General features: G+C 47.7%; 11 protein-coding genes and 2 long non-coding RNA genes across 18 annotated transcripts; 7 read left to right on the top strand and 6 right to left on the bottom strand.

The window, feature by feature from the left end:
- Nucleotides 1–1,390: 1,390 nt before the first annotated feature.
- LOC120658461 (hydrophobic protein OSR8) lies at nt 1,391–2,507 on the top strand. Its single transcript, XM_039936740.1, has 2 exons — nt 1,391–1,629; nt 2,089–2,507. Exons 1-2 carry the CDS (start codon nt 1,537–1,539, stop codon nt 2,212–2,214), a joined length of 219 nt encoding a protein of 72 aa, XP_039792674.1. The 5' UTR covers nt 1,391–1,536; the 3' UTR covers nt 2,215–2,507.
- Nucleotides 2,508–14,753: 12,246 nt separating this feature from the next.
- On the top strand, nt 14,754–18,979 carry LOC120658376 (trihelix transcription factor ASIL1-like). The gene is made up of 2 exons (XM_039936650.1): nt 14,754–16,529; nt 18,490–18,979. The coding sequence occupies exons 1-2, from the start codon at nt 15,539–15,541 to the stop codon at nt 18,498–18,500; spliced, it is 1,002 nt and encodes a 333-aa protein (XP_039792584.1). The 5' UTR covers nt 14,754–15,538; the 3' UTR covers nt 18,501–18,979.
- A 1,011-nt stretch (nt 18,980–19,990) lies between these two features.
- On the top strand, nt 19,991–27,356 carry LOC120658300 (cyclic nucleotide-gated ion channel 17-like). 2 transcript variants are annotated; one of them, XM_039936552.1, is made up of 8 exons: nt 20,002–20,343; nt 23,119–23,623; nt 24,285–24,332; nt 24,414–24,497; nt 24,848–25,140; nt 25,270–25,381; nt 26,004–26,240; nt 26,431–27,356. In XM_039936552.1, the coding sequence occupies exons 1-8, from the start codon at nt 20,288–20,290 to the stop codon at nt 27,136–27,138; spliced, it is 2,043 nt and encodes a 680-aa protein (XP_039792486.1). In that variant the 5' UTR covers nt 20,002–20,287; the 3' UTR covers nt 27,139–27,356. The 2 variants fall into 2 exon arrangements, with proteins under 2 accessions (XP_039792485.1, XP_039792486.1); XM_039936551.1 differs by having other exon boundaries at nt 19,991–20,343; nt 24,285–24,497.
- A 2,531-nt stretch (nt 27,357–29,887) lies between these two features.
- LOC120658341 (BTB/POZ domain-containing protein At3g05675-like) lies at nt 29,888–32,296 on the top strand. Of its 4 annotated transcripts, none has more exons than XM_039936602.1 (2): nt 29,888–30,018; nt 30,164–32,296. In XM_039936602.1, exons 1-2 carry the CDS (start codon nt 29,915–29,917, stop codon nt 31,479–31,481), a joined length of 1,422 nt encoding a protein of 473 aa, XP_039792536.1. In that variant the 5' UTR covers nt 29,888–29,914; the 3' UTR covers nt 31,482–32,296. The 4 variants fall into 4 exon arrangements, with proteins under 4 accessions (XP_039792536.1, XP_039792537.1, XP_039792538.1 ...); XM_039936603.1 differs by having other exon boundaries at nt 30,167–32,296; XM_039936604.1 differs by having other exon boundaries at nt 29,915–30,062.
- A 2,113-nt stretch (nt 32,297–34,409) lies between these two features.
- LOC120658481 lies at nt 34,410–35,887 on the top strand. The gene is made up of 2 exons (XR_005668696.1): nt 34,410–34,789; nt 34,940–35,887. It is a non-coding gene; the product is annotated as an uncharacterized LOC120658481 (long non-coding RNA).
- A 537-nt stretch (nt 35,888–36,424) lies between these two features.
- LOC120658465 lies at nt 36,425–38,802 on the top strand. Its single transcript, XR_005668669.1, has 4 exons — nt 36,425–37,544; nt 37,711–37,845; nt 37,953–38,312; nt 38,404–38,802. It is a non-coding gene; the product is annotated as an uncharacterized LOC120658465 (long non-coding RNA).
- Nucleotides 38,803–51,564: 12,762 nt separating this feature from the next.
- Nucleotides 51,565–52,560, bottom strand: LOC120658443. Its single transcript, XM_039936725.1, has one exon. The coding sequence runs from the start codon at nt 52,423–52,425 to the stop codon at nt 51,934–51,936; it is 492 nt and encodes a 163-aa protein (XP_039792659.1). The 5' UTR covers nt 52,426–52,560; the 3' UTR covers nt 51,565–51,933.
- A 19,000-nt stretch (nt 52,561–71,560) lies between these two features.
- LOC120658298 (NADPH--cytochrome P450 reductase 3-like) lies at nt 71,561–78,451 on the bottom strand. Its single transcript, XM_039936550.1, has 18 exons — nt 77,866–78,451; nt 77,669–77,728; nt 77,494–77,570; nt 77,339–77,396; nt 77,168–77,251; nt 77,032–77,068; nt 75,278–75,347; nt 74,912–75,106; nt 74,734–74,826; nt 74,405–74,633; nt 74,239–74,322; nt 74,007–74,158; nt 73,818–73,914; nt 73,469–73,618; nt 73,299–73,376; nt 72,900–73,022; nt 72,584–72,697; nt 71,561–71,936 (listed from the first exon to the last, which is right to left on the bottom strand). Exons 1-18 carry the CDS (start codon nt 78,205–78,207, stop codon nt 71,856–71,858), a joined length of 2,124 nt encoding a protein of 707 aa, XP_039792484.1. The 5' UTR covers nt 78,208–78,451; the 3' UTR covers nt 71,561–71,855.
- A 1,134-nt stretch (nt 78,452–79,585) lies between these two features.
- On the bottom strand, nt 79,586–81,179 carry LOC120662798 (probable E3 ubiquitin-protein ligase ARI8). Its single transcript, XM_039941870.1, has 2 exons — nt 79,878–81,179; nt 79,586–79,813 (listed from the first exon to the last, which is right to left on the bottom strand). The coding sequence occupies exons 1-2, from the start codon at nt 81,177–81,179 to the stop codon at nt 79,586–79,588; spliced, it is 1,530 nt and encodes a 509-aa protein (XP_039797804.1).
- A 314-nt stretch (nt 81,180–81,493) lies between these two features.
- Nucleotides 81,494–83,263, bottom strand: LOC120658366. The gene is made up of 2 exons (XM_039936632.1): nt 82,553–83,263; nt 81,494–82,455 (listed from the first exon to the last, which is right to left on the bottom strand). The coding sequence occupies exons 1-2, from the start codon at nt 83,054–83,056 to the stop codon at nt 81,838–81,840; spliced, it is 1,122 nt and encodes a 373-aa protein (XP_039792566.1). The 5' UTR covers nt 83,057–83,263; the 3' UTR covers nt 81,494–81,837.
- A 2,912-nt stretch (nt 83,264–86,175) lies between these two features.
- On the bottom strand, nt 86,176–87,248 carry LOC120662799 (putative nuclease HARBI1). The gene is made up of 2 exons (XM_039941871.1): nt 86,730–87,248; nt 86,176–86,648 (listed from the first exon to the last, which is right to left on the bottom strand). Exons 1-2 carry the CDS (start codon nt 87,133–87,135, stop codon nt 86,176–86,178), a joined length of 879 nt encoding a protein of 292 aa, XP_039797805.1. The 5' UTR covers nt 87,136–87,248.
- A 5,558-nt stretch (nt 87,249–92,806) lies between these two features.
- LOC120658322 (mediator of RNA polymerase II transcription subunit 8-like) lies at nt 92,807–99,048 on the top strand. 2 transcript variants are annotated; one of them, XM_039936579.1, is made up of 12 exons: nt 92,807–93,144; nt 93,301–93,425; nt 94,182–94,306; nt 94,409–94,592; nt 94,718–94,822; nt 95,018–95,085; nt 95,858–96,115; nt 96,500–96,553; nt 96,658–96,864; nt 97,077–97,130; nt 97,964–98,024; nt 98,534–99,034. In XM_039936579.1, the coding sequence occupies exons 1-12, from the start codon at nt 92,915–92,917 to the stop codon at nt 98,704–98,706; spliced, it is 1,644 nt and encodes a 547-aa protein (XP_039792513.1). In that variant the 5' UTR covers nt 92,807–92,914; the 3' UTR covers nt 98,707–99,034. The 2 variants fall into 2 exon arrangements, with proteins under 2 accessions (XP_039792513.1, XP_039792512.1); XM_039936578.1 differs by having other exon boundaries at nt 92,820–93,144; nt 95,855–96,115; nt 98,534–99,048.
- Nucleotides 99,049–135,890: 36,842 nt separating this feature from the next.
- Nucleotides 135,891–137,746, bottom strand: LOC120662800. The gene is made up of 2 exons (XM_039941873.1): nt 137,324–137,746; nt 135,891–135,911 (listed from the first exon to the last, which is right to left on the bottom strand). Exons 1-2 carry the CDS (start codon nt 137,744–137,746, stop codon nt 135,891–135,893), a joined length of 444 nt encoding a protein of 147 aa, XP_039797807.1.
- Between the last annotated feature and the right edge of the window lie 589 nt (nt 137,747–138,335).

Genomic DNA, 138,335 nt, shown 5'->3' on the forward strand with positions numbered 1-138,335 from the left:
AACAAAGCCAACATCCGGTGTACTTAACTCGCATAGAAGATTGGGGAAGAAAGGAGCACGTCAGCTACTCTCCAACAGGTAACAGTATTCTACGAGCAAAGTTGGTGCCCCCGTGGCATCAAACTCTACAGCAACATCCGCTGCTTGCCGCGGATAATTTAATTTCTACCCACAACTTGGCCATACAACTACAAGCCAGTGCATAGCAAGAATCTTGGTGAACACCACCCGTCCGGCTCCTCCAAATCCTGGGGGCTTGGCTTGTCGGCTCGTCGCCACGCCATGTGTGCGCCACCAGCAGCCAGGAAATCGATCGATCGATCAATGGCAAATGGGGATCGACCGGCCCTGGGCGATCACGCAGGTCGCGTTGGCGAGCTAAAAAATAAGGTGGCCACGCGACGCGACCTGTCACCAAGATTCGGCGATGGATATCAGATCAGTATCACCGTGGGCTGTACTGCCAGGCCGGTCGGGTCGGGTCCCCCGCCCCACGCGGGGGGTCCAGATTCCGCTGGATTTGCCTTGCCAAATCCGGTAACTCGCGCCACCAGCATGCGGATTAGTTAAATCCATTTGTTAGTGGGGGGGGGGGGGGGGGGGGGGGGCTGTGACAGTAGACAGTGAGTAGGTACGAACACAGTGAGTAGGTGCGGGTTAGCTAGGCTGCTGGTCCCCCAGGGTCGTCGTTTCCTCTCCTCCCTGACGTCCACATCCAGGAATGTGGGCTTGTTGTACGACGCATTCCTGGCCGAATCGTCCGGGGAAAAAAAAAGCTAGGCTACCGGAGGCTGCAAACATTTCCTACCAGCGTGCGCGCAAGTTGATGTTAAATTTTTTTAAAAAGGACAGAGGGGGTATCCGTACGCGATCAAGTACACGGTACACTAGGCGCAATGCTCGCGCTCGTGATCGTGCATACTTTTCTCAAAAGATGGAGGGTTGCTTTCACGCTGTCGGCGTGCAAGCGTCTACTGTTTCTTTTTTTAGTTTAAACGTCATAGTGCTTCTCTTCATGTCATGGGATAATACCACCACAATGTCGCTTCCTCTTCCGGTTGACATATCGCTCATAGTCAATAGTCAAAACATAGTATATTCCTCTACCGTGCGGATTAACTTATTGGTCCTTCAAATCTTTAGCCTACTGGTCCTCAAACTTCTCTGCCATGCTTCCCACGGAAAATGAGGTGAAAGTTCAAAAAAGAAAGGCTTCAGATTACGGGAAACAGGGGATTTGTGTGTGATTGTGTCCAAGCTCCCCAACCCCAATCGTAAATCGGCCCAGAGCCCACCTGCGGCGGCCCATGCCCGCACCACCGGCCCGGCGAACGGGGGAGACGCGTGTCGGCGCACGGTAGAGTCAGCAGCGCCTCCGCGGCACGACCCCCAATCCCTCCCTGCCTGCCCGACCGACCAAGGAAACGGCAGAGTCTACGGAGACGAAACGAAACCAGGGGCGGCAGGGCAGGGCTGGGAACAGATCTCCGGTCACCACCCCGCTTCCGATCCGATCCGCTCAGCTCCGGGGCCACGATGGGGGACGGCCGCTGCTGCACGTTCCTGGAGATCCTCCTCGCCGTCATCCTCCCGCCGCTCGGCGTCTTCCTCCGATTCGGCTGCTGCAGCGTAAGCCCTCCCCCACCCCCTTCGCTGCCCCCATGATCTCGTGCTCTGCCTCTGCGCGAGTATCGTGGCCCGGATCTGAGCCGGGATCTGAGAATCCGTTACCCGCGTTTAGCTAGCTTCGAGATATGTCTGGGGAGAAGGGTGTGCTTTGGTCTGAATTTCCAAGTTCAGGCGCGTCAGACGCTGTGCTGCCTCCGAATCCTGCCCCTCCTCCTCCTCGTAGATGTGCTGCTTTCGTTTCAGTCCTTTAGCGGCGAATCACGTCGTCGTCGTGCTGGGATTCAGTTTGGTTTCACGCTGATGGAAGGGTGAGCAGATCCAATGGATAATTTGACTAACTAGAATCATGAAGCCCAGTGGAATGAAGTGACATACAGATTTCTGTCTTATCGTGATAATACTACTGACTTTACCAATCCTATAACATACTAATTGCAAGCCTTTTTTGTATCTCAACAGATGGAGTTCTGCATCTGCTTGCTGCTCACAATCCTTGGCTATGTCCCTGGAATCATCTACGCCATTTATGTCCTTGTTGCCCTCGACTCTGACCGGCACGAGAGGGAATACTACACCCTTGCGTAGCCCGTTTGTTTGTGTCATGCCTAAGAAGTTTACAGTGCACAGTTGAGTCGAGTTGCTATTTTCATGTGAATTATTATCTGATACTGTCTGGAGTCTGGTGGCGAATCTTTCTTTTCTTACCCATCTTGAGGTGTCTCGACGTTATATTTCAGTTTGTCAAGTACTTGTACTGCGGTCCAGTTTATCCATTCTGTAATTGTGATATACTGTAAGAAAGAATAAGATGGACTCCCACTTCTGGAGCATTTATGATTGGTGCTATCATGCAATTATACACTTGTAGTTTTCCCTCCTTTTTTATTGATATAATGGTTGATAATTTTCTTATTACATGGGTTAAGATGATGTCTACATGAGCCAGCTGTTGAATCAATCTAATGTCTCTCTAGACATTTCATGCGTATTAAACATAGTGACATGTCATCATTTGTGATAACATGGCAAGGTAATTATGAAGAAAGAGAGGGAAAGAGATTCATCTCTATAAGACTTGTTGAAACTTGCATTGAGGGCTATAGAGTTTTATTTCATGTAATTACGCCAGTCGACCAAAGCACTTTCATACCACAGTGAATTGGAAAAAATAGAACATTCTAACAATCACATGTCTCACAATTAAATGCTATGGACTAGTCTATGAAATTGTGAAATGAAATTTTGCATTGGGGGATCTTGTTTCAATCGCGAAAATCAAATATACTTGGTGTCACAGAACAGTCCAAATAATACCGATCAAGTGCACTAATCAACCATTTAAACTTAATCCACCGCTACTGCACTCCACCAGTACACCCAGACTGCCTGCTATAACCAGGATTGATTACACGGGAACTCTTGCCAAAATATGAGCACAGGTGATTACAAGCAACAAAAGTTTTCAAACTTAACTTACAACCAGAATTAAACAAAAGTCTCCAAATTAATTTACAATAAATTTTTACAAGCCAGGGTTACATTTCGTATACAGAGTTCAAACGTAGCGGAAAATACAACCAGTTTGAAACAAGCTTCAAAATACAGTACGGTAGAGTCGATGACAAAAGAAGAGCTTCACATCTTGCCCACTGATGTGAGGCTCACCTGCACGCACTTCACGGAGAAGACGGGACCCACTCGACTGTCCAACCTGGAGGAAGAGGCTGACCAATCCAGGATGCACAGATCTCCTCGAAGTCTTCCAGAACACAGCCTGCTCAGAATGGTTACATTCACACCCTGAGTACTCTAATACTCAGTAAGGCTTACCCGACTATTGGTATATACTTAGCCGACTCCTAAATATGCAAGACTTTTGGCTCTGGAGTTCTTTTGCTGAAAAGCCACTAGTACTGGAGCCTTACTTTCAATATTTTAGCTCCAATTAGTTTGATAAATAACACTAGATTTGCCTGAACAGCTAATACACACATGGATGATCATATTATCTTTTTAAGAACATAACCATACATCAACCTTTCATTTTTCTGTCCTTTCAATCCTTACTACGATGCGACGCATTGACCAAGGCTCTCATATCCGCGAGTCACGGCGAATCGATCTGATTTAACCTTGCAAGGTGGACCTAACTCACACGCCCAGTGCAACCCCGTCGAGTCACACCACGCAAATGTTCCCATGATTACCCCGAAGTCTGAATCAAGCCCGCAAACACCCGGATGATGAGCCCCGCACGTGCAAACACCCGGTGAACCCGTGGACGACTTCATCATCCGTCATCCCTACCCAACACCGCAGGTCGAGACTCAGATTCCGACACAATTTAGGTAATTAGCTTACCGGTTTCGACTACCTCCTACTTCCGGCATGTGGTTAGTACTGTTCAATCCTCAGTCAAAGGGCCAACAATGGAACGGTCCTCAATCGACACAGCGCGGAGACTCAACTTTCCATTAACCCATAATCATGTCCAACTTTCCTACGCCCGGTCTCCATTTTTTTCCTCATTAATTCATTCTCTAGTAACATTTCCATAAGTAACAAGACTTATATCTCGCGAGTGACAGAAAATCACTCGACTTTTACCGAGTTCCTACTTAGCAAAGCATTTCTAACGACACTTGCATACTAGTAAAAACTCATAGATACCTAGGGAGAAACATGCATACTAGGGTTCCATACAACTCATAACAACGTAAATGCACAATACTTAAATAATAATATTGAATACTGAAATTAAGGGTTATGCTCCGGGGCTTGCCTTACAGATCAGCAGGGTTAGTGGCTTCTTCGGGAGCTGGATCAACGTCTTCTCCTAGCTGCGGTTTTCCTGCGGAAGGCTCCTGGACCGGCTCGGCAATCAGCTCGTAGGCGACTTCGGGTTCAGCGTCCATACGAATAAAATATGCCATGCATGAGACTCATGAAATGATGCAATGCACTACACACAATGAAATGCATGAACCAAACTCCAAAAGCGTCTACGGAGCAACCTCACAACTAGGTTTACGACGGAAATGGTTTAGAACTGATGTACAGGCTTTGATTCTAATGCCTTTTAGCCTGAAGTGTTTCCTATCAAGCAAAAGTTACTAAACTTGCTTCGAAGTATTAAAATACAACCCTAGAACAACATGGATCAAAATAAACATGGGCTTGTTTTGTTGCAAAAACACATGCATGAAAGAATTAATTACAACAATTATAAAAGAAAGGAGCCTAGATAGGAACAAATTAAAAGCAAGCACCTAACTTGCAGATATGATCAAGTCACAAGAATTTATCAGAATAACATGATTTTGATAAAGCATGCCACCCAATTTATCCAACACTTATTGATGAAAGAAAACATTTATTTTAACCCTAACAAATTAAACTAAACACGATTAGATTTACACAAAAGTGCACAGCACCCGCACCTGAAATTTTTACAGTGGATTACACATACAAAGATTAGGCCACTGCATAAATTTCATGATTTTTAGACAAACAGAACAACCGATATTAAATAAACTAGCTTAAACACAACCCAAAATTTTAACAGGGGCAAAAATGACATTTCACAGTATGAGTATTTTTCCTCTGAAGATCTTGATTTTAGAAACCTAACAAAATTTAGTTTGCATTTTTCACATTTTTCTATTTTTTCTACACAATTTCAAACTTTTCATCTGAAATAAATAATAATAAAAAGAAAATCCTAAAGGGGCTGACAGCCGGATCCCACATGTAAGTGGGAGACTAGCTCCCAGCTCCCCTGCTCCACGCCATGGCCGTGGCCATGGCCACGGGCGCACCGCGGCGGCGACATTCCCCGCCGGCAGGGGCCGGCCGGCGGCGCTGCGGCGTGGGCCCATGGCCAGGACGGGCAGGCAGCCCCGGGGCGCACGGCAGGGGCGTGGAGCCCCGCGCAGGGCGGCGCGGCGGCAAACCGGCGTGTAACGAACATGGCACCATTGATGCCATTTCGAGTGATTTTGGTGATCGAATGACAACATAACACTTGGACTAATATGATTGTTAAGATGATCATTCTCAGGCTTTTAGGTTCAAGTGATGACAAAGAGAAAGAGAAGATAGGCGTAGCAAGGCCCGATGGACTGCCCCTACGGGGGTTCCGCAGAAGAACCGACGCCAGGGCATCGGAGCATCCGATGGTAGTCGGAAGAACCGACGCCTTGATACTTTGGTGCAGAAGGGAATCGAAGCCAAGTCAGCCTATCGGCACCGGTTGAACCGACGGTCTAAAATAGGGCATCGGTGCAATGGCCGTCCTTTGTACCAGAGACGATGTCAAGTGCCCAGAAGAAATTTCTTCAGCACCGGTTCAACCGACGGTGCATCGGTGCATACCACCGGTGTAATGACGTCAGCATCCAGGAGAAGATTCTTTCAGCACCGGTTGAACCGGTGAGGCATCGGTGCATTGCATCGGTTCAACCGGTGGTCTCTGCGTCAGCTGTCAGGACTTCAACGGCTACTTCATGTTGTGAGTGACCGGATGAACCGACGCTACCCTGCCAAGAGGCATCGGTTCTTCCGGTGGTAGCAGATTTTCAGCTGACCGTTGGAGCAACGGCTACAAGACTTGGTGGCCTATATATACGCCTCACCCCGGCCATTTGAAGTGTGCTGGAGTTGCTGAACATCCCAAACACACCCAAGAACATCTCCAACCACCATAGAGCTTCATTGTACATCATATAGGCTTAAGCACACTTGTGAGAGTGCTTAGTGCTTGTAATAGGGATTAGTTCTTGCGAGAGCTCTCTTGAGAGAAGTCTTGCTGCGGCAAGCAACTTGTGATCCGTCGTGTGACCCTCCGTCTTGGTGTGGAGTGGCAACGACACTTTGTGCGGGGGAAGAGGAGGCCCCCTCCTTGGTGGAGAAGCTCCGTAGTGGATTTCGGCCGGGTGACCGAGAGAGACGGTGGCGGTGCTCTAGACTCGGTGTCTTGTGCGCACTTGCCTTTGCTTGTCGGCATCGCCTTGGTGGCGTAGTGCAAGACGGTGATCGGAAGAGCCTCGGTGTCCCGTGGACGTAGGCGTTTGTGCCGAACCACGTTACATGACCGTGTCTACTCGAGAGTTTGCATCCCTCTTGCACTTATCTCTTTACTTACCTTATTACGTTTCCGCATTTACTCTTTCTTGTGTGCCTTTACTTTCCTAGTTAATTTGATTAGGATTGGCTATAGGTTGCAAGTTTTTAGGGGTAAGTAGAGAGTTGCATAGATAAACCTTAGTCATAACTAGCATGTGTAGGACGTGTTAGGTTTATCGTTTGCAAGTAGATTGAGCCCTAGGTTAAAAAGCGATTAGCGACCCTATTCACCCCCTCCCCCTCTAGGGTCGGACACCCCGGTGATCCTTACACGGCGGCGGCAAGGCCGGAATCGAAAGGGAAAAGGCTCAGGGAGCATGGGTAGGTCGCAAGGAAGCTCACCGGGGGCTCGATTTGAGCGGAGGGAGGCTGGAAGGTGGAGCTCGATGGGAGGGGGCGGAGCTCGGGCGGCAACAATGGCGGCCGCGGCAGCGCAAGGCGAAATCGGCCGGGAAGAGGGTCGGTCGGGCTCGGGGAAGGGACGGAGGAGACGCGGGGTGAGGTGGGGCGGCTTGGGGCGTGGGGGAGCAAGGCACGGCGGCGAGGGTGGCCGGAATCAACCGGCGCGGCGAGCGGCGGGGCTATGGCTACCCTGCTCCGCTTGGTTGCTCTGCGCTATAGCGAGGGAGATGAATGGAGAGGCAAAATCGAACTTGGCCTGAGCATCCACAGCGCAAGGCTTAAGCGGCGGCAGGACTCGCCGGCGTAGCGACGCGTGGCGTCGCCGGCTCTGCACGCCGCCGCTCAAGCAACAGGGGAGCTCAGGAACCAAATTCAATTGATTTTGACCTGATTTTGACCGTTCGAAACTCAAATTTTTATATTGGAGCATCAAATTTGGCCAAACTAGAAGATGTAGAGGACAAGATAATCTACAACTTTGTTTTTGGGCACAATTTGATTTGAAGCTCGGATTAGAGAGAAAAACGGGATTGAACTTAGCTACGTGGAAAACACTATGCAACTTGATTAGCGCTAATGACATTGCTTATGCTTTAATTAGCGATTAAGCACGATATTAGCACCAAAATTAACACCGGGGTGTTACAGATGGCATGGCACTCTATGAAATCGTGCAATAAACTTTGCATTGGTGGATCTTGTTTCAATTGTGAAAATCAAATATACTTAGATGACATGGCATTCTGTAGAATCGTGCAATGAAATTCGGCACCCGGAATAGCCTTGCAGCTGCAATCAACATTTTCCGCTGACGGGCATTCAAATTTGAGGTTATTCTGCCGTGGTGTATCATGTATTGTGAGCCAATGGCAATAAACTGAACTCCATTCTTAATATATGATGTTTCGAACAAGATAACTAGTTTAATTTTGAACGAATTGGCAACTAAACAAGGAAAAACTTTATATTATTTCTTTGATCTATAGCCAAAGTTAGAATAACCCTCTAGACTATCATTTGTGTGACACCCCGTCCCAGAGCTTAATAAGATTAATAGGATACTCATACCAATAAATTGCAATTTATTTTCAGGAAGCCGGTCTCCAAAGAACTCCGAGGTTAAGCGTGCTTAGCCTGGAGCAATTTGTGGATGAGTGACCGACCGGGAAGTTATTCCTGCGTGCGCACGAGTGAGGACAAAGTGTGCAGAAAAGACATGTGTTGGTCCGTGAGGGCAGTCTATGTCCTAGAAAGCTGTCAGATGTAAGTGGGCCTGGCCTCGGGGAGGCGGGACGTTACAGAATGGTATCAGAGCCGACTCTCGCGGTTTCACGGGCACGTACGGGCGTAAGTGCAGTGGCATGAGCACGGGCCCGTGGGGGTGCAGATGCCACCGGCATGTGCACGGGCGCGGTGCGGGTCAGTGCGCGGGCATCTGGGATGCGCCGCTGGCACTGGACGCACGGACGTGGCACAGAGACCGTTGGCACATTACAGAATGGTATCAGAGCCGACTCTCGCGGTTTCACGGGCACGTACGGGCGTAAGTGCAGAGGCATGAGCACGGGCGCGTGGGGGCGCAGATGCCACCGGCATGTGCACGGGCGCGGTGCGGGTCAGTGCGCGGGCATCTGGGATGCGCCGCTGGCACTGGACGCACGGACGTGGCACAGAGACCGTTGGCACTGGACGCACGGACGTGGCACATGGGCTGCTGACACTGGACTTATGGAACGTGGCCAAGAGAGGATGTTCTTGGCTTGGGATTGACCGACGAGGACGTCGGTCTCTTAAGGGGTGAGCATGTGACACCCCGCCCCAGGGCTTAATAGGATTAATAGGATACTCATACAAACAAGTTGCAACTTCTTTTCCGGAAGCCGGTCTCCAAAAAACTCCGAGGTTAAGCGTGCTTAGCCCGGAGCAATTTGGGGATGGGTGACCGACCGGAAAGTTATTCCTGGGTGCGCACGAGTGAGGACAAAGTGTGCAGAAAAGACATGTGTTGGTATGTGAGGGCAGTCTATATCCTAGAAAGCTGTTAGATGTAAGTGAGCCCGGCCTCGGGGAGGCGGGACGTTACAGTTTGGTTCATTTTACCCCTCAAACCATGTTTTTTCGTTCAAATTACCCCATAATACAATTTATCTTTTTTATTTCTCCATGTATAGATAGAGTTTTAAGTTGAAATTTAATAACATGATAGTACATATCAAGCAGTTCTTAGAAAAATAAATCATAATTATTTATTATTATTTTGATAGGTTAGGATATTTACTAATAAATTAATTATTGGAGTTTAAAATTATATAAAAAATAATGATGAAAAAATATAACAAATTTATTTAGTATGTATTGTAATGTCCACCACTACCCTGCAAAAATTAAAATTAGAATTCAACTTATGTATGGAGAAAAAAGACAAATTGTATTATAGAATAAAACAGACTGGATTGTATAATTTAAGGGGCAAACTGAGCTAAGTCATGGTTTAGGGATTTATTCAAACTTTGGGGGAGTAATTGAACTTTTCCCATTAAAATAATTAACCTGTCCTAGATGTCGCATATTTGGAAAATGGAGGGAGCAGAATTTTCGCAAAAATTCTACTCAATAATGCTCGTTAGACTAGTCTCAGTGAAAGTTTTATGGACGCAGTTGCCTAGACTGAGAACTAGGTAACTGTACCAGATGAGTTTTATGTTGATGAAATTCTCCTCACATTCCATGAAATCTCATCCTTCTCTCTTTACATGTCAGCAAAATTGATGATATTCCGATTCACCAGAATAGTATGTGCTTCGGTCTATGCGGCTTAGGGCATACCAAAACCTCATAATATGCCTAGTATGATTGGGAGCTGACTCAATGGAATTCCTAAAGAATATAAGCCACTAGTACTTCTGGACGCGGCCGCCTTATGTTGGTATGTTTGGCTCTGCAGAAATACTGTGGTGTTTGATAATAAATTTTTTTCTTTTTTGCAGGTTATCTACTCAACTATGCACTGGCTCCGTTCGTGGGCTATTCTTCAGAAGCATACCTTGCAGGACAAGCTTGTAGCGGCATCTCATTTCTTGGCACATGTGGCCATGGATTTTTTTGGCCGGGTACATGGATGGCGGTCTAGTCTTAGGATTGACAGTCATTAGTGTGGAAGGTTATTTGTCAGACTCTTTTAGGCTGTGTGCTGTTTATGCATAGGTCAGAAAAATTTCAAGACGATGTATCACGTTGATATATTGTGTTTGAAATCAATAAAATTTCTCTTTTCTAAAAATATTAAACTCTCTCTCTCTGAAACTTTCATTTCATTGAGACTCGCCTTACCAACACCTCGAGTGAGTGAACACACCGAAAAAACATACGCTGTGCAGAAGTTCGGTGCCCCGACACCCTTGACTTCGCGCACATATCTTGTGGCTGATACGGTTTAACGGTTATGATCCGTGCGTGCTGTGAGTGCGTTGCGATCCGTGCTTTTCTGAACGACATTTCCCTGCCGGCTACCGACGATGGCTCGGGGCGGTGCACCCTGTAGAATAGAGCTCGGAAAACGCCTCGTTCCCGGTGTTGAATGTTGGCGCCCATGCCCATGTGCCGCCCGGCGATCCTCCTAGATCCGCGAGCACCCGTTGTATGCGCGGCCGTTCCGGGAGCTTTAGCTCTGTTCGGCTGGCTAGTGTTGATGGCTGGTGTTAATTTTTTATGAGAGAAAAATATTGTTGGTTGGCTGATACTGACTGGCTAGTGCTGGTTTTATATGAGAAAGAAATACTATTGACTGGATACAGTAAAAATGAAGCCAACAGAGCGTTTGTTTACGGGGACGCTTCCTATTGCGAGGGATCCTGTGTGCGTGCGTTGCTGTACGGCGGAGTAGTGCCCACGCCACGATCGCCTTGCCCCTCGCCTGCCCAGCGACAGTGCGATGCGCTGGTTGATTCAGGTGGTCTGGCACTTGCGTCCCGAACAATATCGCGCCTGATTCTGTAGCGCATTCTTAACAACAACAAACGCCGCTGATTCGGATTTTGTTTTCGGCATTTGGGGTTACCCTTGGAGGTGGACTGGCGTCATCGGTGACCTAGTAGAGGTTGAGGGGAGATCGTCTAGGAGATACGCCCTCTTCGCTAGCACGAATCAGAGCACCGGGTTTGTCGTACCAAAAACAACGAAGGACGGCCAATTTGCAGCCAACGCTGCTAGCTGACAGCATCTTACTGTACATTGCTACTGAACTCCACCGCGATGCCAGCCTCCACAAAGCAGCTGATTAGTTTCGGAACCAGCCGAGCCTGGCTCCTGCGTCTGAGCCAGTGCTCTGCCGGCGGCAGGGTGCGTTGGGCGCGGGACAGCGAGAAGCCAGCCGGACGGAAGGAAGACGAGGACCGCAGCTGTGCTCACTCGGTAGCCATGGGAGAAACATGTCCCCGACGGGCCCCGAGCGAGCTCTGCAGAACGAAACGTGCTGGGCTTTGCAGCGACGCCGGACCCAGCCCAAAACTTCCACTTGGTTTCTCCTCAGGCGGCTAGAGAGGCCCAACCAGATCGCCATCTGCCCGCGGTGAGGATCATTGGATTGGATCAGCAGGGAGGATTTTGGGAAGTTGAGTGGAAAATCCCGCTGGATTTTAAGGGTCTGTCTGGGACTACGGTAAAAAAAGCGCGGCACGCATAAACGATAAGCGGCGCGGACCTCGCTTGTCACGTTTTTCCCGCTTCCAGTTCAAACGCTCGCTTATCGCGTGGTGGGCGGCCGGAAAACGCGCGTTGGACGCAGTTCGACATGATTTTTTTTATTCTTTCGCTGATACGCGCCGCAGCCGCCGTCCCAAACGGAGCCTAAGTGGGGCGGGACCGTCGCGGTCGGCGTCTCGTCCTCCCGACCCGGGGTCGTCGATTGCGGCGTGGAGGGCGCGCATCTGATCTGATTGGCTTCTCCTACGGGTTTCGAGTTTGACGGCCACCAACGCCTCGCGGTCAGCAGCTAGGTCCCGTATGTCACCCGCGAGCGACCATACAGGGCGGCTAATGCTCTGCACCCGCTCATCAGCGTCGCGCCCTGGTTGGCTCTACACGCGTAGGATAGCATAGCAGCAGGGCTTCTTCCATCAATCATCCTTGGCATCATCGGCGTCCGGTGTTCCACGCACGCAGCGAGCACTTCTCTCTCTTTTTTCAGTGGAAAGTAGGGCAGAAGGACCGAAAACGCTCGATAGGATGGGAACAAAGTGCCGCTACTGTTCGGTGCCCCTTTTTAAAGGACGGTTGGGATCGGTGCTCCCCGTAGCTTTTGCCCGTCAGGCGATGTACATGTACGGGTGTGTTTACATTACTTTACATTTTTATATTTTTGGAAGAGAATTTTTAATATTTAAAATATTAAATATAGATTAATCATAAAACTAATTACAGATCTCGTCTATAAATTACGAGACAAATCTAATGAGTCTAATTAATTCATCATTAGAGCATATTTATTGTAGCATTACTGTAGCAATTAAGTGACTAATTATGCTCATTAAATTCGTCTCGTGATTTACAGTCTATTTATATAGTGCGATTTATTTTTAATTATATTTAATATACCATACAAGTGATTTATAAAAATTTTGTATTTTGTATTTTGGGACGGCGCCAGCGTGGTCGGCGGGTTGTCTGGGGCGGTGCCTTGTGCCGCATCGTCGGAGGAAGCTTGACACGGGCTTGACGTCTCCTCAGACCGTACACTCCACCGAGTCCTCCAGGCAGCAGAGCGGAGAGGCGTGTGGGTGTGGTGGCCGCCACTCACCGTCTCACCCTGAGTCCCTGATCGTGATCCGATATTCTGTTTGTATTTTTAGAGAAGAATCTTTAACATTTGAAGTATTAAATATAGATTAATTATAAAACTAATTACAAATCTCGTCTGTAAACTACGAGACGAATCTAATGAGACTAATTAATTTATCATTAGAGCATGTTACTGTAGCAATTTAGTGTCTAATCACGTCCTAATTAGAATCATTAGATTCGTCTCGCGATTTACAATCCATTTGTGTAATACGATTTATTTTTCGACTACATTTAGTACACCATGCAAGCGATTTACAAAATTTTTGTATTTTACGTTTTGGGATCTAAACAGGGCCCTAGTCACTAATCACTCTGTTCGGCAGCTCCAGCAGCCTCCAGCCCAATAGTGTTTTCCTTTCACACAACTACAGCACCAGCTTCCAGTCACCAGCCAGCCAACAGTATTTTTATCTCACACCATTCTAGTCACCAGCTCCAGCTCCAGCCCAACGAACAAAGTGAATATGGCAGGCCGGCCCTTTTCCCGCAGGGCAATGATACTACTGTCAGTCCTGGAAGAACAATTTTTTACCTTTTACATGAAAAAAAAAGAAACTCCAGTTCTATTTTTTTTCGTGTCAAATTAAAATATAACTATCATCAAAAGAGAATGGAGGGAGCGACTAGCGCTAGTACCATATTTATGTGGCCTAACCGCCTACAATTGACTTCCATGTCAGCAAAGCCAGGTCACTAAATCTCAGATTATGACCACGTTCCTGACTGAAGCAGACAGGCTTCTTCCAGCCACCGCGAATGGTGGCGCTAGCAGCCCGGCAGCGGCCGGCTGCCGTCCCGAAGGGCGAATGGTCGGTCAACTCAACCGCAGCAGCAATGATAGAAGCCGCAGCGCAGCGCAATTCCCGTGGCGAAGCCGGACAAGCGCGGGCGCGCGGCCGGCCAGGGTAAGAAAAAAAGATGCCGCGGCGCCGTGCCACGCCAGCGGCCACCAACCGCGGGCAGGTGGAAACCGAAAGCGAGGTGGGGGCGGCGCGCGGGCGTGGCCGCGTGGACGGCCGGGCGGGATCATGGAGGTCGCTACCACCAACCGCGGGCGGCTGGGGTGGGGAGGCGGCCGCCTGCCGCGCGCGGCCCGCTGGCTGCTGCAAGCCGTGGAAAACGAGGGCACCCCCCGGCCCCCGCACGCGGTGGGTTCCACCACGGCCCCACTGACCTTCCGTCCTTCCCCCACCCGCACCCCACGCTCCCGAAAGCCGAGACGCCGGCTAGTAGCCGCCGACGACGCCGCCGCGGGCGCTGATTCGTGAGCCGCGACACGGGATCCCCTCCCGTGATCTCCCCTGCCCGCGCCGCGGACGCGTTCGTTCCCGCTCCCACTCCCACTCCCACTCCCACGAGGCCACGATCTTTACCGCCCGGGGCCCGGCCGCCCCGCGCGCCCGCGGTCTCCGCGCCGCTGGCTGCGCCGTGTTCGCGGCCCCGTTGGCCGGATCCGGTCAGCGCTGGCGTCACGCCCCACTCCGCGCCTGCCCCGCCCCGCCCGGCGCCTGCCCCGCCCGCCCCTGCCTAACCCAGAATGCGGTCCGACGCGCGCCTCCACTGCCTGCCCCCCGCCGCCTCGCTGACGCGCGGGGCCCGGCGCCCCCCCACAGCTGGCGCCGGGCGGCAGTTGGCGCGCCGGGCGCACGCGGGCGGTGGGAGGCAGGCAGCGCCCCGGAAGAGGACGACGGGCCGAGCCGGGCGAGGAGGGGGGGCCCCGGCCGCCTCCCCGGTTCCGGTCTCCCACTTTCCGCGGCCGCGCTCCCCACGGCCCCACCTCGTGCTCCCTCCCTTTCCTCCGCCCCGCACCCCCGAAGACGATTCCCTCCTCTCCTACCCAGCCGCGGAGGGAGGAAGCCAGGGAGGAGACGAGCGCAGCGCACTCCCTCTTTCTCCCCGGGAATTCTGCGCCCTTCCTCCTGTGCATTTGGGAGCTCGGATCCCTCCGCTCCCGTCCAGCCACCCTGCCCCCCCCCCCTCTCTCGTTCCAGGCCTCGACTGTTCTCGAGCCCCCCATCCCCAGCTCAGTCAGCTCACCAGCTCGGTCTCCTCTTCCTCTCCGTGTTCCGTTCGGTCCTCGGCTTTCTTACCTAGTAGAACTTGTTCGCCCCGCTGAATCTCTCTGCCGCGGTCAGCCCACCTCCGTGTCCCGAGCAATTTCCGCTCGAGCGCGCCATCTGCTGCCAGCGTGCACGGTGGAAACAAACGGCCTTGCCTTTCTGGTGTAAGCAAGTTTTCACCTCCCGGAATTTGCTTCTTTTGGTCAATCTTTTCTGGGCTTCCAGGTCTCAGCATCACCGGGCACCTTTTGCCGCGATCTTTCTGTCTGATCGGGCAGTTTAAGGTTGGAGTGCCTCCTTTCCTGAGAATTCAGTCTACGGCACTGCTGTTTGATCTCATGCGGCAGTAGCTTCAGCAAAGATCCCACATGCCACAAACTCCCTCCGAGCCGGTCGCCACGGCGTAGCTACAGCCTCGGCCGCCCCAATCATTTGGCCTGTGCGGGCTGCGAGATTCGGGTTTCCTTTTCGGCTTCCGCGCCGCCATGGATGGGCTCCCCGACGCCGACGCGGCGCCGCTGGCGGCCGCCGCGCCGCCGCAGAAGCGCGACGAGTGGAGCGAGAGCGGGATCGTGCGCCTGCTCGAGGCCTACGAGGCCAAGTGGCTGCTGCGGAACCGCGCCAAGCTCAAGTGGAGCGACTGGGTCGACATCGCCCGCGAGGTGTCCGCGCATTGCGCCGACGACGCCGCCGCCGCGGGGAAGCCGCCCGGCGGCGGCAACAGCGCCAAGACCCCCAACCAGTGCAAGAACAAGATCGAGTCCATGAAGAAGCGGTACCGGGCGGAGTCCGCCGCGGTGGCGCGCGCAGGCCCCGCAGCCGCCGGCCCGTCCTGGCGGTTCTTTGCCCGCATGGACGGGCTGCTCAAAGGGCCGGCCGTCTGCTCCGGTCAGGTGCAACAGTCAGATTTGAGTAACAGTATAGACCTGCGAGCTCCGGCCAAAGCAGAGGCCGAGGTAGAAGCAGATTTTGTCGCGCAGTTGACGGATGCGGGTCCAGGTGCATTCTCTGATCTGATGAACATTGACACAAATGGCGCTGCCCCGGAGAAAGCGGAGAAAGTTGGCAACAGCGTGCAGAAGGAGAGCAGGGCTGCAGATAGCGATGCCAACGTCAGCTCTCCGAGGAGTAAGGTGGCGAACGAGGACGTCGAGGAGGTGGACAGGGTTTCGGACCGGCCCAAGAAGAGAAAGAGCACAGAGTTTGATATAGCAAAGAGCATCGAGCTGCTGGCTAGCTCATACTTGAAGATTGAGCACGCAAGAATGGATATGTACAGGGAGACAGAGAGGATGAGGGTTGAAGCTGAGATTAAGAAGGGGGAGATGGAGCTCAAGAGAACAGAAATCATGGCAAAAACGCACTTGCAGATCGCAAAGCTTTTTGCAAAGAGATTGAAGGAGGGCAGGGGCAAGACTGGTGGCAGTTCGTCAGTAACAGCTGAAGTGGACACCCATACGAAGAAAGGCGAGAATGGTTAGTGTTGACACAACATCCTGATAACATGTTTATAATTCTTCAAAAGTTCCTAAAATTGGATCGCTGTGTAGTTTTCTCTCTGTGAGAGTGCACCATTTCCTAAGTCTGTACCTGAAATTCATCGATAGGACGGAAACTTCAGCCTAAATTAATTATAGCAGTTTTCTCTGTGAGAAGTTGATTATTATGTAAAATTGTAGGGCACCTTGAGAGTTTATGTAGTGGTAGGACTGTAACATTTCTATTTCACTGTTGTTACCTGCCTTTTCTTATTCTTATCTGGGTGTTAGCAATCCATTTGTGGATCATCATTTCTCCATTAAGACTCAAACTATCAGTACAAAATATTAACCATGTCTGTTAATAGTACTTTGAGTTGGGCAGGGCATGGAGCCTGATTGGTACTTTGAGTTGAAATCCTGCCATAGTACTTGGACATATTAAGTTTAAGTATCATTCTGGGACTGTATTTTCTTTACTGGTGGTGAAGGATTGATTGCAGACTGATATAATGGGTGCATTCAATTTTGTTTCAGAATGAAAGATCCGGTGTAATGCATGGATTAGAATACAATTTTACCTCTTTCACAACCCCAAGAACAACTTGGCCTAAATAAAATTGCCGCATATGTTCCAAACACATGGTTCCAATAAAATGATCTTGCAAGTCCATATTTTTATTCTGCGAAGTAAAGTGTAAATGTGGAATACCATCTACTTACTCCATATGCATGCTTTAGCACACTTGATTGTGTGTTTTTTTCTCCAACACGCAGGACACCTGATTGTTAATGATTTGTATTCAAGTGCAATTCTACAATTTTGTACATCCCAAAAGTATAATTGCAAGAGTGATCCCATCGTTCTGACAACATTCTGGGGCTATTAATAGACTGAACTTAGTGGCTGTGTACTCTAGGAGGCATTGATCAATAATAGGCTTAAAACATTGAAATTTAGGGTCACTTCTTGTTTCATCTGTATTCAGGTGTAACCTTTAACTTGAATCCTCTGTCCCTCTATGTAAACAAGATTGACCTCATAAAAGTTGAGCCATACTTCTTTTGTAATGTGCACTTGCTAGCCGATATGCAGAATCAGCCGCAAATGCCATATTGATAGCCTTGTGCTAGGGCTATGATATTTTACTGTGTTTCGATAAAGCAAACAATAGGGGCTCCCAAGTCCCTGAAGGATTTGCATTGAGAAGTGGAAACTGCTCTGGGCGATCTTTGTTCTAGTGTGTGTGTGTGTGTGTGTGTTTTTTTTGGGGGGGGGGGGGGGGGGGGGGGTTCCTACGTTGGAGTGTTTCTATTGAAGTTTGTTGCCTTGTCTGTCATGTGGCCTCAGTCATTGTTGTGTTGTATCAGGACTCCATTTTTATATCACAACTCTTTTACTGCTATATATATGTATTCATATTGCCTAAGGTTGTTAGCCCGAGTGGTGCGAAGCAACCGGCGGCACTCCACAGGTGGGGGGTTCAAACCCCCACCGGGGCGAATTTCCCCGCCTGTGGGAAAAAAAACCCCCTTGCTGTGCTCCTGATAGCTTGGGTTGTATAGTCAGCCTGGCCCGACCTGGCGTCACGGTTTCCCGGCCCAATGGGTAACGGTCCCGGCCTGGGTAACGGTTCCAGGAAATGGCACCAGACCCAAGGTCAGAAAGAGCCGGGGTTCGGGGGGTTTCTCGGCCTGCATTAGAAGGCCTCCTTCTTATAAGAATGCTCGGGGGGCGGCTAGCCCCTCGCAGGTCGAGTTTTTTTTTATGTATTCATATTTCAATTTGGATGAAAAAAATAAAGAATTCTACAGGTGTGCTTGTTTAGTCATAGAACAAATTTTGTTTGTGCCAGAAGCAATATACTACTGCTTTTTAAAAGAAAAGGAAGCAATATATTGAATTGTGTAGCTTGTTGGCCAATTATCTTCTCACCCTTGGGCTTGTGAATTTTCAGGTTCAGGGTGATGTGCCATTGTCATGCTCAGCAGCTGATTTTATTTACCAAAGCAGGCCTTAGGTGTCCTCAGTACTGCACTCTTCTCGTGCACAAATCGTATGTTTGTGATTGATCCAACTGCGTGGAGAAATAGTTAGCAGTAAAATTAAATTAAAGATGCAATAGTGGGAGCAACGATATGGTTGCTACCCCGTTAGTGGGATTACAGAAGCAAAATTTTGAATCAGTGAGTAACAAGTCTGAAAGCTATCCCCTTCTGTCCCTGAAGTAATCTAATCTACTGACAACCGTCATTTGTGCCCATCCCATGTTGTGAAGATTTTTTCCTTCTTTTTTTTTGAAAAAGAACCGGCAGGAGTTCTGCCGTTCATGTTGTGAAGAAATGAAGCAGCAGTCCCCAATGCAGTGACAAACTGTATCTTGCTGAGACTTTTCCCCCTTGACTATGGGTGTGTTTAGTTTGGTGAAAAGGTTTGGGTTTTGAACTGTAGCACATTTCGTTTTTACTTGACAAATAATATCCAATTATGGACTAATTAGGCTTAAAAGATTCAGCTCGTGCTAATCAGTTAGACTGTGTAATTAGTTATTTTTTTACTGCATTTAATTCTCCATGCATGTGTCCGAAGATATTGAGCAAATTTTTTTGGGAACTAAACAATGTAGTTTAACTAGTTTTTCGGAGAGTTTGACTATATGGATCCAATTCAAAGGTCGCCTAAATGAAGAACAAAAGTAAACAAGAACCGAACTCTGTGTGTGAGTTTTAAAAATGACGTGTCTTTGTTACTGCAACATAAAGAATTGCTTCCTACCTCTGTTCCAGAAAATAGCTGTCTGTTTTGAGAAAACCTCAATTGCAGTCGGGTGCCCCTCTGGAGGTTGGCACCTGAAGTCCTCAACTTTTAGAGGCATCATCTTTCGCCTTTCGGTGATTACATTTGTGAAGCTTCTTCTCCGACGCCGACATGCAGGATCGGTATGCTGCATGGAGGATGGTTGGGGTGGTGGCAATTCGCTTGACTGTGGTTGGTGGATAGTGCTGATTTGTTATGAGAGAATAGTACTGTTGATTGGTTGATAGATGGTAGCTAGTGTTGATTTAGTATGAGAAAATAATAGTGCTTATTTAGTAGCCAAACGAACAAAGCTTACAGACAAGGCGGTGACAAAAGAAGCTACTGCGCAAGGCAGGGTCTCACGATTGTTTAGAGAAGAGAGCAGCAGCAGTTAGCAGGAAGAATAATAAAAAAAGCTGGCGATTGAACATCTGAAAACTCTGCCTGGATGAGTAAAATGGCTTTATCTCTAATTTATGTGTGGATAACTAGATATTAAGAATCGTCTCCAGAAATAAATATCCAGTTAAGCACTTTTGTAATAGGAGTATTAGTAGTACCCATAAACGCACCTGTCCCCACATGTCAGTGGCTGCATTTCCACAGCCTGTGTGGGCTTCTTGTGTGGCCCAAGCCAAGTGGTGACAGCCGGATGTACTCCGGCATGCGAACAGGCAGAGTCGCAGCGTTAGTCACCACTTGGTCCACCCTCCCATGTCCTCCCTTTGGGTTCTGGCAGAAGAACCGCAAAAAGATCGCATTTTTCTTTTCTATCTCCGTCCTTCTACTCGAGTTCTTCCATTCTTCGGAATCGTCAAATTGAGCGTCTCGAGTTTGCCATGGTGGTGATTTGGAACCGGAAGCGCTGCGCTCCCCCTCTGATCCCTTGACTGGCCTCGCGGCAGTTCGGCGCCAGATTTGCGCGTGTGGAAGAGCAGACGTGGCCGCCGGCCGCCATGTTTGGGTCCAGGGTACAGGATGAGGTGGAGATGCAGAGGAGGCCTAACAACAGGTGAGTTTCTTGATTCTGCACGGCTTCCTTTTCCTCTACGATGTATTTGAATTTTGACCTCGTGCGTCGGCCTGCCGGAGTCGATGAGTAGCTGTTACAATTTTGCTGAATGGATTGACTTTGGGTTGATTTTTGGGGAGCAAGAGAGTGGAGACGGGAAGATTTATGCTCGATTCCAACAGAGAGGGGATACGAGGTGCTGGCGTATAGCTTGTGCGATAGTCCTCTCTACCTCGAGGAGTGGGAGAGGACCAATTGAAAGCTTTGATCCGATTTGACTCTGGATTCTTGTTGATTTACTGGATAGAGGGTAGAGATAAGTCTTAAGATTGAGAGTAAGAGGTGTTTTGTTGGAGATCAACCCAAAGTCCAGAAGAGCGCATTGATGCTAATTTTTTTCTCGAACATCATTTTGGTGCTGATTGGATTCGATGGTTTTGTGAGGCATGGCAGAATTATATGTGAAAAAGTGTAAGTAGAAATTGAAAGTGGTGTAGTTCTTTCTCCTTTTCAAGGAGAGTTTCTGAGGTTTTTGTTTTTAAAGATTCATGTGGGAGTCTCTAGCCCTTAAAGGGAAGGAAGTGGATTTAATTCAACCATTCTTTTATGGATATATAGATGTAGCATGATGAACTAATGGTTATAACGAATCAGGGTTGAAGATGTGTCAGAGAATGCTGTGTTCAGATGCTTCATCAGCTGTTAGTCTCAATACAAGCAGGATGCCCATGCGTTGCCACAGAATACGAAATCAATTACAACCATGAAAAAAATGATAACAGAGCTTTCCATTGCAATAAACAGCATAGTTATCACATATAACACTCTGATTTTGTTGTAATGTACATGCATTGCACAAGCAATTAAGCACATTCAGGACAAAGTTTGATACTTGAAACATTATATCTTTTTTTTTGAGGAACAGAAACATTGCATCGAATTTAGGAAAAAAATACAAACATATTTTCAGAAATGCGTACCACAACAAGTAAGCACTATCGTATGAGGTTGTTACAGTCTCCGCAACACAACTGAACATGGAATCATTTTACCTTCGCCACAATTGACAGTGTTTGCCTGATAATCAGATACCTGATTCATGGGAATCTGGTAAAAGCTGATGGGATGTAAATTGCATCAAATGGAAAGAGAACTTTCCTGTTACAGAATGCAAATCAGGACATTAGCTCATTGGCCATTTTTGCCCGCCCAACTAAATGTCACAGACTGGCATATTGAATTTGTCGCCGACCATAGACAAAGGACAGATCACAAGATTAGCTTGGAAGCAGATGTGAATCACCATCAAGGTTGGAGTGTGCCAGCCATGGAATGTTGCCAGCAGTCTGCTTACATGCTGCTTGATCCAGTCACCGTTGCAAGGCCAAATCTTGTGGTGTTATCAGATCATGCCATCACAAGCCTTCTCTGTGCACTTCCACGGCATGGTGAGCACATGCCGCTGCAATTGTGGCTGTAGTGGTCTAGACCTTGGCCCCGCCGGATAGCCCATATTTGTGCTGGAGAGAGAGGTGGTGGCGACGCGATGTGTTGCTTACTTGCTTCACTGCAGCGGGGATGTTCATTGTCGTGGTGATTGACTCCGGTGAGCGTGGAGATGGCAATTATCAGAATTGGCGATGGCATGAGGTGAAGGAGCTAAGGTGGGCACCGAGAGGAGGTGGCACTCTGATTGAGTCGGCTGCGAGATGGGAGCTGAGGTCAAAGCAGAATAGCAGATGGGGGAGGCCTGGTTGTAGCATCAAACAGACAATTGCCATCTCTCAGTGGCTGCAGAGATGAATGGTATCGGGCATCCGGACCCACCTAGGACTGGTAGAAAAGCTTGTGGCTTGTTAGCCGGCTCAGCTCGCTCATAGGTTCATCTTAGTTCAGTTCGGCTCGACCTCTCAAAAGAACCGAGCCAAGCCTGGATTTCAACTTGTTTTCTTAACGAGCCAGCTCGTAAACCGCTTGTGACCTATTCGATTGGCACATTAAGCTTACTAAATATAAAATATGGCAATATCAAACTTACTGTTTATTAACACAGTGGTATTGTTATTTGGCTAAAAAAATTGTCATTCAACTTGTAAGTCAAATCTGGTGCTAATGAAGTCTATTTTGAGTCTCCACGCGTCTATTTATCTCAATTTATTGATTTGTATTATTTATTTCTTTAATTTATTGATTTGTGTTATTTATTTCTGTAATATCATCATCATGAGTTGCACATTTGGATATTATTAGCATCCTGACATTATCATATGTTTATTAATATCACCTATGATCTTATCGTTAATATTGAACAATGTTCTGCTCATGAGCTGGCTCAAGCTTTTCGAACGAACCAAGCCAAACTCGATTTCAGCTCGTTATCAGGGGCGAAGACAATCGAAAATGGCCGCTGGGTCTTTCCTATGTCATACTGTGGTCTTTGCCTTTAGAGAACAGTGCCTAACAGTGATTCTCACTGATTTTCACAAATCCATCGATGTCAGCTGACCCCGACATCAAAGCCTAGCTCTGCCCGTAGTCATTATCAAATGAGTCCTAAAGAGCCGAGTTGGCTTGTCAGCCACCTGCCCACCAGTTGGCATATCTCAGAGGGTTGGAGTTGGACGAGGATGACGTACCACCATCACCAACATGAAATGAGATTTTTAAAGCAGTGAAGATTTGAAGCACATGATTTTTCAAAATTATGGGTCTTGATGTGTTAATCATTTTGACATTTTTCTTATTCTTCTAACTAAGTTTCTATCCTGCCTTTAGGATCTTTCCTGACGAGAGGCAAAATCAATCGAAACCATTATATCAAGCTGCACGTGTCGACAGATTTGGTGCAAATAGACTAGATGTGAAAAATCCTGAGAAGCTTAAGGTGTTAAATGAAGGCAACAAACCATGGCACCAGCGTATTCTAGATCCTGGAAGTAATATTGTACTGAGATGGAACAGGGTGTACCTTATGGCATGTTTGTTTGCTCTTTTCATCGATCCGTTTTTCTATTACCTTCCATTGGTTAGAAAATATGATAATGGATCTTCATGTGTTGCCAAGGATCAGGGATTGAGCATAGGAATCACTGTCGTACGATCACTTGCTGATTTGTTTTACATGTTGAACATAGCTATCAAGTTTCACACTGCATATGTGGATCCAAAGTCCCGGGTCCTTGGAAAGGGAGAGCTTGTTGTAGATATTAAGAAGATTCGACGAAGATATATCAGAACTGATTTCTTTGTAGACGTACTTGCAGCTGTGCCACTTCCACAGGTAAGGACCTCACAGAGTTATGTTGCTGCAGTTCTCGTTGTATAATTTAAATTCTTATATTACATCCATTTTTAGCGGTACCACAATCAGCTCAGGTCATGTTCAGTAACTATAACAATAACATATGCATATACTTTTGCACTAAATCGATTTATTAGCATCAATTGATATGGTTTGGTAGGATTCTCTTGGTTGGCCTTTGGGTTGTCCTCATGGGATTATTTCCCTTAATATCAGGTTATCAGATGAAGTCATATGTCCAGTGCCTCCTGACGAAGTTACTGGCTCCTATCTTAGTTGATTTTTGTCAGAAAGATATAATCATAAGAGTTAGCTTGCGACTTCAAAAAGGTGGACCCAGCTAACATTCAACCTGGAAGAGCAAAAACATAGTTGCTTTGAAGTTTCAGAACTCAGAAGTATTCATGTCTGATATCATCTGAAGCTAATTCAAATCCACATTAGATCATAAGCAAACATTCAAAAAATAATAAAATTCAATTGTGATCAGCAAATTAGCTCAACTAAATTCTTGTAGAGCAATGTTGCCTGTGCAGCTAAATGTTTCGGAACAATGGTTAGCCCTAATGTTGAATAAACATACAGTGCAACACTTCTGTAGTGATGACTTGAATCTTTCTGGGGTGCCTTTGTTTTGCAGGTTACTGTGTGGTTAATTATGCCTGCGATCCAAAGGCCAGACGACAACGTACGGAACACTACATTTGCTCTCATAATTGTGATTCAATATGTCATAAGAATGTATCTCATCGTTCCTCTAAGCAATCAGATTATCAAAGCTGTTGGAGTAGTTGCAAAGTCAGCTTGGGGAGGTGCAGCATACAATCTTCTGCTCTACATGCTTGCAAGCCACGTATGGTCATCTCATTTGCCACTTTCAAATTCATCTATAAAATTCGTGGGGATGCTAATTTGCACATCATAAACCATGATTACTTTGCTTCTGATGTTATTGCCTTGTCTTCTCTTCATATGGGATCTAAAATCTTTCTTTCTGATTTGACAAAACATATCCATTGTCCTGGAATGCACTAAATTTCAGACTTGTGATGTGCAGAAAGAAACAGTACTGTTTCAAGTAGGCATTCATGTGAGCTCAACTGTGTGAAACAAATGCTATTACTAAAATCTTTAATCGTTTCATACACTTTGTATGTTGGATACTAATATAATGTTACTTATGACCTGTGTGCATCGCTGCAGATTACTGGTGCAATATATTATCTTCTCTCCGTTGAACGGCAGATTACATGTTGGGACCAGCAGTGCCTTGTGGAAAATACATCTTGCAGCCTTAGATTTATAAGTTGTGAGAATATTGATTCGAATGGTTATCAAGAGTGGCAAAATAATACACAAATATTTAACAACTGTGATGCCAATAATAATAATTTTAACTACGGAATGTTTTCTAGTGCACTGAGTAAAGGCGCTGTCTCATCTCCACTTGCTGAGAAATACTTCTTTTGTCTATGGTGGGGCTTGCTGCAGCTTAGGTAGTGACCATCATTATATTCTGTTACCTTGTGTTCTTTCAGTTGCCTCTTAGATATGGATGGGTTTGTATGTCTCTTAATACAATTACTAATGTTATTCTTATTTTGTGTCTGTTGTCACCTTTTCAGTTCAAGTGGAAATCCTCTAGTGACAAGTGCCTTTATTGTAGAGAACACATTTGCAATAGCAATTGGTGCTATCAGTCTCATACTCTTTGCTCAGTTGATTGGCAATATGCAGGTAGTTTCATAAATTCTTTCTTCTGAACTGCAATAGGAAGTTTTTGAGTTGATAGTTCATACGTATGCTTGTCTTACCTTGTTAATCCTAGGATTAACTTGGCATGAGTAATTGCACTATGTGGTAAACTGGTAAGCAATTTTTAAATGTGAATTAGTTTGGCAAAATTACCATGTTATCAGTGTCATTGTGCATAATAAGTGTTATGCTATCTTAGCTTGATCTGCTCACTGGTTGACCGGTGCTCCAATTATAGAGAAACAGGGAGAGATGAGAGGAGCTAGAGCTTCTGGTCCATCCCAGCTCTTACTCAGCTTTCTTTCTGTTTTTGCTTGTGCTATGTGTTTGTGTTGTTTTTATTTCTTTCCTTTTTTTTGTTAGCTACTTTGGCTCCCTGTATACTTTCAACTTTATGAAGGTGCTGGGCTATCATATTTTTTTGTCATTTGCACAATGGATGCATCAAATATATGAAGTATGAATATCCATTTTATGGTTTGAAAATCTGATAGTAAAAATAATAAATCTATTACTATTTCTTTGTTCAGTAAGCCATTTTCCGCATTTATAATTTCCCACTTAGGTTGCGGAGATCACTTACTTCCTATTCTTCTTCGTTTAGACATACCTGCAGTCTGTCAGTAAAAGGCTTGAGGAGTGGAGACTGAGGCAAAGGGACATGGATGAGTGGATGAGGCATCATCAACTCCCAGCTTACCTTCAAGAACGTGTCCGGCGGTTTGTTCAAGTTAAATGGCTTGCAACACGAGGAGTAGAAGAGGAGTCCATCTTGCAAGCTTTGCCTGCTGATATACGCCGGGATGTGCAGCGCCATCTTTGTTTGGACCTTGTTCGACGTGTAAGTTGTGGTTATACTCTCTCTTCCCAGCTGAATAAGTAGAATTTTTAGTTTCTGAAAGTTTCCGATGGAATACTTACTGTATTTGGATGGAAAGAAACAAAATGACACTATTTGCTATTCCTTCTACTGGTAGTTGAAACTTTATAGCCATTCCCCGGCACGTTTTTTACTCCTTTCTGCTATGCAGGTCCCTTTTTTCTCTGAGATGGATGACCAACTTCTTGATGCCATCTGTGAGCGGCTGGTGTCGTTCCTGTGCCCCGAGAACACATATATCTCTCGTGAGGGTGATCCTGTGAACGAGATGCTTTTCATCATTCGTGGCAAACTAGAGAGTTCAACAACCAACGGTGGCCGTAGCAACTTCTTCAACTCCATCATCCTGCGCCCAGGTGATTTTGCAGGTGAAGAGCTGCTGACATGGGCTCTGCTTCCGAAGACTAATGTCCACTTCCCGCTTTCGACAAGGACCGTACGGAGCCTCACAGAGGTTGAAGCCTTCGCCCTGCGAGCTGAGGACCTCAAATTTGTGGCAAACCAGTTCCGGAGGCTTCACAGCAAGAAGCTCCAGCACACATTCCGGTTCTATTCGCACCACTGGAGAACTTGGGCTGCCTGCTTCATCCAGGCAGCCTGGCGGCAGCACCAGAGAAGAAAGCTTGCTGAGAGCCTCAGCCGATGGGAGTCATACTCATGGTGGTCAGAGGATCACCAAGTTGCCAATAAACCCAGACATGAAGGCACCTCAAGCGGTGGTAGGACGATTGCTGAGGATGCCATTGCCCATATGCATAAGCTCGCATCTGCTTCCAGAAGGTTCCGTGCTGAGGACACAGCTATTCGCAGGCTGCAGAAGCCTGATGAGCCCGACTTCTCCGCAGACCATTTCGATTGAACCTAATGCTTCTGATGCTTTGCAACTGGATATACATGTTGTACACTTACAACCTTAGTACTCTACTGTAATTTTACCTTTTTACTGCACAAGAATTTTTGGTGTTGTTAATTGTGATAGAAAAGCTGTATCTACATCCTTAACTCCAGAATCTACCCTGATAATGTATAGACTTTATCTTTGCAGTGCATACGAACTTTGAGAGTTCTGAAGCTTTATTTGCTCAGTTTCAGAGATGCCAATGAATCTCGGCCATGCGCGGTTCAGTACTTCTCCCCTCCTATAAAGAATGCAGCTCTCGCTTTCTGAGAATTAATCAATTTCCAGTTTGATAAAATGTATATAAAAATATTTATATTTATGGTAGGGTTTGAGCGGGTGTTCGGGGGTTTTGGGTATGATAGCAGGAGTCAAGAGGGGGAGGATGTTTTGAACTTCGTGTTGGCCTACGACTTGTTGATAGTGAATATTCTTTTTAGGAAGAGAGAATCCCATCTTGTGACCTTTCGTAGTGGACTACACTCGAGTCAGATTGACTTTATCCTTGCTAGGAGGGAGGATAGACGGGATTGCTTAGATATTAGGGTGATACTTGGGGAGTGTGTTGTCCCTCAACACAAGCTTGTGGTGGCGGACTTTCGTTTTCGAGTACGTGTCCACCGGGACAAACGTGTTAAGATTATGAGAACGAAGTGGTTGAAGTTTAGAGGGGAAGCGGCGCAAACGTTTAAGGATAGGATGCTAGGTGAGGGGTCTTGGAAAGGAGAAGATGCTGACGACATGTGACTAAAGATGGCGACATGTGTCCGGAAGGTGACCTCAGAGGTGCTTGGCGTGAGTAGGGAAGGCAAACAGGAAGGGAAAGACACCTGGTTGTGGAATGACGAGGTGCAAAGGGCTATTAAAGAGAAGAAGGAATGTTTCAAGCGCCTCCACCTTGACAAGAGTGCAGCCAACATCGAGAGCTATAAATTAGCGAAAAAGGCTGCAAAGCGAACTGTGAGTGTAGCAAAGGGTAAGGCGTACGATGATCTGTATCAGCGACTAGGCACGAAGGAAGGGGAGAAGGACATTTGTAGGATGGCTAGGATTCGCGAGCGGAAGACACGGGACATCAACCAAATCAAATGCATCAAGGATGAGACGGATCGACTTCTAGTGAAGGATGACGAGATCAAGGGCGGATGGCGAGAGTACTTCGACAAGCTGTTTAACGGAGAGAATGAGAGCACTACCTTTGAGCTAGATGACTCTTTTGACGACACCAACAGACGTTTTGTGAGGAGATTTCAGGAGGCAGAAATCGGGGAGGCTTTGAAGAGGATGCAGGGCGGTAAAGCGATGGGCCCTGATGGTATCTCCATTGAGGTGTGGAGATGCCTAGGTGGCAGAGCGATAATATAGTTAACTAAGATTTTAAATTTTATTTTTCAGTCAAACAAGATGCCTGAAGAATGGAGAAGAAGTATATTAGTACCGATGTTCAAAAACAAGAGAGATGTTCAGAGTTGTACTAACTACCGTGGGATTAAGCTGATGAGCCATACGATGAAGCTCTGCGAGAGGGTTATCGAGAGGGTTATCGAGCACCGCCTAAAAAGAGTGACAAGTGTGACCCAAAACCAGTTTGGGTTCATGCCTGGAAGGTCGACTATGGAGGCGATTTTCCTAATACAACAGTTGATGGAGAGATATAGAGAGTAGAAGAAGGACTTGCACATGGTCTTTATTGACCTCGAGAAGACGTATGACAAAGTACCGAGAAATATCATGTGGTGGGCCTTGGAGAAGCACAAAGTCCCAACTAAGTACAGTACCCTCATCAAGGATAGGTACAAAAATGCGATGACGTTTGTCCGGACATGTGGTGGCGACACCACAGAATTTCCTATTAACATAGGCCTACATCAGGGGTCAGCATTGAGCCCTTATTTATTTGCTTTGGTGATGGATGAGGTCACAAGGGACATACAAGGTGATATCCCTTGGTGTATGCTCTTTGCTGATGATGTGGTGCTAGTGGATGAGAGTAGAGCAGGGGTAAATATGAAGTTAGAGCTATGGAGACGCACATTAGAGTCAAAAGGGTTCAGATTTAGTAGAACCAAGACCGAGTACATAATGTGCGATTTCAGCGCATCTAGGCATGAGTGTGGTGATGTTAGTCTCGATGGGCAAATGGTGGCCCATAAGGACAATTTTCGGTATTTAGGTTCGATGCTACAAAAAGATGGCAACATTGATGAAGATGTTAGGTATAGAATCTCAGCTGGCTGGTTGAAATGACGTCAAGCTTCTGGTGTCCTCTATGATAGGAGGGTGCCACAAAAGTTAAAAGGTAAGTTCTATAGGACAGCGATTCGCCCGGCGATATTATACGGTGTTGAATATTGGCCTACAAAAAGACGACATGTCCAGCAACTGAGTGTAACAGAGATGCGGATGTTATGGTGGTTTTGCGGGTACACAATGAGGGATAGAGTCCGGAACGAAACTATTCGGGAAAGGGTAGGGGTGGCACCAATTAAGGAGAAACTTACCCAATATTAGTTGAGATGGTTTGAACATGTCCAACGGAGGCATCCGGAAGCGCCGGTGCGTAGTGGAGTGTTAAAACATATTGATAAGATAAAAAGAGGTCTGATTTGGGACAAATTTTAAATTATTTGATTCTTCCCTGAGCCAGAGTTGCATTCCGTTTTACACAGGCACAAAAGGTTTAGCTCAAGCACCGTCCAATATACATAGAGATTCGTGATCCTGAAGCTCTTGTGCTATGTGTCTGGTCTCTTGCCCCCGTCTTGCTCACCTCCCCTATCCGCCGTGCCTGCGAGCCTCGCTTTCGTCGGCGTCTTCCTCGCTCAGTCTTCACCGCAGAAAGTGAGATTGAATTGAGATTAAGCTGCTAATCCCCTCCCCTCTTGGTTCGATTCCGATTTTGTTTTGCGTTTTTCTCTTGGCAAAGTTGTGCTCCGAAAGCTGAGCTACACGCTGTTCGTGATGGTCGTTTCGCTCCCCAATCCAGCAGTGGCATGAGGGCGGGGCGCCCCAAGATCGGCGACCAGGCGACCAGCGACGTGGTGGTGCGGCTACGGACGCCGGAGGGCCGCGACGAGTGGCTCTACTGCCACTCCGCCGTCCTCGCCGCCGGCAGCACCTACTTCGCCGACCGCCTCTCCGATGCCTGGCCGACGTGCCAGATCCTCGGCTCGCGCTACTGCGTCGAGGTCTACTGCCAGGAGCTCGACCTCAGCTCCCATGTCACCGCGCTCCGGTTCCTATACGCCGCCGAGCCGTGCTCCCGCTTCGGCGTCCGCGGCGCGCTCGGCGTGCTCCAGGCCGCGGTGAACCTCGGCTGCGGCGAGATTGCCGCCGCCTGCGCCGGCTACATCGAGTCCGCCCCCTGGGACGAGGCCGACGAGGAGGAGATTCTGAGGACCGTGCCCGGCCTCGGCGCGCAGTACGAATGCATCCTTGCGCGTCTCCGGCCGATCGATCCGGCTCCGGTGACCCGCATCTTCCTCTCGGCGTTCCGGCACGCGACGCGCTCGTCGGCAGCTGGTCCGGCGCGGGAGCTCAAGTCTGCTGCTCAGGAGCAGCTTGAGTATATGCTCACCGAAGATGACGACGCACCATTGATAGCCCTTGACAACGTCAATGTCAAGTCTCAGGTGAAGGATTGTGTTACTGGTCTGCTGAGCAGGTTCAGTGATTTCCTGAGTTCTGTACTGACGAAACATAAGGAGACGTCTCTTGTTGGTGACATCGGCGATCTTCAGCAGGAGCTGCATACTTTTGTTTGTGACATCTCCTGGGTCTGTCAGATTTTAAGCAAGCTGGAGATGATGAAATGCATTGTTCTCTACTGGGTTGGAGTGTCGTCTGATGTGGTTGAAGCTGTCGAAGTAGTATGCCCTGGGTACGACTATCTCAAGACCAGTCTGAAGGTGGTAGAGGTGTCTGCAAAGGTACTGGAGGCTGTTGCGTTTGGCAATATTGTTCTTCCAACTGAGAAACGTCATCATATGGTGAATGTCTGGATTACCTTTGCAAGGACAACAAAGTCTTTGATTGTTCAGGCCGATCACGATGATGATGAAGGTGATGCTGAGACACCAAAGGCAAACCTGGACAATGAGGTCTGGCAGGGCCTGGAGTCAGCAATCGTTTCAATTGTGCTGACACTGCCGTCAAATAGTCAGGCTGAGATTTTATCAGAATGGCTCCAGTCGAAGCATGTCCGATATCCTGACTTGACGGAGGCATTTGAAGCCTGGTGTTATAGATCGAAGGTTGCCAAAAGAAGGCTCTCTTTCTTGAGCAACATTGATCGGGTGTCTTGATTCTTGACTTGTTGAGTGTCTCTGTAGAAAATGCCTTTTTGTTCATATTCCTGCTGTCAGACTTGCCCCTGGTAGGATTGAGTGTCTGCCTTTCACTGAAACAATCATGAGCGCTCAACAATCATCATGGAGTTCCATTGTTATGATTCCAATTCACCACTGTTGATCAGTTTTGTTGTCAGTTAATTTTTGGTGGATTATCTCCCTTTGTGAACTTACATTGAGCATGTTTGAGTCTGATGGAATGCACACCACTATAGAGATGACAGAATATCCTGGTCAACATACCATACCCAAGTCATGGTCTATGTCTATGTGTGATTGAAGCTATGCTGCAAAACTGGAACAGACACTACTGTGATTGACAAATGGGTAGCAGCAACCAGATATGCCTGAACTGAACGAGTTCTTATGCTTTCGGCAATCGCCATTTTCGTTAGAAGACGCACCAGTATGTTGATGCTCCCTTCGCTCAGATTTCAAGCGAGATGTTGGAGGCGGAGCTGCATGGGCGGTGCAGAAAAGGGCTCTTGCTGCCGTAATGGGATATCTGTGGTGTATGACCTAAATCTTGATGACATCAAGTGGCAGGCGGGAGGGCAGACAGATAGGAGATTACACAGAGTCCCTTGCTGGATTATGCAACGGTCCGTTATTATTGATAAGGCATCATTTCCTGCTCTTGGATGGAAAAGAAGCTTGTAATAAGTTGGTGTGATCAGTTTAACCTTGTCTTTGAGAAAGGAATCAAGGATCCTGTTGCGTTGCGTGACCTGTTAATTGATTGGGTGTTAATCATGAGGTATTTAGATGCATCCATGTGCCTGCCTCTTTTGTTCGTGAGCGATTCTTTGTACTAGCGCTATAGCAGGCAGCGGAATTGACGGAAATAACGATACTTAGTAGATTATAGTATAACACGTTTACGGAGCCTCTCTTAATGTAACAGCGCCCATGGCCTAATGGATATGGCGTCTGACTTCTAATCAGGCGATTGTGGTGGGTTCGAGTCCCACTACTCCTCTCACTAGTGGACCCTTTTTTTTTCTGAGAGAGAGAGGAACTTGTCGACTAAAAAGTTGACGAGCATTTCGACCGTTGGTTGGGTTTGGGATGTCCAAGTCGAAGCTGTCGAAGTAGCACCACAGCACCAAGACGAGCGTCTACTGCGGCTTCTCTCAAAACTTTGAAGCGAAGGAGCTCCGGTTGATGGGGTTTGCGGCAATCATTCCGGTCTTCCGGAGGAGATTACGGCGATTAGAGGTCCTAGGGCCTTGTTTGTAATTTCCTTTCTTTCAAGAACCTTTGTGCATATAGTTTGGTGGCACAGCTATCCTCTATACTTGTACTAGACCAGGATGTACCTACCTGTACTTGTCGTTGTATGGTACTTTTATGATTAATACATGTATGTTTGCTAAAAAAAAACAGCACCAAGACTACTGCAAAGACATGACCAAGGTGAGGACAGATTGGCAGGCTTGATGGGTGGCATTGGTCTAGGCTCTACATTCAATCACTGTCCCAACTCCCAAGCTTCACTGCTTCAAAATCAAGCCACAGCGGACCAACTACTTGCATGTATTATAGGGAGCGAAGTAGGGGCAAAATCCAACGTGGCAGAGAGAAAGCAAGAGAGAGGGAAGTGGGATGTTGGCGGAGCGCCAGCAAAAGTGGATGAAATGCTCTGCCATGCACTTGCCCCCACCGTTCACTTGGGTCTGATTGGTTCATGTCCATGCTCAGGGTTCACCACCACAGTTAATTTCGTTTGCATGATGAGCTAGCCATCTTGCAGCCAGCAGCCGGCGACATTATTAACCATGCTTTGATCTGTGATCCAGACTAACGCAATCAAGTTCCAAAGCTCATTCTCAGCGGAAGTATCATGAGAGTTTCATGTACATAAACAGACTATCATATCACCAATACGGCATTGGATTAATGAGAGCGATGAAATAGGTTTCATCTAGATAAAACTATATACGATGCAACTAGAATTAAATGTGATGGGTGCCTAGCAAATATGAAACAATAAATTATAGAGTGAGTTTGATATATGGTTTTATTTGTATTTTTGTTGAAGTGGCACTCTTGTAAATAACAAAATGAAATAATCTATTGAGGGCCTAATTAACAAGGGTGTCATAAGGGCCGCCCCTGGGGCACTGCCGACAGGGTGACGGCACCGAGTCTTCAAAAATTGCTATGTTAATAGATCTGTCAAGTCATAAGTGCCAACAAAATCCAGTTGCAGATTTACATAGAGAGTAGTCCTGATAGAGAGAAAGACCAATTGATAACTCCTCCATCATCTGTCTGGCTGCCCGCCATTGTGTCTCCTTGACTTCTTCGTGAGATGCCGCCGCAGTCTGTAGATCTTCGGTTCACCACCTATATCTAATTGTCAATTTTGACTAGCTGTATTGTTAAATAAAGGTTCCCATTTTTTATTCCACACTGGACCGCCAAAAAATTAGACCCGGCCCTAAGTGTCATCCGCGACCAATCAAGGGCACTCACTTTTCTTCGGTATGGAAATCGTTCCCTCACTGATTAGATGCCACGACCATATCGAAGCAGCCCGTAATGCGTCAGTTACACCGGCCTAAGACCAATTTTATTGGAGATTTCATGGCATTAAATTTTATGTTAAATTATAAATTTTTTGACATGGTGATGAGAGAGGAGGAGGGAATTTTATGAGACGAGACAGGCTTTATCTCTATAAAACTCAGCCGGTAGTTATCTAGTTTTCAGTCTTAGATCCAGTTTGGTTCATAGGATTTATGCATAAGTCTCTGTACTTTAGTCTCTAAATTCCTGAAGAACCAAACAGGAGGGACTAATAGGAACTTAAGTGCAAGTTGGGGCTAAAATCCAAAAATCCCTCTTGTAGGAGCTTATTGGGACTAAAAGCCTACATGAGGCCTCAATTTCCACCTGCTACCCCTGGTCCACTTTATCCATTCGTCGCCGTCCATGCTCCGCCTGCTGCACTGCCCCCTCCTGCTGCACCCACAGCCGCCCGCGCTCCACGCGCTGGAACTGCCGCCGCCGCCCGCTGCACCCGTCGCCACCCGCACTCCACTTGCCGCCGCCTACGCTCCACTCGCCTCCCACGCAAACTGTCGCCTGCTCGTGCAGGCCGCCGACGTCGTCCGCGCAATTGGCCTCCCGCACAAGCCGCCACCGCCCGCTGCGGAGAGGAGGAGCAGGTCCAGCACCGGCGTCTAGGACCGGAGCGAGAGGAGGTCACGATCGGAGGAGGCGAGAAACGCCAGCAGAGTGGGAGCAATGGGCTAAAGGTAATATGGTTTGTATAGTGCATTTAATGACATTTAGTCTCTTTTAGAGCAAGGCTTATGGTTACGCCCGCTCGTCGACCTCGTGTTCCACGTCAGCTCAATCAGCGGTGTTGTGGTGGTGACCCTCACGTATCATTCAATGCTATGCAGAGTCGAGCAGCAACGTGGAGCTAGGGGAAAGGTGGTTGGTAGGTGTAGGTTGCCGAAAGGTGCAAATCGCCTGTTCCTGCCGGCGTCGAGCAAATCGTCTACTTCGTTCTCTCTCACCCACGTTAGATTCGGATGACGTGTACATGTATTTCGCCAGCTGAGGTGGCTCCATAATATTTACTCTTAGTCTCTGGTTCCAAATAGGTAGGGTTTAAAGTTTTCAAATTAGTTCTGGGACTTAAGAATTCAAACTGAATTTTAATTACTATGTCATGAAACTGTGCACGAGAAGTGACAAAAGCTACCCAGTGCGTGCCCTGCTGCTTGCATTGGCTGTCCGCTCGTTGCCTAAATGTGCTCCAACAAGATCGATGTGCTCTATCTGATCCCTGAGCTGAGGGATCGATCGATCAATGCCGCGGTCTCGCAGCTGTCCGCGTGATCTTGTGCTACGAGGACACCAAGCAGGAGCAACCAGCTAATAAATCAACACGCATCGTCAGCTGGCAACAAGTCTTTTTTTTTTGAAAGATACAGCTGGCAACAAGTCGTTGACGACCAATCAGTGGTTGCAGATTACTGACCGGCTTGGTTTCTCTTGCTCCATCGGAAGTGAAGATGGCTTTACCAATCCTCGCGACTTTACCGGCTACTAGGATTGTGATTGTTCGGCAATCAGCAAGGAGGGAACAAGCGAGATTAGGCCAGGCAGCTGGCCCGTAGTTACTAACACACACACACCATTTGTACTAGTACTACTTTATTATCACTGCCATTGCAAACCAACTTTTTGAGAAGACTTGTCGATAGCTCCGCGACACGAGTGCCTTTTCCATTAGAGCAAGGCTAATAGCCTGTTGTTGGCTGCAAGAGTTTTTACAGTTCATCTCTCTTACTATTTGTATCGTGGTTTAGCTCTCCACTATTAATATATGGCTCATTTATCTATCTCATAAAATTTCTTAATTCTTGTGTCGAAACTGGCTGTAAGTTTATAACTCACTTCTCCTCTTTCTTCTATTCTCTCTCCTCCACCTCAGTATTCAGCTTACTTATAGTCCACCATAATACTTTGCTTTTAAGGTTTTCTTCGGATGTCATTTCCATCGAGCCGGCCAGGAGCAAAAGCAGCGGCGTACACGGAGGAGGCCCGAGAAAGCCCAACAGGACTTGACTGTTACCAACAACCACGGACTTTTTTTTAAAACATTTTCTAATTTCGTTTTTAGCAAAAATAAATGTCTGATAAAAAGGTGCAAATCTCTATCTCTACCACCTGTTGATATGGCGCCAATTAAAAATGTTAAAGGAGCATTTATTTTTACTAAAACTGGAATTAAAAACTATAAAAATATAAAAATTTAACAACCACGCGGCTGCCAAGCCCAGGAAGTGGCCTCCTTCTCCTGGGCTGGGCCTATCAGCAGATGCAAGCAGAGCCCAGTATCGCTCGCTCCCCTCTCTGACGAGGAAAAGGGTCTTCACTGCGCTGGAATACGCTATTCGGGTGGTCGCCGGAGCCAATGGAAGGGGAGGCTTCGACTGCGAGCAGAAGAAGGGGAAGGGCAAAGCATGGACCGCATCAGCGACCTTCCCGACACCATCCTCGGCGACATCGTCTCCCGCCTCCCCGCCGAGGACGGCGCCGGCACGCAGGTCCTCTCCTCCCGGTGGCGCCACATCTGGCGCTCCGCTCCTCTCAACCTGGACCTCCGCTCCCACCCCGTCCCTCTGGGTAAGGTGCCCCGCATCCTCTCCTCGCACCCGGGCCCCGGCCGCCGCTTCTCCACGCCCGCGCGCTACTATAACGACCTCCGCTCCCGCTCCGCCGCGACCCTGGACGGCTGGCTCCGCTCCCGCGCCCTCAGCAACCTCCAGGAGCTCGACTGCCGCCACGACCTTCCGTTTCGGGACCGGGGGAGTCCTCCGCCGCTGCCCGCATCAGCGCTCCGCTTCTCGGGCACTCTTCGCATCGCCAGATTCTGGTTCTGCCGTTTCCCGGATGGAATCAGTACCCGCTTTCCGGTCCTCGAAGAGCTGCAGCTTTCACAAGCCATCGTCTCGGAGAGCTCTCTGCCAGGGTTTTCTTTTACCGGTGGGAAAAAAAAATTTCGGCACCTGCCGATAAATTTCGTATTTTTCGGACATTTTCTATTTTAAAAATTAATTAAATTTGCGCAAAAAACAAAAAAAAATAATACCATACCGATATTTTTTTCCCTTTTCGCTACTCACCGATAAAAGCGAAATATCGGAAATTTCGGTGAAATTTCGCCGATATTGTTTTCTCTGCTCTCTGCACGCCTTTGCTCGCCGGCTGCCCCGTCCTGCATAGGTGCTTCTAACTTACAACCACGGCTGCTCTCGTGTCCGGATCGCGTCCCCTACCCTCAGAAGCGTTGATGTAGGTCGAGGTGCGGGAGACCTCAGTTTGCAGCAACTCATCATCGAGGATGCTCCCTGCCTGGAGAGGTTACACCATCATTCGGCTATTTCACATCACAAGAAAATGGACATCTGCGTGATGTCGGCGCCAAAATTGGGTATTTTGGGGCATATCTATGACCACTATCCCAGACTTGAGATTGGCCCCACAGTTTTTCAGGTACATGCGTCGTCCGCACTTTGGTCTTCACAAGAATCTCAAGTCTCTTTGCTTCATCATGGTGTCAAGATTCGGATTTTTCTTCACATTTGTCTTCATAGGAATCTCACTTTTGCTTCATCATGGTGTGAAATTTTATACTTTTTGTGCTTACCTGTTACCTCAGGGTTTGCATGTTGTTACCATGGCAACGGTGTTGCGCGGTGTGAAGGTCTTATCTCTGTCAAACAAGAGCCTCAGTTTGAATGCGGTTCTTAACGTCATGAAATGCTTTCCCTGCTTGGAGATGCTGAACATCCAAGTGAGTACTGTGTTCATTTGTATTAATTATTTTGTAACTCAGTATTCTATCGATACTTGTTCTAGAGTAGATTGCCACTATTTTTAATGTTTATTTGGCCTTTTCAGACATTATTCAAAGGGAGGAAAAATGTGTGGGGTAATAACCACAATCTTATCAACACTTGTCTGAAGAAAATTGTGTTGAGGAACTATAGCGGCAACGAGTCACATGTTAACTTTGTCAAGTTCTTTGTATTGAATGCGAGGGTGATAGAGTCAATCAGGCTTGTTTTACGGTTTAGGAATGCTAGCAATGGTTGGATTAAAGGACAGCACAGGCTGAGCCACGGTTGGATTGAAGAATAGTGCAGGCTGCTTGAGTTTGAAGAGAGAGCTTCCAAGAGCGCACAGTTGGAGTTTGTGTCTTCTGATAGATTGTGTGATGAGGCAATCGCGTGATTGGTCAACAGAGGACCCCATTTCCAGGTATCATAACCGGTCCTGATTTCTTTCCATGGATTAGTATGCTGCTAGGCTGTACTATTTATTAAACACTTATTTTGTCACCTGTTTGCAGATTTTCGATGTCTCTTTTCAAGATCGTCTCCTGCAGGATTACTGGACCATGAACCACACACACTTCAAGATCGTGCCCTGAAGCAGATTCAGCTGGTTATTGTTTTGTGCGGTTCCAGTTTTTGTTTGTGAGCAGATTCCTGTGTGCTAGGGCCATGGAACGTTTCAATCTTTTTAGCTCTGCCAAAGTGCAAGAAACGTGCAATATCACTCGTGCTAACTACTGCATATGACTATATGTATAAACTTGTAGATCCGTAATATTCTTGTCTTAGCTCTTAGCGATGGGTTATTGGCCTTGTATGTGCTTCAGGTTCTGTCATCGATCTATGGCTGCCCGGTTGCGGCAACTGAATTTCTGCCCTAATAAGACTGGCTGTTCCTGGCTAGTAGGACGAAAGTACTATGACTGTTTAACGCCATTGAGATGCCTTGACACCCGTTTCATGACAGTAGCGATGATGAATTGCGGAGGCAGAAACTCAAGAGGGTAATTTTGACTTTGTTCATTGTACTACGGTACAACAACAACAACATAGCCTTTTTTCCCAAGCAAGTTGGGGTAGACTAGAGATGAAACCCGAAAGAAATAAGTTCAAGGTTCAGGCACATTGATAGCTAGTCTCCAAGCGCTCCTATCCAAAGCTATTTCTTTAGAGATGTTCCAATCCTTAAGATCTCTCTTAACCGACTCATCCCACGTCAGTTTAGGTCTACCTCTACCCCTCTTTACATTATCGACTAGCTCGAGGATCCCATTACGCACCGGCGCCTCAGGAGGCCTTCGTTGGACATGTCCAAACCATCTCAGCCGATGCTGAGTAAGTTTCTCCTCAAAAATGCCGGAGCCTATGAGAATTTGAGGGTGGACTCAAATATTTAACCTCGCATCAAGTGTATACACATACACACACCCCTCAAAAAAAAATCTGTGTATACACATCGAGCAGAATTGGAACCTGAAAACTGGGAAAGGAAATACAACTTCCAGATTGGGTGGCAGCTTTTCTTTAAAAAAAAAAAAGATTGAGTGGCAGCTTTGATAGCTTTTTCCATAGCAGGTTTTCTGAATTACTTGGATAGGGATGAGCAAAAGCAGACCACCAAATCCGGCCACTCTCCTCGCTATTGCTTGAAGGTTTTCTGAATTACTGATTAGATGCTACGATGGCTGGATATTTAGATACACCGTGACGTAAGCTAGCTGAACTGAGCAGAGAGAGAGAGAGAGCCTGCGCGCGCACGGCACGCTCATCATCGCTGCGAGCCCCACTGTACTGCAGCTTGGTTGTCCGTTTGCCTCGTCTGGCTCCAACACGATGACCTCCCTGAGATTTCCGTCCCCTGAACCCATCATCACCGCGCGCCTCCCGGCCGGCCGTGCCCACTGCCGAGCTCGAGCTGCCGGCCGAGACATCGCGACGGCACGGCTCGCCGGCAGCGCAGATACGACGCACGATGCATGCTTGCCCGAGCCGGTGCTAAGCAAGCTCATGTCTCGTCGCGGATCGCCTGCTGGATATGTAGCTAGGTTACAAGGGAAGCGCCGCCCGCGATTGACTTTTCCAGCTGCCGTGCTCTTCTCGAAACGGGATGGGGAACGTAGGCCTGCTGCGTCTGCTAGCCCTCACCCTGGATAACCAGGATGACAGTGCAGGCAAGTAAACATCAAGGACGGGTACGTTGCTGCTAGTGCTAGCTGCCAGCAGGTCTGCTGTAGACGACCAATCAGCGGCGGCGGTTTTGGAGTCTTGCTCTGCCTGGAGAAGCTGCCGGCCGGTGGTGGCTTTAGCAGGTAGGTGTCTTCGATCAGGACTGTGATTTTTCTCTTTTGTGTTTGGTGTTAGTCACATGCACTAGGATTAGCTAGGCTATGACTGTGATTGTCCAGCAGAGGAGGAAAAGAATCAAAGCGAGATTAGGGCATGCAGCAGCTCTGGGCACTAAGGCATGCCACTGTCGTCATCTTATAGCCACCTAGATATATAGCTAGCTATGTGTGTACTCCAACTCCAAGAAGGCAACATTGTGCATTGATTAAGCTATGTGCTAGCTATATTATTAGGGGCATGCAGTTGTCAGCTGCTTGCATTGCATGCATGCATACATAGGTTATTTTGTACCAGCGTGGGACGTGCACTACCTGCTGATAGCTAGTTTAATATGCATACGCCAAGTCGCCAACAGGGAAATCGTTTCAGAAACGGCTTAGCCTATTGCAAATCACAACACATTATTGACAAGTTGAACGCCACTAACTGTTGATTCATTCCAAGCTTAGCTTGGAGTGCTTTCTATTTGACGAATCAGTTTGATGGCTTGATGATCAGCTGGTGATGCATCATCAGGCTGCTATTAGTAGTATTTTACCGCACTGTTCCGAGAGATTCTTTTTAGATATTGTGTTCCAAGAGATTGTTGACGCTATATACATATATGTGACGATTGATCCGAACTGAAAAAAAAGTGAACTCGCATTGGTGCGGTGCTGACATCTAGTTTCCTACTTGGGCGGTACAAAGGGCTTCAAGTGAAATTAAACTACTTTCCTCAGGCACTCAAACACTCTGAAGATATAGATAAGCAGCTCTCAATCGACCGTTTACTACTTTTTTCTTTCTTTCTTTGCAGCCGCATTAGTCTGTAGTCTGTACTTGTCATCACTGCCAGGGCAAATCAACTTTCAGAAAAGGAACACCAAAGTCTTGCTATCCAGCTTCGTTTCTCTGTGACAGGCCACATGCTAACCTTGTCCGAAAACGTCAAATTTCCACTGTCCATGTCCCCCCAAAGTGGCTGGTGTTCCAATCTGGCTTGTCACCCTGGATGCGTGCGGGGTCACAACTTGTGCAGAACGAGTAAGCCTTCTGCTTGAACATCCATTCATGCAGGTAATAAGTTTGGGACAATTGCATAACTGTCCTTATTTTGAGCTGTAACTGCACGTTTGCTCTTATTTTTTTTAACTTTGCATGTTTGCTCTTGATTTTCGAAATCGAAAGCGTCGTTTGCCCCTGTTTCTTAACACCGTGAGTTGGACTTCAATAATGGTCCCAAAAAAATTTCGCAAAGAAAAGAAAAAAGCGGAAAAGACTATACTACTCCTTATCCAAATCACACAACACCCCCCTCCACACGAACTCGTGACCCCTCTGTTTCACCCTCCCACAAGCGGCGGTAGGGTTAGGGGCGGCGGCGGCGGCGTGCTGGCGGCGCCCGACTGGCGGGTTCGGGGGCGCAGCGTGCGGGCCCCAGATCCGCGGCCCCAGGGGCGGGCAGGTGCGGGGATGCGGTGGGCAGGGAACGGCGCGGGGCGGCCCCAGCGGCGGGCGCGGGGACACGGTGGGCGGGCCCCAGCAGCCAGCCGATGACGGGGCTGCGTGGCTGCGAGCCAACTTGGAGAGTGGCGTTGCGACCCGGCGACGATGGAACAACTTGGGTAAGTTTCTTCAACTTCATCCTTTCTGCAGTAGACAAATCAAGTTGTTTGATTAGATCTTTAGGATGAACTAGCTTAGAACAAGCTCTGGTTTGTAGGACAAATGACAATCACATAAAACTTGTTGTTATGGTTCAGGTACATTGGAGCTTGCCGGATGGGGGTCCAAAGACATATAGAAAGAGGGAAACCTTGACTACAACTGTTGACTGCCATGACTATAGCTTGCTAAAGTTGGTAGATTTCATTGGTGAAAATTTTGTATGGGGTTCAAAGCAATACATTTCTTTGTGGCGGGCAGTGGAGGATGATTGTATTGAGATTACATCTGATGGACAGCTGTCCGAGTGGTTTGAGCTCAACAAAGACAAGGGGGAAGTCATATTGTTGGTCAAATCAATGACTTTGAAGGGCCATTGCAGTTCTCACCGACCAAGCGCAGGCTTCACCCTACTGTTCGGAACCTTCCGAGTACTGCACCTATTGATTTGGATCCTTTCATAGATCCAACACAGTCTACTCAGTGTACAAATGAGTTTACCAAGGTGCATAGGAAAGTCACAGATGATGTATTGAGTGATAGCAGCTATGACTCTGAATTGGCTGCATCTTCTAACTCTGTATTAGATGATTTTTCTGACTCTGAGTACTCTGACCCTGAGTATGAGCCTGATCTTGAGATAGTTGATGAAGATGACAATGATGATGTTCCTGATTGTTCTTATGATGTTAATGCTCCATGTGTTGATATTGGTTGTGTGTTTCGTGATGTGAATCAGTGCAAATCGGCGTTGACCCAACATGCAATCTTGAATGATTATGTTTTCCATACTATGAAGAAAGATAATGAGCGATATCGAGCTAAGTGTATGAGAGCTGATCAAGGCTGCAAGTGGACCTTTTTTACCTCTACTAGCAAGAAATCTGTTGGATGCAAGGTATAGCAGTTCCTTTCTTTTGTTGGGCTGGTTTTCCATAAATTGTGATATTTTGTTACACTGTCATCTTAATTAGATGCTTATTTCCCTTGCAGGTTAAGACGAACGGTCCGAAGCACACATGCAGTTCAGTGAATCAGTGTGGTGACACAATGGCATCAAATACGCACTAAAAGTTCCTTACGGCAAGGTTTTCAGGGGTAAGGAAAAGGCTCTAGAGATGATATTTGGTAAATGGGATGACAATTATGACTTGCTGCCCACATATAGAGCTGAGCTACTCAAATCAGCTCCAGGAAGCATTGTTGAGATGGATACTGAAAATCATCAATGGGATGTCTATTTTAGGAGATTCTTTGTGGCCCTCAAACCATGCATTGATGGTTTTCTGCAAGGATGCAGGCCCTACATTGCTATAGTGCTACCCACTTGACAGAAAGATCAAGGGATCAGTTGGCAGCTGCTGGTTTTGTAGATGGAAATAATTGCCTTTTTCCGGTTGCCTATGGTGTAATTGAAACTGAGTCCACAGAGAGCTGGACATGGTTTATCCAGAACTTAAAGGCAGCTATTGGTACACCAACAGGTTTGGCTATCAGCACAGATGCATGCAAAGGACTAGGTGAGGCTGTGAAGGATGTGTATCCTGGTGTCGAACATAGAGAATGTATGAGGCATTTGTGGAAGAATTTCAAGAAGCATTACTCTGGTGATTTGTTCAATTATAACATGTGGCCGGCTGCCAAGACTTGCACTATTAAGAAGTTCAATTGGCACATGGGGCAAATACAGGAAAGGTTCCCTCAAGCAATTGCTTACTTGGATGAGAACCATCCATACTTGTGGAGTAGAAGCAAATTCTCTGAGCAATGCAAGGTAGACTATGTCAATAATAACCTCTCTGAGTCTTTCAACAATTGGGTGAGAAAATGTAAAGACTTGCATATTCTAGAGATGCATGATGTTATAAAGTAGATGATCATAACTACATTTAAAGAGAGGAGGAAAATTTCTATGTCAATGGAGGGCAGCATAATCCCTAATATAACAAAGGCTCTAATTGCTCAAAGCAAAGATATTAAGGACCATGAGGTTTTAAGATGTGGCAATAAAACAGCTGAAGTTACTGCACCTACATCATCAGGATCATCTTACAGGTATGCAGTTAATTTGGAGCTCAAGACATGCGGTTGTAGGTTGTGGCAAGTGAGTGGAAAGCCATGTAAACATGCTTCAGCATTCATAGCAAAGCTTAGTAGAGAGGTGTAAATGGATGACTTCGTCCATGATTATTTCTCTGTTGAGAAGCTGAGAAAGACATATTCAGATGTGTTTAATTCAATGACATCAAAGCATTTCTGGCCACATGTTGATCTTGGATACAAAATAAAGAAGCCTATGTTGAGAAGAAAGCCTGGCAGGCCAATGAAAACTAGGATTAAGGCATCAGATGAATCTGGTGCTAGAAAAAGAAAGAGGTGCTCTGAATGCCATGAACTAGGCCATAGAGCAAAAAAATGCCAATGGGGGCTGACTGCTAAGGAGAAAAAGATGAAAGCATCTCATGAGAATGCATCTGAGGTGGAGAGCAATGACCCTCCTACATCTTCCAAAGGGGAAGGGGTACAAGTAGCCGATCATCAACTACTGAGTCATCCAAGTATGTTATCCATGTGTACTTTTTTTTCTTCTATTTCTTATGCTTTGAACATACCTGATTATGCATTTTTTCTATCTCAAAACAAGTGATGATTCAAGTAATATTGGAGGAGGATCACGAACTGGGAGAGGTAGAGGTAGAGGTACAAGTTCATCACCTACTGAAACAGCCAAGCAGGTCACTTTTTCACTTTTTCAGTATACTTTGAACAGGTTCATGCCCACATTCCACATTGGATATTTACTAATGCATTTTCACTCCATTTTTTTTTGAAGTGATGGTGCCACTCGTGTTAGAGGAGGAAGATCACCAACTGGGAGGGGGAGGGGTAGAGGCAGAGGAAGATCACCAACTGGGAGGGAGAGGGGGAGGGGTAGAGGCAGAGGTAGAGGTGCTTCAAGGCTTGCTGCTTTGCTTAATGTGTAGAAATGATCACTGCTTGGGATATGTAATAACTAGTCACTGATTTGTTGTGCATGTATGCCCTGGACATGTTCTTGGCATGTGCTGCCTTTATTTTGGTGTGCTTAGTTGTGATCGAGACATGAGAAACTTAATGTGGTTACTATCAACTCTTACATTATGATGCAAATATTATGCTTATATATTATCTGGATCACTCTTCATGTATTGTCTGCAAAGTTAAAAAAAATATTATGCTTATATATTGTTTGTAAATATAATGATTATATATTATCTGCAAAGTAAAAAAAATAAGGGCAAACGTGTAGTTACAGTTTAGAAGCTTATAACAAGAGCAAATGTGCAGATACAATTCAAAATAAGGACAGTTATGCAATTGACATGTAGGTGTTGGATTGATCTCCACCAGTTGGCCCAACGGCCAACTGGGCCCTTGACTCACGTCCTGATCGGGGACGCCCAGCCCAACACGGCTGGTGGGCCCCCATCGCGCAGTGCCATATAAAAGAGAGAGGTGGGGGTTGGTGGCTCGTGACACGAGGTTCGCCACCACCTAGTTTTACCACCGAAAACCTAGTCGCGACCCGATCTTCGCGAGGCGCTGAAGCGACGGGAAGCCCGTAGCCCCTGCACCACGCCACCGTCAACCTCTACGTCTCCGGCGACCCTGCGACGGCCACTACTCCGACCGTCGCCGCCCAGAGCGGACCTACACCACCGAACCAGAGATGGCCGGATCGAGCTCCAGTGGCGTCGAGGGTCTCTCTTCTCTCCCTCTCTGTGTTCTAGTTTTCCTAGATCTAGGATATGTTGTAACACTTGCAAAGAAAAGAAGATAAAGAACCCCACTGATCTACTCACTGATGATCCAAAGATTTTAACAATGGCATCAAGAGCCAGGTTTAGTGTGTGGATCGAGTGCGGGAAAGAAGGATTCGTCCTCAGATCGAAAGAATAAAAGAAAATCGATCTCGAATTGAAAAAGAAAAGAACAGAAGGTTTCGGTTCGACGAACCCTAACCCGACCTACCCGCCGTTCCTCCACCGCAGGCTGCTGGCCATGCCGGGACGCCGGATCACCGGAGCACAGCACGTCGAGCCGCCGCTCGCCGCCGGGGCGCATGCGCACGGACGCGAACGCGAGGCGCCGTCAACGGCAAGCTCGACGGCGGCGCGCTCACCCACCAGCGAGCAAGCCGCAGCGGCGCCGCCTTGTCCTCCTCCGCGGCCGCCATGGCCGTCGATGCCTTCACTCTGGCCGCCGCCGCCGTCGTGGAGAGAGAAGGGGGAGGGAAAGAAATGGCTTAGGGTTTCAGGGGGAGGGCCGGTCGCCGGGTTTTTTGTTCCCGCGGGGAACACGGACGGCCGTCGGATCAAGATCCGACGGCCAGGGAGCGGCTGGATCCTCGTGGGCCGGGATGCGGCCCGTGAGGGAAAGGAGGGCGAGCCAAGCCGGATCGGTTTGGCGGCCTGGTCGTTGGCTGTCGGGCCAAAGGCCCAGGAGGGCGTGCGCGAGCCAGCCGTGGGCCAAAATCGCAAGCGGGCTGCTTCAACAGAAAAGAAAATTTCAAGTTTTCTAATTTTCAGAAATTTTTCTTGATGATTTTGATTAAAGTTTGAATTTCTATTCAATTTTGCACCAACGTGTATATTGTTTAGAGATAAAAGAGTACAGTAATGCTTCTGAAAATAGAATTCCTACATGTTTTCGCTGCAAAGTTTAAATAGTTGCTCCTTCAATTTAATTCGAACCAACGGGACAATTAAATTTTAAGAGCATGTTTAGAGAGCCTACTTTGAGTAAGTTTTGTACAGTTTTATCTCTATTCAATTTTGAACCAACGAGATAAATTGTTTAGAGAGAAAATGAGTACAAAGTACAATTAAAGAGTACAAAGTGTTGTATCTGTAAAGAAAATGTTTTCCGCTGCTACAATGATGTTATCTTTCAATTAAGTCGGAACCAACGAGAAGATTTAATTGAAAGAATAGTATAAAACTCTTAAATGAGTTTTTCCCTGTGGGTTAAAGACACATTTGAAGTTTAAAGTCTCAGAAAAGCTTATGGCGTCTTAAGTTAAAAATAAGTTTTGGCATCATTTTGCCATTTGAAATCTCAAAGTTGAGCATTACTGGAATCACAAAGATATTTCTCATGGAAGAGAAGTTTAAAGTTAATTATGGTATTGTTATTTTCTGACCAACGTTGATGATAACATTATTATAATTTTTCATGAATTATACCTTGAAGTTTAAGGTCTCTGGTAAATGTTGCATCAAAGTGGCTATTTCAGAGAATAGCTAAAGAACTGCTCTCAAACTAGAGAAATGTATTTTCTAGTTTGCGCTGCAATAAAGTTGATTATCCTCTAATTAAATTTGAACCAACAGGAGAATTTAATTTTGAGGAGCAGATATATGGTTTTAAAGTTTATTGAGTTTTCCATACATTAATTCCATTTCTGCCCAACGGTGATATAGAATTAATGTAAAAGATTATTCTATTTCTGCCCAACGGTGATATAGAATAGAACTTAAAGTATTGATTATTGACTTTTCAGACAAAGAGTTCTATGTTGTCCTTGAAGGACGAAAGACAATGAATTGGGTACTTGTGACTCAGAAAGAAATAAGGTCATTACATAAGAGAATATATTCTCTGTAAAAAAAACCCGGCTTGACAGGAAAAGTACTCAGGATATTTATCCAAGAAGAGTAGATAAAGCAATAAGAGTTCATTTTGAGAAATGTCTCTTATGTACTCTCTATCAAGAAGAATTCATTTTGAGTTCATTCAAAGTTGTGATAAGTCAATACATGTTTAATTTGACCAACGTCGGATTAAGCATGTGTGTCATGGAATATTCAGATTTATTTCTGAATTTGATATGAACCGATTCTGACATTTTTGTTTGGAAAAGTATGAAATAACCCGCATGACGGGATAAAGTTGGCATAGTGCTAATCCTGCATGGCGAGAGAAAGTTGTGATGACTCATGTACTGGTTTATCCCACACTGGGAGAAAATTTTGGAGTAGCTTTGGTATTCTAGAATTGATCGGACACTTCTATTGTGTCACAGTGATTAAGTACTCAATGAGTTTAAGAAGAATGAAAAGTTACATACGAACCTCAAGATAAGAAAGATATGCGAGCGTGACTTGCTAAAGTACTGGTAATAAAAAACTCTGTTGAGTTCGTGAAGTGAAATGAGGAAAAAGTACTACCATATTGAATAAAGGACTCTATTGAGTTCTCAAAGTAAAATGAATAAAAGGTACTCCGAAGTAACAAATTACTTGATTCTGCATGTCGAAATCATGTGGATGAAGTAAGTAATAAAAGTTTCCTCATTCACAAAAGTTGTGAATAGTTTTCGAAATTGTGGCAGAAAAGTTCATGCCACATTTCGAGGGGGAGAAATGTGAGACAGTTAGAAAGATACTCCCCTGTAATGTGCATTGAAAAGCAAGAGATGATCTATTAAAGAATAAATGTGACCGTCAGAGGGAGTACAACGGCCACTATACTGATACCCCTATGTAAAGAAATAGAAAAATTCTCAGCATTCATGCTGGACAATGCTCAAAGATAGTAAGAAGGTGCTTACAGAGCACATATAAAGTTTTTTAATAGATGAAACCCAAACAAAGAGATTTACTGATACGCCATCTTTACAAAAGATGGCAAAATTTGGGGGAACATGGTATGTAGAGATCTAAGACTTGAAGAGAAGTGGGAATGCGTGTCCACTTCGATGATTCGAGAACAGCAAATTTCTCATACGTGCTGATGTTGTATACAACACATGTTGTTAGCTCTTAAAGAAAATAAATAAAGTAAAGAAGGATCTTGAAAATGAATAAAGTAAAGAAGGATCTTGTTATGCAGGATCTCATTAGTCTATTTCCATTTGGCAAATAAGGAGCAACAACAGCCCTATATAAAGTAAAGAAAATCAAATGGATGTTGATTCCACCCCATTTGAAGAGTTACGAGAATTCCATGGGTTAAGGTCATGGAAAAAGAAATGATTCCTAAAAGAGCCATCGCAGTAGGTTATAATGGACCTATAAAATGCAATGTGACTCTAGAGGGAATGTTGAAAGATATAAAGCAAAATTTGTGACAAAAGTTTTAGTCAAAGAGAAGAAAGAACATACGGGATACCACAATAGTAAATTCATTTATGGATTGAAGAAAGCCATGAGACGGTGGTATCTAAAGTTTAAATGAAACAGTATGAAATTTTGGGTTTCCAAGAGATTGAGGAGGACAATAACTTTTAAGAAAAGTTAAAGAATGGGAATCTGATTTCCACATCTTAAATAAAGATAACATCCTACTTTCTAGTGGTGGTGTTAATATATTGTTATAGATAAAGAACTCTTGTCCTCAAATTTTGATCTTGGTGATGGGTTTTCATTCTACGAATTGAAACACATCAAGATAAAAGGGAGGGGTATTATGGTTACAACAAAGGCATACTTGGAAAAGATTCTAAAGAAATGAAGTATGCATATGAATAAACTTATGCCTGTTCCTATCGTCAAGGGTAATAGTTTTGGGAACTTTAGTGTTCCAGGAACCAATGTGAAATGGAAATAGTTCTAAATGCTTCAGCTGCTGAAAGCATTATAAGCGCGCAAGAAAAGAACTTACCCTGACATATTTTGTGTATCTGGGTTATTTTGGCAAAAGTTCAATCCAGATATAGATCACTGGAGTGAAATTTAGAATATCGGCCTCATGCTAAGTTGGAAAGATCAAGTACTCTCAAAAGGTTGTGAGTACAAAAATAGAACTTGTGAAATGTGTAGCGAAATCCACAATTGTCGCTAACTTTCACACTTGGAGGTTTTGTGTGGAAAAGCTCCAAAATGAAACAATTATCATCAATGTGATGCAAAGACATGGTATAGCATGATACGAGGCCGAGGGACAGGCAAAATGGTTAAGGGAACCTGTACCCGGAGTTGATAATGGTTGACAACAGCAATAACCATTAAAGTAGTTTGCTCCTATGACAATGAGTCAAGTGTGGTGCCAAACACATTGACACAAAGTTATACGTTGTAAAGGAGAAAGTCCGGAATCATGATGAAATGCATTGTGAGTATAAATGACAGGAAGTGTCTGCGGATCCGCTTGCTAAAGGCTTGCCGCCCAGTGTGTGCAGAGAACACACAATCGACATGGGTTTATGGTATAGCCTATGTTTTCCGGACGATAAAGGGCCCAAAGTTAAAGGATCTGTTTCAGAACAGAGACGTGTATTGTAGCTGCTGAATCTATCGGCAACTGACCGTGACGATGAAGCTTCTCTATGCATTAATCTGTGATGAAATATGAAAAGGAATAAAAGATATGAAGTTGAAAGAATAAGGTGAGATCAATGGGGAGAATGTTGGATTGATCTCCACCAGTTGGCCCAACGGCCAACTGGGCCCTTGACTCACGTCTTGATCGGGGACGCCCAGCCCAACGGCTGGTGGGCCCCCATCGCGCAGTGCCATATAAAAGAGAGAGGTGGGGTTGGTGGCTCGTGACACGAGGTTCGCCACCACCTAGTTTCACCACCGAAAACCTAGTCGCGACCCGATCTTCGCGAGGCGCTGAAGCGACAGGAAGCCCGCAGCCCCTGCACCACGCCACCGTCAACCTCTACGTCTCCGGCGACCCTGCGACGGCCACTACTCCGACGGTCGCCGCCCAGAGCGGACCTACACCACCGAACCAGAAATGGCCGGATCGAGCTCCAGTGGCGTCGAGGGTCTCTCTTCTCTCCCTCTCTGTGTTCTAGTTTTCCTAGATCTAGGATATGTTGTAACACTTGCAAAGAAAAGAAGATAAAGAACCCCACTGATCTACTCACTGATGATCCAAAGATATTAACAGTAGGGCATTTCTGTATTTTTCAGCTTGTACTTAACACTGTTAGCTCTCCTTCACGGAACATGGGCAACTGGAACATTCAGATTCAAAAAACAGGAGCAAATATAAAAAAAGGACAGTTTTACAATTGAACCAATAAATTTACTATGCGTATACTCCATAGCTTGTGCGTGTTCAGTAAACATCTAATCGGTCGATGCGTCTATACGCATCGTGCAACAGCGCGCATTGCAGTGTTCTCATCTAGGTCCTGTAACTACTGAAAGATCCTGAGCCCCGGGCGGCCCAGTGCGTTTCCCATTCAGAGTTGGGGAGCTATCAAAGACTCTTGCATGCAGTCTGGCAAAAGCAAGTTCCGAGAAGAAACCTATGGCTAGCCACAACTTTACCAAAGACCCAAGCAAAGGCAAGAACATACCCAACAAACAGCAATATATATAATGGAGCCCTTATTTGTTTGGTGTGGTAGCCTTGACATATTGAGTGATTTCGTTCGGTTAGCTAGCTAGCTTTTTGCAGCACACAGAAAAACATAAGTAGAAATGGAGCATATTTAACTTGTTAATTCGACCTGTAACAGGCACTTAGACCACATGTAGCCTCCAGCTGCAGTTTTCCAAACATTATTTGTGCTCTTTGAGTGCTTCTATAAAAATGATACGCAAAGCTTTTATCATTCCGGAAAACAAATGAATCATCGCTAGATACATTTAGTTTCGTGTGGCTTATTCTCAATAATGAAACTGATAGCTTTCTCAGAGGACCATATAATATGCTAGCCCATCAACTGTTAACACATGTATATATGCAAACAATTTTGAGCATGAAGGAAATATATAAGCATGATGTCCATGATAGATGATACTTATAGGTAGAATATAAAAATATAAATGAGACCATATATATGGAGAGGCCTAGCTATATGTAGATTGAGGTTCATTAGTTGTTTCAGCAGTTGTGTAGCGACTATATATGCTAGCTCATTAGCTAGTCAAAGCTTAGAGCACCTGATCAAAGAGTGGGGCATGCAGCAAGCAATTAATTAGCTAAGGCTACTTGCAGCGAATTGGCCGGAGAGAGAGAGAGAGATAAATTGGGCGTACGACAGGACAGATGCAACAACTAATGAAGAAACTCAGCAAGCTAAGCATCTGATCTGAATATCTTCTGATCGATCAGAGCTTGAGCGACAGGTCGATCTCCTCGCCGTTCCGGCCGTGGCCGAGGCCGACGCCGAGGCGTCCGCAGCCGCCGTCGGCCGCCTCAGCCCCCCAGCCCGCCATGTCCATCACGACGCTCGGTGTCGCCGCCGCCGCCGCCTGCAGAGCCGTGGCGTCCTCCGCGCCCGCGGACCACGTGGCGCCATACGCCGCCGGCAGCAGGAAGCCGTCCCTGTTGCTGCCTTCCGGCGCCGCGGGGAGGAGGACGGCGGGCGGTGACGGCGGCGGCGCGGGGGCGGCGAGGATGTCCCGGCTGCGCTTGGCGAGCGTGCGCTCGAGCTTGTGCGCGTTCTGGTGGCCGCCCAGCGCCTGCGAGCTGTAGAACCGGCGGTGGCAGTAGTTGCAGGCGAAGGCCTCCCCCGGCGGGCGGCGGCGGCGGGGGGAGAGGTCGTCGAGGCGCAGGTCGAGGCTGACGCCGCCTGGCGCCGGCGGCGGCTCGTTCTCCATCGGCCGGAGGAGAGGAAGCGCCCAAGCCTTTCTCCGCGGTGGTGTTGGGAAGGGAAGCGAGGACGGGGGAGAGCTAGTAGCTAGCTAGTATCGTCGCGAGTTCGGAGGCTCGAAGCCGATCGGCACCAAGAGGAACGCAGCAGCGTGTGGCCGCGTGAGAGCCCCCGGTATATAAAGGCAAAGCTAGCACGACCCGGAGGTGTACGTCTTCCTCGCTCGTATACGTACACGTTGGAGGTCGAGGTCCGCGCGGTCAGCAACTCGGGCGGCCGACGACCCGACGTGCAGGCCGGTGAGGTGAAAGGAGGCCTGGCCGGCTGCTAGGGCTTAGCGGCTGCCGGCTGGGCTAGCGGGTGAGCCGCGCCGGTGAACGGTGGAGTGGAGGCAAGCGCGGCGCACGTGCGTGAATGCGTGGCGCGTCGAGCCAGTAGGCGCCCGACACCGCGGGCACGGGCATCGATCCGTGGATCTCCCGGATACTATTCAGGTGTGGGGGCTACGGCTACCCTGCTTCCCTGATGACAAAGACGTACGAGTGGTCACTGGTCAGTCACCTCACCCGTCGGTGATCGCCGCACACACGGGTCGTCGTCGATCGGTCGATACGAGCAGCCCGTGGCCTCTGCCGTGCTCTCCCTGGCTAGCAGCATGGCACAACCCCTGCCGATCGCGGAACGCGACAAGCGACCGAGCTAGCTAGTGTGTGTTGGCTTGGCTGGGCTCTGACCACTCGGTCTTTGCACCGATTTTCCGATCGATCGCATGCGAGAAACGCGTATGAGATTTACTGCATCCATCGATCAACAAAGAACAATCCATGGAATGACTAGGTCAATTCTCGATTGGGTGCACCCAATTATTATATTTATATAATAATAATAATAATAATAATAATAGTAATAATAATAATAATAGTGCTGTGCTGAACTGCTGATGATGTTCAGTGGAGTTTGGTGCCGACGCCGACGCGGTTTCTTCCTCGAGTTCACCGTGCTGGACTGGATCATGGGATCCCAGTCGAAATTCACCAAGGGATGATGGCGTTAAACCCATCACGGCCCTAACCGCTAAACCCTCCACCCCCGAATAAATATACGAGGGAGGCACAGAGACCATTGGGAGATTGATTGTTGCAAGAGCAGATATGATCCCGGAGAAAGGTGAGCCAGACATGGGCCTCCTTGTTAGGATTAATTAGATTAATTAATTAGTGATCAATAGGATAATCACGTCATTAGCAACTGTAATGACTTGACACCCCTTCAGAAGTTACGTTAGACACAAGACACCCTTTGGGGCAATAGGCACCCCTTCAGCCATGGCAACTGCCCTCTGGCTTGTATATATACTTTTTACTGTACACAATCAAGAGATCGATCATTCATTCGTCAACCACTTGCAATACGTTATCACGCACGCACGCTCGGTTGCACCACTGACGCTACAGGCAAGGAACGAGAAGACGCCGGAGACCTCGCCGGACTTCTGCAAGGTAACCACTGATGGCGAGCGCCACTGCTCCCTCCATGAACGCGATGGTGGATACCATCACCGACGCAGTTGAGACCGCAATCGCCCGCAGCAACGCCCCCAGTGGCCCTCCCCGCTTCATGCTGCAGAGCGCCGTCCACCGGGCACTGCGCGACATCAATGAACGTCGCACCCCGCTTCGCCGCTCCAATGGAGTTCGCACGGCGGACAGCGCTCGACGTTCGTCGCCGCGCACTCCATCGCTGCAGTTCGCCCCAGGCACTGGCCCGACGCATGGCGCGACCATGTTCGTCAGGCGCCTGGGCGCTCCGCCGTCGTTGCTGCCAAGACCCCCGACGCCTCACCCGTCAGCTCTGCCGAGGCCGTCACCGTCGATGACGATGATGCTGCCACCGGTGCCGTCCGCAGTCGCTGCACCATGGACCGAAGGAGGTGGAACCATGGCTGGACGCCGAGGCACTCCTCTGGCCTCCAACAGCAACGCCGGGGCGGAGGCTTGGCCTCCGGGATTCGCATACGACCTTGACGTCGTACTCCCGCCCCCGCCCCCGCTGCCTCGTGGCTCCTCCTACGCCGACGCGGCGGCTAATCGGCCGCGCAGGGGCGCCCTTCCGCCGGGAATGGCTCTTGGCGCCGGATTCGCTTCTCCCCCGACCCCGGGGGAGGCGGTTCCGCACCTCTGAGTGCCACCGGAACGGCCGGCGGGGACGGATCCGCCACGCCCCAGCTTGCAGCGACGGTTCTAATGGACCGAAGCTCGCCGGGGACGGGCGGCCCTGCTCTGTTGGCCGGCCTCCATGGCCGGGTCTTGTGCTCGCCATGAGAGGAAGAAGGGGAAAGGGGATTGGAGACTTGGAGGCAAGGAGGGACGGCGGCTTGGCAACGGCGGTGGCCTGGCGACGTCGGCGGGTGGCAACGGCGGCGGCCGGAGCAACCCACGGAGGCGGCGGCTCGCACAGGGGGCGGTTAGGGTCCTCAAACCCTAACCGTCGCCCTTTTATAGGCCACCAACGATACTGGGCTGGGCCGGCCGAGCGCGCCTGGGCCGCTTGGCCTGCTGGGCTGCGCGCCTGGCCGATAGGCGGGCTGGGCCGTGCCTGGTGGCCGGGTGGGCCGGTCAAACGCGCCGCCTCTGACTGCCTTCTTCTTTTATTTTTTTTAGTTTTAACAGCATTATTAGTCTAATTAGCATCTGATTTAGCTAATTTGTTATCTTGTGAGACTTATCTACTTAAATTGTATTATATGCTGATTGCTCTGTACTGTTGTACTTGTATTTGTATATATATTTGTGGATTAATTATATATATACATTGCAATTAAATATTCTATGAGAGTATTTTTTTTGTGCGATCATATTTATTTTTGCACTATACACATATTATTTTGTGTTCTTTTCTGGTAAATATATTGGTGCAAATAATTCCCACTGTTTTTCACACCTCGTACTTGTTTATATTGTCTCTACATCATAGAATCATGTATGTTTGTGCCCCAAACTTTTAGCACTACATACAAGTTAACTAGAGCAATTCCAACGTTTGTTCATTAAATTGTACATATACTATTGCCTTAAATATTACAACATTCTCATGTTTGCTTTAATTTACCTTATGGTAAATTTACTAGTCCATAATTGTCCACGTAGGACCATGGCCACTAAGGAGTTCGAGGAACTCGCATTAGATGGCAGTAATTACCCTACATGGGCTTCTGATATCGAGATAGCGCTTGCATCTCGTGGACTTTTGGCCACAATAGAGCCTGCCCAAGCTGGAGTTGTCCTCCAAGACAAGCAAGTCTATACTGCTTTGGCCTTACTACGATTTTATATTCATAAGGATCTCAAAACTGAATACCTTATGACTAAGAATCCTCGTGAATTATGGGACTCTCTGAAAGAGCACTATGAGCAGCAAAAGGAACTCATTTGGCCTGAGGCCAATCATTAATGGAATCACTTACGTCTCCAAGATTTTAAATCTATGGCGGACTATAATCATGTTGTTCATAAAATTTGCTCTAAATTGAAGTTTTGCGAAAAAGAGCCAACGGATGCAGATCAGATAGATAAAACACTCTCTACTATGCTTCCGTCTGATCGTGTATTGCAACAGCAATACCGGGCCAAGAATTACCAAGTTTATTCTCAGCTTATTCATACATTGACTCAGGCCGAAAAACATGCCGAACTTCTTATGAAGAATCATCATAAGCACCCGGTTGGTTCGGCACCTTTACCTGAGGTTCACAATATACAGAAAAATGCTAAGAATAAAAAGTTCAATGGAACTACTCCAAAGAATAAATTTGGTAAACGCAAACATAATAAGGGGCAGAGACCGAATTCATACAAGAGGAACAAAGACAATGCGAGATCCAAAAATGACAACAAGTGTCATAGATGTGGTGACTTCTCGCATTTTTCTAAGAATTGTAGTGCTCCAAAGCATTTGGTTGCTTTGTACCAAAAGTCATTGAAAGAGAGCAAGCACCCAGGAGGAACAAGATATGAGACACACTTCAATCTTGCATCCGAGATTGTCAAGGATAAGGGTTGTTCACACAAGGAACCAAAAGAACAAGAGAACAACAACACTCTTCACATTGAAGAGAAAATTCCATCGACAGACAACATACTCATAGACTTCGGTTCTGGAGATATGTTTGGCGATATGGACTAATTTTGGTCCATCACTTGATATCAGATTGCACTTATGTTGTAATATATTTGAGTTGGCAATAGTTACCTTTCATTGTATTATTTGTTTTACTTACTAATTGCTTACATAAGTTATTCGTTTGTACATACCCATAAATATTGTAATATCATACTCTTATTTTATTCAATATTATATGCATGCGTCTATATGTTATAATATTAAATTAAATTAAATTATTATTTTACATATAGATGTCTATTGACTGCAATCCAAAAGAGGAAGAGTTATGCCTTGTGGACTCTTGTACCACAAACTCTATACTTAGAGAGATCAAATATTTCCAAACTCTTAAAAAAAAGAGGGAAATATTATGACTATTGCTGGTCGTGATGCATTAATAGTTGGCTCTGGACAAGCCACTATTACTCTCCCTATGGGTACACAGATTACGATAGAGGATGCCTTGTTGTATCCTGATTCGACTCGTACCCTTTTAAGTTATAGAGATATCCGTCAGAATGGTTTTCATGTAGAAACACATGAAGACAATAAAGAGGAATTCCTTCTCTTTACTAAACTTACGAGATTTGGCAAACAAATCTGCGAAAAGATTTCTTCACTCCAAACTGAATTGTACTTTACATACATAAAGCCTATAGAACATGTTGCTTATAAGATAATTTTCCAAAACATCGATAAATTCCAGAATTGGCATGATCGACTAGGGCATCCAGGACTAGGGATGATGAGGAAAATTATTAGCAATTCAATTGGTCATGATATGGAAAACACAAAGTTTCCCCAGAATAAAGATTTTTGTTGCACTGCTTGTGCAACTGGAAAATTAATTTTAAGACCATCATATCTTAAAATTAGAGCTGAACCATTAAAATTCCTTGAAAGGATTCAAGGAAATATTTGTGGTCCGATTCAACCATTATCGGGAACATTCAGATACTTCATGGTATTGATAGACACATCTACTAGATGGTCTCATGTGTCCCTTTTATCGACACGCAACCATGCTTTCGCTAAGATAATGGCTCAACTTATTAAGTTGAAGGCTAATTATCCTAAACATCGGATTCAAACTATCCGAATGGACAATGCTGCTGAATTTTCATCCCGTGTATTTAATGATTATTGCATGGCATTGGGAATTCAGGTCCAACACTCGGTTCCATATGTCCATACTCAAAATGGTTTGGCTGAATCATTGATTAAACGAATCAAGCTCATTGCAAGACCATTACTAATGAATTGCAAATTGCCTACGTCGTGTTGGGGTCATGCAGTTCTGCACGCTGCCGATTTGATCCAACTACGACCAACTGCATATCACGAAACCTCCCCATTGCAGTTAGTACGTGGAAATCCTCTGAGTATTTCCCGTTTGCGTAAGTTTGGGTGCGCTGTATACGTACCCATCTCACCACCTCAGCGAACATCGATGGGCCCTCACAGAAAACTGGGGATCTATGTTGGATATTCATCTCCGTCCATCATTAAGTATTTAGAACCTTTGACTGGGGATCTATTTCCTGCCCGCTTCGCTGACTGTATTTTTAATGAGGATCATTTCCCGGCATTAGGGGGAGAATTGTACCAAAAAGAATGCCAGGAAATTAATTGGAATGCTGAAGGCATTTCATTCTCTGATCCACGTACTACAGAAACAGAACTACAAGTTCAAAGAATTATTGATTTACAAAATATTGCAAACAACCTGCCAGACGCTTTTGCTGATTATAAAGGTGTCACAAAGTCAATATATCCTTCAAGGAACGTGCCTGAGAGAATGGAGGTACCTAATAAAACCACTCAACCCCAAACTGGAAACAAGAGGGGGAGAAGCACTTCCAAGAAGCAAGAAAAGACTGGAAATACATCTAAAATTTCCATTGATAGACACCTAAAGGACAAACAATGTCCTGTGGATATATGGGATCCACAATCTAGCCCAATTATGCGCATAAACACTGAGGCTGAAACATTGGAAGACCCTAGATCCATCGTTTTGGAAAATCATGATGAATCTTTAAGGGTAGACGAAATTGCTATAAATTTCGTAGAAACTGGAGAGTCTTATGATCGTAAGTCCACAATAGTCGACTGTTACCTCTCTGAGCAAATTGCAAATATTCTTCAAACAGATTCAGATCCCAAGTCAATGACAGAGTGCAAGAAGCGCTCTGACTGGGATAAGTGGAAGATAGCAATAGAAACAGAGATTGCCTCGCTTTATAAAAGGAAAGTGTTTTCGGCTGTAATGCCAACACCTCCTGGTATCCTTCTTGTGGGATACAAATGGGTTTTCGTTCGTAAAAGAAATGAAAACAACGAAGTGGTGAGATATAAAGCAAGGCTAGTGGCACAAGGTTTTACGCAAAGACCTGGCATTGATTTCAACGAAACCTATTCTCCAGTAATGAGTGGGATAACTTTCCGATATCTAATATCACTGGCAGTACAAAATTGTCTATCTATGCAGTTGATGGATGTAGTGACCGCATATTTATATGGGTCATTGGATTCTGAGATATACATGAAAGTTCCCGAAGGAATTAGTATACCAGATAATAAGGCAAATTGCAACATGTATTGCGTCAAGTTGCAGAAGTCATTATATGGCTTAAAACAGTCAGGCCGAATGTGGTACAATCGGTTAAGTGAATTTCTTAAATTGAAAGGATACACAAATAATGATGACTGTCCATGAGTCTTCATTAAGAAATCTTCAACAGGATTTTGTATTATATCGGTATACGTTGATGATCTTAATATCATTGGCAACGGACCCGATATTAATGAAGCACGTCATCATTTAAAGACGGAGTTTGAAATGAAGAATTTGGCTCAAACCAAATTTTGCTTAGGTTTACAACTTGAGCACTTTCATTCTGGTATATTTATATACCAAGCTGCCTATGTCCAGAAAATATTGGAAATTCAATATGGACAAATCATATCCGACAAAAACACTCATGGTAGTAAGATCTTTAGATACTGAGAAGGATCCTTTTAGACCACGGGAAGAAGAAGAAGAGATATTGGGACCACATGTCCCATATCTAAGTGCCATTGGAGCACTAATGTATCTTGCTAACAACACCAGGCCTGATATTGCATTTGCAGTAAATTTGCTAGCAAGACATAGCGCTGCACCTACCAAACGTCATTGGGTAGGAGTCAAAACAGTATTGAGATATCTCAATGGCACTAGAGATCTTGGATTATTTTATAACAGAAATCAAGATCCAAGTTTGTTAGGATATACAGATGCTGGTTATTTATCAGATCCCCATAATGGCAGATCGCAAACAGGCTTTGTATTTTTACAAAGAGGAACGGCAATCTCTTGGAAATCTACAAAGCAGACACTAGTGTCTACTTCCACCAATCATTCTGAAATAATAGCTTTATATGAAGCTTCACGTGAATGCGTATGGCTTCGCAGAATGATAAACCACATAATACAATCATGTGGTATAGGTGCGATTGAGACACCAACAATTATCTTTGAAGATAATTCAGCATGTGTTACTCAGATGGAATCAGGTTATATTAAGAGTAATATGACTAAACATATTATTCCCAAATTATTCTATCCCCATGAACTCCAAAAGAATGGAGAAATTGAAATCTTGCAGACTAAGTCATGTGATAATTTAGCAGATTTATTCACAAAATCTCTACCATACTCTTCATTTCGTAAATGTGTTGAAGGTATTGGTATGAAGAGACTTAGAGACTTGCAAGGATCAGGGGGAGAATCAAATAAAATATAACTTGAATAATCATCACATTATACTCTTTTCTTTATATGAGTTTTACTTATAAAAAAAGAAGTTTTCTCACATAAAGTTTTTAATGAGGTAATGTTAACACATGGTAATTGTCATATTATCTATTTTTCTTTACAAAGGTTTTTCAAGGATAATATATGACATATTGATCTCAGATCAAATTGTTTTAGACTATGACTTTAGAATTATCTAAAGGGTCTATAAACATTGGGAGTTATATATATCATGGCGTTTCTCCTTATTTTTCCCACAGGGTTTTAAGGAGTTTTACCTGGTATATCTATACACTTTGGTTTTTTCCCACAGGATTTTTCCAAAGCTTCAAGACTATGAATGATAAACAAGCAACGGTGCCTACACAAGATTAATTGATCAAGGGGGAGTGTTAGGATTAATTAGATTAATTAATTAGTGATCAATAGGATAATCACGTCATTAGCAACTGTAATGACTTGACACCCCTTCAGAAGTTACGTTAGACACAAGACACCCTTTGGGGCAATAGGCACCCCTTCAGCCATGGCAACTGCCCTCTGGCTTGTATATATACTTTTTACTGTACACAATCAAGAGATCGATCATTCATTCGTCAACCACTTGCAATACTCCTGAATCTCATGCGCACATGTCCATGGAGCGGCAGCCGGACCGCCGGCGTCGGCAACGTCGGCAAGTCCAAACCCCTGGATAGCCTCCTCCTCCTCGTCTCTGTTCATGCCTAAAAAAACTCGACCTGTGGAGGAAAAGACCTCCTCCACGGCATTTTCACGAAAGAAAGAAGACCTTTCTCACACAGGCTCATAAAACCCCCCAACCCCACCCCATCCACACAGTGCCTGCATCCCATGAGAATGGGCGATCCACGCACATGGGGGACCAGCAACCAGGAGCGCCCAACTGTGCTTTGAATATGGGGTGGGCGAGGAGGTTTTTTTGGTGTAAATCCCAGGGATCGAACCCTGGTCGGTTGGCAGGACCAGCTCCTGCCCAACCACTGGGCTATCGCCCAGCTTGCCTCTGTTCATGACTAGACGCAGTGGCTTGTTGCAGTGTTAATCCCTAAGCCAACCATTACTCCACATGGAGAACAAAAAATGTCTTTTTTTTAAAGGAAAAAGTCCTATTTTCAAACCTGAACTTTCACGATCGTCCGATTTTCAACCCGGAACTCCTAAACCAGATATCCTACACCCCCGGAACTCCTAAACCAAATATCCTACACCCTCAAACCACGGAGGGTGTAGTATATCTGGTTTAGGAGTTCCGGGTTAAAAATCGGACGACCCTGAAAGTTCAGGGTTGAAAATAGGACTTTTCCTAAATCTTTTTTAACAGGCTCGCTGTTTAGTGGTTTGGATGGATTGCCAATGCCAATTACTAATTGTTTAAGTAGGATAGGTTCTCTACCTGTCCCCTTGCTGTTTCGATGTGAATCTGGAAAAATAAAGCCTTCCTTTTGCCGTCATAAGTAAAACCTGAGATGAGCAGCCTTGTGAGTGACGAGATGAGAGGCGGTTATCTAGGGTATATTGATCGATCGCACTGGCTGATGGTTTCCACTGTTTTGTTCCATTGGCTTGAACTAGATGGACAAGATCTGGGAGAGGCTGCTATGCTTTGTAATAATATGTGTCAAACAGGTTAAACAAATTGACAGTGTTGTTGAACGAAGTTAAACAAGAGACAAATGGATTCCTCTCTATGCGTTGGTTTGCTTGTTACACTGCTTTTGCGCCTTTCATAACCATGAATGATGTTCTGAAGATGGGTTGATTGCTTCACGGGCTAAAAGAAAGGGCTCACCCTGCTCGCAAGATGATGACTCTCAGAGTGGTGAAATACAGATATATTCAGGTGACTCAGGTCCAAGCCTCCCAGAGGTATAAGTCTTTCAGATCTAATTAGCCTTATTTTAAGAGTTTAGGTCTATTTATTTTTTAAAAAACTATTTGTCTATTTCGCGATGGCTGCTTGAACTGCACGAATCAATTAACCCGTGCTCACTAAATAATAGATTATGGTCTGATATTTTGGTTCTGTGATCTCCTTCTATCATGCTGCATTGATGATAACACCGCTTTTTTGCAACTGTGCGTGATTAAATTTGTAGTACAGATGGTTTTCTCTAAAGCATAATAATGTTGCAACATTCTTCCCCCTTCAATGAATATAAAAGATAGAAATTCTTAGACTATCAGATAGCACTGTCTAATTAATCCATAATTTGCTACAATAATAATACATTAATCATTCACTACTCATAGATTAACATACTTCTCGAATCATATTGCTTGACTTTTGGTTCGGTAGGGACGTAATCACTAATCAGTATCAGATACGGTCTTTCGGAACAACGATACCGCCCACGTGCCCGCGTAATGAAGCAAACAGGAAACAGATGAAAACCAGTGCTGACATCCTGTACGGATTCAAGCTACCGTGCTGTCAAATTGTAGAAGACAACATGTTTTTCCAATCCATAGTGGTACCAGTCTAGTATTGGTAGAACAGAAGGAGAAAAAATAATACCACAAACAAAATCCCGAACCAAACAGATGCTGGCTGGCATGTCACTAACAGACTTGAGGCAGAGAGAGAGAGGGGGAGGGAGGGAGGGAGCGAGAGAGCTGCAAACTGGCATATGCTATTCAAATCAGATAGAGTTCGAATTACATCCTAAATCAATTAAAATGAATTTTGCCTCCTCCCTCCTCGAATGTGTATAGTGAACTATTGATAACTCTAAATGCCTATTTGCCTAACAAAGTGACAAATAAACTATTTCGGTTTCAAAAATAGGGCAAACAAGTTTTGCCACACATGCTAGAAACAGAAACGAAGGCAGGGAAATTTATAACAGTTATCACAGAACAGGTTCAGGTAGACACTAATAATAAAATGGGTTAATAAAATTCGGAGAAGTCCAAGCTTCTAGAGAGATCAACACTGGCACTCTACATGTGATGCAACAGAATTTCATTCTCCATATTTAACCATATTGATGACAGTAATAGATAGGTAGCCACACATTGCGATCGAACATGAAGATTAACAAAGATTAATTGTTGAAATATGCAATGCATACTTGGAACATTCTAGAAAATTGTGGAAATCACAAGAAACTACTAACTTTGCAATGCATGAAGATAAGATCAGGCCAAAGTAAGAAGGATCTAGAAGAGTGGAGAGCAAGTATGAGTAATAGTTATCATGCTTTATGGTGAAGTGTAGAACACTCTAGAGGAAAGATATTTGTATGATAGAATAAAGATGGAGAAAACTATAAAAATTAGAAGGAGGACACATGTCAACACCATATGAACCATGGAGTCCTATAAATAGGGGTGTCCCCCTCTTCTCTTGTCATATCATGACATAAGAGGTCTCAAGTAGGAGATGGCAAGATTACCATGTAGTGTAGTGGTGTCATGGTAGGATAGCCACATAAAGAGTGTAAGTGTCATCTCGTGTTGTATCAAGTTGAGTTATGAATAAAGGTTTGAGTTCCCTTGTAAGTGTTAGTTTCCCAGTTTCTAAGTACTTAATGTATAAGTTGTGATCTATCATAAGCTGACTCTGCCACCTGGGATCACAAAGGGTCTGGGCTTCATCTATTGGTAGGCTCTTCCACCCGGAAGCGAGAAGGCGGCTCTGCCATCGAAAGAACCTTATACACTAAGTAGCTAGAAATTGAAAAGGCTAACTGACTCTAGAGTGAGTTGGTGTGTCTTAGGTGTAGGTCCTCAGTTTAGTGGATATTAGGGGCCACCTCAGTTCTCAACATCAATCATAACTGTCTGAAAGTATGTAACCACTCCCAGAGGAGACTCGAAACCTGTACTTATATCTACTCTTGAAACGAAGTATTCCCGGATGAGACCGGAGCCCTGTATCTGACTTTCCGTGTCTCATACTGATGAACCTACGCAATCACCCCTTCCAATTAGCTAACTACGATTCGACCTCAGCAAGGCCAACAACAAACAAACTCCTCTACATGTCTACTCTAATGGAATGTAACACTTCGTGTGCACCTCCTTCGTGTAGAGCTGAATCCCGTTGAGGCGAACCACAAAGCAGGCCGCCGGGCGCATGTTGGTGAGGACCATCCTGGCGACCATACGGAGGCGGTTCGCGAGTCCGACCGCCAGGGTGCGCAGGTAGCCGGTGCACCTGGTCTTGATGCGACGGATGGCCTGAGCAGCTTCCGTGAGGCGTCGAAGGGCATGACGTCGGCAAGATCGATCTCGAGCGTGGGGAGGATCTCGTGGCGCAGCGTGCGAAGACGGTCGCCGAGGCGCGGTGGAGCACATCCCCTCTTGAGTCCCTTGATGCAGATGGAGCAGGGGCCCATGACGTGGCAGAGATTCTCCGCCTCCACCAGCAGGTACAGCCGGTAGGAGGGGAGAGCCATCGGGGCTCGAGCGCAGGAGGGAGATGGCGAGTCGGATGGAGGAAGGTGGATATGATCCGATACGGATCTGCGGTGGAAGAGTGGGTGATTGGGTGGGGATCCGTCGGCCGCCGCTCCTCGATTTTATAGCTGAGCGGCCGGGTTCGAAACCGAACTGGGGAATCGAGCGGGAAACATAGCGGATGAATCCGCGTGACCCGTCGCTGCACCGTCTGATCCCTCGGAACCGACTCAAATGAGCGGTCCAGATCGATTGCGGACGGGGATCGAGCGTAGCGCGCTTAGCTGGCGCCTGCCCGGGTGCCGACCTGGTGCCAGATAGGAAGTGAGCGGGCCTTCTTGGGCCACCAGCCTACCACAGGGCCGTTCATCGGTGAGGATCCGGTGGGCCGGAACCGCGATTTGTTTACTCTCCTTCAACAAGTTTGAGGAACGTGCTGGCTCCATTCCGCGGTCTCGCCTATGTAGGCAGAGGCGGAGTTAAAAGCATCTCCCATTACTTATATCTAAAATATTTTTTTCTCTCCACTACCAATAACTACTTTTGTATTTTAGGTAATAGTTGCTGCAGCATATTACCAAAATGTAATCACAAAAATTGGGTGGTGAAAAAAACCCTACATTTAGGGGAGAGGGAGATGTGTTTTGGTGATCACAAAAAATTTATAGGTAATGGGGATTGGAATGGTAATTTGCTGTCCATCACCAAAACCTTAATTTTTTAGTCTTGGGGAGATGGATGAATAATCTTTTGGAGATGCTCTTAGATATCGCCAAAAGGCGAAGCTGATAAAATCCACGTTAATCACTAAAGGAGCGCCTCTGCCAGTCCACCAACCAGCCGGCCCACTAACCACTGCCATCCTTCTTACCCCCACCCGGTGCTGCAATCTTTCTCAGCTCCGGCTTAGCGTACCAAATCGAGTCCTCACCTCCATGCCGCCGTCCTCCTCGGCTCCGAGCTGCCGTCGAATCCGCCACCAGCAACCACCACATGCTCCACCACCATCTTCGTCAAGAAGCACCACTCCCCCACAGCTTACCCCGCCCACAAGATGTACTCGGCCACGTGCAGCCGGCAGCGTCCCACCACCCTGCCTACAACCTATTACCACCGTCAGTCCGCCGTTGTCCAAAGACTCTCCCTCTACAGCCGGTGAACGCCATTGGCGACAACCCTAACCCCGAAGCCCCCAAGCCTCTAACCCTAACTGCGTTGAGAAAGTTGGCGAGCACTGGCAAACCCAATGGGTGGGCCAGGTATTCCATGGCATACCTAAATATTCTAGCCCACCTAGTAATAAAATGCAATCACTCCTGTTAATGTGGCAAAAAATACCTAAATACACATATTAATTATCTGAGTGTTTGCAAATAAGAGAGCAAGATATATATTCGTAATGCAATCACTCTTGTTAATGTGGCAAATAATAGAATGCAGCAATAAAAGACTAATGGTTGGGAACAATTCCTTAAAAAAGTTACTTTGTTTTGCAACAAACAAGGTGTCCAAATTCTAGCTATGGAGGATAATTATATGCCTTATGGAAAATCAGCATGTTATGCTCTGAACCAAACAGATGATGATCACTTCAGAACAGAAATATATATTGGTATCGTTGATTTATTTGAACTAGTATGTTTGAAATATTTGTATTATAATTTATGAAATATCGGTATTTAACTCTTGAATTTAAGATTTGGAATATATTTTTTATTCTTGGTAACTAAAGTATCGGTGAAATTTAAATTTCAGTACCGAATTATATACGGATTATACTGAACTAGGCGTATAGTCCGTGCATTTGCGCGGCTAGTATTGAAAATTCAAAAATTTGCATGTCGTTGTATTCTTACTTAAAGATTATACTATTTTTTTTACCATATATCACCCTGTTCATTATCGTAAATTATATCTTATTGTTGGTTAAAACAATTCAAATATGATCTACATATAATAAAAAATTGATTTGTTGAGCTTTAATAATATTATGCATATAATTATTCTTATAATCCTTTTATTTTGATTGATTGTTGTTAGCTTTAGTTTTTATAAATAATATATGTTTGTAACTGATACATAGCTAAATTGTATTTTATATTTAATTTTTTATAATGGCTTTGATGGGTGATTTTTAATTAGGCAAAGAGGTATTTTAGACTAATTTTTATTATAGTGGCAGTGGTGGGTAAATATTATTTTTCTAATTTTCTCCGATTAATGTGGTAATTTCTAGGCTTTGAGAGTGATCGTGGAGCCTCCGTTTGTTAGCCAAATAATAAGATAATGGATTACAAGTGAAAAAATATCGTGGCATGCCCTCTATGAAATCCTAGTACGCCACTACTGGCGAGCACCGCGAGCTCGAAGAAGGGAACTACCGGGCGCTTCAGGCGATGGATCCTTAATTTGTCGCACAAATGTAGTCGCGGCGCCTAAACAGGCAACGTTGCCTGATGACAGACCCAAACCATTACCGCCTCCTTCATTGACCAATTCACTAGCGCATGACACACAGTAAATTACAATTTCTCCGCTCCAAAACTTCTCCGCGAGATTCACATTTAAAAATCTCTCAACAGCAATTTGTTTTGGTTACCTTTAGAGGTAACAATGCAGGCCAGCAGGAGCAAACTTCGAAACAAGCAACCACACATAACAGGGAAACAGTCGACAGCTACACAAGTCTACAGATCAACGAGTAAACCACGACGCCTAAGGCGACAGCATGATAATTGTTGGCCTTGCCCCCGAACAAAAACTCTCAGCCCTCGAACAAAAAAACTCTCACTCACGAAAAAAAGACGCAAGGGAAGCACAGCACAGGGAGGTTTGCCGGCGACGAACGCGGCGGAGCCGCTGCTCCTGTATCTTGGCTTTCTGTTGAATGGAATGGACTCGGCAAAGTACAATGGAGGAGCACAGGGGCTTCTTGTAGGCCGGGGAGCTCCCCTCCACAACGGTCGTCGCGCCTGGTCCGCGCGGAACGTGCGCATGACCCCCGAGCCGTGCGCTCGACTTGGTCATGGCGGCCTCCACCGCAGGACCCGCGTCACGCACACCACTACTCCTCCCCCACTTCACTCGACACGATCTCGTCGGAGCAAGCCTCCCGCACGCGACCCAGTCCAGAACGCACCACGCCTCGCGCGCGACACCAGCACGCCGCGCACGCACAGGCGCGCCCACGGACACGTTCACCAGCACACGCTCGAGAACCACCTATCCTAGTGACACCATCACACACGCTAGACTCACGCACACGCCACGGAACTAACTATGACGTGTTTATTCCTAACAATAATCTGGTGACTGTTTTATTTAGTATATCAGAAATCACTGTATGATAGCTCGCTGTGTTCCTGTACATAAATAACTCTGCTATGCTTCATGTTAATCTGTATATTCCACATCCTTGTATAGCTCCTACTGAAACAAATCCCAGTTGACGGCTTGACGCCACTAGCTTCCACACAAACACATTCTTTAGTATTTGAGGTGAACTCGCAACTACGGGTGTGTTTCTCTGTGTGCAGTAGTCACCAAACATCTCTCAAGTATCTGAAATCTCCCTTCCGTCTGTAGGCTCTTCAAGTAGCTTTCTGTCTGAGTTATCCAATGACCCCTGCAGAGCACATCCAAGGAGCACATTCAGCAGTAAATAGAAGCGCTGCGCTGTACTTGTGAAGCAATAGCAGTAGCATATCAAGGTGTTATATGTGACAAAAGTCAAGCAAGCACATGTTCAAGCCCAGTAGGGTGACCTGGAAAACTTTATTTGAGTCAACAAAACCAATTGCCCCTAAGAGGCTAGGGCGGCTCGACAGATAATTGGTCAGCAGCTGAGTTGGCACTACTCAAAGCAAACGAAATCTCTCGATTTCTTTTTTAAATTTGGCTGGCCAGAAGCCACAGCTTTCTACATGATTTGATTACCCTTATTTGTTGTTACTTTCAAGAAAGATATATGAACAAGGGATAAACAATCAATAAAAATCCCTATGCATGTCAAGTGTAAGTACTTAGTTATATTCATTCTTAGAAACTAAGAGTAGTTACATGGTAGACCTAAAACAGCACAACTATGATATTAATATGCTGACAGTAGTCGGACATGCTTTGCAATAGAGATGTTTGGTGATGGTTTCAACTTTCAAAAGCTTAAAAACCAGAGTGAGCAATCTAGCTGTCAACTTCTTATAGGCCCTTGGTAAAGCAACTAAATAAATCTAGAAAGCATGAGGAGAAAGTTATAAAATGACAAACTTTGTGAAACTAGACATACCTGCTCCTGGATGATGGTATGTAGTGTGCGGTGCACATCTCTAGCCATGCCCTTAGCATCACCAGACATAAATATAACCACCCTGAGAAATGATGCTCCAAAGCTCGGCAGCCTGGGAAGATTACAGGAAAGGTGAGAGAAGGGGAAAGTATAGTAGCCTTTTGTTCTGTTGGGACTTAATCCTTGTAAAGTGTAAACCTGCTGTACATGTTCTTTTTTTTTAATATTTATATAATATGAAAAGATCATGCTGCGGGATACTCCCCCACAGTTTCTGGTCTATAGTATTCTTTTGAACAAAACATGATTCAGCAGTGATAATCAGTTTACCTTCTGTGCCATTTTGTGCTGAACATACTCTTTTGTAGGACCCTCACGGGAAAAGGCTACAATTAACTCAGAAAGCGCACCAGTATCAACAAAGTTATTAAGCTCGTCCTCATCATATATGAAGTCCTGAAAAAAACAAGACATGAATCAGCAAAATTTTGAAGAGGATAGGAAGTACATCCAAGTTCAACATGTAACACCCGCCAAAAAAAAAAGTTCAACATGTAAGATCCGCGTCTATGTATGCAACAGCAATGCGGAAAAACTCTTGGCAGATAAGGATCTTTGAAAGAGGAAAAATAATCACATGGTAGCTTGGTGTTTTCTATGTCACAAGCAAGACCGAAAGATTTCAGCTCAGCAATTATAGACATCTGCAGGCAAACTGTCGACGGAGATGAATGAGGCCTACTTCGCCAGACGAATCTAATGAGGCATTTGACCGCACAATTAAAAGTTGATTACTGTAGTATTAAAGTAGATAATCATCAATTAATTACCGCCATTAGATTCGTCGCAAAAGTTTACACCCATCCGTGAAAAAATTTTGCAAATAAATTTCATTTAGTACTCTATGTATGCAAGTTTCTTTTCGCTAGCGCTAGCACCTCACGCTGCAGAGGAGGCTCGTCCCCGAGGGAAGTCCCACTGACATGTGGGTCCCGGTACTGCAGAGGAACCGCTTCCCATCTCACCACCACTCACATGCGTGGTGGCTGGCTGGCAGGTGGCAGCAATTATACTGCCCCTGTATTGTTCCCCACTGAAGATTTGCCCCTGGCATTCTCTCATTTTTTTGAACATAAAGGCAGGAGCACTGTCGGATCATGTAAAGAGTAGAATGCGGGTGATTACATAGGTTGTGATTACATAAATAACGAAAACACACAAACTCAGAAAGCTAGTAGACATGATTAACTAAGCGACCTCTCTGGCCTCACAAGCCCGCTTCCTTACTTCCATATCTGCCATGATCAAGTGCATCAAGGACACTGGCAGGAGTGACAATCCCTTGAACACACAAACTCTCATCCTCAGGAGCAAGAATGAGCCTGATGGCTTCACGGCTTCACCGATGCGGCCAAAAGACGAAGCATGGCAGGGTTAAAACGTGCGCTTTCCCCTCCCCTCCTGTGTCCGCCTCTACATTAGGGGCTACAGGGTGCCATGCCGTGCCGGATTCTGTCTGGGTTCTTGCAGTCTGGTCGACCGCATGCCTGGACTCCTGCGCCCGCTTTTTTTTTTTTTTTGAAATCAGCCAGGAGCATTGGCACATCTTTAACGTCTTATTTAGATCCCAAAACACAAAATACATTTTTTTTAAATTGCTTGCATGGTGTATTAAATATAGTCAAAAAATAAATCGCATTATACAAATGAACTGTAAATCGCGAGACGGATCTAATGAGCCTAAGTAGGACGGGATTAGACACTAAATTGCTACAGTAATACTACAGTAAACATACTCTAATGATGGATTAATTAGGCTCATTATATTCGTTTCGTAGTTTACAGACGAGATCTGTAATTAGTTTTATAATTAATCTATATTTAGTACTTCAAATGTTGAAGATTCCTTTGCAAAAATACAAAGAGAAGGTGAGGCACCCGGCGTCGGCCGCGTCGAACGCGGGTGGGCTGCCTCAGCCCCAGCTGGACAAACCAACCGAGCCCCAGCTCGGTCCTCTCCTGCGCCCGCATCACGTTTATCAGGACAAAGATTGAACAGTGAAGATCTGATGACCTCGCCTGGCTTCAAACTGACACGTCCAAGGCGAAGCCATTTTCATACTACGCATCAATCAGCATTCAGCTTCCAGTTTTTATACAGCGTCCAGTTTTTATACAGCTGCTGTGTCTGCCAGTATCTTTTGCCCATGTCTCCTAACAGCCCCATACCTTTACCTCCGTTCACCAATTGCACTTGTGCAGCACACACCGTACATTACAATTTGGAAAATTGGTGTTTTTACCCAAAACTTTCACCGCTCCAAAACTTTTCCATGAGATCCACAGGCATCTTTCATCAGCAGTTTATTTCCCCATGTATGTATGTAGGCCAGCATAGGGAAATTCGAAACAAGCAACTACATAACAGGAAGACGGTCCACAGCTACACAAGTCTGCAGATCAAAGAGTTAACTGTGATGCCAAACGAGACAACATGATAATATGATGGCTGTTTTATTTAGTATCAGAAATCACAACAGTGATTCCTTGAATAAATCATAGCTCCCTGCACTCCTATACATACACAACCCTGCTATGCTTCATATTAATGATTAATGGTGATTAATCTGTATATTTCAGATCCTTGTATACCTCCTACTGAAACGGATCCTAGTTGGCACCACCGCACCACTAGCTTCCTACACAACACATTCTTTTGTATTTGTGGGGAAACTCGCAACTCCGGGCTCGTTTCTCTGTGCGCAGCACGTCACCAGACATCTCTCAAGTATCTCCCTTCCGTCTGTAGGCTCTTCACGTAGCTTTCTGTCTTTGAGTTATCCAGTGACCCCTGCAGATCACACCAAGGTAGCACGTTCAGCAGAAAACAGAAGTGCTGCACTGTACATGTTGGGAAACAATAGCAGCAGCAAAGATTCATCGAGGTGTTACACGACAAAAGTCAAGCAAACACATGTTCAAGACCAGTGAGGTAACCTGGCACCTCACTGTATTTGAGTTAACAGCACCAACAATCACAATTAAGAGGCTACGGGGGCTCAGCAGCTGAGTTGGGCAGTTAGCACTACTCAAAGCAAATGAAATCTCAGGATTTTGTAAAAAAAAAATTAATTGGCCAGAAACCACAGCTTTCTACATAATTTGACTACCCTTATTTTGATGTTACTTTCAGGGAAGGCATATGAACAAGGGATAAACCATTAATAAAAAATCCGTGTGCATGTTATGTGTAAGCCTAAAAATCCTACTTAGTTATATTTATTCTTAGAAACTAAGAGTAATTACATGTTGGACCTAAAACAGCAAAACTCTGACATTAATATGCTGACATTAGCCATACTTTGCATTACAGATGTTTAGTGGTGGTTCCAAATGCTTGAATACCAGAGTGAGCAGTCTAGCTGCCAACTTCTTAGGCCTTTGGTAAAGCATCAGGCGCCAGTGATACAATGACAAACTTTGTGAAACTAGACATACCTGCTCCTGGATGATGGTATGTAGTGTGCGGTGCACATCTCTAGCCATGCCCTTTGCATCACCACAGACATAAATATAACCACCCTGAGAAATGATGCTCCAAAGCTCGGCAGCCTGGGAAGATACAGGAAAGGGGAAAAAAGGGGGAAGTATACTAGCCTTTTTGTTCTGTTGGGACTTAATATCCTTGTAAACCTGCTGTATATATTCTTTTTTATATTATATAATATGAAAAGATCATGCTGTCGAACCCCACAGTTTCCGATCAATAGTATTCTTTTGAACAAAACATGATTCAGCAGTGAAATCAGTTTACCTTCTGTGCCATTTTGTGCTGAACATACTCTTTTGTAGGACCCTCGCGAGAAAAGGCTACAATCAACTCAGAAAGGGCACCAGTATCAACGAAGTTATTAAGCTCATCCTCATATATGAAGTCCTGAAAAAACAAGACATGAATCAGTAAATTTTTTAAGAGGCTAGGAAGTACATCCAAGTCGAACATGTAAGACACTAAGATCTGCATCTATGTATGCAACAGCAATGCGGAAAAATTCTTGGCAGATAAAGATCTTTGAAAGAGGAACAATAATCACATGATGGCTTGGTTTTTCTATGTAAGAAGCGAGACTGAAAGATTTCAGCAATTATAGACATCTGCAAGCTAACTGTCAACAGAGATGAATAGTGTTGAAACTTGAAACACAAGCCATACCATCTTCTGATTTCTGCACCCAAAGAAGAGGATAGCACGGCCTAGTTCCACCCCCGCCTCTTTTAAAGCTAATCGTTCCTGCCAGTGCAAAAAAATCAGCATAAAAAATCTTAAAAGGAAGACATAGCTTGAAGAACAATGAACAATGGCAACTTAAGACAAAAACAAACCTGTAAGAACCCCCTAAAAGGTGCCAGGCCAGTCCCAGGGCCAATCATTACAATGGGCACATTAGGATCAGCAGGCAGTTTGAAGTTTGACTGCCTGACAAAAATTGGTGCCCAACTACATTCTTGGCTCTCTTCTAAGGGAGTTGAATGCTGTAAGTAGGATTAGCAGAACAAATGTTTACTGGATGACATGATGAGTGATACAAATAACTTCAAAGTATTGGTAATTTATGCTTGAATACGTGCATAAAATTATAATAAAAGTATTTATATCCTTATTCTGAAATAAGAGGAGAAGAAAGAAGAGAAGAAAATGTCATCTAAACATGAAAGAATATATAACATGTACCTTCATCCAAGTAGAACAAACTCCTTTGTGGATTCTTCCAGTAGGGGTTGGTCCATATACTAGTGCACACGTCACATGAATCCTTGTTGGTGCCATTCTGCAGCAATATAGTAGCATCAGTCCTAACTGATTGATTAACTTGCCCAGGTTAAATGAGGTATTATATAAAAGTAATGGCCTAATGGGTACCTGGGTGAGGAAGATATTGAGTAATATCTTGGCTGCAGGCGAGGGGAAATAGCTGCAAAGAAGACACCAAGTGGAGGCTTTGCTGACGGAAACTCCGACATAACTTCTAATAGACTTCTTTGGCTCGTGACTATCCATTGTGAATACTCCTTCTGCCAATGAAAGTCATGTGAGAAACTGTGAATTAGAACACCAATTTCAGAAAGTATATTGATCTATTTTAGAAACCAACCTTTCCAGCAGGAGATGCAAGGTGTCTAAGCCGCTCAGCTTCTTTGGGATCAGATGCATGAGTGGCCAAAGCAAGCAAAGCACTCTGCAGCAACCAATGACGAATAATATGAATGCGAACAAAAACATCAGATAGATATGGATGAAAACAAAAAACACAATTTTACCTTCTTAGGCGAATTCAATAGATCTGCATATCTGGTAAGTGCAGTCCTGACTGTGCAGGGGGATGGGAAAGGAGGTGGCAAAGAACCCCCACAAAGCGGGGTACCATCCTCTTGGTCAGCATAAATTGAGAATAAAGTATCCGGTGAATAACCTAGCAGCTTTTCTGCCTCTTCAACAATTTCAATGCAGTTTTCAGCATAGACACCAACATGGTCTCCAGTCTCGTATCTAGTAAGGCAAAAGAGGACTTATTAGCATTCTGAAGTCCATCTAACAATAACATATGTCTACTCAGAATTAACGAATCCAGTTTATTGAATATACTTACTTGAGTCCAGTTCCAGAAATATCAAATTCTAAATGAATGCAGGATCTGTCAGAAGCTGGTGTATGAAGCTCTCGCCGCACAGCCACATTTGCCCTGCAAGGAAAGCATTGTTGGCATCAGCTCACACTGTGGGCAGTGCAAATTTTCAGGCATTTGAAAGCAAATTAAAAAAAATAACCTGCAAGGATGTTGAATGTCATAGACAGCGTGACCATTACTGAGACTAAAAGACTTGTTGATATTTGTGGCATCCTCTGGTTTGACAAACACAACTATATATTCCGGAATTGCAGCTGTGTAAGGAGTTGCTGCTGCTGAAGAATCATCTTCCTGGCGGAGCAATTTATCCAATTCTGGCCATAGAAGTTCCTTCCTTTAATCAAAGGAACCAACAGAAGGCATTAGCTTCGGTGTGCAAGTATTAGTTTATTCTTGAAATCAAGTTGACATGTCCATAAACAAAAGCACTATACGCAAGATAAGCCAGATGAATCATCAGAAAAGGGGAAAACATCCATGCAACTAAGTTCGTTGCAATTCATACCATGCATTAAAGTCATCCTCAATGCATTGATCGTCATCTCCAAGACCAACAGGAACAATTCGTTTGCCACCTAGAACAGATGTGAAAAATGGACAGGAGTTAATTACACTCAAGTGTATCAAGAACACAAGAAAACTCGGAAAAGCATAACACATGTTGCATGATGCAGAAGATTTGATGCATCTCACTACAACAACAACATAGCTTTTTTTCTCAAGCAAGTTGGGGTAGGCTAGAGATGAAACCCGAAAGAAATAAGTTCAAGGTTTCGGCACATTGATAGCTAGTCTCCAAGCGCTCCTATCCAAAGCTATCTCTTTAGAGATATTCCAATCCTTAAGGTCTCTCTTAACCGACTCATCCCACGTCAGTTTAGGTCTACCTCTACCCCTCTTTACATTATCGACCCACTCAAGAACCCCATTACGCACCGGCGCCTCAGGAGGCCTTCGTTGGACATGTCCAAACCATCTCAGCCGATGCTGGGTAAGTTTCTCCTCAATTGGTGCCACCCGACCCTATCCCGAATAACTTCGTTCCGGACTCTATCCCTCCTTGTGTGCCCGCAAAACCACCACAACATCCGCATCTCTGCTACACTCAGTTGCTGGACATGTCGCCTTTTTGTAGGCCAACATTCAGCACCGTATAACATCGCCGGACGAATTGTTGTCCTATAGAATTTGCCTTTTAGCTTTTGTGGCACCCTTTTGTCACAAAGGATGCCAGAAGTTTGCCGCCATTTCAACCAGCCAGCTGAAATTCTATGCCTAACATCTTCATCAATGTCGCCATCCTTTTGTAGCAGATCCTAAATACCGAAAAGTATTCTTCTGGACCACCACTTGCCCATCTAAACTAACGTCTCCCCCCTCAGGCCTAGTCGGGCTGAAATCGCACATCATGTACTCGGTCTTGGTCCTACTAAGTCTGAACCCTTTCGACTCTAACGTGCATCTCCACAGCTCTAACTTCCTATTAACCCCTGCCCTACTCTCGTCAACTAGCACCACATCATCAACAAAGAGCATACACCAAGGGATCTCACTCTAGATCTTCCCAGAACTGCATCTTGGTGCTCTCATTAAGGCCTACCTGAGGGGCATAGGCACTGATCACATTCAAAACCGAATCTCCAACTACCAACCGGATTAGGATAATCCGGTCGTCTTGCCTTCTAACCTCTACGACTCCATCCTTAAGGCTCCTATCAATCAAGATGCCTACACCATTCCTACCCGGAGTTGCTCCCGTGTACCAAAGCTTGAAGCCAGTATCCTCAACCTCCTTCGCCTTCTGGCCCTTCCATTTAGTCTTCTGAACGCATATAATATTTACACGCCTCCTAATTGCTGCATCAACTAGCTCTCGCAACAAAATGGAAAAATATTTTGAAACAATTGCTCAGTACTTCATGAAACTGAGGGCCGATTTGGCTTATTTATATAAAGTTTAAAAGATTGACTCAGGCAGCAAAAAAATTGATAGCGTTCAACCTTTAAGCATTTGAGCATTATTACCAAATAACACTAACAAAAAATGCAATACGCTTATAGTGCCAATAAATGTACACATATTTATTTAAGATAAGGTGCAGCACTTAATATGCATTCTAAAAGAAGTTCTGCCTATGAAGGAGTGGCGTGCAGAACTTCTCAGTGAGAACACACATAAATACTGTATGCAAGGTAAAAAGCTTCAAATCGATCTGAATTGAGATAGAATCAGTGATGTGGCCACTCTAATTTAGTTACCTTGTTCTGCAAGGAGCTGATCAACCATCTTTCCAATCTTCAGCAGAAACAAATTGACAAACAGAAAAGCAATAAAATTAGTATGAATTGTGCAAAGCAGTATACACATTCAATCAATGTAGACGCACCAACAAACCTTGTTAAAGTGCTCGTACTGTCTATTTCCAAGGCCAAACACCCCAAACCGAAGATTACTCAACCACTCACCTCTCCCATTCCCCTGCAGACCAACCAGAAGATGAGACAATCAAAAAGAGGTACATTTGCACATACAAGTTCATCCATAAGAGTACGTTTGCATTCCAACCTCTGAGAGCCATTTATAAAACCTCGCCGCGTTGTCAGTTGGCTCCCCATCACCATAACTACAAAGACCACAATAAGACATGTTAACAATGAACCAAAAACGCACTTCCACCTGTCTTTGATCGACAAAGTAAGGTAGGCACTGGCAGTTCTTACGTTGCCAGGAAGAACAACGCAATGTTCTCCTTCTTGAGCTTCTCCTCGTACTCCTCGTCCTCGGCGGCGTAGTCATCCTATTCCCAACGAAGCACGCGATCAGTCATAACAGTTGAGCTGCTAGAAGCACGGAATTTTTAAGCAGCAGCGCAAGGATGAAGCCTCTGCAACATACCAGATCGACAACCTTGAAGACGGCTCTGTCGTACCTCGCCTTGGCCTCTTCCGCCAGCGCCTACAAATCCACGCCAAAAGGGCCATCAACTTCAATCCAATCAGCAGCGGAAGCAAGAGCAGAGCACCGAGCGAAGCCCTTTGTGACAAAAAAAAACAATGGAAAAAAAAAAGCAAACAGCACAGTTGAGTAGGAACCTTGGCGAAGCCCTCGGCGGTGCCGGTCTGCGTCCCGAAGAAGATGACGACCCTCTGCCTGCCGTCGTCGGGATCCGGCTCGTCCCTGGGCTTCGCGGCGAGGGGCCGCGGCTGCGCCTGGGCAGCCAGCCCGGCGCGGGGCGCGGCGGAGCGGCGGACGAGCAGCGCGACCCCGCAGCCGACGAGCACGGCGAGGGAGGTGGTGAGCAGCACGAGCAGGTGGCGGTTCTCGGCGAGCGGGGACGCCCAGTGCGCCCCGCCCCCCTCGGGGCCCCGCCCCGTCAGCAGCGCCGCCAGCAGGTCCAGCGCCGAGGGCTTCAGCCCCGCCGACGCCGAGTCCATCGCGCGGGGCGGGGGTTGCGAAGGGGAGGGGGAACCGACTCGTGCCCGCTTCGATTGGATCGAGGCGGTGGAGAGCCACAGAGATTTGCTGCTCCTGTCGAGTCGGGACAGCTCGCGGCCGGCGGCCGGGCACGGAGGGATTTTTTATGTGGCGCGGGCGTGCGCCGCGGCGGCGGCGTGTCCAGGCAGCAGGGCGGCGGCCGCGCCGGGTGCCCCGGTCTCTCGTGCGTTTTGGCCGCGGTGACGCGCGATCGGGGCCAAAAACTCTGTGGTTTTGTTTGGTTGGTGGCGAGCGATGGCGAGTGCTGGTGGCCTTTGCCTGCCGGGCGTTGGCTCGCGTTGTGGCTGGCGTTAGGCCACCGGTCTCTGCGCCCGGACCGGTGCCGCCGCGCGGCGACACGCCGAGTGCCCGAGTCGAGCCATGTCCACCGCGACCGGCACGTCGGCTAGCTTCGACGCGCCCCCACCACCACCACTTCGTCCGGTCCGTGGTCCCTTGCCTCTCGCAAGATCGCGGTACCTTTCGGCGCCTCTCGCTCTCCAACCACACCGATCGACGATTCGACGACTAGAAGCGTGTAGGCTCGTGCTCTGAACACCACCGGAGAGGCGGAGACAGCAAAGGAAAGCCGGGGCTCGGCGTCGGACCTGGAGGCTTCGACGCATGGCGTGTGGGTTTCTCCCTGAAACAAAGACTTGCCACTTGTTGTGACTTTGTGTGTGGCAGAATTTTTTTTTGAAAGATGTGTGTGGCAGAAATTGACAGACGGATGCCGTGCACCAGGTCGGTATCAGAAGATATATGGGGGCAGAAAACTCCAGAACGGGCGGCGGAGCTGGGTGGAGGACGAGCGCACAATGTCGAGGCGCGCGGCGCTTTCGTGCGGAACACAGCTGAAGGTGCGTGTCCGTTTCGACCGTGCCGCGGAAGCCCGGGGTCACGAGCTCTGACCTTTGGTGGTGCACGTCCAGCCATGTTCAGTTCAGCTGTACCTTGTACGCACGTGTATCCAGAGGCTCGAGCTCGTCAGTTCTGGCTGCCTCTGATTGATGGTGATTCAACTTTCAGGCCGTCGTTTAGTTCCTGAACAAATTCGGGTGGGCCAAAAAATTTCGGCGTGCGGATTGTGTCAAACTAAATGTGCGGATTGTGCAAGAGGTGTTTGCGTTCTACGCACTGGATTCTGCTACACGGCTAATGGGCCAAAGAGTTTTCCATTGTAAAGTTTCGAATTCATTACAAAGATCTAGCATTTTTGTGGTACCATTTTTGTACCGAGTTGACTTGGAGGAGACAAGTAAAATCTCTGCACCGACAATAAGAAACATGCGCAAATACAAGAAAGGAACACAGCACTTAACCAAACCCCCCACGAAGTCACGACACGACCTCGGCCATGCCGGACTCGAACCCCTCCACGAGCTTGCTGAAGTGGTTCCGCGTCACAAGGTTGAGGTTGGAGAGCTTCTCCCTGAACTCGGCGAACTTGCCGGCGGCGTACCCGGCGGGGCAGAAGTCGCCGTAGACGGCCAGGTAATCCTTGAGCTGGTTCCTCTCCTGCTCGGCGCAGTCGTGCAGCCGCTCCAGCGACCCCTCGGCCTCGCCCTGGAGGTACTCGCAGAACTCGACGTTGTCGCGCGCCGGGTCCAGGTGGTACACGTGCGCGTACGTCCACCGCAGCACCCGCCGCGCGCTCGACGACCTGCGCGTACGCCTCCGCGAGGAAATCCAGCTCCGTCGGCGGGACGCCCACGGCGCCGGCGAACCGGTCCAGCCCGCCGCAGCGCAGGCCGTCCAGGTCCTGCCGCGCCTTGGCCAGCGACGCGGCGTGCGCCGTCCAGCGCTCGTAGTAGTGCAGGAACCTCTCCAGCGACGCCCGGCCCTGCCACCGCTGCGCCTTCTCGCCGGTGAACTCCGACCGGTCCGCCGCGTAGCGGTTGCAGTGGTAGTTGTTGCCGGCGTGGTTCTCCCAGGGGCCGAGGCAGAGCCAGCAGAACTGGTGCTTGCAGGGGGCGCCGCACGTCATGTGGTTGCACCCCTGGTTCTTCTCGATGGCGCGCCGGCACCTGGGGCAGTGCTTCGTGTTGGCCAGCACCCAGCTGGAGGTCTCCCCGTCGGACCGGCACTTGGCCACCCACGCGCGCGCCGTGTCGCACGACGCCGGCCGGTGCGCGTCCTCGCCGCACCGGAAGCAGAAGACGTGCCCGCACGCGCACGCCACCTCGTACGGACGGGACCCCGGCCGGGACCGGACGGCGAGGGCGCACCCGGGCCCCGGGCACCACCGGACGTACTTGCTCGTGCCCTCCTCCACGTACGACCGGACCACGAACACCGCGTACCGCGCGCGGTCGGCGCCGGCGGCCGCCGCGTCGACCAGCTCCCGCACGACGGGCGCCGGGCACCGCGGGTCCGGGCACCGCAGCAGCAGGCACCGCGGGCCGTCGCCCACCGCCGCGCCGATGTAGCCGCGCCAGCACTCGTGGCAGTAGTAGTGCGGGCACCCCGCCGACCGCATCTCGCCAGGGGCGTAGCGGTCGAAGCAGATGCCGCAGTCGAGGGGCCGGTCGTTGAGCGCCGTGGGGACGGCGCCGCCGCGCCCCGCCGCCATGCCGACGGCGCCGCGTATGCGCCGCTCGTCGGAGAACCACTCGTTCTGCAGCTGCTCGGCGTCCCACCGGCAGTGCCGCAGGAGCGCGGCGGCGAAGCCCCGCGGGACCGACAGCAGCTCGGACATCCTCGCCGTGACCTCGTCCTGGCACCTGCGCACGTCGTCCTCGGTCTCGAAATTGTAGCCCTCGCCGCGCTCCTTGTCGTCGTCATCGTTCGTTTCCATGGCCTGCTGGTCGCCGTCGTCGTCATCACTGACGCCGCCGCCGTACTCGCTGTCCCCCTCTGTGCTGCAGTAGCCCTCGTAGTCGTCGTCATCGGCGTCGCAGTAGCAGTCCTCCTCCTTGCCCTGCTGTGCCATGGCGGCGACGCTGCGTGCCACAGGACCAGGAGCCCGTCCGGGAGGATTGATTTTGGCGAGAGTTACTACTCACGCTAAAAATATAGTCGCAGCCCCGCAGGGAATTAGGGTTTCTCTTTACCGATCGGACTCGTTTAGCAGATTGATCTCCTGTTCGCGTGAATAAGTCGGTTCGAAGGGGATTTGGATCTGTGTGGAACTAGTCTTCGATCTCCTTTTTCGTCGCAAAGCCCTACGCACGCTACACGTCACCGCTGCCAAGGAAATTAATTCCTCGTATAAAATTTTGTAAATAATAAAATTGTCAACATATATATTGCGAAAAAAAAAGAGTAACACTAGTGTTACTGGCACGTGGGGTCAGATCCTCAGATGGAGTGCTAATTTGCACTGTTGTTGAACAAGGCAACTTGTTCCGTAACAACACCTTGATAGCAGTGGCGAATCTAGAATTTGAATTTATGGGAGTTTATCTTCCTCTTCTTCCTTTTCTCTCTCTCTTTTCTTCTTCTTCTTGCTTATTTTCTTTTTACTCCTCTTAATTCATGGTTGAAAATTATAGAAGGGACTTTGGGGGCTCCATGGATTGCATTGGAGTAGGGGCCTCAAGCACCCCCCAGCACCTCACTAGCTCCGCCGCTGCTTGATAGCCTGATCTCTATTGTTGGAACACACGGTTCGGATTCCGAACACAAGTGCACCGGCAGCCGTCGCCATCGACTCCGCCGCCGGCGCCGCCGTCGTGTGATCTCCTGCACTGTCTCAGAGAAACACTCCACAACATGCACATGCCATCGCTTGGCTTCCTGCTGATGAAGCTGATCCCGGCAGCGTGCTGCCCCTGCATCTCCTGCTTCACCGCGCCATCCTTCCTCTGCAGGGACGCCTCGATGAGCCCGATCATGGGGTCGCCGATGGCGGCGTACCACTCGCTCGGATCCCTCACCTGCACCAGGACGACGTGCACCATGCAGTCCTTGCCCGCCGCCTCGTCGCGCCTCCGGTCGGCGTCGGCGTCGGCGTCGGCGGCGGCCGTGGCGGGTTCGGTAGCCGGTGGGGACATCTGCATCTTCAGGCCTTCCAGGACCAAAGATTCCAGCTTGTCCATTGCTTTGAGGACGAGAGCTTCCAGGAGGTCGTCCCCCGAGCTCAGCGTCGCCGTCCGGCGCACGGGCTCGCCGGGGTTCTGCTGGCCGGTGATGTCCTTCAGCGGCATCATTTTGACCAGGAACCTGCACAGGTCCTCGGCCCTCATCGCTGCCATCTTGTCAAGAACCTGGCGACGGCGTCGCATTCATGAGACCAAAACAGGGGAGAATGGAATGGATCACGCGCAAACACAATTCAACAATCACGAGGCTCATCGAGCTCACCTCTGACGCGCTCGCCGCGTCCACGGGGACGACGGGCCGCGACACCTGCACGGCCAGCCTCTCCCATGGCCGCCCGACCCGCACCCGCCGGACCTCGCGCAGGTAGCTCCCGTCTTCCAGTCTCAGCATATCCTGCACGCCGCTGGCACACCTCTTGGTAGCGGTAGCCGCGGCCGCGCTGCAGCCCACCTCCCCTGCCTTGGCCCTGTTCCTGGAGCACTCGGCGGCGGCCGAGCTGGTGCCCTCCTCCCTGGCCTTGGCGCCCGGCGGCGCGGGCCTCTCCTCCTGCCCCAGCCACTCGCTCAGCCTCCTGATCTCCTCCTCCAGGAGCTGCATCCTCTTCCGGTACCTCTCCGCGTCGCTGCTGCGCGGCATCGCGTCCTCTCCCCCCCTCGGCGCCGGCTGTGGCGGGCCGCGGCGGTGGATGGAGAGGCAGGACATGAGGCCGGAGCAGCCGGTGGAGGCCACGGCCGGCGCCGGGGCCGATGGCTTCTCGCGGGACATGGTGGACTCTTGGTGCACTTTCGAAGTTGCAGCAACTCTGCTAACGAGCCTTTTGCCGGTTCTTGTAGGTGCGGCGGCGGCGGCAGGTGGAGTGGTGGAGCCGTTGGGGTTAGTTGCGGGTTGCGATTCGTGAGGCGGCAGTTCGAATTCGAACTTGAACTCGGAGGCCGTCGAGCTTTTTTGCGGCGGCAGGTAGCTCGACGCGGTGGCGCCGGCCGTGGTGCGCGCCTGCGCATCGGATTCGGATCGTGTGGAACTGCCGATACGAACCGCAATAACTTCGGGCTCAAGACTTAAGTCTTTGCAGTGCTACTACTACGCTGCTTGCTTTGCATCGAACGAGTGGGTACCGAGTACTGTGCTGTGACGTTGCAATCTGAATTTATATCTTCTGAAATTGTTGAAGGTACCAATGCCGAGCGTAATGGTGCAATAACGCCCGAATGTATGGGTTTTGTTAAAGAAAGAGAGGTTCAGAAGTAGTAAATCTTTGAAGAACACTGTACTACTACCGAAACAAATTCATTGGAACAACATTTCTCCCTAAAGAAGTTTGGCATAAGTTTCATGTGATAGTAGATGGACTTGTAAAAACAAATGAACTGAAATATAGAAAAGGAGACGTGACCATATTGAAATCAGAACACAAGTGTAATTTTTATCCAAAGGGAGATTCAAATTGAAAAAAAAAGTTATTAAGAAGGGAAGGATGGTACAGCAGAACCCCGATGGAGAAACACAATTCAATTTGTAAGAAAATGGACAATAAGGCCAGCTTCCAGAATAACGTGTCTATGTATGAAAAAATCAGACCCAATCTAATTTGAACATGTATTAGGTCTACCACTCGCTTTTATCTATAACTACAATAAAAGATAAGGTGATAAGTAGAGCTCTATGTTCAAAATTTCTATATGAAGCCAAGTTTCAGAACTTGAATTTAGCCCTTTTAATAGGTAAGACGATCCCTTGACCATTGAACAATTTCAGCACTGCATCGCTATTGGAAGTCAGAGCAATAATGCATCAAGCTAACTGGTACGAATTTTCTGTGCAGATGGTGCTGTCGTTTGAGATGCTTTTCGCGCTCATCCCTCTCCTCAAGTTCTGCAACAGCAGCAAGAAAGTTGGAAACCCTCAAGAAATCCATCTATGTAAGCTTCCATATTATATGATACACCTGAAACTATTTGCTAATGCATTTCCCTGACCAGAAAAAAAAACGATGGACAATTAAGCCACGATCATGAACTGACAATCGATTCATGGATGCAGACGGTGGTGATGGCGTGGATCCTGAGCTTCGCGCTCATCGTGGTCAACACCTACTTCCTGGGGCGTGTAGTGATTGTCTGATTGATGATAACCAGCTCCATGTAGGGGCAGCGTCCATGCTGATGCCACGTCCTCATTGTACTAGATGTCATGGCTGATATGTGATTTGTCGATTGCTGTCTAGCTACAGAGCTGGTTGTCTAGCTTGTGCTCGTGTGGTTTTGATTTGTTTACCGACTGGATTCTTACCTCGAATGGTAGCTTATCGCATCTTGCCATCGGAGAGTGAAGGCGAGGTACCACACATGATATTGAGTATTCTAGGATGACATGTTACGATCTATTGTTTTAATTAGAACTCAAATGCTTGACACCATTGACTTGTTGTCACGACATTTGACCATTTGTTTTATTTAGAAGTTTTGAGCAAATATGCAAAAATAAAAGTACCTTTAATGATAACATCACAAATAAAAGAAATAAAAAAATACTTGCGTAGTTTTTATAATAATAAGATGAATGGTAAACATTGCGTACAAAAGTTATCAGTATGAAACATTTAGCAACCGGAGGTAGTAAAAACAAATAGCGAACTAGAGATAGAGATGGTGTTCAAACCAGGTTGTTCGGGCCAAACTATCCTGGAACGATTCAGGCCTGGAATGAGTGCACCACCTGGATTCACTAGATCCAGGCCTGGAACGGTTCAGGCCTAGGAACCGTTCCTGAGCAAACGAACAAGGCCTCATGTCGAACCTGTGCATGGACAGATGGATCGAGGTGGCACGTTAATAACAACATCTCGATTAGGCCGCGGTCGTAGGAGTCGTCCACCCAGACTTTGAGCTCAGCTGGCGGGTCACGAACCTCTGTCCAGAGGCCGGCCGCGCCACCGTCTCGAGAGCACGCTGGCACGCGCAGCCTGATGTGCACATCCGAGATGGGCGAGCACCTTGAGGAGCAATTCACTGAGCCGGTCCTCCTACCCACGCACACCTCGGCCCTGTTTAGTTTGTGCCTAGGAATCTATTCCTAGAATTCTAGCCAATTCTAGGATTTCTAGAAGAGGAAGCTTGTTTGGTTTGTTGTAGATTCTAGAACAAGCCATCGAATATTGGCCGTGTTTAGTTCGGTAGAGTGTAAACGCAAAAAAAAATTGTGTTTCGAATCTTTCCAATTTGAAGTACTAAATGAAATCTATTCACAAAATTTTTTGCACAGATGGGTTGTAAATCGCGAGACGAATCTAATGATGCTAATTAATCCATGATTAATCAATAATTAGCGGATGGTACTGTAGCATCACTGTTGCAAATCATGGATTAAGTAGGCTCATTAGATTCGTCTCGCGATTTACAGCCCATCCATGCAAAAAGTTTTATAAATAGACTTCATTTAGTACTTCAAATTAGCAAGATTCCTTTTCACTTTAATGCGTTTACGACTTTTTTGCGTTTACGGGGTGGAACTAAACACACCCATTGTAACATGGACCCAACCTCAGTGTACCAATCACAGTCGCAAATAACAGCAATTACTTATCAAACATTCTCAGCATACACCGATATTAGCCCTGTTCGCTGTGCTGGTGCTGGAGGCTACTGCTGGAGTGGTGTGAGAGAAAAACACTGCTGGCTGGCTGGTGGCTGAAGGCTGCTGCTGGAGTGGTGTGAGAGAAAAATACTGTTGGCTGGTGCTGGAGCATAACAGCAGAACAGGGTCAAGATTAATAGTATGCACTACAACAGTTACGTAGCTTCACAACAGTAATGGATCAATCATCACAACATCATTCACACATGTCCTTATTGTGTTAATATAGCACACAGATACCAACAACGACATCACACAGATCTGGAACGTGAAGCCAAGCGGCACCCTCTAGCTATTTCATCACGGAGTTCATTCATGTTGGCATCATCGTCCACTGCCGCATCATTACATGTCTTGTCAGCATCATCCTCATCTGCCTCATCTACTGCACATGCCTCCTCTTGCTCATCCATATGATAGTGCAAATCGTCACTATCATTCTCTAAAATGAAGTTATGCAGTCCACAACAAGCCAAAATGATTTTGGCCTGTTTGCGCACAGAATAATGGGGGAGACCCAATAAAATGCGCCACTTCATCTTTAACATACCAAATGACTGCTCTATCACGGACCTAAGGGAGGAATGAGCTTTGTTGAAAATTTCTTTTTTACCTCTAGGACGAGGCCCAACTTTCCATGCATCTTGATGGTACTTCACTCCCTTGTACGGTGCCAGATATCCGGGCCGGTTTAGGTAGCCCGCGTCCACAAGGTAAAACTTGCCTGCAACAATGGTGCATCACCTACTGGACATGCAAACGAATAGTGCATCGTTGACAACAGCATTAGTAAAGGGCCACATACCTGTAGGAGGATGTGGAAAGTTCTTACCACACTTCTCCATGGCCTTTCTTAGGATTGCCCAATCATGTGCCGATCCAGGAATCCCAGCTGCAACAAATATGAACCTCCTGTCAAAGTCACATATGGCCAGCACATTCTGAGTCTTCTCACTCCTCCTATTGAAATAAGGCCCCTGCTTGTTGCCACGCACAATGACTCTCACATGTGTTCCATCTATGGCTCCAATTGCATTATTGAAGAATGGAGCATACTTGTGGTTAGCTAGCTTTGGGTGAACTGAACTGTAAGAGGAGTCCTTTGGTCTTATGATGTCTTTGGCTAGGTTGTACACACAATCTAACACATGATTGAATTTCCGACTTATTGTCTCCATTGATCTGGTAAACTTATCCTCAACTTGTCTCATAGGTTCAGGGGCCCAACCATCCACAGGAACATGCCTAAAGCCTCTCTAGATGACATCCTTCTTGTTGACTTCAACCCATATGAATGCACCAAAAGGTCATGAAGCATCTCAAACTTATGTTTGGGTCTTTGTAATCAGTAGGGTCACTTACTGATAGTAGGAGCAGGAGCAGCACAAGGTGGCAACTGATCAGCTCCTCAAAGGCCAAGGTGTCACTGGTGCAGCTTTTTTGTGTGCGTTTTTCTGAATAATTCAAATCATCAGGCAATGTGGGATACTGAGAGCTATGTTGGTAGATTGTGTACTCTTCAAATTATGTTATTCTATTTCTAAATATAGAGACTGAATGCCACTCAAATTTAAAGCGCATTGCACCAATTGCCAAGAGAAAGGCATAAGGTATTTGAGTCGAGAAACGCACTATCATAAATCATTGTTTCTACCTGGTTGTAATGTTTTATTGTGAAACTAAGATTTTCTGTGTCCACTTTACATGTACATTTGTATCTAAATCATTTTATGATGAATGCCATATTTGTGCCATTTCGTTGGTAATCGCCACTAAAAAGGTTGGATCTAATAAAGGGCTGGTTTATTATATGTGAAGCTCTAGCCGAAATGTAGAGTGCTTTGTCGGTTAATCTGCTGGTGTACGGCTTCTGAGGAGGTGAAGATGCTGCATTAGAGATGCTTGCTGACAAAGTGCACACGAAAGTCTTTTTTGCAAGTACTGATACTAGGATCTGTGTGGAATGCATGAACTTAGTAGTCACATAGATTTGATTGTCATTTAAAAACATCCATTTGTAGCCTGTAAAATAGATTTGTGCTTTGTAGCCTGTAAAATAGATTTGTGCTTTGAACGGCCATTTGCTTCTTTTGTATTGCACATCAACATCATACAAATAATATGTTAGATACTTAGATATGAAGTGCCTCATGCTGAGAGAAGTGATATTCCTGACATCAACAAGAAAAAGTCAGTTCTCAACTTCTCTACTAGATATCTGAAAAATTTTTCTACTTAGGCTGAGAGGTGATTGTATGGACTCTTTTGTTTAATCTCGATGTATGAGCTCATATGGTTGAATTCTGCTGCTATAATTATATATTATATATATTGTACAAATGATGCAATATTATTATATGAAAATATTTTTTTTGATGGGAAAAAGGTCTTCACCGCCAGTTCGTGTCTTCAACCGGCAGTGTTGATGTCTCCATCACCAACGGTTCCAGATACGAACCGGCGGTGATGGGTGCACATCACCAACGGTTCTGGAACCGGCGATGATGGCCCCGCTATCACCAACGACTTAAATCCAACGGTACCCAAAACCGTTGGTGATGTACTTTTAGAACCGGCGGTGATAGGGGTGGCTGTAGTAGTGTAGCAAGATGTTTCATTGCAAACAGTCTTCTGTACCCATTCAATTCCAGATACCTTGGCTACCCTAGGTTTTTTGTTCAGATAAGTGATATAGTACAGTACGATAGCCTTCTTCAGCAATTCCCTCTTCCTCCTCCTTTGCTCAAGTGCGGCCTTGACAGCCGGAATTACTACGTGGTCCCTTCCAAATAAATCAGCAAGTGCTGCCACCACTGCATCTAAACCACCTGAGTTAGCGGTGTCCACTTGAATCCCAGGACTTGGTTCCCCTCCCCCTCTTTGTAAGACAGCCGCAGCTTGTGTACATGCAGCCTCACCACCAACTCCGGAGAAATCAGCATTGTCAGCTGTACTTGAAGCCTACAATATTGACAACAAAGATATTAGTCATATGCTAACATAGAAAAGATCATTGGTCAATCAGCAACCAAAGTAACGAAAGAGAAATATCACATAATTGCAAATCATAGTGTCCATGACCTTCAACGCATACAAGTCTTACATGAATATAACGCGGTTCAGTTACATAGTGGTCACGAATTAAATGTCTTAACGGAAGCTACTAAAGGACCCAGCATAAATAAGGTGCATTGCCACACATGGCATCACATGCAGATAGTTACGGACGCAACATTTATAACTCATGCATTTTTGGATCTGCATAGGCATTATATATCCACTGTAGGCGCTCCTCCTGAGAATCCAAATAGAGGCTACTAAACAGCGTTGCGAGTTTTTACAAATGAAACTAATGAAAATCCATGTGTAATAATGTAGGATTGCCCATAAATTAAGCAACCTGGCCATGCTTCCACATACAACATAGCAGACTAGCATGTCGCAAAGGAACAACGGACATAAAATAAGAGCCTAGGGAGGAGTCATTCTCGGTCGCCTCGTCGCTGCCATCATGGTTGTCGTCGGTGTCGTCGTCCTCGGTATTCCCCGATGTGGAGGACTCGGCAATGGTGATGGTGTTGCGAGTACCGGACTGGGTGAGTGAGGTCCCGGCACCGGGCGGTGGAGGCACACGGCTGGCGCGGCGTCCACGGCCACGGCCGACGCGCCCACCACCGCGGCCACTGAAGCAGACTTTTCCCCTACCGCTGGAGTGAGCGTGAGATATTATTAGGCTGCAGTCAGGCCTGTTAGGCCCATTACTGATTCATACGTGCATATTGATAGAATGTCTGCGTACGATTGCTTAATTTATAGAAAATATGAGTATGCATGCATAAGTTGACAAACGATGCTGACATCATCCACATACATGCAAGTCCAAACTAAAAAAATTATAACTTTTGAACTAAGCATCCAGATTAAATTTGAATTGCACCATTATCTTTATTATGATAAAATCTTCAAAACAAGACCACACTTATCTATGTTTGCATGTTTTTTTTAAAAAATTCTTAATATTAAATAATTAGATTCGGCTGCCGGGAACAAATTTTTTAACAACACGAACAAATAAGTATTTTTACGAACAAATAATTAAACATAACAAACAAATAATAATGTACAACGAACAAAACATTAAACATCGAGAACATTTGTTTGTATAGGCTAAATAACATAAATAAATATCGCGAACAAATAGTTCAGCATCATAGAACAATTTAGTCTACAAAGAGAACAAATAATTTAGCATTACGAACAAATAATTTAGCATTACAAACAAATGATTTTTGTTGAAAAATACGAGAAAGAGGAATGTTGTTGAAAGGGATGAATTAAGGATAACTTCCTAAGGTTCAGAAGGGAAGACAAAGTGGAGAAATGGTAAATAAAAACAATAAATGTGTACGTAGAGCGAATTAGAAGAAAAAAGGAAAATAGTCTTTAATCTAGTGGCTATCGAAAACCTGAGTAGCATCTAGTATGTTTAGATTCGACTCCTCGTGGAAACGAGAATTAATTTGATCCGAAATCTAGAAGAAAATAAATAGAAAAGCATAAGTAAATAAAAAGAACATAGAGAATTTAGGGGAAAAACTTGCTAAATCACTCACTAATAGAAGAAGAAATGAAAGAAAAGTTAAAGGCTAGAAAGAAAATAAATAGAAAAGCAGTAAAGAAGAAGATAGAGAAAATAAATTAAATAAGTAAATATGAGAAAATAACGAAATTAGTATAAAACATTAGCAAAATAAAAAAGAAAAATAATGGAAGAAAAAGAACGAAACAAAACCAAACAGCAACGAGGGAAAAATAGACCGAAGAAAATGAAACAAGTGACACGAGCAATAGCAATGGGAGCCCAAAAAAAATAAAAATAAAGAATAAAGTAAACTAGGTCCACAAATCTTCTCTTTTCTGCCAAAATTAATACTACTATAAGCTCAAACTAAACACGTCACAAGTAGACCCAGCAGCAAGTGTGGACCTGATAGTTCCCAGGAGACAAATGGGGCTGCGCATCATTTAGAACTAAAACAGGCTATGCTGAGCGGAGTGCTATTGGGCCAAATAAGCTAACGAAACATCCCACCAGCGGATGCGTCCTTCTTCAGGCAATGGATGTCACATTTGTAGCGTGAGCGATGTATATCCCCCCCGGGGCGGGACTTCCTGTCCGTGGCCGCTGCCGGGTCCTCGCGGGACAGGAGGGGGGTACGGCTCGTACGCACCGGCCCGGGAACGGGGTACGGCTCATAGGCACAGGCCCAGTAACGAGGGTACGGCGTACCGGCCCAGTAACGGTGTGGCCGGGACGGAGAGGCCTGGTGCCCGTCCGAAAACCTATACATCTTCTGGAGGATAGTTTGCTATAAAACTTCCACTTTAAGATGTGTGCAGAATAGAAACAAGTGGCTGAGATTCCTGCGGGCTGAGCGGATCAGCGGACTGCTTCAAAATTAGGGTGACAGGTGTCGCGACAGGGTTGATTGAGCGGGTGGAGGTTCAATTGATTTGCTAGCTTAAAACACATTTTTCTCTTAAACCGTGAGTCCGTTTTCGATTCCGTTTGAACCATCGTGTTGTTTAGAATTAATGCAACAAAATGAAACCCCGTATGAAAATATTTTTTAATTTTTAAAAACTCAACACTTGGAATATATACATTTAACATTTTTTATATACAGCTTCAACATCTCAGTATAAAATGTTGAATTTGTTTATTGGAATTGTTGAACTAAGTCCGAATGATTGTTAAATCCTGTATATTAAAATATTGAATTTGTTAATATAATATTCCACATATACTAGGTCACATGATATTTAGAAAAAAATAAAAGAAAAAAAAAGATAGCATACTTACGACATTTATTACCTTATGTTGTGTCTGCACTGCTCATGCATGGGCTGCGGCGCCGTCTTGATCGCTGAGGTGTTAGTTTCACGTCGACTAGCAACATAGCATATAGCAGATGGGCGATGGGCCGTGCGATGTTTGGTTTAACCATCTTCCGTTGGACATATAAGATGCCCCGGTGCCCGTACCCCATGTGCGCCGGAGGGAATTCGTCGTCGGCGTTGAGGTCGAAGCCGCCGTACCGAGGGTCCGGAGGAAGCTGGCCTCTGACTGCAGGCGACCGCGGATCCTGGCCCGCGAACGGAGGGAGGTGCGGATGCAGGCCGGTGAAGGGCGCCGGTTGCGGATGGTTGCCGGGGAAGGGCGCCGGCTGCGGATGGTTGCCGGCGAAGGCCGCCAGCGGCGGATGTGGGCTGCCGAAGGTCAGTGCCGCCGGAGAGTGGCCGCCGAACGGGGACACCAGAGGAAGGTGGAATCCGGACGCCGGGGTTCGCGGATGCAGCGGGCCAAAAGGCTCATCCGGCGGAGGGACACCGCTGAAGCGATGGACCGCCGAAGTGAGGCCGCCAGCTTGGTTGCTGTCGCCAAGGGACGAGAAATCCCCGAACCGCCCGTCGCCGGATCCGCCCATTTCGTCGCGGGGGAAAGTCGCTCCGGCCACGGCGTTGCCGGATCTGCGACTGGCGCCGGTGGGGAACGAGGAGGTCGCCGGCGGCTGAAGGCGGCGGATGTCGCCGTGCGAGCTGGGACGGCGATGATGACTGCAGCGGCGAAGGCGGAGAGCGGCGGCTAGCGGCGTGTCTGGCTTCTGCTTGCACTCAGTGCCTTTTGCCGGTTCTTGTAGGTGCGGCGGCTGGTGAAGTGGTGGAGCTGTTGGGGAGTTCGAATTCGAAAAGCCGTCGAGCTTTTTGGCGGCGGGCTCGACGCGATGGCTCCGTCCGTGGTGGGCGGCGATAGGGGGCGCATGCGCATCGGTCCCACTTGTCAGTCTAAAGCGAGTCTATGGTACTGACTCGATCGGTCCCACTTGTCAGTCTAAGCCAACAGATCCCGACACCTTCCGTTCCGATTCGAGGACGCCTCCCCCTTCCACTCCGCCGCACCACCACCGCTCCAGCGCTGTTGCTCCGGCGATGGACGCGGCGCTAGGGGCAGCACCGGGCCCTGGCGCTCCGCCCCCGGGCGCGGCCGCAGGGGAGCAGCAGGCGGCTCCCCGGGTCGAACGGCTCAGCGCGGGGGTGCAGCAGCAGCTGAACCTGGAGGGGATGCGCGCGCGCGCGGTGGGGCTGTACAAGGCCATCTCCCGCATCCTCGAGGACTTCGACGTCATCGCCCGCACGAACCCCACCGCCTCCCCCAAGTGGTAAATCAACACCCCCCCCCTCCCGCGCGCCTCGGCTCCCGACCGATTGATGCCGCAGGGATTCTAGGGTTTAGTTACGGTATCTCTGCTGGTGTTGTGTCGCTGCACGATTGCTGACTGGTATGGTTTGGCTTCCTGGGGTATGGTGAATTGCAGGCAGGACGTCCTCGGGCAGTTCTCGATGGTGAGCATGGAGCTCTTCAACATTGTGGAGGACATTAAGCATGTGTCCAAGGTGTTTGTAGTGTACCCCAGGAACGTCAATGCCGAGAACGCTCCAAGTATGCTGTTCTGAAATATCCTTTAATTGCCCCCCTTTATGGATATGCATATTTCTGTTTATCTCTGTCTACTTTAGTTAGCCATAGCGGTATTTTTTTTTTGTTAGAAATCATAACTAGTATGTAGTTTTCTCTAATGAATAGGATAGTTTTCCACCTGTCAGCTATGCTCTAGTTCAATCTCTGGGATTCCTGTTCAGGGATAGCATTTTCAACTTTCAAGAAACACCTTTTGGTAAATCGAAGCAACTCTATTTTCTAGTATGCTATAGTTTACATCTTAACTTAAATGTTGATTTTAATGAGTTTTGTTCAGTAACCAACTGTATTGAGTTCAAAGGAATCCATCAACACAAATATTGTCTTATTTGACTGAATAACATGTAGTCTTTGGCTTTTCATGGTTCAGCATTGCCCAACTCTATGATTCATCTATGTTTCAATGTATTTGGAGGAAAAGAAATTCTGGATTCTTTGTTATTGAAGTAGGATTAATGAGGTCTAGAATTATGGCTAGTTGAGCTAATGTCGTTATATTTTGGTATGCTGTTTCTTTGTTGTTTTTTTTCCTCACAAGTTGTGTTACACATGAAGAGTCAATCTAAGAAGCCATTGGAAAATGGTTGGTTGCTCTAACTGGTCATGATGCCTTGCAATTTAGTGTTCCCAATTTGCATAATGTGAATACTCAGTTTGTGCAGTAATTTGCTACAAGTGTTGCAGCATAATTCTTATTTCATTGTGTGTGTGTTGCAGTACTACCTGTAATGCTGTCATCAAAACTATTGCCTGATATGGAAGTTGAGGAAACTACAAAAAGAGAGCAATTATTGTCTGGAATAGCAAATCTACCTGTTCCTACACAGATTGAAAAGATAAAGGTGAGCAATTCACTATGAAGAATTAAAAACTACAGCAAGTGGTACCTGATTGATTTATTGGCTATCTAGAAAGTAGAATGGACTTGTTATTATTCCTTTCAGGTTAGAATAGACATGATTGGGAGTGCTTGCGAAACTGCTGAGAAAGTAATTGCTGACTGCCGTAAGAGCTATGGGCTAGGAAGTCGTCAGGGGACAAATCTTGTTCCTACATTGGACAAAGCACAAGCTGCAAAGATACAGGAGCAGGAAGGCTTACTTAGAGCAGCAGTAAATTACGGTGAAGGTGAAAGACAATGCTTTACCAATGTTGATAAAAAATACAATTTGATTTCCAAAATAAATGATCCTTTTACTTCTATTCTTGATACAGTTCAGTACTTAGCCTAGCTGAAATTATTTGATTGCCAGGATTACGGGTATCAGGAGACCAGAGGCAGCCACAATCTCTTCCAAGCCATTTAGTGGAAGTACTTCCTTTTGGGGATGGGGCACAAAATGTTGGTGATAATTCTGGTACGTAAATTTTGTTGTGTATCTGAATTGTATAAATGTTCCTCTCCCTGTTTTGAGTTATGATTTGTTGAGTTGTCTCATTTTTCATGATGTGCCATAAAAAATCCTTATATGCCACGTGTTGACACTTGCATTGGAGATCTATTTCACAGAAAAGCTTCAATATCAGCATCTAATTGCTATTTGTGTTTGCAGGTGGCTATCCCAAAAGTTCCTCAACATTTGCACCTAGTGGTGTCAACACCCAGGGAAATCCGATTCAGGTTTCTGTTCTTAAATTTTAACTGATTTGTTATCATGGTATTAGGAGAGGTCTATCTTATTGTCCTTTTGGTTGAAAACCTCTTCAGAAAGAGGCAGATTGAATTGTGTGATTCATTCTGTTTTACATGATATCAATCATCTCCCCATGGTGTTGTTAAGATAGTTTTAGTTCATAAGGAATGGCAATAGTCAAACTCAGATAATTGTTTGATCTTTCCATCTCAGTTTCAAATTTTCTTGCCTTTCATATTACTCTGTGTTGTATCTATTTGTTTTTTTCGCTAAATGCCAAGCTAAGGAACCTCAGCACTCTATGCTAGCTATGGCTGCTATATTGTGAAATAGACAAATAGTGCCGCTAAATGGTGCACAATGGAAAATAGTGATGCTATGCTTAGCTCCAAGTAGACGACCCAAATGAGTTGGGCCATGTGCAAAGTGGTCTTTTCTAGGGGGACCCAGTTCTTGGTGAACATATATATGAATCCCAAGTTCTTTCTAATGAACTCGATGAGGATTATATCCATTCTAAATCGAATCTAGTCTGTACCGTTTTCAGATTTTGTGATGGTCTTGTGAACATGATTCATTATATTAGTGTTGGATGTGATGTATCAGCATGTATTAGCATTCCATTTGGTCTTATTTGCGTAATTATTATTGATCTATATGTTTTTGCAATGAAGGATAGCTTCCATGATAGCTTTTATAACATTTTTTACCTTGTCGTAAACCTGCGAAAAAAATGATTTGAAACCTTGATACTAGCAGGCATCTGGAGGGCAGTTACTTGGAAGACCTGCACCATCACCTGGTGGCACAGGAACCCCTAATTTTGAGAATGTGTCTACTCCTCCAATGCCATATGCTAACTCCCCTAGGTCTGGCACCAATATGATGAATAGCCCTTCACCGCAGCAGCATCTAACACCACAACAGCAGAGACAGAAGCTGATACAAGCATCCCAACAGCAGCAAATGCATGCTCAACAGCAGCTAAGGCCATCAGCTGCTGGGATGTTAGCACAGGTAAAGACATGTTTACATTTGGAGCTTTGGACGTGCTTTAGTTTTATAGATTTTCTTTAGTACTCCCTCCATTCTCTTTTGATAGTCCTATTTCCAAAATTCAAATATTCTCAAATGATAGTCCTATTTGCTGCTGATAAGTACCATGGCAATAAATGGCACCTGTAACGAGAAGTTTCTAGCAAAGATATTGGGGGACTAGCAAAAAGTCTTGTGTTACATTAATTAGATGATAAGCAAGGTTGCTTTTCCTTGGTCATTGTGTCAAGGTGAAATAGGACTATCAATAGAGAATGGAGTATGTGTTTTCCTTCTCGATTGTGTTATATTCGTTCTGTATGTGATTTCATTTCATGTGCTTACTTAATCCACACTTTCCTGCAGAGCACACTTCCTCAGCTACAAGATTTACAGGGGCAGGCTCAACAAAAACTACAGGCAAATTGATAGCCTTTTCTGCTGAAATAGCTCCCTCCCCCCCCACCAAAATAAAAATAAAAATAAACCAACCTTATAATTTCTTAAAAAAACAACTTTTGTAGGTCCCTGGTCAACAACAAATGCAGTACAACCAAGCCTTGTCGCAACAGTTTCATAACAGGCAGATGCAGCCTGGACGTATGCAACCAGGCATGGCTCAGAGTCAATTGAACCAAGGAACTCAGCTACGAAGTCACTTGGGCCAGTTTGCTGGAACTGCAAATAGTGCAATGTTCACTGCTGCACAGGCATCATCAAACTCACAAATGGTTAGATATGCTTTCTTCTAATAATTTAGTGTGGAAAATAAGCCCATTTGGTTTCCTTAACAGATAGTTGGACTTTATTGATATGCATCTACGACATCATGAAGGAACTAATGAGAAAAGATTTTTAGTTTGTTTAGTTGCTAGTCTGATCTATATATTTTTCTGTACCTGGTCTCATGGTTGGTTAATCTTGCCTTCATTTTTTCATTTAGATGGCAAATATGCCTGGAACAATGCAATCACAGACGCTTATGCCTCAAATGCAGGTCAGTGCCTTTATATTGTTTCGCTGTATCCAAGTTTAGTCAGAAATTATATTCTGAATCTGTTTGAAGAAAATAGTTCTCTGCGTGTGTGGTGTATAATTGACCGTCACAATTACTGGGCGATGTCAGTCTATATTGGGAACATATACATATCAAGTGCAAACCAACCTCTTCGTGCAAACCGTGCAAGCTTTAATCTGGGCCACCGGATCAACATCCAAGGGGGTGCGCATGGGGAGTGGGAGGGGGGATTTGCAAAAGTGTGATTAGAGGCGGGCGATTAATTGTAAAATTACCCAATCCCCCCATGCCCCTTGGATCTTAATCCGGTGATCCAGATTGAAGTTTGCATGGTTTGCACGAAGAGGTTGGTTTGCACCTGATATATTCCCATCTATATTTCCCTTTACCCTTATAAATCTTCTAGAAAGGAGGAGTTCATTACTGTATTGTAAATGAGTGTTTGTTGTAGGGTGGTCTGATTAAAGGCCTATTATTTGCCTACTTGCATGATTCATATTGCCAATGCTGAAGTTGGTTTTCCTAAGCAAGTTCAGCACAAGCCTCTCTAAGTGATGGATCAGGGCAGTAGTTTAAGTGCTAGTTTGTGCAGTTGGCTTCTCTAACAATAGCTAGTGTTACCATTTTATGTTTTCCTTTTATGCTAATGGTATCTTGTCCATCGTGGACATGATTTCACGATTAGTGAAGAAGCAGTTTCATGTAAAGATTGCAGCATCTGTTGCCTTGTTTTGCTCTGTTTCTGGAATGTCTGCTATTATTCACACATAACGTTTTGTATTGATTCTATTGTTTTGATGATTATTGATCAGTATGGTATGGCTGGTGGGCATCCACAAAGGAGTCATCCATCCCAAATGCTGACTGACCAAAGTACGTACTGTTTCCTTCCTCAAGCTTTTGTAAGTTACCATTGTCAAGTGGATAAAATTGTTGTTTGAAGCCATGAATTCAAGACATATACATATACTACTATCAACTGTTTTGGTAGCATTGCTGGCATGTTTGGTAGAAAACTGGCCCTAGAGTTAGAAGAGACGAGTATGCGACTGATGGTGGAGGCATGATCACAATTCAAAAGGGCAAAATATATTGGAAATTACTGTAAGGCAAAGGTAGGATGTCATTACAAAAACATCAAGAATAGAGTACCAAGGAAAAGTCAGAGCACTGTTATCTTTAAGTTTTTTTAGCATTTGTCCAGTGCTAGTATATTGCTCTGGCTCCATTGTTGAAGCATTGGCAGATGCAAAGCTTTAAGTGCCCTTGATTTTGAGCTGTCATTGTGGCACACACGTTTATCAGTCTATTTTACCTTTTGACCAAATAATTCTCTCAAGTTTCTACTTCTGAGCAATTCTCTGCAATGTTTTCTGCTGCAGTGTTCGGTATGGGAGCCACAAATAGCAGCATGATGGGAATGCAGCAACAGCAGCAAGGGGTATACGGGAACATGCAGGCCGGTGCTCAGAACATGCAACAGGGCATGGTAGGCCTTCAGAATCAGGCGCAGAATCCCAATTTTCCTCAGCAGAGACAACAGAACCAGCAATGATCAGCAGCTAACGTCAATTTGCTAGAGCATGGCCACATGGGGACAATTGTACACACCACAAGATAGAGAAAGAGCTACCAGTCTATCATCAACTTGTGTCATTTATAGTTGTCAATGACTCTGTTAAGTTGATAGCCTTTTTTTTTTGCTGTAAATCGATGTAGATGTATCAGCATCGGTGAGATGCAGGCTAAGTTTAGCATGATACATTCTGCGTTGTGTTTGTCAAAGATATCTGTCTGCTGTGTATCTTCTTTTGTTGGAATCGCCTAACGTGCGTGCCTGTTGTTAAAGTGCATACGGGTAAGACAGGCGCAGTCGTTGGTGATCTCTTCAGCCCAATGAGCCTCATGCAATCCCTTCTTCAGGAACCTGCCTGCCAGGAGGTATGTGGCAGATCCACTGAGATAATCTTATGCTCCCAAAGAATCTGTAACCTAGAGACCTCTGAACGCTCTTTGTGAAGGGCAACAGTACGGGCGTTTCCTTTGTCAGGTGGCTCCGTCATGAGAGCCCTGCCGGCCAAAGCCTACATTCACATGAATATGGTAGATCATGAAGCTAGACTAGGTAGGCAGAGTAGCACCAGTGCAGTCTTTTTGTAATATGAAGAGGGAAATCTGTTCTGGAAATTGGTCATCAGATGTTCACACAAAACACATAAATGGTAGGCAGCATTGTCCGTTCTTAAATATATGACACTATTGATTTTTTTTCTTCGTTTGACTATTTGTCTTTTCTATAAATATTTATGCAAATAGCTAGAATTTCAAGTTAGATTTAAGATACTTCTTGATAATAGATTTGATAATAGATGTAAATGTACTTATTTCACTTTATTTAACTAACTGATTAATTAAATAATGTTGGTCAAAATCGAAAAAAGGTCAACAGTGTCATATAAAAAAAGAACCGAGGGAGTAACAAGGAACACACAGCATTTACAATCCTCTTGTTAAGCTGAGGAGCAAGACGAGCAAAGAGAAGCACACCAATCAACAAACAACCACCGCACTCCATCTGAAATAAAAAAGCAAAATACAGTCATGGCACTCAACAAAAAATGAGCAATCTTCCACGGGAAAGCAGAACACACAACGAACTGAACCGGGAGCAGAGCAGGCCGGGGACGAGATGGTCCCGATGATCGAGCAAGCATCCATCACCCGTCACACCACGCCCTCGATGATAACGATCTCATCAGCGGTCCGCGCGGCGCCGGCGTCTCCTCCCGCGCCGGGAAGCTCCGCCCTCTGCATCCTCTCCGCCAGGGTCTCCATCCCCATGTACGACATGAGGAGCCAGACATAGTTGAGGAACTCGCCGCCCGTGCCCAAGGCCTTGGCGTGCAGGTACCCTCTGCACCTGCCGGCGGAGAAGCAGAGCATCTCCACCCAGACGCCCTCGATGGCCTCCCACATCGCGTCATCACCCAGAGCCAGCAGCGCTTCGGCGAGAGCGCGGGCGTCGTGGACGAAGCCGCCTCCTTCTCCCTCTCCCTGTCGAGAATCCCCCTTGGCGATTATTCTCTGGGCGAGCTCCTTCTCATCCTTTGGTGTGCTAGTTTCGTTGCCGAAGATTTTGCATAGCTCTTCATAGGCGTCGTTGAACAGATGCCGCCTCGCGCCGACCATGAGCATCTGGGGGTTCTCGCACAGCAGGTGCACCATGTAGTTGGACATCTCCCTGCACCGGGCGGCCTTCTGGTGGTGACGAGACGCCGTGCGCCAAGCCCCGGGGCCAGGGACATCGTGGTGGTGGTAGAAGCACAGGTCCGTGGCTATGTGCCAGAGGAGGACGCTCTCGGCGAACGGCACCCTCAAGCTTGACCGCAGCAGGCCGGAGTCGTCACATTCGTGGTGCTCGAGAGCCATACCGCCCCTCCGGTCATTGAACTCCCTGTAAGTGGCGGCGCTGTCTATGTGCTTCTCCCAACCAGCCTCCAGATGTCTGCGAACTAACGTGATGATGCCGCGGGATGATGCGGCCCCCAGTGGATCCATGGCGTACAAGCCAATGAGATAGATGTTTCTGTACTCTGGGATGCGCACCACGAGACTGACTAACTTGCGTACAAGTATCCGTACCGGCTCCCTGCTGTTGTCGTGCTTTTTCATGAAGAACCCAATGAGACTGTATTGTGTTGGAAATATTTCAGTTAAGATATTGTGATCTTCATTATTAAGAAAGTGTTTAAACCATCTAAACGCGATTAAGGAAACCTAATAATAAAACCCTAATGGGCTGTGATCAGCAGGCCCATTAGGCCCGTTTCCCGAGGCTGGCCTCCAGCCCCACAGTGCCTATAAATATAAGGTCGTGGTTAACACCTTAATCAACCCATTCACCTCATTCTAAAACCCTAGCCACCGCTAGTCTGATCGCTAAGGGCACTGGAGGGGTTTGGAAGGCCAAGCACTCCCGTTTGGCGCCCGAAGGACTCCGATTCGCTGCTGCATCTCCTACACCGACAAGAACGCCTACTTCCTCTACGGATCAGGCGTAAATGGCTGCTGCAACTGTTAACGCTGGTATAATATTTACCAATTTATTCCGCATTAGATTGATTTGTCATGAACTAGGTTATGTTAAGATCTTGGGTTATTAGCCTCTAATGTTTAAGTTCCTGGCTAATTCTAACAATCGGTATCATGAGCCATCTTAACCTAGTCATGCACGGTCAATTTTGAGCCATGTTTATGCCTCTGTTTTCGTCGGTTTAAGATGCAAAACATGCTGTGCAGATTAGATCCTATTGCACAGTTAAGGTTGATGCATGTTTTAGATGCAAATTAGATCCTGCATAATGGCTTTTATGTATTAATCATGCTTGATTAGATCTAAATCATGGTTAATTAAGTTTCTGATCATGAGATTAGATCTAATCTAATTCGGTTTAGGTCAAGTTTAAGATTAATCTTGATCTGTTAATGCTAAGTGTCTCGGATTAGATGCAAATCATTAATGTTTATGCTAATTCATGGTTAAACCGAGACAAATTGATGATTAGCTATGCAATTAAGGTTAGGGTTTGCTGCTACTTAATCTGTTCCCCAAATTAAGCCTCTGTTCATGTTAATTTCCGCAAATTAGATCCAAATTCATGAGATTGGATGCATCAGTAAGCATGTAGAAGAAGGGGAAAAGCAATTTTCAGATCTCATTAAGAAAATCCCCAAATCCCGTGATGAACCCTAACCCTAAGATTGAGGAGCATCTTACCTGGGCGACGCAGCGGGCATGAGGTTGGCCTGTCTGCGGTGCAAATTGCACCCGGACGCCATGAGCAGCACCTAAGTGGAGCCCCCCGACGGAACCGCGCGCGACTCACTCGCACGCGGCGCCGGCGGGAGGGCCCACAGAGGAGCATAAGCGGTGGCGCGGGTGAGCCAAGATGAGGAGGTGGTCGGTCGGCGGCCTGCAAGCCGCATCAGCGGCGACCGGGCCTGCCAGGTGCACGGCGCAGGCAAGGCGGCCGGATTTGGCCGGCTCCCACGCAGGCGCCGCGACGCACTGCTGCCGCGCGTCGAGCCAGGCAGCGCTCCGACCGGCGCTGGCGGCTGCAGGGCTCGTTGGCGCACGCGCCCGCGCACAGGCACTGCGCGGCCTGCTGGCGCGCGGCACAGGCGCAGGCCGGGCTCACCAGCGGTGGCCGGGCCCGCCGGCCCCACCGCGCGACGTGTTGGACGCGCATCCCGCGCGTGAGGAGCAGCGGCGGCTGCAGCACCCAGGCGGCGGCGCGGGCCCGCATAGGTGCTCGCGTGAGCGCTGCGAGCAGTGGCGGCTTGGTCTGAGGGACGAAGAAGGAAAGGGAGTGGAAGTGATTTAGGGTTCAGACAGGTCTCCTCTCTTTTATACGAAGCTACATTAGTTCGTGGCCCTCAGATCACAATGGACGGTCCAGATTTCACCGCATTAGGGTTTCGCGGGATGGGCCGGACTGGGCCGCGCAGCAGCTTAATGGGCCGCGCGCAAAGAGGGGAATTTTTGGGCCGTTTTTGTTTTTGGTTCAGATTTATGTCTTTTAGCCCAGTTTAATGTTTAAAGCTTTTCTATTACTGTTTCTTATGATTTAAGCTTAATTTTAATTGCTGTTATGTTAAAGGCTTTAATTATTTCTGTTGCACTTATTAATTACCAGCATTATGTTAATTAATTTCCATGAGTTATGTAAATAGCTTTTAATTATATTTTAATTGCATTTATTCACTGAAAATTATGTTCATCCACCATTAGCAATTAAGATGCACTCTATTTAAATGGAACCATCGGGAAGTTTATTTAGAGCACTTGTAATTAATTCTGACCATCGTTGATTTAATTACGAGTTTTAATGATAAATTTCGTTTGTTTTCCCCATCGGTGATGCAAATTGAAATTTATGTATGATTTTAATCAGACCATCGTAGGGTTAATATCATACTTCTTATGCGCATCTTAATTGTGAGTTTAATTAAGTTATTGTTCTCATGATTTTCAGTGAACACTGTGACTGGGCTACCTGAAATCCATTGAGCCCCTAAATGGCACCAACTACCCCAGCTGGTATAAAGATGTTCAGGTGGCCATTGCTGTGTGCGAGTATGATCTCGCCTTACGTCAAAACAAGCCAGCAGAGCCCGCTGATTCCAATGGTGATCGTACTGCCATTGAGAAGTGGGAGAGATCAGACAGGATGGCCAACATGATCATTAAGAACACGATCACTCCTGGCCATCTGTGGTGCTATTCCTGATAAGGACAAGGATGGTAACGATCTGAGCGCCAAGGCATACCTTGCTAAGGTGGATGAGAACTTTAAGAGTTCTTCCAAGACTTATGCTAGCACCCTGATCACGAAGATGCTGACTTCACAGTATGATGGGCAAAGTGGAATCAGGGAGTACATTATGAGCATGTGTGACATGACAAATAAGCTGAAGACACTGGATATGGCTAGTCTCTGATGGTTTTCTGGTGCACTTCATCATGACTTCTCTGCCAGTACAGTACAGTCCCTTCAAAATAAGTTACAACACTCAGAAGGCGACTTGGAGCATGGCTGAGCTCATTAGCTACTGTGTTGAGGAAGAAGAAAGGCAGAAAGCTGAAAGGATGAAGGATGCTGTCAACATGGTCAGCGAGCGCTTTGGGCGTGTTAGCATGAGCAACACTCCTAAGCATCAGGCTGAGTCTGGCAGCAGCAGGCAGCATAAGAGAAAGTTTAAGGGCCATAAGAGCAAGGCCGTGTCACATAAGAAGACCTCTAATGAGAGGTTGTGCAAGTTCTGCAAGTCACCTAAACATGAGCAGAAGGATTGCCATGGATTTAAGGAGTGGCTTAAGAACAAAGGTACAATTACTGATTATGTATCTTTTATTGATGAATCATTCTTAGTGAATTTTTCTCCTAATACTTGGTGGATTGACTCAGGTGCCACTGTGCACATTTCCAATTCACTGCAGGTATTCAGTTCGATCCGAACTATAAGAGAGGGGGAAGCGAAGTCTAAGAGTGGCTGATGGCAATGAAGTGAAGGTTGAAGGCATTGGGAGCTTCAATTTGGAGTTACCAGGCGGCTTCAACCTTAGTTTGCATGATGTTCTTTATGTTCCCAGTTTGAAGAGAAACCTTATTTCTGTTTCGCGTTTAGATAAGTCGGGACATATTTGTGAGTTTGGCAACTCTGTGTGCAACATTAAATTTCATAATTTAAGTGTGGGCCTTGGTCATTTGCAAGGCGATCTTTATTTGCTCTCTCTTGATAAAGTTTATTCTGCAATGAATGTGGATGATGTATCACATAAGCGTAAGCGTGATGATGAGACTTCTTCGAAATTGTGGCATTGTCGTTTGGGCCACATTTCGAGGGGGAGAATTGAGCGTCTCATAAGAGAAGAGATACTCCATTCATTAGATCTCTCAGACTTAGATCAACAATGTGTTGATTGTATTAAGGGGAAATTCGCTAAGACAATTAAGAAAGGAGCTACTCGGAGTACGGGCCTATTAGAAATAATTCATACTGATATTTGTGGCCCGTTCCCAGTAAAGTCTGTTGATGGTTTTGACTCGTTCATTACTTTCACAGATGACTTCTCTCGTTATGGTTATATTTACCCCATTCGTGATCGATTCCTGAGTCATTAGATAAATTCAAAATATTCAAGGCTGAAGTGGAAAATCAGCATAATATCACTATTAAATTAGTGAGATCGGATCGAGGTGGTGAATATTATGGGAGACATGCTCCATTCGGTCCAAGTACCTGGACCATTCGCTAAGTATCTTGAAGAGAATGGTATAAAGGCCCAGTACAAGCATGCCGGGCGAACCACAGCAAAACGGAGTTGCTGAGCGTCGTAATCGTACACTAATGGATATGGTACGCAGCATGCTTAGTTATTCTACTTTGTCTGTGGAGCTGTGGATGGAAGCATTAAAAACAGCTGCACACATACTTAATCGTGTTCCTTCCAAATCCGTGCCAAAAACACCTTATGAGTTGTGGTTTGGGAAGAAACCATCGCTTAATTATTTGCGTGTGTGGGGATGTCCAGCCGAAGCTAAGTTATTTAATCCACAGCAAAAGAAATTAGATGATAAGACGGTGAGCTGCTATTTCATCGGATACCCTGATAAGTCTAAGGGATACCGATTCTACTGTCCTGATCGTTTCACTAAGTTCGTTGAGACCAGGCAGGCTGTATTCCTAGAGGATGCAGGAATCAGTGGGAGCTTTCCGAGGAAGGGAAATTAATCTTGAAGAAATACAGGCTGAGCTTCCCATCCTGGTGATTTAAAGAAACAGTAACACCTCAGTTAGTGCCGCTGTTTGTTCCTTCCATTCAGAGTACACCATCTGTTCAGATTACGCCTCCTGTTCAGAGTACTAGCGCTGCTCCGCCTGTTGAAGTAACTCCTGATCCTGCGAGCGAACAACAAGCTGAGCAAATGGCGCCTAATGCTGAAGTTGAGAACCCTGTCGAGGTGCCTCAGACTGCACCTCAACCAGCACCTCAGCCTGTTGAACCATTAAGAAGATCACAGCGGGCTAGGAAACAGACAGTTTTCTCTGATTATGAGACATACTTAAGTGAAGACATGTATGATATTGGGAAAGCTGATGATCCTAACTCGTTTAGAGAGGCATTATCATGTGAGAACTCTGCCAAATGGGTTGAGGCCATGGAAGAAGAGCTTAAGTCCATGAGTTCCAATGATATTTGAGATCTGGTAGATATTCCTAATGGAGTCAAACCAGTAGGCTGTAAATGGGTCTACAAGACTAAACGTGATTCTAAAGGGAATGTCGAACGATTCAAAGCAAGGCTTGTAGCCAAAGGTTTTACACAAAAGGAAGGGGTTGATTATAATGAAACTTTCTCCCCTGTGTCTGAGAAAGATTCATTCAGAATCGTTATGGCGCTAGTGGCTCATTATGACTTAGAGCTACATCAGATGGATGTCAAAACTGTGTTCCTTAATGGTGACTTGGATGAGACCATCTTCATGGCACAACCGGAAGGTTTTGTTGTGAAGGGCAAGGAACATTTAGGATGCAGACTTAAGAAATCCATTTACGGGCTTAAGCAAGCGTCAAGACAGTGGAACCTTAAATTCGATCAAGTGATTAAGAAATTCGGATTTAAGGAGAATGATGTGGATAATTGTATCTACACTAAGATAAAGGATGGTAAATTTATAATTCTAGTGCTTTATGTGGATGATATCCTATTAGCGAGCAGCGATAAGCGTATGCTGCATGAGACAAAGGGATTTCTTTCATCCAATTTTGATATGAAAGATCTTGGTGAAGTCCTCTTATGTTCTGGGCATTGAGATACACCGAGATAGGACCAAAGGAGTACTAAGATTGTCTCAAAAGGCATATATTGAGAAAATGCTTAAGAGATTTAATATAGATAAGAGTAAGGCCACACCTGTTCCATTAGCGAAGGGCGATAAGTTTAGTGAAGCCCAATGTCCTAAGAACCAATTGGAATCAGATGAGATGAAGGACATACCTTATGCTTCAGCTGTCGGAAGGCTTGATGTATGCACAAGTCTGCACGCGTCCTGACTTGGCATTTGCTACCGGAATGTTTGGAAGATATCAGAAAAATCCCGGAAAGGTCCACTGGGTTGGTGTCAAGAAGGCATTACGTTACTGCCAAGGCACTAAAGACTTCATGCTCACATACAGAAGATCAGATAACCTTGAAGTTGTGGGTTATACTGATGCTGACTTTGCTGGATGTGTGGATAGTAGGAAATCTACATCAGGATATATCTACATGTTAGCTGGTGGAAGCTATATCATGGAAAAGCTCTAAGCAAAGTTTAGTTGCAGCGTGGACGATGCAAGCTGAGTTTGTGGCATGCTATGAAGCAACTGGACATGCTGTTTGGCTTAAGAATTTTATTCCGGGCCTCAAGGTAATTGACAACATTACGGAACCTATAACGTTATACTACGATAATCAGTCTGCAGTATTCTTTTCAAGTAACAACAAGTCAAGTGGTGCTTCCAAACACATTGACCTTAAGTATCGTGTTGTGAAAGAAAGATGCCAGGATCGAACCATTAAGATTGAGCACATAAGAACTAATTCTATGTTAGCGGATCCGCTCACTAAAGGCTTACCACCGAACGTGTTTAAGCAGCACGTTACTAATATGGGTTTGGTGGATAGTCTTTAGGTCCTGGTTTAGGGCCATTATGACTCCTAACTAACGAATAAGCGTTCTACCGAGGTGTTTCAGTGAGACTGTGGGTAATGGAGTCCCAGTAGTGCATCAAGCTACTGACGACGCATTGGTCCGGTACTTTCTGTTACTACTAAGGGTGAACATTAGTATGATACTGAACATTAGCCTTAACCGTTCGATCAAGTGGGAGAATGTTGGAAATATTTCAGTTAAGATATTGTGATCTTCACTATTAAGGAAGCATGTTAAACCATCTAAACAGCGATTAAGGAAACCTAATGATAATACCCTAATGGGCTGTGATCAGCAGGCCCATTAGGCCCGTTTCCAGAGGCTGGCCCCCAGCCCCACAGTGCCTATAAATATAAGGTCGTGGTTAGCTACCTTAATCAACCCATTCACGTCATTCTAAAACCCTAGCCACCGCTAGTCTGATCGCTAAGGGCACTGGAGGGGTTTGGAAGGCCAAGCACTCCCGTTTGGCGTCCGAAGGACTCCGATTCGCTGCTGCATCTCCTACACCGACAAGAACGCCTACTTCCTCTACGGATCAGGCGTAAATGGCTGCTGCAACTGCTAACGCTGGTATAATGTTTACCAATTTATTCCGCATTAGATTGATTTGTCATGAACTAGGTTATGTTAAGATCCTGGGTAATGTGCCACTGATTTAAGTTTTTGGCAATTCTAACATATTGGGCGACCGTTTGAGGCCACACCAGCAAACATCCCAGAGGATTCATCATCATGGAGGCGAACAAGTAGCACGCGCTGGTGCAGCCGAACAAGGCGTAGGTGAGCTTGACAGCGCCACCACTGTAACTTTCCTTGTGGCTCTTGTGGAAGAGGCCCAAGGCCACTAGAGGCATAATGGTTCCCCCCATAGCTAACAGACATCGCCACCACTGTAACTTTCCTTGTGGCTCTTGCTGGCGTCCAGTCTTTATGTTCTTGATGGCGTCCAGCAGTAGTATTTTCAGTTTTTTCAATGATACTCCTACTTGTTTGGCGTTGTAGATAGCATCAAAGGTGTTGCACAACCCTCTTCTCAACGTGTCGCATGCCTCCTTGTCATCAAGGACCCAGAAGGATTTGAGGAGTCGAAGCCGAACAGGGTCGTACGGAGATAAGATGTCCAGAGCCTGCTTCACAGGATGAAGCTCCATCTCATTGTTATCAGCATCTGCAGGAGGAGGAGGGCCGCCCCTCTTGGCACCAGGAACATAGCCCCTTACGGCTTGCACAAACCTGTCGAGAGGGCCGTCGCCGTCGCCATCGCTGATTGACGACGTCCTCGGTGTACGATCCAAGTTCATGACTTGGTCATCAGCGGTACCAAAGAGGAGGCGCCATGGCTTGCTCCAGCATTCGCCGGCCCCCTGGAGGAACAGCAACACCGCCGCCCCCAGCAGCAGCTTGTCGCCGGCGACGGCTGGCCATGACTTGCAGAAGACGTAGACGGCCACGGCGATCTGCGAGAACGCGGTGACCACGTGCCGCATCCACAGCTCGTTGTCCTCGATGGTGTAGGCGGTGATCACCCCGTGCCCGCCGCTGTGCATCAGGAGGATGGGTGCCCAGAGCAGCACCAGCAGGCTGTTGCCGCCACCGGCGGCCTGCTCATTCTTGCTGCGGTTGAAGAGGGCAGCCAGGGCGTACACCGCCAGGGCGTCGCTCCCCAGGTAGGTGAGCCATATCAAGATCCTGAGGCAAGGCCGGATGGCGCGCTTGCGCAGGGACGTAGAGGCTATGAGGAACAGCTGGGTGACCACGCTTGCCAGGACGAGGATGAGCGGCTGCTCTTCCTGCCACCATTGCACGGCATTCGTCAGGTCCGCCATGATCGATCTCCTCCTATATATCCTGGCCTAGTCTCTCTCTCTCTGTGTTTCTTCTCTCTTTTTTTATTTGGATAATATATTTTTTTATCTCCCCTCTCTCTCGATGTCTCTCTTCATTCACTAGGAGAAAGTGTGGCAGCCTGCTGATTGCATGGCGAATGAAGCCGGCCGGGCACCAGGCGTGGCTTGTGCTGTGATACGATAAGGTATGTAAGCCCCGGCCACCAGACAGATTCCTCGTCACATTGCTGTTTGTTCCTTGCGTGTTCGTCGTTGGCTGGTCGTTTTGTATTCCTTGCTTAGTTTGCATCATCAGGTGCTCATCGCGTGCGGCTGGGTGACGATGATGTCTATCATCTTCAGTTCAATTTTGTGTTTTTGCTTCTAAGCTTCCTGCTGCTCGTTTGCTTGGGGATGGAGCAGAATATAGTTCCGAGCAAGTTTTATGATCCCGTCGGCAGCGGGCTGCAAGCAAGGGCTGAGGTGGCTCATGTGGTGGCGGGTCCCGCGGAGATTTAATGCCCAGCAGTTCTGTCAGCCAATAGCAGCAGCGGTAGCAGCTCTTCGCGGGCGCCGGGCGGGCGTATTGCTAGACGCCCGCCTCCCTCTCTCTCGTTTTTCTCTCTTCCACGTATATATCCGCCCGCTCCCCGCCGGCTATAATACGTGCTCTCATGCGAATCCAATTTTACAGGCGAGCGCTCTAGCGCTCGATTTCCCGAATCCCGACCAGCCTCCACGTGCGTGGGTCCTACAAAGTACCAGATGCTTTTATGCCAGTTTCAATGAAAGTGTCATAAGAGTATCATGAGCATTAAATTTGTTGACATGACAAACTTTTTATGAAGAGAGAGGATGGAGAGTGTCATGAAATGTGAGATGAGTGTCGTCACCATAACACTCCTCCAGCTCAATTGCGTAGTTTATAATCTTGGTAACTGTGTCGATGATTCTTCGTTCCATTTCTCCGTTGGATGCGTCTTATATTTTTTTCCACCATATTTTCTTTATCACTAAGCTGCTACTTGAGATAGTTGGGCATGATGACAATATCGTTGAACATGAACACAGTAGATTCAGCTTGCCCTAGCTGTACCTATCACACCATTCTTCTCTAAACACTCTTTTTCCAATCACAGCTAGTATGATTCCAATCACAGCTAGTATGACTACAAGCATTAATAAAATTTCTATTTCTCTCAGCTTCTAATTCTAAAAATTTGGAGTTCTCATCACTACAGCCATCTACCTCTGAATAAGAGATTTTTTTATTTTTGAGACAGTCATCACTAGAACCAACCATTAGATAGAATCCAAGCATCAATATACCAAATTACCAATGAAAAACATGAACCAAACATTATGAGTTATAGTTTTGGTGGAACAACCGCAAAGGAAAGTGAACAAATCATAATGTACCATTCACTTCACTTGCCATCCAAAAAAGAAAGTGCTCATGTTGATGTGACACCCCGGCCCATGGCTTAATAGGATTAATAGGATACTCATACCAATAAGTTGCAACTTCTTTTCCGGAAGCCGGTCTCCAAAGAACTCCGAGGTTAAGCGTGCTTGGCCCGGAGAAATTTGGGGATGGGTGACCGACCAGGAAGTTCTTCCCGGGTGCGCACGAGTGAGGACAAAGTGTGCAGAAAAGACTGGTGTTGGTCTGTGAGGACAGTCTATGTCCAAGAAAGCAGCCAGATGTAAGCGGGCCCGGCCTCGGGGAGGTGAGATGTTACAGAATGGTATCAGAGCCGACTCTCGCGGTTTCACGGGCACGTACAGGCATAAGTGCGGAGGCATGAGCATGGACGCGTGGGGGTGCAGATGCCACCGGCATGTGCACGGGCGCGTGGCGGGTCAGTGCGCGGGCATCTGGGATGCGCCGTTGGCACTGGACGCACGGACGTGGCACAGGGACCGTTGGCACTGGACGCACGGGCGTGGCACATGGGCTGTTGGCACTGGACGTACGGGACGTGGCCAAGAGAGGACGTTCCTGGCTTGGGATTGACCGACGAGGATGTCGGTCTCTTAAGGGGGTGAACATGTGACACCCCGGCCCAGGACTTAATAGGATTAATATGATACTCATACCAACAAGTTGCAACTTCTTTTCCGGAAGCCGGTCTCCAAAGAACTCCGAGGTTAAGCGTGCTTGGTCCGGAGAAATTTGGGGATGGGTGACCGACCGGGAAGTTCTTCCCGGGTGCGCACGAGTGAGGACAAAGTGTGCAGAAAAGACTGGTGTTGGTCTGTGAGGACAGTCTATGTCCTAGAAAGCAGCCAGATGTAAGCGGGCCCGGCCTCGGGGAGGCGGGACGTTACACTATCATCGAAGCATCCGATGCTTGGCGGATGTTCCGACGCCCTGTCGGTCTATCTCTCTTGGAAGCAAGCTGAAATCAAGTCAAGTCACTCTATATCACCGGTTGAACCAATGGTCCCAAGCAAAACACCGGTGCATTAGATGTACTTTGTTCCAGAGAGCATGTTTGGTGGACCTCAACTCATCTTCAGCATTGGTTGAACCGACGCTTCAGAAGTAACCACCACCGGTGCATTAGATGTACTTTGTTTCAGAGAGCATGTTTGGTGGACCTCAACTCGTCTTCAGCACCGGTTGAACCGACGCTTCAGAATTAACCACCGGTGCATTGGATGTACTATGTTCCAGAAAGTTTGTTTGAGTTGATCAGTGAACCTCTTCAGCACCGGTTGAACCGATGCCCCTACGGATCATGCACCGGTGCACTGACGCAAGCCTGGATACTGTGTCAGAACCCCCAACGGCTATTATTTAGACACACAGAGAGACCGGTTGAACCGATGCCTTCAATTTCTCACCCGTCGGTTCTTCCGATGGTCACGATTTTTCTGCACTGGACTTCCAACGGCTATGTGACCCTCTCCACTCTATATAAGGGCACCCCTGGCTTATTTGAACTGCCTTTGACACATTGAACACCTGAGGCCACCCTTGAGAAGGAGAGAAAGTACTTTGAGCAAAAGAGTGAAGATCTAGTACATTGATTGTACTTCAACCTTGAAGAATTCAACCTTTGCAAGTGTAGCAAGTGTGTTTGAGCTAGGGCCAACTGAGTGCAGGTCAAGTGAAGGCTTAGGAGCTTGTTACTCTTGGTGTTTGACGGCACCTAGTCGGTCTCGGTGATCGGAAGGTTCTTGGTGAGCTCTTGGAGTTTGTGGGAGCCCCAAGACAAGAAGCTTGTACATGGTGTGAAGCTCGCCGTTCCCGAGATGGAGAAGGAGCATTCTTAGTGATCATTTGCTCCTTGGTGAAGCAAGAGAGCTATACCCTTGTGTGGGTGCTCCAACGTGTATTAGGGGGGAGCGTCAACTCCTCGATACCACGGAAAAAATCCGGTTGTCTCGTGTCTCTTACTTTTATTTCAAGCAATTAATTTCATTTGTTGTTGTTCTTGCTTTTGATTGCTTATAGGTTGACTAGGACAACTTGCATGGTAGTGTGATCTCTTACTTAGGTTTTGGTCTTGCTAGTGTGCCTCCATCTAGACAAAATGATCATGATAGTGTGTTTACCTACCTAAGGATCTTTTGCTAGCGTGCTCTAGTGACTAGGTTTCAAAATTGTAGATTGGACAATACTAGTCTAGGTTAAGGACTAGGTAAAAATTTGGAAAAGTCCCAATTCAACCCCTTCTTGGACCATCCTTTCACTCTCTGATCGACAAGGCAATAGCTAGCGCGATGTCATCTGACCGTACTTGTTTAGACACAAATTACAAAGCGATTATATTATATATATATATATATATATATATATATATATATATATAGTAGAGTACGACTTAAAGACCAAAAGGAAGAACACTTGTGATTTTTGTCCTGCTGACGTTCCTGCTTTTCATGCTGCCTTCTCCATTACGGTTGGAACAAATAAAGGCCAATTGAACAAGGCTGCATCACTCCGATCCTAAGCTTCCTCAAATCTCAAACGTTTGTGTTCCTTGCTTATCCCTGGCGACATGACATTCCTTGCGTGTTGTTGTTGGTGATCAAGCATCCTGTTACCAATGAACACACGGATAGGATACTTGGGAATGGAGCCGCGTCCGATCCGGGTGGTGAAGATGCAGAGGTCCATGGCGTGGGCCATGTGCCAGAGGGAGGAGGACGCTCATGGGTCAGCGGATCCCATGGCGGGGCCGTTGACAAGCCCCTGGGCCAGAGGGTCGCGCCACCATGCCTTTTGAGACCGCCTCGCGGCCTTGTGTTGGAGACAACCAACACCGCCATTACTCCAAATCCACGTCCCTATTGTTTGGGGAGGGTATGGGTCACCCATTTATCTATAAGTATGAATAAGGTATAAAAAGATAATTACTCGCATTTAATCATGCACCCTTACGTTTAGAATAAAAATTGACACGAAATCGAGGGCTACGTACCATCTTACGCTTGTCCTGGTCACCCCGACCATAAGACTAATTTTAGTGAAAAGTGTCATTGCACAGTTACCAAGAGTACCATATCACTTTGACACTAAAATGATATAGCCACTCAGTGCACAATGTCCTGACACAATTTCATAGACAACTTACAATATTAAAGAACACAACAATTGTGTGATCAAATATGCCATAATTTAATGAAGAACGACCTCAGTGGAGAGTGTCATCCACATGCCATGACTTGGCAACCGTGCCATGAGAGGATCATGGTGATGACCTAAGTCATGTCCCTCCTTTTAACTCTATTGCCATGCTAATGTGTTATAGTCTTTAATACCTATGATACTCTCATGACTCAAGCATTGAGACTGGCCTAACACCGCTGCTCTATTGACTCTCGATTCTCATGGAGGCAAAGTCTGATATGTACGTTTACCTATGGTTATACATACCCATTGAGTAGTATTACCCTTGTTATTTGGGGAAGGATAATTTGGATAGTGTTGATTAGTGGGCATGGGTACGGGTGACCCCGTTTCCTACCCAACGGCCGGCATCGCGTTGCATTACTGAATGTCCTCGGATGCAAAGTATGTCATCGTCAGATCAGTTGTGGCTACTGCAGTTGCGTCTGCCAACGAAGTGCAACTATAAACGGCAATTTTTGCTTTCACGGTGTGCAGTGCCACATTATAAACTTTCAACTACCGAATTCAAGGACCGTGTACTAGCTAGCTAGTATGAAATCAACTTTAGTGACGGATATTATAAATAATAAAGCGAACAAAGCTACCACCCACTTTCATCAATGATCAGATGTCCGTAGTAATCAAGTAAGGTTGGCAGCTTGATCATCATCAGAAATTAAGCATAGCAAATAAATAATATATGATTAAAACAACATCAACACAATCTTATATTACACCCGGACACAAAACCATTGAACGAAACTTGAAAAAAAATTCATGGAGGGGTAAATTGAATCGAACTTTTCTGACCAAGTCAAAGTCTCTCTTATACACATATATAGTACATATCTAACAATGCTAGGGATGAGAAAAGATGAAGAGACATTATTATGATCTACTACTAATAATTTATCTAAATATTGGATCAGGACAACTACGGTAGTGGTACAAGGTTTGTCTGAAGTCAAAGTAAATGTTTAATTTTTGAATAACATTATGATATCATTTAGTACCGGATGGTGGTATGATCCGGTACTAAATAGCCTGAGAGGACTTCAGAATTTAGAACAGGTACTAATGACCTCGAGTGCCATTTAGTACCAGTTTTAAATGTGGCCGGTATTCATGCATAGGGACGAATGACTAGTTTTCTGGCTATGATCCAATACGTATAATTTTTAATGCATTAATTTATAGGAATCTAGTCGTGGACTGAGGGCTGGTCCGACTCATATATAGGATGGACTAAAGCTCACCTGTCAACGACACAAGATAGACCAAACAAAAAATTTAGGTGGAAATCTTACGTGCTTTAGAAATAGATATAGATATAGATATGTGCCGCCTATCTCTAACCAACTTTTGTGCCACCTAGGGATGGCAATTTTAACCGCGGGTACCCGACAAACAATATGAATATGAATTTTTAACCACGGGTATAGGTACGAGTATAGAATTTTTACCGTGGGTAGAGCACGGGTAAGAATTCTTACCTGCGGTTCACGATGACCTAGTGAACTCATTCATGCTCAAAGTTTATGTCTCATTTTCTTGTCATTGTATGGACTACATAGATTTTCTTGTGATTTTATGAACTGCATAGACTATATAGATTGGTAATAAGATTGTGTGACCTAACAGATATGAAAATAACATCGATATTTTGCTTATTGTTAGTGAAGTGTATGCATCTGTCGGCGTCCTGACCCGATGGTCCGGCACTGATTAGTGATGATGCTGCGTGTTCCTCGTCCCAGATGGTTGATGCAAGAGGCAACACAGTCACGCACGGGTTTATCCTCGTTCCGGCCGCGGGGCCGTACGTCCAGCAAAGGGGTGTGCGAGAGCACTGTACTGTCTTGCACCGGGGGTGCCTGTAGTAGGGGGTACAAGCAATGCGAGAGAGGGAGGGAAGCTCCCAGGTCTCTACTAGAGGAGGAGTTGATTGAGGCGAGTGCCAATATCAGGGCTCAGAAGAGCATATGTGCTCTGTGAGTAGTGCTGAGTGTTGTGTTCTACCAGATGGATCCCCCTAAGATAAAGCCCTCCTCCTCCTTTTATAGACACAAGGAGGGGCAGTGTACATGCACAGGAGATCGTGGAAGTCGTCGTCTTCTCCCCGAATCACGGGGGCGCAGTGGTCGAGCACTATAGAAAGTATACTGCGGGGTATGGCGTCTGGCGTGGCAGTCGTCCTGGGCGTCATCCTTGGCCTTGCAGAGATCGCGCCGGTGCCCCCTTGTAGCTCCAGTGGGTGGCGTGGTCGTTGCTGTAGGGGGTACCATCCTCCAGGCGTGGTGTGGAGACGTTCCGAGGGTCATGCAGGCCAGGGTCTTGTCCTGGTCAAGGCTGGAGCCGCTTCCGAGGGTCGTGCCCATGCCGTTCGAGGGCTCCGCGGAGGGGAAAGTTTGAAGGAGGTATGGGGAGTTGGCAGTACAGTGGCTGGAGTAGTGCCGAGCACGTCTTGCACTGCGTCGCAGGTTCCCACAGTGTCACCACAGCATCCGGAATGGTGGAGCAGTGACCGGAGTTGGCGGACGGAACTCCGGTCATAGCCACTGTGCGAAGTGGCCGCCTGACGCCGTCCAACCCGGATGCTGCGGAGGAGTGGTTGGAATTTAATGCCCCCATACGACGGGCGGGTGAGCGGGAAGGCCGTTTGTCCTTCCTGCCGAGGGGTGGCCTCGAGCGAGGCGGAGTCGATCTGCTCTCTCGAGGGTAGGCTCGCTACCCTCGAGCGAGGCAGAGACGCGGGGCGCGATCGAGGGTCTCGACGGGGAGCCCTCGAGCGAGGCGGAGATCGCCCCGCGGGTTCGAGGGGGATTGGATGGGCCGCACTGTGTACGTGGGCCGCGTATTGGGCTTCTTTGTATCCTTTCCTTTCTTCCGAATTGAAAGGAGGTTGTAGGCCTTTGTGGGCCTGGTTGCCTAACATTTGTTTGCGTTTTAGGGCGATTTTAGTCCCCTGGTTAGGGGGCCCCTAATCATGTTACCCGACAGTAGCCCCCGAGCCTTTGGTCGAGTCAGGAGATTTTGCCATTGGGTATTTGGCAATTTTCCCCCTTGATGTGATTGATCGGCGTTGCGCTCCCACCGGGCGCGTCCGGGCGCTTGCCTGGTGGACGTGACAACTCGTCGGTCGGGATAGTGCGCCTGCAGAAAAAAGTACTCCGAGGCGCGTGCCCCTTCTTGTTTTGTTTTAGTGACGAGACGCGTTAGCATGCTGAGCAGGCCAGGGTCATGATGGCGCCTGCTGCTATGCAGCCGGTGCTAATGCCGCGCTGCCTCGCGTGCTGGGTCTCAGCCCTGATTTCCCTGGTTGCCTTGCGGTGCACCGTTCGAGGGCAGTTGGCCAGCGCAAATGCTGCGCTGCTCAGCGTCCAGGGGCTCAGCTTTGCCCTGTCTGGTCACGTCTCGACACGGTAACCAAGGGCATCTTTCGCTCATGGGGTGCCGCACCGTCACGGGCAGTCCAAGCCTTCCCCCTGCGACAGGCTTAAAGCTTGGCGTCTGACGCGGCTATAAATAGGGGTCATGGGACTCCCTTTCCTCTCCAACTTCCCTGCTCTTACTTCTAGCTTCGCCTAAGTCTCGTAGTGTGCCCCTTTGCCTTTCACAGCCAGCGCCCGGATGGGGTAGCCTGGCTTCTTTAGGCTTTGATGCTAGGAGAATGCTTGTGAGCGGCGGGGGAAAGCTGGAGAGGGTGTGCTCACCGTCCCTCGCCTTCAGTGGAATTAGCAGAAGAACATGGGGCCTGTGGGGTCCTGCTTCTGTGATGTCCCTCAGCCTGAAGGGGTGTTGAGACGCCTGACCAAGGTGTCGGCGCCAGGTTTGGCGGCCGTTCTTCGCACCATTCCTCTTGGTGACAATGTCGCTCTCGGGGAGGCGGTGTAGAGGGTGTTGTCCGCTAGCTTGGCCCTCGGCAAGGTCTTCGGTGGAGGAGAAGCTAGAAGAAAGCTTGCGAGAAGGGCATCCCTTCGGACCCGTGCTGTCTAGGGGCTGCTAATCGCAATCCCAAGCAGCCTGGTCGTAATGTCGGCCAAGGACTCGACGCTCTTCATTGATGCTCGCTCTTCCCCAAGACAGGGAAAATTGCCACGTAGGTGGCAATGTACTTTTTGACGGTTTCGAGCTGGTAATCCTTTGTAATCTTTGTTTGCAAGGAGCAATGAAGTCTTCTACTTCTTCTCGGAGAGGATGACCGAGGGTGTAATGGTGAGCATCAGCCCTGCAGAGGTTAACCCTTCGAGGGTGTGACTCGGGTAGTGACCGCGGTGGTCTTGGTTTGCCCAGTGGGGGTGCAACGATGCTCCGGGGAGCATTGTTAGAGGAGTCTGATCCGGGATTGGGGTTCGTTGCTGGAGAAGCAGTGAGGTGGTCACTCCGAGTTGCCTATGCAGATCATAGTCACCTCGAGCACCATGGTGCCGCCGCTGGGCATGCCGCCATCGTGCTGCTGAAGGCGTTCGAGCAGGCCTGCAGAGGATTTTGATCCTCGAATATGTGAAGTTTCCTCCGTGGGAACGCATCAGCGCACCCGCGGGTGTAGCCCCCGAGGCCTTGGGGGAGTGTTTGCACTCGTCCAAGGGCTATAAACGTCGCCCTGTTTGGTTGCTTTACTGGGGAGGCTGCTCAACTTCCTTTTCAGCCGGCATCGGCATTCCTTTCAGCCGGCCTCGGCGTTTTTCATGCTAGCGCAACGATTCGGGGTCCTGTTGAACCATCTGGTAGGCTCGCATTAGAAGTGGCGGTTTTGGCTAAACACGTGGAGCTTCACAATCGACGTTTGTCGATCCACTCGAGGGTGTGGCCTGAGCCGCGCTGTGCGAGGAGCCCCCGAGCCCTAGCCTGTGTGAAGGCGTTCAGGGGACCCTCGACTTTTATTACGACCCTCGTCGCCCTTCAGCAGGGAGGAGGGGTGAAGCGCACCATGCTACCCATGCCCGGGCCGCGAGCTATGGCTGCTTCAGTGAGCTATTATCGGGTGGTTCAAGTGGACGTCCGGGCCCCATTCGATAAGGGTCGGCTCGTGGTCCGTGGACATGTCATATAAAGCGCTCGCAAAGGTTCGCTAAGCGGGGCTCGGACCCATTCGATAGGGTCCGAGGGCTCGGTGCTCTCCCTCGATGGGATCCCCCTGCTAGGCACCCTCGATTGGCCTTGAACACTGCGTAGGATGTCTCGAACTCCGTGTTCGAGGATAGCTTGTACGTCACATCCATGCAGTCCCTGACTCTGGTGGTCTGGGGCGCCTGTTGAACCCTCGACGGGCCAGGCTTCGAACCCCTGATTAGTAAGGCCTCGAGATCGATTTCCTTCGACGGTAAGGAATCCCCGGGGGGGATTTTCGGTAATGATTCATTAAACGGCGCGGAGTTGCCGGTTGTGCGCGCCAGTCTCCCACTTGTTGTGGGTTACGTGGCCCAGTACGCGTAGCGCAGAACGGGGCGCGCCATTTCATGTGGCTGCCTCGGGTAGGCGAAGAGGCGTGGGCGGCGGCTGACGGATGGAACAGTGCTACAGTCGCGCCGCGCCCATCGGCTACTGCGCTGTAATTATAGCTGAGTGCGCGCGTGGGATGTGACAACTCGTCGGTCGGGGTAGTGCGCCTGCAGAAAAAGTACTCCGAGGCGCGCGCCCCTTCTTGTTTTGTTTTAGTGACGAGACGCGTTAGCATGCTGACTAGGCCAGGGTCATGATGGCGCCTGCTGCTCTGCAGCCGGTGCTAATGCCGCGCTGCCTCGCGTGCTGGGTCTCAGCCCTGCTTTCCCTGGTTGCCTTGTGGCGCGCCGTTCGAGGGTAGTCGGCCAGCGCCGATGCTGCGCTGCTCAGCATCCAGGGGCTCAGCTTTGCCCTGTCTGGTCACGTCTCGGCACGGTAACCAAGGGCATCTTTCGCTCATGGGGTGCCGCACCGTCACGGGCGGTCCAAGCCTTCCCCCCGCGACAGGCTTAAAGCTTGGCGCCCGACGCGACTATAAATAGGGGTCATGGGACTCCCTTTCCTCTCCAACTTCCCTACTCTTACTTCTAGCTTCGCCTAAGTCTCATAGTGTGCCCCTTTGCCTTTCACGGCCGGCCCCCGGACGGGGTAGCCTGGCTTCTTTAGGCTTTGATGCTAGAAGAATGCTTGTGAGTGGCGGGGGAAAGCTGGAGAGGGCGTGCTCACCGTCCCTCGGCTTCAGTGGAATTAGCAGAAGAACATGGGGCATGTGAGGTCCTGCTTCTGCGATGTCCCTCAGCCTGAAGGGGTGTTGAGACGCCTGACCAAGGCGTCGGCGCCAGGTTTAGCGGCCGTTCTTCGCACCATTCCTCTTGGTGACAATGTTGCACTCGGGGAGGCGGTGTAGAGGGTGTTGTCCGCTAGCTTGGCCCTCGGCAAGGTCTTCGGTGGAGGAGAAGCTAGAAGAAAGCTTGCGAGAAGGGCATCCCTTCAGACCCGTGCTGTCTAGGGGCTGCTAATCGCAATCCCAAGCAGCCTGGTCGTAATGTCGGCCAAGGACTTGGCGCTCTTCATCGATGCTCGCTCTTCCCCAAGACAGGGGAAATTGCCACGTAGGTGGCAATGTACTTTTTGACGGCTTCGAGCCGGTAACCCTTTGTAATCTTTGTTTGCAAGGAGCAACGAAGTCTTCTACTTCTTCTCGGAGAGGATGACCGAGGGTGTAAAGATGAGCATCAGCCCTGCAGAGGTTTAACCCTTCGCGGGTGTGACTCGGGTAGTGACCGCAGTGGTCTTGGTTTGCCCAGCGGGGGTGCAACGATGCTCCGGGGAGCATTGTTAGAGGAGTCTGATCCGGGATTGGGGTTCGTTGCTGGAGAAGCAGTGAGGTGGCCACTCCGAGTTGCCTATGCAGATCATAGTCGCCTCGAGCACCATGGTGCCGCCGCTGGGCATGCCGCCATCGTGCTGCTGAAGGCGTTCGAGCAGGCCTGCAGAGGATTTTGATCCTCGAATATGTAAAGTTTCCTCCGTGGGAGCACATCAGCGCACCCGCGGGTGTAGCCCCCGAGGCCTTGGGGAGTGTTTGCACTCGTCCAAGGGCTATAAACGTCGCCCTGTTTGGTTGCTTTACTGGGGAGGCTGCTCAGCTTGCTTTTCAGCCGGCATCGGCGTTCCTTTCAGCCGGCCTCGGCGTTTTTCGTGCTAGCGCAACGATTCGGGGTCCTGTGGAACCATCTGGTAGGCTCGCGTTAGAAGTGGCGGTTTTGGCTAAACACGTGGAGCTTCACAATCGACGTTTGTCGATCCACTCGAGGGTGTGGCCTGAGCCGTGCTGTGCGAGGAGCCCCCGAGCCCTAGCCTGTGTGAAGGCGTTCAGGGGACCCTCGACTTTTATTACGACACTCGTCGCCCTTCAGCAGGGAGGAGGGGTGAAGCGCACCATGCTACCCATGCCCGGGCCGCGAGCTATGGCTGCTTCAGTGAGCTATTATCGGGTGGTTCAAGTGGACGTCCGTGCCCCATTCGATAAGGGTCGGCTCGTGGTCTGTGGACATGTCACATAAAGCGCTCGCAAAGGTTCACTAGGCGGGACTCGGACCCATTCGATAGGGTCCGAGGGCTCGGTGCTCTCCCTCGATTGGATCCCCCTGCTAGGCACCCTGGACTGGCCTTAAACACTGCATAGGATGTCTCGAACTCCGTGTTTGAGGGTAGTTTGTACGACACATCCATGTAGTCCCTAACTCTGGTGATCTGGGGCACCTGTCGAACCCTCGACGGGCCAAGCTTCGAACCCCTAATCAGTAAGGCCTCGAGATCGATTTCCTTCGACGGTAAGGAATCCCCGGGGGGGATATTCCGTAATGATTCGTTAAACGACGCGGAGTTGCCGGTTGTGCGCGCCAGTCTCCCACTAGTTGTGGGTTACGTGGCCCAGTACGTGTAGCGCATAACGGGGCGTGCCTTTTCATGTGGCTGCCTCGGGCAGGCGAAGAGGCGTGGGCGGCGGCTGACGGATGGAACAGTGCTACAGTCGCGCCGCGCCCATCGGTTACTACGCTATAATTATCGCTGAGTGCGCGCATGGGAGACTCCGCGGTTATGGGGTCCAGCTGTCAGTGACAGCAAAATCTACCGCATTCAGTGTAGTGGATTCGGGCCACGGCGGCGAATCCGCCCGTCCTGATGGATAAAAGCGAGGAAGGGGGGATTATTTGGGCTCACCTGGCCACTTTGCCTTCATCTCCCCTGCTTTATCCGCCTCTCCTACATCCTGAGCCCGGAGCCGAGAGCAAGAGGAGGAAGAAGGAGAGAATGAGAGCGCACCTTAGCCATCGTAGAGCTCGCTTCCCTGCATTCCCCGGCGGTTCGAAGCGATGTTGGATGTCCAGGAGCCATTGCCCTGGGGGAGGTCCACTGCCACCGCGGCGGTCTTGGAGCAGCTGGTCGCCGACAGGCTGCTGCCGGTGAATATCAACTCGGAGCGGCCGTCGTGGATTCCCGCACGGCCGGAGGAGACCGAGTCGAATCCCCCCAACGGCTACGTCGTGAGCCTCATGCGGCTCCACGAGCGGGGATTCAGCGTCCCCGTCGGCAGATTCATACGGGCAATGTGCAAATACTACGGAGTGGAGTTGCACAACTTCAGCCCCAACTCCTTCTCTCAGGCAGCAGTCTTCGTCGCCCTCTGTGAGGGTTGCCTGGGGATCGAGGCGCACTGGGATCTATGGATCCATTTGTTCTGCGGCGAGCTCTACATCGAGAACGTGCGGGGCCTGCCGAGGAGGTTCGCCCGCGCCGGCGGTCTGATGCTCCACTTGCGCCCAACCCAGACGGATTTGTACATCCCCAACAAGATGACGACGAACAATGCCGGGTGGACCCGAGGGTGGTTCTATCTGCGCAACTTTGGCAACCGGCTCCCGGCCTTCACCAACAAGGTGCTCTGGGAGAGGCCAAAGAAGTGGAACTGGGGGGTTTCGCCCCCACCGCATCTTGCCAGGCTCGAGGTGCTCACCAACACGTTACGGCGTCTGGCGAGGAAAGGGTTGATGGCGGCGGCCTTCATCGCAAACTTTCATCGGTAGAGGGTGATTCCTCTCACGGAGAGGAACCTGCCAATTTTCGACCTCACCCCCGAGGCCCCGTGCGCGGGCTCGAGGACGTCGTACATGATGCTTCCCCGTGACGTCGCTGCCCGGAGGGCGAAGAGTGCGGTGGCGGAGTTCCCCGACAACCCGGACGATCTCTGGGAGATCAAGATGCGCCCAGAGACGGGGTACCTTTCTATGGTGAGTTTAAGTTTCAGTTCGTTGTCGATTTGTGCTACTCCTCTCCCCACTCCTTGATCCTGACTTGGTTGCGTTTGCAGGGGTGAGCCACAACGGCTATGTCTCAAAGCCCCCAGTCCCGGAGGAACGCGAAGTCAACCGCCTGCACGGAGTGGCGGTGAAGAAGAAGAAAGATGCGGCGGAGGAGGCCGCCGCCAGGAAGAGGAAGAGGAAGGAAAAGCATGAGAAGGAGTGCAAGATTGCACGCGCGGAGGGAAAGCTGCAGCCAGCCATGCCCGAGTCCACCGAGGAGGAGGACTCCTCAGACGTGGAACTCGATTTCTCGGATGTCGACGAGGCGGTGGCGGGCGCGGGCTCCCCGCCGGTCTATTGAGGGGCTGGTGGCGAGGAAACGACGGTGACGCTGGGTGAGGCGAGGCTAACATCGGGGTCGTTGGTGGATCCGCCCCCCGCGAGGACAGAGCGGAGGGCGCCCACGCCGGCGGCGGGACGAAGGTCGCCCACGCCAGCAGCGGGCAGGAGATCATCCATGCCCGTGATGGGGCAGAGGTCCCCCCCCCCCCGCCTGCGATTGGTAGGAGGACACCCGTGCCCGCGGTGTTGACGAGCGGCGGAGGGTCCGTAGCGAGTGCGGAGACGCCCGCGCAGACGACCCCGAGGCGCCAGGCTGACCCGAGGGCGGCGCCCTCGGGTCAGTCGTTGAGAGGTGTCAGCGTGCCACGGTGTAACACGCGGTTTATAAAAGGACATAAACCGAGTAATCATATACGTGCCAGGATCAAGTCACACGTATATATAATAGAATGAATAATATATCACAGCACATATCACGTATAAAGATATAATAAAGTGAATATGAATGTTATTTATTACATTAATGACAAAATGTCTGATACAGCGGATGCGAAGTACAAAAAATACGATAAAAATCTCTCCGAAGCTGAGCAGGGCGCCACAGGGACGTCGACTGGGAGACGAATGCCTAGAAGTCCTCGTAGTCCTGGTAGCGCTGAGCGAACTCCCTCGTGTCGGCAAGAACTGAGCAGCAGTAGCGTATCCAAGAAAAAAAAGTAGAGAAGAGGCAAGAGTGAGTACACAACTTGTACTCAACAAGTATAACACAAACTATGAGGCTCTAGGTTGGCTGACTCAACTGCATTAGCTTTTAAGTCTTGGCAAAATTTTATTAAAGCTAATTACTACAAGTTGATGAATTACCATGAACCCAGTTACATAGTAATTAATCAAAATTAATCATGTTACTACTGAGAACCAAATCGAAACCACCAAGGTAACCCCGAGAGCCACCTCCCTCGTCGGAAGGAGATAACCCCACTAATCAAAAGGAGGATCTGGGCCACTCATGACCGTGAGCACGGCTAGTATACCAGTTTTACACTCTACAGAGGTTGCACATCTTTACCCACAAGTCGTGAGCTACGCCAGTTGTTCATCACACTTCCTTAGGTGAGATGACTAGCAAACTCACTACGAGGCCATTACAAAGAATCTCGTTGGTAAGGCGTAACCGCGAAGAGTTGGATAGGCGACGATGGGGCCCACCTCACGGGGGTACAAGCACAGGTACGCATACCAAGCATAGACCAGCCGGAGGAGCAGGGACCATTGAAGCTTACCACCCTTTGCCCCGCAGGTAAGTTACTCCAAACCAAAAAGACCTAATTAGTAAGCCAAGACCGTCCCATTCCAGTCTTGTGGTAGCGCTGTTGTCCCAGGTTGTCGCTCTATGAACCGGTCCTTATGGAGAGTGGCCAACCAAGCACTAAGCACCTTGCTGGCCCCCCTAAACCATGTTTCTAACAAAACCAATTTTAACGAGACGTGAGCCACTCAAGCCAACACAGAGGGCCACTCTCAGAATTAAGTTGCACAAACCATTAATCAAATTAATTAAAAAGGACCAAGTGTGTTATAGCGCGGCACCTAGCACAACTAACCAAAATGCAACCCAAAGGATATATATAAAGGATATAAAGTGGCTAGGAAAGTCCTTATAGGCATACAATATTAAAATGCAGTATGAAAATGTATTTAAAGTGATAGGTGGTGTTCATGTTATACTTGCCTTCCTCAAACTGTTCCTGCTGCTGCTCAAACTGATCTGAAAAAGAATGCTGCTCTGGGTACTTGTACTGGGGCTCCTCTGATGGATCAACGTCTACTCACGAACACATGGCCAAAACAATGCACAATAATAAGCATACAAGCAAACACTAACAAAAGCTAAGAAACAGTACATCAATACATAGAAACAGCACACTAAACCAGTCTAAAACTATTCTACGCATTACAACGATCGCGTGGATATAAAGAACGCCTAAAACGGAGTTACAACGCATAATCTAGGCCTAAAACAAGATACAGGGACCTATTTGTAAGAAAACCGGAGTTCCAGGAGGGTTTCTGGGCAAAACCGAGGACTAAAACTGGTATACTAGCCGTTGTCACGGTCATGAGCGGCCCAGATCCTCCTTTTGATTAGTGGGGTTATCTCCTTCCGACGAGGGAGGTGCCTCTCGGGGTTACCTTGGTGGTTTCGGTTTGGTTCTCAGTAGTATCATGTTTAATTTTGATTAATTACTATATAACTGGGTTTATGGTAATTCATCAACTTGTAGTAAATAGCTTTAATAAAATTTTGCCAAGACTTAAAAGCCAATGCAGTCAGTCAGCCAACCTTAGAGCCTCATAGTTTGTGCTATACTTGTTGAGTACAAGTTGTGTACTCACTCTTGCCTCTTCTCTACTTTTTCCTCTTGGATACTCTACTGCTGCTCAGTTCCTGCCGGCACGAGGGAGTTCGTTCAGCGCTACCAGGACTACGAGGACTTCTAGGTGTTCGTCTCCCAGTCGACGTCCCTGTGGCGCCCTGCTCAGCTTCGGAGAGCTTTTACCGTATTTGTACTTCACTTCCGCTGTATCTGACATTTTTGTCATTCATGTAATAAATAACATTCGTACTCGCTTTATTATGTCTTTTTCGTGATATGTGCTGTGATATACTGATCATTCTATTGTATATACGTGTGACTTGATCCTGGCACGTATATGATTGCTTGGTTTATGTTTTTTTATAAACCGGGTGTTACAGAGTGGTATCAGAGCCATATCGACTGTAGGACGAAGCCTAGATAGAACTGGTCGAGTTTTAGGACTTCTTCTCTCCAATCCTTGTCTGCTGAAATTATTTTACTATTATACCCCTTGAATTCTATGACTTTTACCCGTCTTGCCTTGATTTCTGTCTCTGAAGAATAGTTTTCGTAGATTTTGGCCCGAATCAGTCATCTGACCACCATGAGTAAGCTAGGTGACCCTTTATAATAATACGGTAGTATGTTCTGCGATGCGTTGTGTTAGTCGAGTCGGATGCTAAACTCGGCTAAGTTGTGAAAATTTTCTGCTTGTGATTATGCTACATGTTTGAATTGGATTTTTGAATGATTGCATAGCTTAGTAGTTTAAATTTGTTTAATGAAAAACAGTATTAAGTTAAAGTTAATTAAATAATAAAACGAGTTAGATCGTTAGGGGTAAAACTGTCCACTTTGTCCTGTCTACTTTATCATGGCTGAGTCTTTTTCCGCAAAGAGTTATCATATCCATTTGAAGTTATTCATGCAATATCCTTACTCGTGAAATCTTTTGTCCAAAATCAGATGGTGAACACCAGGCGTGGTTCTGACCAGCAGGGGCAGATCAACCAGGGGCAGAACACCCAGGGGACCGGGATCCCGATGCCTCCGCCTTTGACTCCGGAGCAGTACTTCCAGCTCTAGATGCAGATGATGGCCACCCTGAACAACACTGTTCTGGCACTTCAGCATGCTCACACTCAGCCTCCGCATCCTCCACCGCCGCAGTCTCGCGACAGGCGTGCTGAGTTCCTGAGGGGTCACCCGCCGACGTTTTCTCACACGTCCGACCCTCTTCAGGCTGACGACTGGCTCCGTGCAGTGGAGCGCCAGCTGGACATTGCCCAGTGCGATGATCATGAGCGCGTCTTGTACGCAGCAGGACAGCTGCGAGGGGCAGCTTTGGACTGGTGGGAGTCCCACTCAGTTCAGGACCGCGAGGCTCTCACTTGGCTCCAGTTCCGGGAGCGGTTCCGCAGCCACAACGTCCTCGCGGGCGTTATGAAGATGAAGCAGAAGGAGTTCCTTGCACTGAAGCAGGTAATCTCAGAAATAATCATTCAGCGTTTCCTTTTGAGCTAATACCCCTTGAGCTATCTTTCTGAGTCATGAACTAATCCTTCGATATCTGACTGTCTTTTTCACTTCAGGGGACTATGTCGGTCACGGAGTATCGTGATCGCTTCCTGTAGCTTGCTCGCTACGCCCCTGCCGATGTTGCGGATGACCGCAAGAAGCAGGAGCACTTCATGGAGGGCCTTGAGGACTACCTCCAGTACGCGCTGCTCAACCTCCGCTTCGACGACTTCAACCATCTGGTTGACAGCGCACTCAACACGGAGCACAAGCACTTGGAGATGGAGGACAAGAAGAGGAAGATTGTCCCCGTTGCTTCCGGCAGCAACACTCGTCCTCGCCTCCAGCCGCCTCAGCAGTACCAGCAGCAGCAGTACCAGCCTCCCCAGCAGTACCAGTAGAGGCCGCAGCAGTACCCGCCTCGACAGCAGCAGGCAGGCCAGGGCCCGAGGTTACCAGCACCTCCGGCTCGTGCTCCACCAGCTCCGCCAGTACCTCAGGCTCCACGGCAGGCAGCTCCTCCTGCCGGACAGCAGGCTCAGGGACCCCCTTGCACCTGCTATCACTGCGGCCAGCCAGGGCACTACGCCAACTCTTGCCCCCGGAAGGCGCAGGTGGGACAGCAGGGGCGCTCAGCTCAGCCCAGGGCGCCAGCACAGGGTCGGGTGAACCACGTGACGGCCGAGTCAGCGGCCGAGGCTCCTAACATAGTTATTGGTACGTTCATGGTCAACTCTCACCCCGCTACAGTGTTTTTCGATACCGGTGCTACTCATTCTTTCATTTCCAAGTCATTTGCCGAGAAGCATGGTATACCAGTTTCTTGTATGAGGACAACTATGGTAGTTACCTCACCTGGGGGCCAGATACATACATGTTCTATATGCTCCAGAGTTAGTATGGCCATAAAGGGGGTAGAATTCCGCACTGGTTTGATCGTCATTGATTCCTCGGGGATAGATGTGATTTTGGGCATGGAGACCCTTACCAGATGGGGAGTCCGTATTGATTGTGCTCAGCGGACAGTTCACTTGTCAGCATCTGATGGCCAAGAGGTTACAGTCAGTGCTTCAGAGCCTTCGGGATTTCTTCATCAGATGAAGGCTAGACCCACGGACGGTATTCGCGTGGTGTCTGAATTCCCGGATGTCTTTTCGGATGATTTGCCAGGTATGCCGCCTGAACGCGCCATTGAGTTTTGTATTGATCTCTTGCCTGGCACAGCTCCTATTGCAAAGCGGCCCTACCGCATGGCACCTATAGAGCATGAAGAAGTTAAGAAGACTATTGATGAGTTGCTAGCCAAGGGCTATATCCGTCGCAGCTTCTCTCCTTGGGCTTTTCCATTATTGCTGGTAGATAAGAAGGATGACTCGAAGAGGATGTGTGTGGATTATCAGGAGCTGAATGCAGTCACTATCAAGAACAAGCATCCACTGCCCCATATTGAGGATCTCTTTGATTTGCTTCGAGGTGCTCGTATATTCTCGAAGATTGATCTTCGCTCGGGTTATTTTCAGCTGAGGATCTGTCCTGGAGATATTCCGAAGACGGCATTCACTTGCAAGTACGGGCTATATGAGTACACGGTCATGTCCTTCGGCTTGACTAATGCCCCGGCTTTCTTCATGCATCTGATGAACATGGTTTTCATGGACTATCTGGATGTCTTCGTGGTGATCTTCATTGATGATATTCTGATCTTCTCCAAGACAGAAGAAGAGCATGAGGAGCATTTGAGACTCGTATTGCAGAGACTGAGGGAGCATCAGTTGTATGCCAAGTTCAGCAAGTGCGAGTTCTGGATTGACGAGGTTCCATTCCTCGGTCATGTTATCTCTCAGGGAGGCATTGCTGTTGATCCGAGCAAGGTGAAGGATGTGCTAGAGTGGGAGACACCGCAGATAGTAGAGGAAGTCAGGTCATTCTTGGGCTTAGCTGGATATTATCGGAGGTTCATTGAGAATTTCTCCAACATCGTGAAGCCTTTGAATTCTTTGCTGGAGAAGAATGTGGCTTTCGTATGGACTGATGAGTGTCAGATGGCCTTCGATGAGCTGAAGAAAAGGTTGACTACGGCGCCAGTCCTGACTCTACCAGACCAGACGAAGAGGTTCACAGTATATTGTGATGCTTCGAAGGATGGTCTTGGGTGTGTTCTGATGCAGGAGGGCAGAGTGATAGCTTATGCTTCACGGCAGTTACATCGGCATGAACTGAACTATCCTACTCATGATCTTGAGTTAACCGCAGTTGTGCATGCTCTAAAGATTTGGAGGCACTACTTGTATGGACAGCGGTGTGATATCTACACTAATCACAAGAGCCTCAAGTACATTTTCACGCAGAATGAGCTGAACATGCGGCAGAGACGATGGCTAGAGTTGGTCAAGGATTATGACCTGGAGATTCACTATGATCCGGGCAAGGCCAATGTTGTAGCAGATGCTCTGAGCAGAAGAAGTTATGTCAACATGGCCATGGCTTTCCAGATGCCTCCAGAGTTATGCGAGGAGTTCGAGCAGTTGAGTCTGGGCTTCTTGCATCATACCTCCAGTGCAGCATTTGAGGCAGTACCGACTTTAGAGTCAGAGATCAGGCAGCAGCAGAAAGAAGATGAGAAGCTACAGGAGATCCGTGAGTTGCTCAAGAAAGGCAAGGCCCCACACTTCAGAGAGGATGATCAGGGTACCTTGTGGTACAAGAACCGGATCTGTGTGCCAGATGTGAATGATCTCCGGAAGTTGATTCTGAGTGAGGCCCATGATATAGCTTACTCTATTCATCCGAGCAGCACGAAGATGTACTATGATCTGAAGGAACGTTTCTGGTGGTATGGGATGAAGCGTTCAGTGGCAGAGTACGTGGCTATTTGTGACACCTGTCAGCGTGTCAAGGCTGAGCATCAGAGGCCAGCAGGTCTGTTACAGCCTTTGAAGATTCCAGAGTGGAAATGGGAGGAAATCACTATGGACTTCATTGTTGGATTGCCTCGTACTCAGAAGGGGTACAACTCCATATGGGTAGTAGTGGATCGTCTGACAAAGGTTGCTCACTTCATTCCAGTGAACACTACTTACTCCGGCGCTAGACTTGCAGAGTTGTACATCTCTCGGATTGTCTGCTTACATGGTGTGCCCAAGAAGATCATATCTGACAGAGGGTCTCAGTTCACTTCTCGATTCTGGGAGCAGCTCCATGATTCGCTGGATACGAAGCTGCGTTTCAGCACCGCATATCACCCTCAGACAGATGGGCAGACAGAGAGAACCAACCAGGTGTTGGAGGATATGCTGAGAGCTTGTGCCATTCAGTACGGTACTAGTTGGGATAAGTGTCTGTCTTATGCTGAGTTCTCATATAACAACAGCTATCAGACCAGTCTGAAGAAGTCCCCCTTTGAGGCATTGTATGGCAGAAAGTGCAGGACCCCTCTCTATTGGGATCAGATTGGTGAGAAGCAGCTCTTTGGCCCTGAGATCATAGATGATGCAGAGCAGATGGTTCAGGCTGTGCGAGAAAATCTGAGGATTGCACAGAGCAGACAGAAGAGCTATGCTGATGGCAAACGGAGAGACCTGACTTTCAGTGTTGGTGATCATGTATACCTGAAGGTGTCTCCGATGAGAGGAATCCGCAGGTTTAATGTCAAGGGGAAGTTAGCACCTCGGTATGTTGGTCCATTCAAGGTGCTAGAGAGGAAAGGCGAAGTTTCTTATCGCCTGGAGTTGCCCACCAGCCTCTCAGGAGTTCACGATGTCTTCCATATATCTCAGCTGAAGAGGTGTCTGCGAGTACCCGAGGAGCAGGAACCACTGGATGGAGTAGATGTGCAGGAAGATCTGACTTATACTGAGCATCCGGTGAAGATTCTGGAGACATCAGAGAGGGTTACTCGGAACAAGCGCATCAAGATGTGCAGAGTTAAGTGGAGTCACCACAGTGAAGCTGAGGCTCCATGGGAGCGAGAAGACGAGCTAAAGAAGACATATCCAGATCTCTTTGCTAGCCAGCCCAGCTAAATCTCGGGGACGAGATTTCTTTAAGGGGGTAGGGTCTGTAACACCCTAATTTAAATTCCAGCATTTACTAATAAATTTAATTGGCTTATTTAATTTTCTAAGGTTTATTGTGTTAGACTTGCATTTAATCTAAAATTTTGTTTCTCAAGTAATTAAAATTTATCATAGGTTTACTTTTAGTGTTGCATTCATGCTGGAGCATTTATTTTGCTTGTGTGCATAAGGTTGTGGAATTGAAAGTTTTGTTTGAATTCAAATAGTTGGTTTGAGTTAGAAATAGAAGAGAAGGAGAAATAGAAAAGGAGTCCAAACCCTAGCGCTAGCCCAGCCCAAAAACCCCACAGCCTCAACCCAGCACACCGCGGCCCAACGACTCCAGCCCAGTCCGCCTCCTCTCTCCCCCTTCCGCGGCCCAGGCAGCTCCCCGCGCATGGCCCGTTTCTTTTTCTTTCTCCTGGGCTGACTCCCTCTTTCCTCCGGCCCATCCCCGCGTGAGCGCCGGCCCGCTCCGCAAACCCCCGCGTCCCACGTTCGCTCCCCCAGCCCGCGTCGCACACGTCCCCCGCTGACCAGCGCTGGCCAACAGGTCAGAGTCCCCTTCCTCCCGTGCTCTCCTCTCCGCGCAGCGCCCGCATCCATCTCGCCGAGATCTCCGGCGAGCTTTCCTTGCTGGCCCGCCAGCCGAGATCTCCGGCTCTGCCCCTTTTAACCACCCGCGTCGCACCAGGAACCCCATCCCCCACACTATCGCCGCCCCTAACCCTAAGACGCCACGCCCCGTTGTGCCGCCGGAGCAGAGTTGCTGCTCCGCTGCGGCCACGCCGCCCTGTGGCATCCCAGCCCCCCCCACCAGCCTCTGTCCGGTTTCTAATCGACCCCAGGGAGCCTCCCGAAGCATCGTTTCCGATCCCCAACCGCTGCAGCAGCCGAATCGCGCTGAGCCCCCAAACTCCGGTAAGAACTGACCTCGGTCAATTCATCGCCGCCGGTGTTCCTCTAGCCAGACTAACCCCCTGTGCACCTTCTTAGTTCAACGCCGAGTCCGTTCGTGGGATCCAGGCGTCCGGAGGACCTCCGCAGCACCCCGTCCGTGAAGCACGGCCTCCGCTCCGCCGTCGGATCTCGCCGCCAGCCGTCCTGCACTGCAATGCTCTCCACCCCAAGCCCTCGGTGAGCCAGACCCCTTCCTCCTGCCTTCTTGCACCATTTAGCTCGGCACGAAGGCCCTCCCCGAGCCCAGAGTGCCGTTCGGCGTAGCGCCGCCGCGCGCTAGGTCGCCGCTGCCCTTGCCCTCCCCACTCCAGACCCCACAGAACCCCAACAACCCCATGGGTGGATCACGCGCTCAACGCTGATCCTCCCGGACCAACAACCCCAGCCGTCTTCTGACCAGTTTGAGCAGCAGCAGGAGCAGTATGAGGAAGGCAAGTGTAACATGAACAACCTATCCTTTTAAATACAATTTCATACTGCATTTTAATACTGTATGCCTATAAAGATTTCCTAGCCACTTTATATCCTTGGTATATATCCCTTGGGTTGCATTTTGGTTAGTTGTGCTAGGTGCCGCGCTATAACACACTTGGTCCTTTTTAATTAATTTGATTAATGGTTTATGCAACTTAATTCTGAGAGTGGCCCTCTGTGTTGGCTTGAGTGGCTCACGTCTCGTTAAAATTGGTTTTGTTAGAAACATGGTTTAGGGGGCCAGCACGGTGCTTAGTGCTTGGTTGGCCACTCTCCATAAGGACCGGTTCATAGAGCGACAACCTGGGACAACAACGCTACCACAAGACTGGAATGAGACGGTATTGGCTTACTAATTAGGTCTTTTTGGTTTGGAGTAACTTACCTGCGGGGCAAAGGGTGGTAAGCTTCAATGGTCCCTGCTCCTCCGGCTGGTCTGTGCTTGGTATGCGCACCTGTGCTTGTACCCCCGTGAGGTGGGCCCCATCATCGCCGATCCAACTCTTTGCGGTTACGCCTTACCAACAAGATTCTTTGTAACGGCCTCGTAGTGAGTTCGCTAGCCATCTCACCTAAGGAAGTGTGATGAACAACTGGCGTAGCTCACGACTTGTGAGTAAAGATGTGCAACCTCTGCAGAGTGTAAAACTGGTATACTAGCCGTGCTCACGGTCATGAGCGGCCCAGATCCTCCTTTTGATTAGTGGGGTTATCTCCTTCCGACGAGGGAGGTGCCTCTCGGGGTTACCTTGGTGGTTTCGGTTTGGTTCTCAGTAGTAACATGATTAATTTTGATTAATTACTATGTAACTGGGTTCATGGTAATTCATCAATGTGTGACTTGATCCTGTCACGTATATGATTGCTCGGTTTATGTTCTTTTATAAACCGGGTGTTACACACGGGCCTGGAGGAGCGGCACGAGCAAGCGCAGCATGAGCGCCCGGTCAGGGTAAGCGATCTTGATTTTATCCTTTGCATTCGTTTAATCGACCCCCCAATCCTGCTGACTTCAGCGTTTCTTCCCCGATCACCCAGTTCCGGGGCCATCGCCAGGGATGCGGCCCAGCTTGCGCTGACCAAGGCCCTCAAGACCGGGGTGCGCGCAACGCCGCACATGGCACCGCAGCTCCTGCCCGTAGTGGACATAGTAGCGGAGGCCACAAAGCTCCAAGAGGCGATGGCTCGAGGGGCTCAGAAGGCCCAACTGGCTCGAGCGCCGGAGAGTGGGGGCGATGCCGGCCAGAGCAGCATTATAATGGCCGCTGGAGCCGATGACGAGGAGGAGGTCGGCTGGGGCAGCGCGGATGACGCCGCCCAGCTGAACATCGAAATCAAAGCCGGTCGGGGTGACGCAGATAGCGCCGCCCAGCCGGTCGCAAGAGGAGGAGCTGGTAGGGACGCACCGGAGCGCCCCACTGGCCGAAGAGAGGAGGAGAGCCCCGCCCCCGAGCCCTTGGGCTAGGGTCGAGGGTGTCATGGAGGAGGAGTAGGCGCCAAGGGCACCGGCAATGGAAGAGACCCACGACCCGGAGCCTGTGAGGGCCGAGGACGAGGGTGCTGCTGCCGCAGCAGTGATGGCACGCACGGCGCTGGAGAATGTGGTGCCGGTGGTGCAATTGTCGAAGAACAATGATGAGTTCGGGGACTCGAGGGACATCGACCCTGCTGCTGCGGCCAGCACCGTCGACCGGATTGCCGAGTTCGCGTCGGCCTCCGAGGAGGTACTTTGCGTGGGGACGTCCGATGGGCCCCGTCATGGGGCGATTATCCAGTCCGGGGTCCCCTTGGAATTTCTCTGCAGCGAACAGGAGGAAGAAGCGGTCTGGAAGGCGCAGTTTGAGGTTGGCTCTCAGATTCAGGACCACCTTGACCGCGCCTTGGAGCTCCATAGAACGACGGATTTCCATATCAACAACATAAGCGCCTTTCCCCGCGAATTGCTCGTGTTCGGTTTTGTTTTTGTGTGCTTTACTCACGCTCTTCCACTTGCAGCGGCTGAAGGACATTTCGCGCAAAAAGAGCGCCGAGTTGACCCAACTGTACTCTCAAATGCGCTGGCTGGGGCAGTGGAACACCGATTTGGTGCTCCGGAATATCGACGCCAACACCCAGTTGACCAGTCTGGGAGCGTGCCAGCACGTGCTAGAGGAGGAGCTGGCGTGGACCGCCGGCGAGCGCGATGTCCAGAGGGCCGCGGCGGAGCAGAAGGCTCCGGAGGCCGAGGGGCAGACTGCCGAGCTGCAGCGTGTTAGGATAGAGCTCGAGTAGAAGGGGGCCGAGCTCCAGCGCAAGGAGGCCAAGCTCCAAGGCAAGGAGGCCGAGCTCCAGCGCGAGAAGGCGACTGTCGTTACACTGATCGGGACCCTCGAGGAGAAGAGCAGAGCCCTCGAGGAAAAGGAGGTGGCCGTCCAGAAAGTGGAGGACGCCCTCAAGGAGAGGGAGGACTCCTTGTCCTCGCTCGAGGAGGCCGCCCGGGTCCAGCAGGAAGAGGCGCAGAAAAATATTGCGGGTGAGTGTTCGAAATTTCATTGTCGTTCGATCTGAGTTAATCGTAACTTATCTTGGTTCCTCTGATCAGAGCTGAGGCAGAAAGTGGCGGACGAGACTGCGTCGAAGGAGGCTATCAACACCGTGCTCATGGCGGCGCAAGTAGAATACACTGAGCTGGAGCGGACCGCCGTGAGCGTGTGCCAGGAGCTCGAGGGGGACAGTGTCGTGTCTGGTAGCTCGGTGGTCAGCCGCCTGCGAGCGCTAGGAGGCCGGATCGCCGAGCACGCCAAGAGCACTTTCCGCATCGGTGTCCTGCGAGCCCTCGGCGTGGTCTCGACGCACTACATTATGGACCTTCAGAGGGTGTTGTCGGGGTACGTCGTCCCAACTGACGCCGACGCGGATGCTGCTTCGTCCATCATGGGTGACGCCGCCGCCGCCGAGGAGTTTGCCACCGTCCTAGCCAAGAAGCTTGAAGCTGACATGCCCCCCATAGCTGAATTCGATGCTGTTGAAGAGCCGCAAGGGGGGAATGATAACCTGTAGGAAGTCTGGGCCTCAGAGCCCATGTAATAAGTTAGTACTTGTCGTAATAGTACTTTTGGATGTAAGAAATTTGTTATTGTAAATCGACAGTGTGGCCCATCGAGGCCTTGTGCGTTTGAGCCTTTGCTTTTTCTTACTTAACTTCTGTGTTCTCGTATGCATCTTAGATAGCTTTCAGCGAGGAAGTTCGCGTTCACAAATGACTTAGGCATAGGGAGGTGAGTGGGGATGCCGTATCCCGGAGGTGTAGGCGGTCCCGCGGCTCGGCCGATCCCATTCTTTAGTCGATTGCGCCTTGCGTCTAGCTTTCTAAGTATACGAGAAGCTTAGATACATAAATTTTTCGAAAAAACGTTGGCGACTTTTTGGGACGTTCGGGGGTTCCCCCCGTAGTAGCACCCGAGGAAGGCTTGGATTTGCCGGGGGCAAAGCCAGGCGTACCTCAGTGCTCATGCGTATCCGAGCCCTCGAGGGTCCGGAAAGTTCTCAAAAAATAAATAAGTAAAGCATACTCCTTTATTATTTCGGGAAATCTTAAATACGAGTACAAACGATGTACAAATAACTTGGAATTCTAAGGATAGAAGCGACGTAGCTGCTGTATGTTCCAAGCATTGGTGAAGACTTCGCCTTTTCGTTCGCCAGCTTGTACGTGCCGGGCTTGAGCACTTCGGCGATGATATATGTGCCTTCCCTTGGTGGTGAAAGCTTGTGGCATCCCCTGTTGTCCTGTCGAAGCCACAGCACTCGGTCGCCCTTGTTGAGGTCTCGGCGTCGAACTCTCTGTGCTTGGTATCTTCGCAGGGATGGCTGATAATGCGCAGAGTGTAGGAGCGCCACGTCTCAAGCCTCGTCCACTTGGTCCAGCGAGTCCTCGCGGGCTTGCTGGTTCTGCTGCTCTTGATAGTCCTTGAGCCTCGGTAACCCATACTCCAAGTCCGTGGGGAGCATGGCCTCGGCGCCATAGACGAGGAAGAATGGGGTAAACCCCGTGGCTCTGCTTGGGGTCGTCCTCAGGCTCCAGATAACTGAGGGCAGCTCTGTGAGCCACCTCCGGCCAAATTTGTTTAGCTTGTTGAAGATCCTTGGCTTGAGGCCTTGGAGGATCATGCCATTGGCATGCTCCACTTGTCCATTCATCTGTGGATGCGCCACAGCCGACTAGTCCACGCGTATGTGGTAGCTGTCGTAGAACGCCAAGAATTTCTTGCCCGTGAACAGGGTGCCGTTGTCGGTGATGATCGAATTCGGGACGCCGAACCTGAAGACAATGTCAGTAAAGAACTGAACAGCCTGCTCGGATCTAATCTTGCCGATGGGTCGAGCCTCGATCCACTTGGAGAATTTGTCGATTGCCACCAACAAGTGAGTGTAGCCCCCGGGCGCCTTCTGCAGCGGGCCAACGAGGTCCAGTCCCCACACTGCAAATGGCCATGTGATGGGGATGGTCTGCAGAGTGTGGACCGGGAGGTGCATCTTCCTGGCATAGAACTGGCAACCCTCGCAGGTCCGCACAACGTTGGTGGCGTCGGAGACCGCAGTTGGCCAGTAAAAGTCTTGACGAAATGCATTACCCACGAGGGTGCGTGGCGCGGCGTGGTGACCACAGATGCCGGCATGGATGTCCTGGATCAGCTCCTTGCCCTCGGGGATCGGGATGCAGCATTGCAAAACGCCCGAGGGACTGCGCTTGTACAGCTCTCTGTCGATCACGACGAAAGACTTGGCTCGCCTAGCGATGCGTCGCGCCTGTGCGCGGTCCGAGGGTAGCACCCCTCGGTTAATCCAGTCGAGGTACTGGTCGCGCCAGTCTTGCGAAAGTGGAGCCTCGTCGATCTCCATTGCTTTGGCCTCGTCCGTGGAGGAGGTCTCGAAGTCAGTGTCCATGGGCTCAGCCGCATCCGCCGAGGGGTACCCGCCGGGGGGCTCATCGTTCGAGGGCCCCGGTTTCGCCGGATCCTTGAAATCGATGGAGGGCTTGGCGATGTCACGAGCAAAGATGTTCGGGGGGACGGTGGTCCGCCCTGACGCGATCTTGGCTAATTCATCGGCATCCTCGTTGTACTTGTGCGGGACGTGGTTGAGTTCTAGGCCGTCGAACTTGTCTTCAAGGCGGCGTACTGTGTTGCAGTATGCCTCCATCTTCGGGTCATGACAGCTAGACTCCTTCATCACTTGGTCGATAACGAGCTGAGAGTCATCGCGTACATCGAGGCACTTGATGCCGAGCTCGATGGCGATGCGGAGGCCACTGAGGAAGGCCTCGTACTCCGCCATGTTGTTGGACGCAGGGAAGTGTAGGCGAATTACGTAGCACATGTGCTCTCCGAAGGGTGAGATGAAGAGGAGACCGGTGCCGGCGCCGGTATTCGTCACCGACCCGTCGAAGTAAATGGTCCAGCATTCAGCTTGGATTAGCGACGGGGGCAGCTGAGTGTCCGTCCACTCAGCGACGAAGTCGGCCAAGATTTGGGAC

Source organism: Panicum virgatum, chromosome 2N (genome assembly GCF_016808335.1).
Source record: "Panicum virgatum strain AP13 chromosome 2N, P.virgatum_v5, whole genome shotgun sequence".
Taxonomy (NCBI): Eukaryota; Viridiplantae; Streptophyta; class Magnoliopsida; order Poales; family Poaceae; genus Panicum; species Panicum virgatum.

Bases quoted from the DNA above. Each gene is read 5' to 3' on its own strand.
- LOC120658461 (XM_039936740.1), top strand. From the start codon at position 1,537: ATGGGGGACGGCCGCTGCTGCACGTTCCTGGAGATCCTCCTCGCCGTC. The intron at 1,630-2,088 runs GTAAGCCCTCCC...GTATCTCAACAG, and splicing joins TCCGATTCGGCTGCTGCAGC to ATGGAGTTCTGCATCTGCTT.
- LOC120658376 (XM_039936650.1), top strand. From the start codon at position 15,539: ATGGATGGGCTCCCCGACGCCGACGCGGCGCCGCTGGCGGCCGCCGCG.
- LOC120658300 (XM_039936551.1), top strand. From the start codon at position 20,288: ATGTTTGGGTCCAGGGTACAGGATGAGGTGGAGATGCAGAGGAGGCCT. The intron at 23,624-24,284 runs GTAAGGACCTCA...TTTGTTTTGCAG, and splicing joins CAGCTGTGCCACTTCCACAG to GTTACTGTGTGGTTAATTAT. The intron at 25,141-25,269 runs GTAGTGACCATC...TCACCTTTTCAG, and splicing joins TGGGGCTTGCTGCAGCTTAG to TTCAAGTGGAAATCCTCTAG.
- LOC120658341 (XM_039936602.1), top strand. From the start codon at position 29,915: ATGTGTCTGGTCTCTTGCCCCCGTCTTGCTCACCTCCCCTATCCGCCG. The intron at 30,019-30,163 runs GTGAGATTGAAT...TCCCCAATCCAG, and splicing joins CTCAGTCTTCACCGCAGAAA to CAGTGGCATGAGGGCGGGGC.
- LOC120658443 (XM_039936725.1), bottom strand. From the start codon at position 52,425: ATGGAGAACGAGCCGCCGCCGGCGCCAGGCGGCGTCAGCCTCGACCTG.
- LOC120658298 (XM_039936550.1), bottom strand. From the start codon at position 78,207: ATGGACTCGGCGTCGGCGGGGCTGAAGCCCTCGGCGCTGGACCTGCTG. The intron at 77,397-77,493 runs GTAAGAACTGCC...TGGTCTTTGTAG, and splicing joins GCGTTGTTCTTCCTGGCAAC to TTATGGTGATGGGGAGCCAA. The intron at 74,159-74,238 runs GTTGGTTTCTAA...TTTCATTGGCAG, and splicing joins TTGCATCTCCTGCTGGAAAG to AAGGAGTATTCACAATGGAT.
- LOC120662798 (XM_039941870.1), bottom strand. From the start codon at position 81,179: ATGGCACAGCAGGGCAAGGAGGAGGACTGCTACTGCGACGCCGATGAC. The intron at 79,814-79,877 runs GTACGCGCACGT...GAGTACCTCCAG, and splicing joins CGGCGGGTGCTGCGGTGGAC to GGCGAGGCCGAGGGGTCGCT.
- LOC120658366 (XM_039936632.1), bottom strand. From the start codon at position 83,056: ATGTCCCGCGAGAAGCCATCGGCCCCGGCGCCGGCCGTGGCCTCCACC. The intron at 82,456-82,552 runs GTGAGCTCGATG...CGCCGTCGCCAG, and splicing joins ACGCGGCGAGCGCGTCAGAG to GTTCTTGACAAGATGGCAGC.
- LOC120662799 (XM_039941871.1), bottom strand. From the start codon at position 87,135: ATGAGACAAGTTGAGGATAAGTTTACCAGATCAATGGAGACAATAAGT. The intron at 86,649-86,729 runs GTATGTGGCCCT...CCATTGTTGCAG, and splicing joins CTTTCCACATCCTCCTACAG to GCAAGTTTTACCTTGTGGAC.
- LOC120658322 (XM_039936578.1), top strand. From the start codon at position 92,915: ATGGACGCGGCGCTAGGGGCAGCACCGGGCCCTGGCGCTCCGCCCCCG. The intron at 93,145-93,300 runs GTAAATCAACAC...GGTGAATTGCAG, and splicing joins CCCACCGCCTCCCCCAAGTG to GCAGGACGTCCTCGGGCAGT. The intron at 94,307-94,408 runs GTGAGCAATTCA...TATTCCTTTCAG, and splicing joins CACAGATTGAAAAGATAAAG to GTTAGAATAGACATGATTGG.
- LOC120662800 (XM_039941873.1), bottom strand. From the start codon at position 137,746: ATGGACACTGACTTCGAGACCTCCTCCACGGACGAGGCCAAAGCAATG. The intron at 135,912-137,323 runs GTCCACACTCTG...TACATCCAAAAG, and splicing joins CCAGGAAGATGCACCTCCCG to TACTATTACGACAAGTACTA.